Below are 144179 nucleotides of genomic sequence, written 5' to 3'. Positions count from 1 at the left end.
CAAAGGATATACTGCATGATCTGCTTGTAGAGACCTGGCCACCAATATCATGATTGTAATATTGAAATTGTAGCTGCCACACCAGCATGAGCAGAAGCAACTACCTCATGCGCTGCTTTTATTAACTTTGGTCTTAGGTCTTTATTGGGAATCACTCGGACTCCCACACCTGGTATTTTTACTTCTGCATCTAACATGCCTCCCATCTGGTAGGAAAATGTAGCAGAATAGGCTTTAGGCAAGGGTGTGCCATCAGCTGAAGCTTTCACAGCTGCTAGTTTTTCATCATCCACTTTTGTTCTAGAGAGACTTACCTCAGCAGCAGAAGCCAGGGTTACTGCTGATTTGGCTGCTTCATCAACCAAAGTGTTGCCTTCAACGTGTATTCCAACATGCTGATATCCGAGTGTATACAGAACATGGACATTAGGTAGCATTTCTTTTGGCTCCACTACTTTCCCCCACAGAAGTCTGTGTTTAACGGTGTGGCCTTTTGAATCTCTGAACCCATTTTGCCACCAATAATGTATATATATTTATTGAAGGACTGGACACAGTAGTAAGAATCACAGATAATCAATGTAATCTGCTCAGGAGTCATTTGTTCCAGTGCCATCACCAGTGCCTTAAGCTCTGCCAGTTGTGCAGTGCAATGTTGTAGAGTTTGCGTGTGAGTATTTTGCGGATAGAACTTGGCAACCTTCATGTAACCACTTACGACTGTGCAAGCAGCAGAATATTGATGTTTGGTTTCTATCACTGGTTGGGCTGAACCATTAGTGCACAAGATTTTATGATATTGTTCCATAGGCGAGGTATTTCCTGGAACTGGGTACTCAAGATCGTACTGTAAGATTTCTTGGGTCTGTAATTTGGGGTCAAAAACATGATCAATATAAGTGGCTGTTAGAGATGTTGCCCATTGGATCCAACATGGAGGTAATTCTTTAGCATTTGGAAAGCTTGCTTTGGTAACAGCCTCAAGGGCTGGAATCGCGATATGACAATATTGCACTTCCCCTGAGCAAGAGGTCTCCCTTTAAGGACCGCCATCTGCATAGCAGTGAGAATTTTCTCAGTGGGAGAAAAGCGTTGTTCAGCTGTGGAGTTTATGTGTGATTTATAGGCAATTGGGATGGTCTCACCCTATCAAACCAAATGCACCAGCAATTACTCTGATGACCAAATGTTTTTTATTGTCCCTTGTGTGCAAATGTTTTGCTTCAAGCTTGTCTTTTTGGAAAGGATTTAGAATGCGTGTATGTTCAACTGTCCAAAATTTTCTAGTACAATCAGAACATATTAAGTCATACAATGGTTTGATGTGTTGCGCATAATCTGGAATATATGTTCTTCCAAAGTTTAAAAAGCACAACACTGACTGGAACTTTTCTATTGTGTTAAGAAGATGTAGTTGTGCTCATTTTTCAAAAAATTGTGACACAAGGCTCCTGCATTAACCTTAAAAGTCGTATCCCAGAAACAGGACACTAAGGAAGGCTGTTTTTTGTTTTTTTGAAGTTGAATTTATAGCAGATTTTGGCAAATCCTACAACAATGGAGGCTACCCATCCTAAATGCTGCATGAGGTCATCGTCTGTGAGATATATGTCATCCACAACGCCTCAGGGTCAATATTGTGTAGTATGGATGTTGCACAAGATAAAAACAGCTCTGAGCTGTTCTTGTACCCCTGTGGGAGTCAGCAGATTTTCTTCTGAGCGCCAAGGACGCTAAAACTTGTTAGGTCCCTACTTTCAGGTGCTATGTTTTGGCTTACTAGCCTATTGGATATATCCAGGGTCATCTTGCATTTTTTGCGCACTATGTTGTTCATGACTGCTGCGCTGTGTGCATTTTGTATAGCAAATGTTTTTGTGTGACTGTTTACATGTCTCTGGTCTAAGACTAATATATAAGAATGGTCAGGTTTTGCGACTGGAAACAATGGATTATTTATGGATGAGTCCGAGGGTTCAAGGACACTCTGGTACTCCAATTGGTTAAGAATTTCCCTCACAGGTGCTTTTGTATCACATTTTATTGGGTATTGAGGTTGCGGTTGGAGTTGGGACTTTAATGGTATTACGTGTTAGGAGGAATCTTTGTCCCATCCTACATGATTGCGATATAATGCAGGTGAGTGTGCCACTGCCCAATCAATGGCATGCAGTTCATTGAGCTTTCTAGCAACAAGGGGCAAGTAGGATTTTTCAATCAACTCTTCTCCGTTGGAGAGATTGCGAATAAATTCTGGCGGCCAATCTTTTTCAGCCAGAAACATTTCAGAAATAGAAACAACGTGCTCCCAAATGATGGCATCTATCCTACGTTCAATGTCTCCTAACTGATTAGTTACTCTGTACACCCTATCGGGTGTGGAGACACTCATGCCCACAGTCTCAACTTGTAAGAGGTCATCTGTTGCTTTCACCTCCAGATGCTCTTGAAGGCACTGACACTGTCGAGCAGTACCGGTGCCCACTTCCTTTTCTTTGGTAAAGCCCTCTTCTTGAGTGACATGTGGAATTGTAACTGCTGCCACTTTTTCTTTTTAAATTGGGGATTTTGTTGGGGAAGTTTTGTAGAAAAGTACCATCTTTCCTGGCATGTTACCCCCATTTTTACTTGTGTGCCAGTTTGTTTTTGTCTGTCTCACTGGGATCCTGCTAGCCAGGACCCCAGTGCTCATAGTTTGTGGCCCGAATGTGTTTCCTGTGTGGTGCCTAACTGTATCACTGAGGCTCTGCTAATCAGAACCTCAGTGCTTAGGCTCTCTCTGTCTTTAAAGTTGTCACTGAAGGCTAGTGAACATTTTTACCAAATCTGATTGGCACACTGGAACACCCTTAAAATTCCCTCGTATATGGTACCTAGGTACCCAGAGTATTGGCGTTCCAAGAGATCCCTATGGGCTGCAACATTTCTTTTGCCACGCATAGGGAGCTCAGATAATTCTTACACAGGACTGCCACTGCAGCCTGAGTGAAATAATGTCCACGTTATTTCACAGCCATTTTACACTGCACTTAAGTAACTTATAAGTCACCTATATGTCTAACCCTCACTTAGTGAAGGTTTGGTACAACATTACTAAGTGTGAGGGCACCCTGGCACTAGCCAAGGTGCCCCCACATAGTTCAGGGGAATTTCCCTGGACTTTGTGAGTGCGGGGTCCCAGGAAGGCAGAACAAAGGATTTCCCTTTGGAAATAGGTGTTAACGGCCTGAGAGGAGTAGCCTCTCCTGGCCTCTGGGAATGCTTTGAAGGGCACAGATGGTGCCCTCCTTGCATAAGCCAGTCTACACCGGTTGAGGGATCCCCAAGCCCATGCTCTGGCGCTGAACTGGACAAAGGAAAGGGGAGTCACCACTCCCCTGTCCATCACCACCCCAGCGGTGGTGCCCAGAGTTCCTCCCGTGAGCCCCAGACCTCTTCCATCTTGAATGTAGAGGTGTGAGGGCAAATGGAGGCCTCTGAGTGCCCAGTGCCAGCAGGTGACATCAGAGACCCCTCCTCATAGGTGCTTACCTGACTTGGTGGCCAATCCTCCTGAGGGCTATTTAGGGTCTCTCCTGTGGGTTTCTCGTCAGAAAATGAATGCAAGAGCTCACCAGAGTTCTTCTGCATCTCCCTTTTTGAATTCAGCCAAGGATCAACCGCTGACTGCTCCAGGATGCCTGCAAAACCGCAGCAAAGAGAAGACTACCAGCAACATTGTAGCGCCTAATCCGGCCAGCTTTCTCAACTTTTTCCTGGTGGTGCATGCTCTGGGGGCTGTCTGCCTTCACCCTGCACTGGAAGCCAAGAAGAAATCTCCTGTGGGTCGACGGAATCTTCACCCTGCTAACACAGGCACCAAACTTCTGCTTCACCGGTCCTCTGGGTCCCCCCTCATCTTGACGAGCGTGGTCCCTGGAACACAGTAGCTGGATCCAAGTGACCCCGACAGTCCAGTGGTCCACCTGTCCAAATTTGGTGGAGGTAAGTCCTTACCTCCCCACGCAAGACAGTAATCCTGTGTACTGCGTGAACTGCAGCTGCTAGGGCTTCTGTGCACTTTTGCAAGGAGTCCTTCATGCACAGCACAGCCCAGGTCGCCAGCACTCTGTCCTGCATTGCTCAACTCGCTGAGTTGAACACCGGCTTTGTGGGATCCTCCTTTGTAGTGTTGAGACGACTGTGGTGCTCAGTCTTCTTGAACCTGTGTTCAAATGCTTCTGCGGGTGATGCCTGCTTCTGCGTGGGCTCTGTGTATTGCTGAGCGACCCCTCTGTCTCTTCCTCCAAGTGGCGATCTCCTGGTCCTTCCTGGGCCCAGGCAGCAGCCATTTTCTTCAACCATGACCTTTATAGCTAGCAAGGCTTGTTTGCAGTATTTATGATGGAAATAACTCTGCATCCTCCAGCACGCTGTGGGACATCTTCTATGCAAAGAAGACTTTCCTGGCATCTTCTGTTGTTGCAGAATCTTCAGCTTCTTCCACCCAGATGCAGCTATTTTGCACCTTCATCTGGGGTTTAGTGGGCTCCTGCCCGCCCGGACACTTTCGTGACTCTTGGACTTGGTCCCCTTCCTTTGCAGGTCCTCAGGTCCAGGAATCCGTCTTCAGTGCTTGGCAGTCTGTTGTGGTCTTTGCATAATCTCCTAGCACGACTTTAGTGTGTTTCTGGGAAAGTAGGGTAACTTTACTCCTACTTTTCAGGGTCTTGGGGTGGGGTATCTTGGACACCCTCAGTGTTTTCTTACACTCCCATGACCCTCTACACACTACACTAGGCCTGGGGTCCCTAAGTGGTTCGCATTCCACTTTCTTAGTATATGGTTTGTGTTGCCTCTAGGCCTATTGCATCCTAATGTATTCTACAGTGTTTGCACTACTTTTCTAACTGTTTACTTACCTGACTTTGATTTGTGTGTATATTTTGTGTATTTTACTTACCTCCTAAAGGAGTATATCATCTGAGATATTTTTGGCACATTGTCACTAAAATAAAGTACCTTTATTTTTAGTAACTCTGACTATTGTGATTCTTATGATATAGGCCCTCATTACAACCCTGGCGGTCGGCGGAGAAGCGGCGGTAAGACCGCAAACAGACCGGTGGCAAAAAAAATGGAATTTGGACCGCGGCGGTCACCGCCGCGATCGACCGCCACTTTACCACTCCGACCGCCATGGCGGTAATGACCGCTGGGCTGGAGGTTGCGGTCTCCGGCCCGGCGGTTGTCACTAGATCGCCAACGGTATCAGGACCCTGCATACCACTACGGTTTCTGGCGGTTGGGAACCGCCATGAGAACCATGGCGGTAGGCACTATCGGTGCCAGGGAATTCCTTCCCTGGCACTGAAAGGGGTCTCCCCCACCCCCCACTACCCCCCACGAGTCCTCCCCCCACCCCCTCCACCCCCCTGCCACTCCCCAGAGGTGGTACAAACCCCCTCCCCACCCCAACATGCACATACACGCACCCCTACACGCACACACCCCCACCATGCACATATACACACCCCTACACACACACATACACAACGAGGACACATACCCACACACATACATGCAGACATGCACACCGGCCGAACCGCACACATTTCCCATAGACACAGCAGCACTCCCGTGCGCATACATGCACTCACACACCCCCTCTACACACTCACACGCACACCCCCATGCACGCACACAACACACAACACCCCCCCACCCCCTCCCCTAAGGGTCGATCAACTTACCTTGTGCGTTGGTCCTCCGGGAGGCGACGGGATCCATGGGAACATCACCGCCACCAGCACACCGCCACCAGCACACCGCCACACAGAATCATGGGATGTGATTCTGTGGGCGGTGTTGTGTTTGCGTGGCGGTGGAGGTTGAGCAGCCTCCACTTTCCCGCCGACCGCCAGTGTAGCTGCTTGCGGATTTCCATACGGAAAACGTCGGTACGCTGCCAGCGGTCATAATACGCGGAGCGGAAGACCGCCACGGCTGGCGGTCTTCACCGCAGCGGTAACTTGGCGGTCTTGCGAAAAGACCGCCAATGTTGTAATGACCCCCAAAGTGCTATATGATATAAGTGGCATAGTAGGAGCTTTGCATGTCTCCTAGTTCAGGCTAAGCTGCTCTGCTAGAGCTACCTCTATCAGCCTAAGCTGCCAGAACACTACTAATCTACTAATAAGGGATAACTGGACCTGGCACAAGGTGTAAGTACCATTAGGTACCCACTATAAGCCAGGCCAGCCTCCTACATCACCTATATGTCTAATCTTCACTTATTGAAGGTTAGGTGCAAAGGTATTAAGTGTGAGGGCACTCTGGCACTAGCCAAGGTGCCCCCACATTGTTCAGGGCAATTTCCCCAGACTTTGTGAGTGTGGGGACACAATTACACACGTGCACTACATATAGGTCAATACCTATATGTAGCTTCACAATGGTAATTCCAAACATGGCCATGTAACATGTCTAAGATTGTGGAATTGTCCCCCCATGTCAAATCTGGTATTGGGGTGCCAATCCCCTGCATCCCCGGGGCTCCAGCATAGACCCTGGGTACTGCCAAACTAGCTCTCTGGGGTTTTCACTACAGCTACAGCTGCTGCCAACCCTCAGATAGGTTTCTGCCCTCCTGGGGTCTGGGCAGCCCAGTCCCAGGAAGGCAGAACAAAGGATTTCCTCTGAGAGAGGGTGTTACACTTTGGAAATAGGTGTTAAGGGCCTGAAAGGAGTAGCCTCTCCAGGCCTCTGGGAGTGCTTTGAAGGGCACAGATGATGCCCTCCTTGCATAAACCAGTCTACACCGGTTCAGGGATTCCCCAGCCCCTGCTCTGGCATGAAACTGGACAAAGGAAAGGGGAGTGACCACTCCCCAGTCCATCACCACACCAGGGTGGTGCCCAGAGCTCCTCCAGTGTGTCTCAGACCTCTGCCATCTTAAATGCAGAGGTGTGAGGGCACAATGGAGGCCTCTGAGTGGTTAGTGCCAGCACGTGATGTCAGAGACCCCTCCTGATAGGTGCTTACATTGTTAGGTGGCCAATCCTCCTCTGAGGGCTATTTAAGGTCTCTCGTGGGTTTCTCTTCAGATAACAAATACAAGAGCTCACCAGAGTTCCTCTACATCTCTCTCTCTTCAACTTCTGCCAAGGATCGACCAGTGACTGTTCCAGGACGCCTGCAAAACCGCAACAAAGTAGCAATGTGACTACCAGCAACATTGTAGCGCCTAATCCTGCCGGCCTTCTCGACTGTTTCCTGGTGCTCCATGCTCTGAGGGCTGTCTGCCTTCACCGTGCACTGGAAGCCAAGAAGAAATCTCCTGTGGGTCAATGGAATCTTCCCCCTGCTAACGCAGGCACCAAACTTCTGCATCACCGGTCCACTGGGTCACCTCTCATCTTGACGAGCATGGTCCCTGGAACACAGGAGCTGGATCCAACTTACCACAACAGTCCAGAGGTCCTTCTGTCCAAATTTGGTGGAGGTACGTCCTTGCCTCCCCACGCCAGACAGTAATCCTGTGTACTGTGTGAACTGCAGCTGCTAGGGCTTCTGTGTACTTTTGCAAGGAATCCTTCATTCACAGCATAGCCCAGGTCCCCAGCACTCCATCCTGCATTGCACAACTCGCTGAGTTGACCACCGACTTCATGGGACCCTCCTTTGTAGTGTTGAGATGACTGCTGTGCTCAGATTTCTTGAATGCCTATTCAAGTGCTCCTCCTGTGCTGCCTGCTTCTGCATGGGCTCTCTGTGCTGCTGAGAACCCCTCTGTCTCCTCCTCCAAGGGGCGAGCTCCTGGTCCTTCCTGGGACCAGGCAGCACCCATTTTCTTGTACCGTGACTCTTGCAGCTAGCAAGGCTTGTTTGCGGTCTTTCTGCGTGGAAACAACTCTGCATCCTCCAACACACTGTGGGACATCTTCTGTGCAAAGGAGAAGTTTCTCGCACTTTCCGTTGTTGCAGAATCTTCAGGTTCTTCCACCTGGAGGCAGCCCTTTTGCACCTTCATCCAGAGTTTAGTGGGCTCCTACCCCCCCTGGACACTTGCGTGTCTCTTGTACTTGGTACCCTTCCTTTACAGGTCCTCAGGTCCAGGAATCCATCTTCAGTGCTTTGCAGTCAGTTGTTGTCCTTGTAGAATCCCCTATCTCAACTTCACAGTCTTTCTGGGGTAGTAGCATAACTTTACTCCTACTTTTCAGGGTCTTGGGATGGGTAATCATGGGCACCCTTAGGCCCGTATTTATACTTTTTGACGCTAAACTGCGCTAACGCAGTTTAGCGTCAAAAATTTTTGCGCCGGCTAACGCCATTCTGAAGCACCATGCGGGCGCCGTATTTATTGAATGCCGTTAGCCGGCGCAAGCAGACCGGCGCTGCCTGGTGTGCGTGGAAAAAAACCACGTACACCAGGCAGCGCCGGCGTAGGGAAAAATGGCGTTAGGGCGTCTTAAAAATGGTGCAAGTCAGGTTGACGCAAAAAAATCGCCTCCACCCGATTTGCGCCATTTTTAACGACGCCCAGACGCCATTTACATGACTCCTGTCTTAGTAAAGACAGTAGTCATGCCCCCTTGCCCAATGGCCATGCCCAGGGGACTTTTGTCCCCTGGGCATGGTCATTGGGCATTGAGGCATGTAGGGGGGCAAAAATCAGGCCCCCCTATGCCAAAAAAAAATATTAAAAAAATAAAAATGTATACTTACCTGAACTTACCTGAATGTCCCTGGGATGGGTCCCTCCATCCTTGGGTGTCCTCCTGGGGTGGGCAAGGGTGGCAGGGGGGGTCCCTGGGGGCATGGGAGGGCAGTTGTGGGCTCATTTTGAGCCCACAGGTCCCTTAACGCCTGCCCTGACCCAGGTGCTAAAATCCGGCGCAAATGCGGGTTTTTTTGGTCCACCCGCTCCCGGGCGTGATTTTTGCCTGGGAGTATAAATACGATGCATTTGCGTCGCAGTCAGTTTTTTGGACGGGAACGCCTACCTTGCATCTCATTAACGCCAGGAAGGCGTTCACGCAAAAAAATTACGCTCTTTACTCATAGTTTGGCGCTAGACGCGTCTAACGCCAAAGTATAAATATGGCGTTAGTTTTGCGCCGAATTTGCGTCGAAAAAAACGACGCAAATTTGGCGCAAACGGAGTATAAATATGCCCCATAGTGTTTTCTGACACTCCCAGCGACCCTCTACACACTACACTAGGCCTGGGGTCCATTCGTGGTTCGCATTCCACTTTTAGAGTATATGGTTTGTGTTGCCCCTAGGCCTATTGTCTCCTGTTGAATCCTATTGTATTCTACAGTGTTTGCACTACTTTTCTATCTGTTTACTTACCTGATTTTGGTTTGTGTGTATATTTTGTGTATTTTACTTACCTCCTAAGAGAGTATATTTTCTGAGATACTTTTGGCATATTGGCCCTCATTACAACATTGGCGGTAAAAGCCGCTTACCGCCGTGCAGAAGACCGCCAACACACCGCCGCGGCAGCGGAATTCCGAAACGGTCATTATGACCCACTGCTCGGAATCTGCCAAAATTCAGACACCCACACAAGTCCGCCACACCAAAGGTCAGTGATAAATTGGCGAAAACAAAATCTCCACCGTCACACCAACAGAAATATGCCCACACTATCAGGACACACGAATCCACGCGGCGGTCTTTCAACCGTGGTATTCCATTGGCGGTATACACCGCCGCGCTCAAAATACACACACATCTACAAAACACAGCCACATTGGACAATTCGAAATACACACACCTGATACACATACACACACCACTCCCACACACCCATTACAATATAAAACTCACACCCACATCACCCACAAACCCCTACAACAAATTTACTGAGAGAAGGCCAGAGAGAGACACTACAAACAACTACCAAGCATCCACAGGCACACAATACCATCACCCACATAAATTCCACCCACCTCACACAACACACCACTAAATATCACCCCACACATCACCCACACCACCCCATGGCACGGCAAAGACACCCCAGGTTCTCTGAGGAGGAGCTCAGGGTCATGGTGGAGGAAATCGTCCGGGTAGAGACAGAGCTATTCGGATCACAGGGGCAGCACACCTCCATTGCTAGGAAGATGGATCTATGGCGAAGAATAGTAGACAGGGTCAACGCAGTGGGACAGCACCCAAGAAATAGGGATGACATCAGGAAGAGGTGGAACGATCTACAGGGGAAGGTGCGTTCCGTGGTCTCAAGACACCATCTTGCGGTTCAGCGGACTGGCGGTGGATCCCCATCTCCTCCCCCACAACTAACAACATAGGAGGAGCAGGTCTTGGCGATTCTGAATCCTGAGGGCCTCGCAGGAGTAGATGGATGAATGGACTCTGGTAAGTCAAATCTTAACTATTACACCCCCCACCCTACTTGCATGCTATCACATACCCCCACCCTCACCCACATCACTCCAACTCCTCACAAATGTCCCAATATCACAAACCACGCATCCCAAACCCAAGCCCTGCATGCAACAACAAAGCATGGACACCCATAACCAAAGCATGGTGTGAGAAAGTAGCCTCTTTCTAGCCTTGTTACCCCCACTTTTGGCCTGTTTGTGAGTGTATGTCAGGGTGTTTTCCCTGTCTCACTGGGATCCTGCTAGCCAGGGCCCAGTGCTCATAGTGAAAACCCTATGTTTTCAGTATGTTTGTTATGTGTCACTGGGACCCTGCTAGTCAGGAGCCCAGTGCTCATAAGTTTGTGACCTATAGGTATGTGTTCCCTGTGTGATGCCTAACTGTCTCACTGAGGCTCTGCTATCCAGAACCTCAGTGGTTATGCTCTCTCTTTACAATTTGTCACTAACAGCCAAGTGACCAATTTCACCAATTTACATTGGCATACTGAAACACCCTTATAATTCCCTAGTATATGGTACTGAGGTACCCAGGGTATTGGAGTTCCAGGAGATCCCTATGGGCTGCAGCATTTCTTTTGCCACCCATAGGGAGCTCTGACAATTCTTACACAGGCCTGCCACTGCAGCCTGAGTGAAATAACGTCCACGTTATTTCACAGCCATTTTACACTGCACTTAAGTAACTTATAAGTCACCTATATGTCTAACCTTTACCTGGTAAAGGTTGGGTGCTAAGTTACTTAGTGTGTGGGCACCCTGGCACTAGCCAAGGTGCCCCCACATTGTTCAGGGCCAATTCCCCGGACTTTGTGAGTGCGGGGACACCATTACACGCGTGCACTACATATAGGTCACTACCTATGTGTAGCTTCACAATGGTAACTCCGAATATGGCCATGTAGCATGTCTATGATCATGGAATTGCCCCCTCAATGCCATCCTGGCATTCTTGGCACAATCCCATGATCCCACGGGTCTCTAGCACAGACCCGGGTACTGCCAAACTGCCTTTTCAGGGGTTTCACTGCAGGTGCTGCTGCTGCCAACCCCTCAGACAGGTTTCTGCCCTCCTGGGGTCCAGCCAGGTTTGGCCCAGGAAGGCAGAACAAAGGACTTCCTTAGAGAGAGGGTGTTACACCCTCTCCCTTTGGAAAACGGTGTCAGGGCTGGGGAGGAGTAGCCTCCCCCAGCGTCTGTAAATGCTTTCATGGGCACAGATGGTGCCCATTTCTGCATAAGCCAGTCTACACCGGTTCAGGGACCCCTCAGCCCTGCTCTGGCGCGAAACTGGACAAAGGAAAGGGGGTGACCACTCCCCTGACCTGCACCTCCCCTGGGAGGTGCCCAGAGCTCCTCCAGTGTGCTCCAGACCTCTGCCATCTTGGAAACAGAGGTGCTGTTGGCACACTGGACTGCTCTGAGTGGCCAGGGCCAGCAGGTGACATCAGAGACTCCTTCTGATAGGCTCCTTCAGGTGTTGCTAGCCTATCTTCTCTCCTAAGTAGCCAAACCCTCTTTTCTGGCTATTTAGGGTCTCTGCTTTGGGGATTTCCTTAGATAACGAATGCAAGAGCTTATCAGAGTTCCTCTGCAACTCTCTCTTCACCTTCTGCCAAGGAATCGACTGCTGACCGCGCTGGAAGCCTGCAAAACTGCAACAAAGTAGCGAAGACGACTACTGCAACTCTGTAACGCTGATCCTGCCGCCTTCTCGACTGTTTTCCTGGTGGTGCATGCTGTGGGGGTAGTCTGCCTCCTCTCTGCACTAGAAGCTCCGAAGAAATCTCCAGTGGGTCGATGGAATCTTCTCCCTGCAACCGCAGGCACCAAAGAACTGCATCACCGGTCCCCTGGGTCTCCTCTCAGCACGACGAGCGAGGTCCCTTGAATCCAGCAACTCTGTCCAAGTGACTGCCACAGTCCAGTGACTCTTCAGTCCAAGTTTGGTGGAGGTAAGTCCTTGACTCCCCACGCCAGACTGCATTGCTGGGAACTGTGTCTTTTGCAGCTACTACGGCTCCTGTGCACTTTCCGAGGGAATCCTTTGTGCACAGCCAAGCCTGGGTCGACAGCACCCTAACCTGCATTGCACGACCTCCTGAGTTGTCCTCCGGCGGCGTGGGACTCTCTTGTGCAACTTCAGATGAGCACCATTTCACTCCACTTCATAGTGCCTGTTCTGGCACTTCTCCGGGTGCTACTTGCTTCTGAGAGGGTTCCTTGTCTTTCTGGACATCCCCTCTGTCCCCTCACACAATTTGCAACATCCTGGTCCCTGCTGGGCCACAGCAGCATCCAAAAACCCTGCACTGCAAGCTTGCAGCTAGCAAGGCTTGTTTGCAGTCTTTCGGCAGGAAAGCACTTCTGCACGACTCTTCACGACGTGGGAAATCCATCCTCCAAAGGGGAAGTTTCTAGCCCTTGTCGTTCCTGCAGAATCCTCAGCTTCTACTTCCTAGTAGCAGCTTCTTTGCACCCACAGCTGGCATTTCCTGGGCATCTGCCCACTCTCGACTTGATCGTGACTTTTGGACTTGGTCCCCTTGTTCCACAGGTACTCCAGTCTGGAAATCCATCGTTGTTGCATTGCTGGTGTTGGTCTTTCCTGCAGAATTCCCCTATCACGACTTCTGTGCTCTTTGGGGAACTTTAGTGCACTTTGCACTCACTTTTCAGGGTCTTGGGGTGGGCTATTTTTCTAACCCTCACTGTTTTCTTACAGTCCCAGCGACCCTCTACAAGGTCACATAGGTTTGGGGTCGATTCGTGGTTCGCATTCCACTTTTGGAGTATATGGTTTGTGTTGCCCCTATCCCTATGTGTCCCCATTGCATCCTATTGTAACTATACATTGTTTGGACTGTGTTCTAATACTATACTGCATATTTTTGGTATTGTGAACATATATCTTGTGTATATTTGCTATCCTCATACTGAGGGTACTCACTGAGATACTTTTGGCATATTGTCATAAAAATAAAGTACCTTTATTTTTAGTATATCTGTGTATTGTGTTTTCTTATGATATTGTGCATATGACACTAGTGGTACTGTAGGAGCTTCACTCGTCTCCTAGTTCAGCCTAAGCTGCTCTGCTAAGCTACCATTATCTATCAGCCTAAGCTGCTAGACACCCTATACACTAATAAGGGATACCTGGGCCAGGTGCAAGGTGTAAGTACCCCTTGGTACTCACTACAAGCCAGTCCAGCCTCCTACACATGGCCACTGCACATACCCATACACCTCCCTAAACCACCATCACACAAGGACCCACACAGGAATGCAAGCACTGGGGTGCACGGTCACCCACCCATTGCACACCATGCCACACACAGATGTAATAAACATCCTTTTATATCCTTGCAGGAAACCTACCCAACGTCACCGGACAGGAGGGTCCACACATGTCCACACCACCAACAGAAGAGGCCCACAGTGATGACAGCAGCTCTGTCCAACTGGATCTAGATGACCAGCCCGGCCCATCGGGGACCTTTGGACAGTCGGTTCCCCTGACACAGTCACAGGCCACCACAGAGCTTCCCCCCTCTGGAAACACCAGCACAGCACCCACCCAGCGGGTACCTCTGTCCCCAGGACATGTCAATCAGCAGTGTGTCCACCACTACAGGGAACCCAGGCTAACCCACCACCCCAAAAACAACAGGGACCTAGGGGCGGTGGCAGTGGGCACACGGTCCAGGGGACGGAGGCCCAGGAACACAGGGGAAATGGGAGGGCTGCTGTGCGACAGGGGGAGGACAGGCCAATGGAACCCACTCTCTACGAGGCCCTCTCAAACATCATGGGAGCCTACCACCTTTCCCAGGAGACGATGGCAACAGTACTGGCCAAGTTTCAGGAGACCCAGCGCCTGCAGGAGGAACAGTATTTGGGCTTCAGGGAGGAAGTCAGAGCCATCATTTCCACCCTGGGCACCATCGTAGGGGTGCTGAAGGAAGTCCTCAACACCAAGAGAGAAACTGTGGCACAACAAGGGGCCCCTGACACTAGCCTGGACAATGAACTGCCCACCACCTCTGCCAGCGCTAGTGGACAGGAGGCACCACCACAGGACCACCACACCAGCACCCCACCCCTGCAGGGGGTGAACCACCCCGCAAACGGTCCCTGAGATCCAGGACAAAGACAGAGAACGATGCCAAGACCCCCGCCAAGAAATGAGACCACCCTGAATGTCATCCTCCTGTCCCTCTTTGTCACCCTGTCCATCCTCAAACTGCCCCAGCTCCACTTCCTATGCCCATTTGGGCAATGCACCTGTGAGACTAATAGACTGGACTCTACCATGGACATTCCTCCACCATCACCCCTCACCATTTTACAACCCCCTCCAATCTAGAGCACTTAAATAAACACCCTTGAAGCACAAAACAATCTGGAGTCAGTCTGTGATTTCGAAATAGTGTATTAGCAATTGCAGTGTCAAAATCCTCTTTCAAATGTAATGTCAACATACCTATGTCACACAGCTCTAGTCCATGAGGAAACAAAGCAGATGTCACTCAGTGGGACCCACATCTGTGAAATCGTAAGGGAAAGTGACAACTCAGTGACCATACACTGGGTGAAAACGACAGGCAGTTAAGAGGTAGTAGTGTTAAAGTACATGTAGTAAGCAGGTTTGTATTCTTACCTGCGTCTCATTGGAAATATTGCAGAATCACCGAGTTCCTGTTGTCGATGTCCTCTTCTTCTGCTTCCTCGTCTTCACTGTCCACAGGCTTCACAGTTGCAACAACACCGCCATCTGCGCCATCCTCCTGCAGAAAAGACACCTGTCGTCGCAAACCCAAGTTGTGAAGCATACAGCAGGCCCGATGATCTGGCACACATTCTTTGGTGAGTAGAATAGGGATCCACCTGTCATATGGAGGTATCTGAACCTGTCCTTCAGGAGGCCGAAGGTCCGCTCTATAATCCGCCAAGTTCGCCCATGGGCCTCATTGACTGAGGAGCATTCCTCTGCCCTTGTCCTGGGATTCCTCACTGGGGTCAGTAGCCATGACAGTTTGGGGTAACCAGAGTCACCTGCAAATGGCGAGGGACAACTGTTAGACACACACTAACCTGTAGGGATATCCCCAGACCCAGACAACCATTCCCACTGACTTGCTTCCAGGTGCTCACCTAATAGCCACACACGGTGACTCTGGAGTTGCCCCATCACATAAGGGATGCTGCTATTCCGCAGGATTTAAGCGTCATGCACTGAGCCAGGGAATTTGGCATTAACATGGGAGATGCACTGGTCTGCCAAACACACCATCTGCACATTCATGGATTGATAACTCTTACTGTTTCTGTACACCTGTTCACTCCTGCGGAAGGGGTACCAAAGCCACATGTGTCCCATCAATGGCACCAATGATGTTGGGGATATGTCCCAGGGCATAGAAGTCACCTTTCACTGTAGGCAAATCCTCAACCTGAGGGAAAACGATGTAGCTCTGCATGTATTTCAGCAGGGCAGACAACACTCTGGACAACACGTTGGAAAACATAGGCTTGGACATCCCTGATTCTATGGCCACTGTTGTTTGAAATGACCCACTTGCAAGGAAATGGAGTACTGACAGCACCTGCACTTGAGGGGGGAGTCCTGTGGGATGGCAGATAGCTGACATCAGGTTTGCCTCCAGCTAGGCACACAGTTCCAGGATTGTGGCACGATCAAGCCTGTAGGTGATGATCACATGTCTTTCCTCCATTGTCGACAGTTCCACCAGCGGTCTGTACACCGGAGGATGCCGCCATCTCCTCACATGTCCCAGTGGATGGTGCCTATGAAGGACAACAGCGAGCACAGAGTCAACCAACTCAGAGGTACGTGCCCACAGCTTACACAGAACACGAATCATAATCTGAAATTTGGCCTGTATGAGTGTTGAGGCAAGGCCTAGGTATGTGTGACGCAGTTAAAAATTAAGCCATGTGGGCCCCTGAAATGGCGGCTGCCTGACCTTTAAAGTGGGACAATGGGATGTAAGGTAACTGCGCTGGCGTTGTACACCGTCGTGGTAGGGGGTCAAAGACCGCGGCACAATTCTGCATTGGTTAACATTGGACCCTATGGGTCCCAGGAGCCAATGACGATGTACACCAGCGGTGACAGTACACACCGCCGTGGACGTGACCGCCATTTTCTATCTGTTCAATCACTCGATACCTGATATTCGACAGGAGAGGACCTATACTGCAAGTGCTGCTGTGACCTCGGTCTGGAAGAGTCAATGGCTCGTGCGTCTGGGGAAAGGGCCCCTGCCTTCACATCTGAGGAGTTGGAGAAACTCGTGGATGGGGTCCACCCCCAGTACATGCTACTCTACGGTCCTCCAGACAAACAGGTAAGTACACCGTTACCATGCTGTATGGTCAATGCCTGTGTGGAGTGGGGTGGATGAAAGATGGGTGGGGAGATTGAGGCATGCATGAAACGACGGGGACTGCATGTGCCACATGGTAAGGGTAGGGATGGGGGCCAATGACTGTGATGGTGCAGTTGGTAATAACTTTTCTTTTCCCCATGTACAATTCATGTAGGTCTGCGCCCACCAGAAAAAAGATATTTGGCGTGCCATTGCCAAGGACGTCTGGTCCCTGGGGGTCTACCACAGATGGAGCACCCACTGCCGTAAGAGATGGGAGGACATTCACCACTGGAGCAAGAAGATGGCGGAGGCCCACCTGAGGATGGCCTCCCAATGTGGGAGGGGTGCCCGTCGCACCATGACCGCCCTGATGTTCAGGATCCTGGCGGTGGCGTACCCATAGTTGGATGTGCGCTTGAGGGCATCACAGCAGCCACAAGGGGGTGAGTACACTTTCATTCTGCTGATTTTGCGCGCTGTGGAGGTGTCTGGGTGTGGGAGGTGGGCTGTGGGTTTCCCTAGGCCAGGGCGAGTGTGCTAGTTAGGTCCCCTTGTACTGGCAGACCCTATGGCACCCCACCCAACCTGTGTACAGTGCCAAGTACACCTAGTCAGGCTCCTGTGTCATCCATGTGTGCAGATGTCAGTCATAGCCTTGTAGGCCATGTCCCAGGGATTGAACAGTGGAGCCCAAGTGTGCGGCGTGGTGCAGGGGGCTTCTGTGTCGTGGTAATGCATGCACTCAACATGTCTTTCTTCTGTCGCCCCCCCCCTTTTTGTGGTCTCCCTGTTCTTGTGTGCATTAGCATCATTAGACGGAGGAGCAGTGGCACCAGAGCAGGAGGGAGCTGCATCCCACATGGCTCTGGAGGGCGACACTACGGACTCAGAGTTCACCAGTGGGATGGAGGGCGAGGGGAGCTCCACGGTGGGGACATGAGCTGAGACCAGTGATATGGACTCGTCCTCTGATGGGAGCTCCCTTGTGGTGGCAGCAAAATCTGTGCCCCCCGCATCTACAGGTACAGCCGCCGCCACCTCTACCAGCACTGCCCTCCCAGCAGCCCCTCAGCCTTTGCCACGTGCCCGCTCACCCAGGAGGGTGGGCATCACCTTCGCCCCAGGCACCTCAGACCCTGCCCCAGTCACCCCTGCTGCCCTCAGTGAGGAGGCCATTGACCTCGTCAGGTCCCTCACTGTTGGGCAGTCTACCATTTTGAATACCATTCAGGGTGTAGAAAGGCAGTTGCAACAAACAAATGCATTCCTGGAGGGCATTCATTCTGGTCAGGCAGCCCTTCAGCGAGTTTTTCAGAATCTGGCCTCAGCACTGTTGGCAGCCATTGCCTTGTGTCAAGCCTCCCCCCTCCAACTTCCTCCACCCAGACTCAATCCCCTCTACCTCAGCCTATCCCAAGCACACCTTCAGACCAGCATGCATACACGTCAACACACAAGGGAAGCTATGGCAAACATAAGCACCACACATCCCACAGGCACTCATGCAAGCATCACACACATGCAGATACACCAACATCCACTGCCTCCACTGTGGCCCCCTCCTCCTTGTCTCCCTCCTCCCTCCCAGTCTCGTCTACACTCACACATGCATGCACTACATCTACACATGTACTTCCATCTCCAGCACACACACCACCACACCCCGCTCACATGCAGTCACCACCCCCACTGCCATTCACACGTCCCCTGTGTCCTATCCCAGTGTGTCTGTGATGCCACCTCCCAAGATGCACAAACGCAGGCACACACCCACCCAACAGCCATCCACCTCACGACAGCCTACAGCACATGCACCTTCACCCAAAGTCACCAAACGAACACCTCCTACAACCACAACCTCTTCCTCCACTCCCAAACCCCCTCCAGCTACCCATCCCAGTGTTCCCAAGAAACTTTTCCTGGCCAACCTTGACCTCTTTCCCTCACCTCCCCCACCCCGTCAGTCTCCTTGGGCCCGACTCTCCAGGTCCCAACCTAGCACCTCAGCCACATCGTCTCCGGGACCAGTGGTGCCTGTAGTCACCGGAATCTTGAGTGCACCTGCCACCAGGGCAGCCAGTGTAGCACAGAACCACAGCATGAATAGTCCCCCACCTGTCAAGCATCAAAGGTTGGCCAGTGCCCGGCGGGAGAGGGGGATGACTCCAGCCACCAAAGCCGTTCCCAGGGGTACAGGTGGGAGTGTGGAGTCAGCTGCGACACCTTCCAAGGTGGGGAAGGGCCACAAGAAAGTCTGCGAGTCTTGGAAGAGCAGCACGGTGGAGAAGACCGCCATCTTCCCTGCTGCCCAGGAGGCCACCGCCAGCACCAGCCCAGCTGCCCAGGAGGCCACAACCAGCACCAGCCCAGCTGCCCAGGACATGACCGCCAGCACCAGCCCCGCTGCCCAGGACAGGACCGCCAGCACCAGCCCCGCTGGGCCAGACAGGACCGCCAGCACCAGTCCCGCTGGGCCAGACAGGACCGCCAGCACCAGTCCCGCTGGGCCAGACAGGACCGCCAGCACCAGTCCCGCTGGACCATGAAGGACCACCAGCACCATTCCCGCTGGGCCATGAAGGACCCCCAGCACCAGCCCCGCTGGGCCAAACAGGACCACCAGCAGCTTAGTCACTGCCAAGGACCTGCCGCCACAAGCACCACTGAACAGGACACCGCCGCCACAAGCACCGCTGCCAAGGACACTGCCGCAACAAGCACTGCTGAACAGGGAACCGCCACCACAAGCACCACTGAACAGACACCGCCACCACAAGCACCACTGCCAAGGACACCACCACAACAAGCACCGCTGAACAGGGCACCGCCGCCACAAGCACCGCTGAACAGGATCCCACCACCACAAGCACTGCTGAACAGGACACCGTCCCCACAAGCACCGCTGAACAGGACACTGCCGCAACAAGCACTGCTGGCCCCTGAGTGCCAAGGGCACTGACGCTACTGAGTCCATCACGAGCAGGATGAAGCACTCTGGGCACAAGGCCCCCTCCAGAACCAGTGGAGTGATACATCCTCTACCTCTGTCCTTGGCAGGATGAAGCACTCTGGGCACAAGGCCCCCTCCAGAACCAGTGGAGTGATACACCCACTACCTCTGTCCTTGGCAGGATGAAGCACTCTGGGCACAAGGCCCCCTCCAGAACCAGAGGAGAAAGGCATTCACCTGAGAGACCGTGGCTTTGCACTCCCCAGGATGAAGCAGTGGGCAACCCACCCACTGTAGAGACTTGAGAGACTGTGGCTTTGCACTCCCCAGGATAAAGCAGTGGGCAACCCACCCACTGTAGAGACTTGTGAGACTGTGGCTTTGCACTCCCCAGGATAATCCAGTGGGCAACCCACCCACTGGAGAGACTTGAGAGACTGTGGCTTTGCACGCCCCTGGATAGAACAGTGGGCAACCCACCCACTGTAGAGACTTGGGAGACTGTGGCTTTGCACTCCCCAAGATGGAACAGTGGGCAGCCCACCCACTGTAGAGACTTGAGAGACTGTGGCTTTGCACTCCCCAGGATTGAACAGTGGGCATGTGGCCCCCTCGTGGATTTGCCGTCGTGCACTCAACCGGCTGAGGTGCCCCCCCTTTCCCTTCCCCCTGAGGTGCCTGTTTTATTGCTATCTGATGCCCCTGCATTGTTCTCTCTGTCATGTTTGGGGATTGAGTGTGGGCCTCGCCCATGCCGTGTGGGCCCAGTGTTCCACGGACTTCAATGGAGCACTACCTGGACTACTATTCTTGGTGTATATATTTGTTTATAGTGTGTATATATATTTTTGTGTCCTGGATTTTCATAGATTACAATGGTTACACTCATTTGCTTTTGTCTTTGCATTGTTCCGGGGGGGATTGGGGGTGTAACTGTGATGTATCATGCTGTATTAGTGTGTGTGTTGTAGTGAGTGAGGGTGGGGGTGTTGCGTGTGTGTGTCCCTGTTTTTTTCCCTCCCCCTCCCCTGTGTCACGGGTGCAGTACTCACTGTTGTCTTCGCCGCCGGTGTTTGTGCTCCTGGTAGAGGAGCAAGAAGATGAGGGCTGGCAGGATCTGGAGCTCTGGTTCCATGGCGTCCGGATTCCTCGTAGGGTGTGTAGAGGTGAACGTTTTCCCTTCAAAGTCCTGTTTCCGCCGTGTTTTTGTCCACGGTGAATTCGCCCCGGAAAAGGTGGCGGATTGGTAGGTTGTGATACTGTGGGCGGTACATTGTTCTCCGCCTGTCTGTTGGCGGTGACCGCCAAGCTGTTTGTTTGTACCACCGTGGCGGTCGGAGTGTTAAAGTGGCTGTCTTTGTTGGCGGTTTTCACCACGGTCGTAATTGCAGATTTTTTATCGCCGGTCTGTTGGCAGTCTTATCGCCACTTTAACACCGACCACCAGGGTTGTAATGACCACCATTGTCACTAAAATAAAGTACCTTTATTTTTAGGAACTCTGAGTATTGTGATTCTTATGATATAGTGCTATATGATATAAGTGGTATAGTAGGATCTTTGCATGTCTCCTAGTTCAGCCTAAGCTGCTCTTCAATAGCTACCTCTATCAGCCGAAGCTGCTAGAACACTACTAATCTACTAATAAGGGATAATTGGACCTGGAACAAGGTGTAAGTACCATCAGGTACCCTCTATATGCCAGGCCAGCCTCCTACACTCCTGTCTTAGGAAAGACAGGAGTCATGCCTATCACCCCAATGGCCAGCACAGGGGCCCAGGGTCCCCTGGGCATGGCCATTGCACCTAGTGCCATGTAGGCGGGCCCACTTCAGGGCCCCCAATAGCACTTTGAAAATAAAGTAAAAAATACTTACCTCTACTAAATCTACTTACCTGGGATGGGGTCCCCGATCCTGTGGTGTCCCTCTTGTGTGGGAGGGGGTGTTCCTGGGGCTTGGGTAGGGCACCCTTTGACTCTTTTCATGGTGTTTGTAGGAAGCTGGCCTGGTTTGTAGTGGGCACCTTAGGTACTTACACCTTATACCACATCCAGTTATCCCTTATTAGTGAAATGTAGTAGTTTTCAAGCAGCTTAGACTGTTAGAGGTAGCTGTAGCAAAGTAGCTTAGGCTGAACTAGGAGACATGCAAAGCTCCTGCATTACCACTACAGTTACACAGTACTTATACACAATAAAAGACAATACTCAGTGCTACCAAAAATAAAGGAACTTTATTTCAGTGTCTCAAGGCCAAAAATATCTAAGTGGTAATGCTCCTTTTGGAGGTAATTATTATACACAATATATACACTAGACACCAAAATAAGGTAAGTAAATAGTCATAGGATAGTGCAAACAATAGCAAATACCATAGAATGCAATAGGAAGAAATAGGTCTAGGGGCAACACAAACCATATACTAATAAAGTAGTATGCGAATCACGAATTCCCCCCTAGACAAGTATAGTGTGTAGAGAATCACTGGGAGTGTGAGACAACCACAAAGGTGAGTAAAATACCCCACCCCAGAGCCTAGGAAAGTAGGAGTAAAGTAGTGCAAGTTTCCTTGGGACACACTACATGTTGTGATTAGAGTCATTGCAAGAACCAAGCAAGACTGCAAGCAACAAATGGTTGATTCCTGAACCTGAAGAACTGTAAAGAGAGGAGACCAACTCCAGAAGTCGCTGAAGATTCCAGGAACGACATAGAAGATGGTGCAAAAGAGGACTCTCCGGTTGAAAGAAGTCTGCAGAAGAACACCAAAGAAGATGGCTGCAGGTTCCTGTGTGATGCAAAGGATGTCCAAGGATGTCCCATGTGAAGATGGTGGATGCAGACAAGTTGCAGTGCTGGATTCGTCCAACAAGCCTTGGTTCAAGCAATGTCACATCTTGCGTCAAAATGGCGCTGCCTGGACCCAGGAGGGACCTGGGAACCTCAACTGAGAGGAGGCAGAGGGGGCTCCCAACACTGGAGGAAACCCACAGATGGGCAGACAGCACCCAAGGAGGTCCCAGAACACCAGGACAAAGAAGGTGCAAATTGTGTTTGCTTCAACACTGCAAAGGAAGGTTGCATGCCTCCAGAGAACAACTCAGCTAGTTGAACATCGCAGGATAGAGTGCTGGGTGCTTATGCCAGGCTGTGCACCAAGGATTCTGTGCTCAGGTGTGCTGTCGCAAAAAGGGAAGGCAAGCTCTTACCTCCTCCAAATTTGGACAGCAGGACCTTAGGACAGACTGTGTCGAAGGAGTCCACCATCTGTGTTCCAAGTAGCACTCGGGTGGCAAGGAGATGGGTCCAAGAGAACTGGTTGTCGTCTTAGAATGTGCCTATTGAAGCAGGGAAGTGACTCTGACACTTCACTGGAGATTTCTTCGGTTCTTCTGGTGTAGGGTGAAGAGAGGGAGTCCCCAGAGCGTGAGCACATTGGAAACTGTTGCAGTTGCTTGCTGGAGCTGAAGTTGCAGAGTCGAAGTAGCCCTTCTGGATACTTTGTTGCAGTTACAGTGGTTCCTGGAGCAGAGGATGAAGCAGTAGCCGCAGAGGATTCCTGATGGAAACCTGCAAGCAGAATCTGAAGAAGAACCCACAGGAGAGACCCTAAATAGCCCTGAGAGGGGGACTGGCTACCTAACCAGGTATGCGCCTATTGGGATGGGTCTCTGACGTCACCTACTGGCATTGGCCACTCAGAGGCCTCCAGTGTGTCCCCACACCTTGGAAAACAAGATGGCTAACACCAGGGACAGACTGGAGGAGCTCTGGGCACCACCCTTGGGTAGTGATTAACAGGGGAGTGGCCACTCCCCTTTCCTTTGTCCAGTTTCATGCCAGAGCCGGTGCAGACTGGCTTATGAAAGGAGGGCCCTATCTGTGCCCGTCAAAGCATTTCCAGAGGCTCTGGGAGGCTACCGCTCCCAAGCCTGTAATACCTATTTCCAATGGGAGAGGGTATAACACCCTCCTCCCAAAGGGAGTGCTTTGTTCTGCCTTCCTGGGACTGAGCTGCTCAGACCCAGGAGGGCATTACCCTGTCTGTGAGGTGGCATCAGCTGTAGCTGCAGTGCAAGCCTCAGAGAGCTGGTTTGGCAGTGCTGGGGGTCCATGGTGGAGCCCCCGGGATGCATGGAATTGGCACCCCAATACCAGATTTGGAATGGGGGGACAATTCCATGATCTTAGACACCTTACATGGCCATATTCAGAGTTACCATTGTGAAGGTACATATAGGTATTGACCTATATGTAGTGCACGCATGTAGTGGTGGCCCCCACTCATGAAGTCTGGGGATTTGGCCCTAGACAGCAGAGGGGCACCTTTGCTAGTGCAAGGGTGCCCTCTCACTCAGTAACTTTGCACCTACCCTTCAGTAAATAAAGGTTAGACATATAGGTGACTTATGAGTTACTTAAGTGCAGTGAAAATGGCTGTGAAATAGTGTGTGTACTATTTCACGCAGGCTGCAGTGGCAGTCCTGCGAAAGGGTCTGTCTGAGCTCCTTATGTGTGGCAAAAGAAATGCTGCAGCACATAAGGATCTCCTGGAACCCCAATGTCCTGGGTACCTATTACCATATACTTGGGATTTATAAGAGGATCCAGTGTGACGATTGGAATTGGTAAATGATGTCACTAAACTATAGTGACTAATTTGGAAGCAGAGAGAGCATAAGCACTGAAGTTCCGGTGACACAGCTAAGCACTACTGACAACACACACATTAGGCCACAAACTATGAGTCCTGGCTAGCAGGATCCCAGTGAGACAGTAAAGACACACTGACACACACTGACAACAGGCCAAAAGTGGGGGTAACCATGCTAGAAAGAGGCTACTTTCTCACAGTGTTTGACCATGGAAATGGGTCCACAGGTCCCCTAATGCCTGCCCTGACCCAGGCGTGAAATAATGTCACTAAGCAGGCTTGCACCATTTTTGCATGAGAGAATATATATGGGGCTACTAGCTTAAAGTCATATTTTGATCGGGAATATCTACCTTGCATCTCCTTGATGCAAGGTGTGTTCACGCATCAAAAAAAAATGACGTTAACTCCTGTATTTTGGGCTAGATGAGTCTAACGTCAAAATATAAATGTGGAGTTAAGTCTGAGCCAAATTGGCATCTCAAAAAATTATGCTAATTCGACGTAAACAGAGTATTAATATACCCCTGAATACCTTGCTCACTTTTATCTTGAAAGCAAGGTCATTGTGGAAATAAATTTAGTATAGTACATAGGCCCATATTTACATGTCAATGGAGCAATGGGACTTACACTAAAATGTATACATTAGAAATGTAATGATGAGATTTAAGGTGTCATTGCAAAATTGTATAATGTCATGGACCTCAAACATATTGCAAGAGTAACAGCAAGGTTTTTTATTATACAAAAAATAAATCTCAAGATTTAAGGTTGGATTATGCATTAATGAACAATGGCTCAACAGTTTTTAAAGAAGGTATGGCATGTGTGGCTTTATCACATGGAAACATTTTAAGGACTATATGTTACAGATATCAGTGACATTAACATTAATTCAGACCCTTCAGTGTATGCACATATAATCATTTGAGACAGATATATTCCGCTTCTCCTTGTGAATAACCAGTGGTGTGTGAACTTAAAATATATATGGGACGAAAAGTAAGCTTCAAAACTAATGTGGATTTGAAAAAGCAACGATGAAAAAAAACTGAAAGAGAACAACCTTGAAATTGTAGGTTTTCAGTTTAGTAACACAAAGCGTATTAACTGTTATAGTAATATAATTGTTAATTTGATTTTAAATTTACCTTTAGTCAAAGACGTACTCTTGCAAAACACAGATATTCCTTTTTGTAAAATCATAAGTAGGTTCTATTCCCTACTTCAGTACAACAAACTATTGTGCCAGTATACAAATGGTGTCACAGTTATAGCAAAAGTTTGTACAGGAAATGTTCGTTTATCAATAAATGAGCTACAGAATGCATAGACATTTTGAATACCTGTTCTTGAAATAGTAGCAAATTAATGTTTTCCACATGCAGATCTTTTTGGTATAAGCTACTTTTGGGAATATGAATGTTTCCAATGCTTAAATACTTTCTTAACAGTCATACAATTTGAAAGATTTCATTAACTTCCTAATCCTGAATCTAAATCAATATCATTTTAAAAACATTCAAAAATTCAATAAAAAAGCTGTGCACTCTATCTTTGTTAAATCTGTGGGTGTTAAGTTGTCGCTAAACTTTCCTTAATAATGGTGAATATGTTTCTATGTTTAATGACACAAAGAAGTGTCTAGATAATAGAAAATATAATATCCTAATTACAGATTGATTTAGCCAGTGAAAATTGTGAGGGGGCTGCATGCGTCCCCTCCCCATAATATATATATATATCATATTGTACCCTGAGGACCTGGCCCGCCCTGGGGAAGAAATACAAATGAGCTTGGGAGATTGCATTTGTTTCGTTTTTTAATTGTAATGGGGATTCATAGATCCTCTGCGATTTGTGCCGCAAATATTTTTTTAAATATTCTTTTTAGCCCAGGCCAGTTTCCTTGGGGACCTCAGCACTAGGCATTTGGGGAGAGGGTAATCCAAACCTGCCCCCCTTTTTCTTTATTTGTAACTTTGTTTTAGGACTTAGCTCAGACTGAGTCCCATAATGTGCCAACACTTCCTGGTCGAAGTGTTGGCAGCCAATCAGATTTCAGCATGAGATCTGTCAGATCCGCAGAGGATCTGCATCCCTAGATATCTATATTTTGTGCTTTAGTTGTTCCAAAACTACTGAATCGATTTACACCAAATTACAGAAAGGGCTCTTTCTGAACCAAGATCTAGCTTTCTCCCAAATTTGGTGCAATTCCAGTCCCTAGCTCACGCTGTTATCGTGTCTAAATATCCCTATGGAAATGGCATGGGGAAAAGCGTTTTGGGTGCCCCCTGTTTCTTGGACTGTACTTGACAAAGCACACCAAAAGTTTAAAGATACCAGCGGAAGTGAGTGGCAAACTAGTTTTGAAAAATATGTGAGGGTTTGTCAAAGGGGGCCAAAGATATTGCCAATAAAATGCTTTTGTCATTTAAGATGTCGCCAGTGATGCCACTGACATGATGTAATATGTGAGGTCATAAGCAGTGCATTGTGGGGGGTTAAGTTACAGTTAGGTCAGTTAACTATAACTGCTGAATTTTAACTGGTTTTGGAGAAGTGAAATATGAGCCTTACTATAACGTCCATGCAACCATCATTTTTTGTTTTCAGTGCTGCTGTTGAGTCGCTTAGCCACTTTGACTAATATACTCCACTTTCTCCCCACACTATCAAAAGGAGGACAGCACTCTGGATGCAGAAATAAAGTTTTTAATCCTAAAGCAGGGTACAGGAACGTGTTTCAGCAACAAATGCCTTTCTCAACATCTGAGGCACCATATTGCCTCTCCCCTTTATTTTTCATGTGCTAACAAACTCTACCAATCACCACCATATTCTCGAATTATCCAAAAGGGTATCTCTGTTATCTGATCACTGTTTGGTTTCACCATAGTCACATGTTTTCAAGACATAGTAGTATCTCTGTTATCTGATCACTGTTTGGTTTCACCATAGTCACATGTTTTCAAGACATAGTAAACATAGTAAACATGCTATATTGTCTTAGCGTCTCACAATCATCACAATTATGTGTCTACATTATTACCCCAAATGTTTGATTCATTTGTGTAGAGTTATTGTAGGAGGCTGGCCTGGCTTGTACTGGGTACCAATGGTACTTACACCATGTGCCAGGTCCAGTTATCCCTTATTAGTAGAGCAGTAGTGTTCTCGCAGCTTAGGCTTATACAGGTAGCTACAGGAGAGCAGTCAAGGCTGAACTAGGAGACATGCAAAGCTCCTGCAATACCACTTATATCATATAGGTACTATATCATAAGAAACAACAAGTCAGACACAAAATTATTCAAAATATGCCCTGTCAAAATTAGATTATACAGGCTTTCATAGTCAGTCACCTTACTGCCATGTAACCATCCCTCCAAGGCCTTCACTGAACAGTCTACAAAGTCTGTCCAGTCTTGAGAGGACTCTTTTCTGGTATCTCTGAACTTTATCCTGTATTGTTCAGTGGTTAAGACAAATCCATCTAAGAGTGCATCTTTCAAAACTTTGTAATTGTTGGCATCACTCACCCTGAGAGTAAGGAATCTGTCTCTAAATTTGCCAGTAAAAGATAGCCACAATGTGGCAGCCCACTGCCTTTGATGGACCAACTGTTCCATACAGGCCCTCTCAAGTGCAGAAAACCACTTGTTTATTTCATCCCCCTCCTTGTAAGGGGGGCAGTTTTAGGCAGGTTTATTGAAACTGTTTCTCTAACAGGATGACTATAAAGATTGATGCTGTTGCTGCGACCAAGGGGAACTAACCCCAACTTATGTCTTTCTCTCTCTACAGCTAAGGATTCCCTATCTAAGGCCAACTGCTGCTGCTCTTAGCTTCAATCTGGCCTCTTTTAACCTCAGCTTTCTGAGTTTCCTATCTAGGGTGTTATCCTCAGCGTGGGAGGTTTGGGAACTCTCTGACAAAGAGGTGATGTGAGAATTGGCAGAAGTGGACCTTTCTCTAACTACCTGAACCCTAGTGACCTGGCCTTTTGGAGTGAAAGGTGCCCTTCTGGTGTGTGACCCCATCCCACTACCAGCTCCACTAGATGGCCTGTTAAGTGAAAGGTCTTTGGAAGTACCCTCCCCAGAGTTCTCTTGACCCTCCCCTGAATCTATCTGGGTAACCCCCTCCTCTACCTCCTAATCCTGAGTTTGACCAGTCTGACTCTGGTCACTTTCAAGGAGAAGGCTAAGAAGGAGATCCTTGTTAGTGTTCTTACCAATCCCCAAACTCCTTTCTATACAGAGACCCTTCAAACTTTTAAAGTTTAGATTATCATAAGTTATCTGCACAACTTTGGGAGTGGCCTCTACCAGGGACATAGTGAAAAGAAAGAGGTTAGGGGTGAGAAAGTTTTTAGAGAGGAAGTAAGAATGTTAAGTTTACTTGTATATATTCCTAAGTATTTAGAATATGGTTTTCTTATGGAAAGCACCAATGACAAAGTATTTACAAGTACCCACCGCTGCTCCACCAATGTAGGAGGCTGGCCAGGCTTGTAGTGGGTACAAATGGTACTTACACCTTGTGCCAGGCCCAGTGATCCTTTATTAGTAGAGTAGTAGTGTTCCAGCAGCTTAGGCTGATAGAGGTAGCTATAGCAGAACAGCCAAGGCTGAACTAGGAGACATGCAAAGCTCATGCAATACCACTTATATCATATAGATATTATATCATAAGAAAGACAATACTCATAGTTACTAAAAATAAAGGCACTTTATTTTAGTGACAATGTGCCAAAACTATCTCAGAGGATATACTCCCTTAGGAGGTAAGTAAAATACACAAAATATACACAACAAACCAAATCAGGTAAGTAAAACAGTCAGAACTTAGTGCAAACCCTGTAGGATACAATAGGATGCAATAGGCCTAGGGGCAACACAAACCATATACTAAGAAAGTGGAATGCAAACCACGAATGGACCCCTAGGCTAGTGTAGTGTGTAGAGGGTCGCTTGGAGTATAAGAAATGTCAGAGTCACCAGATCCTCGGGGTCTGTGCACATTCCCAACACATCCACCACTGAACAGCTCCAAGACTCTGATAGATAAATCACAGAGACTGAGAGAGTTCAAGAGGGGAAGAAGGGATTAGGAAGGGAACAGCTGGGAAGGAGACCTGTAGATAGAAAAAGGTTAGAACACACAATATGAAAATTATATCTCCTGAAATCAATACTAGACTATGATTCTAAGCCTAGTCACTCTGAAAACATGAACCATCTAATAGTTATGTTAAAAATGACTACGTTTCAAGATGGCCGGATACCTGTAGGGGAATCAAGATGAATTTAATGAAAACTTTCTTATTCAAGTACTTTCCTTTACATGAGAATCAGAAAAACATTCTGACTAAATTTTAAACCAGTCATATTAATCCTGTTTTGAGAATGTATACTAGGACCATACAATATTGCATTTAGAAACTCTGGCCTTCTGTCTACTCTTAAAATGTTTCAACACAAACTGTGCATATTGCAGATATATATATATATCTATAGTAAACACCATAAAAGGATTGTGCACCATGAATAACACAATATGGATTTAGGAAACAAATCACATAACTTGTCAACTCGAATATTACATAATAAATATCTTAGAATAGTGGCATACAATAAACAACATGAATTAAACTCGAGGAGAGAATCGTGCATCTTGCCGATTCGAGTGTCACCATGTAAAATACCAAGAAATGGTAGCACGCAATGGATATCAAAGTCAAATCGTCATTAATCGAATCGCGCGTCTTGCCGATTCGTAAAACACAATGTAAATGTCAAGAAATAACAGCTTACAATAAATAACAAGATCAAAGTACAATGAAACGAATCGCGCTTCTTTTGCTGATTCTTAAGCCACCATGTAAATGTCAAGAAATGGTAGTGCGCAATGAACAACAAAGTGAAATCTTCATGAAACAAGTTGCGAGTCTTGCCAATTCGTAAAACATCATGTAAATGTCAAGAAATAGTAGCGCGCAACGGACAACAATGTTTAAACACCATAAAACGAATTGCGCATCTTGCCGATTCTTAAGCCACCATGCCAATGTCAAGAAATGGTAGCACGCAATGAATAACAAAGTCAAACCTTTATGAAACATCGCGCGTCTTGCCTATTTGTAAATTACCATATAAATGTCAAGAAATGGTAGCGCGCAAGTAATCTGTTACTCATTTAAGAATTAAACCAAGAATATGAAAATTCTCAATAACGGTGTCGGGACAGTCGAACCACCGTCTTACCACCTGGAACAATGATCACCAATGAGGATGAAGTGCAGAAGACTGGAAGATCCAAATAGGCCGCCGGGACAGGAGCTCAGGAAGAAGCTGCTGCTCTGCACTGGGACCTCTGAATAGTGAGCACTGGGAGTTGGGCTGGCTCTCTTTTATAGAGTCTTGTCCCAGCCCACAACCACGCCCAGGCATGTTGCAGGGAAAGTCTCTGGAAGGCCCTGGAAAGGGGCCACACCCTAACACACTCTGAAAACCTGCAGCAATACATTGCAAAGGAACAGTATTTGTAAGCATATTAGAAATACGTTTTCAGGATTGAACTCTGCAATGAAAAAGGTTAAACCACAACATATCAGCACAATGCATAAATTGCGTTGTCTTGAGAGTGTTGGGTTTTTGCATTTTTGTCGCCAATAGAGAGCGTACTGCTCTGGTGTTGACAGTACTCCCCTCTCTCAGACGCGCTCCAGGGCCTGGTTTGCTTGGATTAAGACGATTAAAGCGTCTCACAAGTACTGGAGCATGAACATCAGATGCGGAAACCCATGAGTTACTTTCAGGACCATAACCTTTCCATGAGATTAAGTACCATAGATTATCCCCTCTCAGTTTAGAATCCAACACTTTATTGACTTCGTATTCTTCTTCCCCTTGTATTAGAACAGGAGCTGGATGACGGTGGAACATTTGGACTGCCTTTTTCAAGAGAGAGGTGTGGAACACTGGATGAATCCGTAAGGATCTGGGCAATTGTAGTTTATAGGTCACCGGATTGATTTGCTGAAGGACAGTATGAGGACCTATGAATTTGGGGTTAAACATGTGCTTCTTCTTGAAGTCTATATGTTTTGTGGAAAGCCACTCTTTGTCACCTGGTTGATATTGCGGTCCCTCACAATGTTTCTTGTCATAATGCCTTTTGTATTTTTGTTTGGCTTTTTCTAAATGCTGTTGAATCAGTTTCTGGGTTTGATGTAAATGCTGAATGGTTTCTGACACAGCTGGAGTAAGAGAACTTTCTTGAGGAATTGTGATGGGTAAGGTGTCAGGATGATAGCCAAATAATCCAAAAAAGGGTGTAACACCAATAGAAGTGTGGAATGAGTTATTGTAAGCTAACTCAGCTAACCAGAGCATAGATGTTCAAGAATGAAGTGCCTTTTCAGCGTAGGCACATAGGTATTGTTTCAAAGTCTGATCTAGTCTCTCCGTTTGACCATCTGTTTGAGGATGGTGACTAGTAGATAGCGTAGATGTCACTTGGAGTGTTTTACACCATGTCTTCCAGAAATTGGAGGAAAATTGTGACCCCCGATCAGAGAGGATAACCTTTAGCCGGCCATGTTAATGAACCACTCTGTTTAGTAAAATAGTTGCCAATTCACTAGAAATGGGCAATTTTTTACAGGTAATGAAATGTCCATATTTCGTGAGACTATATACTACCGCCAGAATTACTGAATGCTGTTGAACCACTGGCAGACCGGTAATAAAGTCTAAAGAAATGTGCTCCCATGGACGACTTGGTGTTGGAAGTGGATGTAACAACCCTTTTGGTTTTGAATGGCTTGTTTTAATGCGAGCACAAATTTTGCAGTTGTTTACCATTGTTTTACATCTTTTGTTAGGGTAGGCCACCAAAAATAACGTTGGATCAGTTCAAGAGTTTTAGGAGTGCCTGGGTGACCTGCTGTAGGTATAACATGCAACCAATGAAACACTATCTTGCGAAGTTTGGTAGTGGGTACGAACAAATGAGCGTCATGAAAGGATAAAACTTGCTTGATTGACCTTTTGGAATCTGCTTGGGCCCATGTTTGCCATTTTTTAACAGTGAAAGAGTTGCGAATTTCTTCAAAGAAATCTTCAGTTTTTATGATACATAGAACCTTGTCAGGAGCAATGATAGCTCTAGAGGCTTGAAATGCAGGCAATGTGGTAGACTCTTGATGGGACAAGGCGTCAGCCTTGCGATTATCTTTACCAGGCCTGAAGGTTAATACAAATTCAAATTCGGAAAAAAAAACATCCAGCGTAGTTGCCAAAGGGTCAAAAGTCTGGCGGAACTCATGAATGGAAGATTACGATGATCAGTATACACTGTGACAGTGTATTTGGCACCCAACAAATGATGTCTCCATTCTTTAAAGGCGTCACAAATCGCCAGAAGCTCTTTTTCAGCAATGACATAGTTCTGTTCAGCTTCATTCAACTTCTGAGACATATAGGCTACAGGATGAAGTTGACCAGTGTCTTTATTTCGTTGTGATAAGACGGCTCCTATTGCTACATCTGAAGCATCAGCTTCTACTATGAAAGGTTGATTCGCATCAGGATGAGTCAAGACTGGGGCAATGGAGAAAGCTTCCTTTAAAGTCGAGAAGGCTTGATCAGCTTCTGGGGAGCAAACAAACTTTTCTTTCTTTCATAGTAGCTTAGTGATTGGAGCCACTGTCTGGGAGAAATGATTTATGAACCTCCGGTAAAAATTTGCAAACCCCAGGAAACATTGTACATCACAAACAGTCTTTGGGGTGGGCCAATCAGATACGGCTTTTACTTTCTTTTCTGCCATCACCATACCTTGAGGGGTAAGAATAACCCCTAAAAACTCAACTGTGGTAACATGAAACTCACACTTGGTTAGTTTGCAATATAAATGGTGTTTTCGAAGGGCTGTAAGAATTTTCTTGACATGTTGGACATGTTCGTTTTCATTGTCCGAGTACATCAAAATGTCATCGATGTAGACTATGGCAAATATGTTGAGGTACTCTCTAAGAACATCATTCAAGAAAAATTGAAATGCTGCTGGAGCGTAGACAGACCAAAAGGCATGACGGTGTATTAAAAAAGGCCATATCTTGTCTTAACGCTGTTTTCCATTCGTCACCCTCTCTCATTCTGACCAAATGATAAACACCTCGAAGGTCAAGCTTCGTGTAGATTTTTGCTCTCTTTACTTGTTCCACTAAGACCGGAATTAGGGTTAAAGGATATTTATTTTTGATGGTGACTTTGTTCAAACCCCTATGGTCGATGCAAGTTCGAAGTTCTCCATTAGCTTTTGAAACAAAAAACAAAGGAGAAGCTGCAGGAGACTTAGAGGGGCGAATGAAGCCATTCTCCAAAAATTGATCTAGATATTTTCGTAAATGTTGATTTTCATGTTCTGACAGGGCATATACACGACAGTTGGGAAGTATTGCACCTGGGGCTAGATCAATTTGACAGTCATAAGATCTATGAGAAGGTAGAGTCTCTGCTCCTTTCTCATCAAATACATCTTTGTAAGATGAATACTGTTTGGGCAGCTGAATTTCTTTCTCCGCGGCAGTAGCTATGTAAGAGTTATAAACTTTTGGTACCTGAATCTTTTGTAGACATTGTTTGTTACATAGCGCAGATGAGAACTCGATTTTTCGTTCTGCCCAATTGATCTCTGGATTGTGATGAGTTAACCATGGCAAGCTGAGAATAATCCTATATTGGGGAGCATGGATCACATCAAAGATGATTTTCTCTTTATGTTTCTTTCTTTGATTTTTATCTTCACAAATCATCGACAAGGGGATAGTCTGAAGAGTTACCGGACCTCCAGTCAAGAGTTTTCCATCAACTGCCTGGATGATTTTTGGGGTCTTCTTTTCAATATATGGGATCCACCATGCACAAACCAATTTGACATCAACAAAGTTCCCAGTAGCCTCAGAATCGACTAGAGCTTTTTTTAAATAGATCTTTTTCTTGACCTGAACTCTTATTTCCAGTTTAAGATGTCTAGATTGTGAAGGGTCCACGGTAACACCCAATAGCAACCCTTCTCTGCATCTCGGGTGTTTTAGTTTACCAACTCAGCTGGTGCATTGGCTGCGACCTTCTGAACTGGACCTTGCTTGTTCTTTGGTTTGATTGGACAATCTTTGGCAAAATTACCTTTTCCCCCACAATTGACATTGTCCATTTTTTCTGCGTAGGTCCTTTTCATCTTTGGTCAAAGGTCTTCTGATGGTTCCAGTTTCCATCGGTTCCGGCGTTCTTTCTTTCGGAGTTCTTGAGTCTCTGTTATCATGAACGCGCCATGAATATTTTTCAATCTTTTTGCGCGTTCCTTTATGTTCTGCTAAGCAATGATTAAGTCTCAAGACAAGATTTATTAATTCTTGACAGTCTGTAGGTTGTGGGTTGATTTGCGCTAAGATATCTTTTAGTTCTTCTTTGAGTCCCTTATAAAACAAGACCGCTTGTTTTTCTTCAGGCCATGATGTCTCAGCAACCAGCCGGTTAAAGTTGGCTAAATATGACACTAAGGGGGTCATTCTGACCCCGGCGGGCGGCGGTTGCCGCCCGCCTGGAGGGAACCGCCATTTGGCCGCCTGCGGTCAAAAGACCGCTGGGGCCATTCCAACTTTCCCGCTGGGCTGGCGGGCGCTACCTAAGGTAGCGCCCGCCAGCCCAGCGGGAAAGGGGCCTTCAACACTGAAGCCGGCTCCGAATGGAGCCGGCGGTGTTGCAGGTGTGCGACGGGTGCAGTTGCACCAGTCGCGCTTTTCACTGTCTGCCTAGAAGCATGTTGGGGCCCTGTTAGGGGGCCCCAGGACACCCGTTCCCGCCATCCTGTTCCTGGCGGTAAAAACTGCCAGAAACAGGCTGGCGGGAAGGGGGTCGTAATCCCCATGGAGCGCCACCATGGAGGATTAGCCCAGCCGGGGGAAATCCGGAAGGAAACCGCCGGACCCGGTTTTCCGACCGCGGCTTTACCGCCGCTGTCGGAATGGGCAGGGAAGCACCGCCAGCCTGTTGGCGGTGCTTCCGTCACCCGCGGCCCTGGCGGTCTATGACCGCCAGGGTCGGAATGAGGGCCTAAGTCTTGATTCCCTTGGTGTAAATCTAATAATTCACGATCTGCTGACTGTGTTATAGTTCTACGATCAAAAACTCTCTTAAATTCACGAATAAAATTTCTCCAGTTGTACAACAAGGGACTATTTTTACGCACAAGAGGAATTGCCCAAGTAGCTGCATCCCCAGCCAAATATGATAACAAGAAAGCTACTTTGGACTGGGCATCGGGGAAAGTATTTGGTCTGCAGGTGAAGTGTAGTTCCACTTGAACCAGGAAAGATCGCGCTTTCAAAGGGTCACCTGAGAAACGTTCTGGGGGAGCTAAAGGAATTGCAGAAGGAACATTTAGGGAAATCGGTTTACTTCCAGAAGCCTGAGAAGAAGTACCTGGCCAAGACACACCTGTGGGACTTTGTTCCTTCTTCTCTACCTTATCTTGCAATTGACTCACTCTCTCTGCTAAGCTAGTTGTCAATTCTTTGGATGATACCACCTCTGCTTGGAGCTGGGTGATAGCCTTGACTAACTCGTCTAGCGTGGCCATGCTGAGAACATACACAAGCCAGGAGGATAATAATTTGTGGGCTCACTATTCTGTCAGAGTCACCAGCTCCTCAGGGTCTGTGCACGTTCCCAACACATCCACCACTGAACAGCTCAAGACTCTGATAGATAAATCACAGAGACTGAGAGAGTTCAAGAGGGGAAGAGGGGATTAGGAAGGGAACAGCTGGGAAGGAGACCTGTAGTAAGAAAAAGGTTAGAACACACAATATGAAAATTATATCTCCTGAAATCAACACTAGACTATGATTCTAAGCCTAGTCACTCTGAAAACATGAACCATCTAAGAGTTAAGTTTAAATTGACTAAGTTTCAAGATGGCCGGATACCTGTAGGGGAATCAAGATGAATTAAAGGAAAACTTTCTTATTCAAGTACTTTCCTTTACATGAGAATCAGAAAAACATTCTGACTAAATTTTAAACCAGTCATATTAATCCTATTTTGAGAATGTATACTAGGACCATACAATATTGCATCTAGAAACTCCTGCCTTAAAATGTTTCAACACAAATTGCGCATATTGCATATATATATATATCTATAATAAACACCATAAAAGGATTGTGCACCATGAATAACACAATATGGATTCAGGAAACAAATCACATAACTTGTCGACTCGAATATTACATAATAAATATCTTAGAATAGTGGCATACAATAAACAACATCAATTAAACTTGAGGAGAGAATCGTGCGTTTTGCTGATTCGAGTGTCACCATGTAAAATACCAAGAAATGGTAACACGTAATGAATATCAAAGTCAAATCGTCATTAATCGAATTGCTCGTCTTGCCGATTCGTAAAACACGATGTAAATGTCAAGACATAACAGCTTACAATAAATAACAAGATCAAAGTACAATGAAACGAATTGCGCTTCTTTTGCCGATTCTTAAGCCACCATGTAAATGTCAAGAAATGGTAGCGCGCAATGAACAACAAAGTGAAATCTTCATGAAACAAGTTGCGCGTCTTGCCAATTTGTAAAACATCATGTAAATTTCAAGAAATAGTAGCGCGCAATGGACAACGATGTTTAAACACCTTAAATCGAATTGCGCGTCTTGTCGATTCTTAAGCCACCATGCCAATGTCAAGAAATGGTAGCACGCAATGAATAACAAAGTCAAACCTTTATGAAACAAATTGCGCGCCTTGCCTATTTGTAAACTACCATATAAATGGCAAGAAATGGTAGCGCACAAGTAATCTGTTACTCATTTAAGAATTAAACCAAGAATATGAAAATTCTCAATAACAGTGTCAGGACAGTCCAACCACCGTCTTACCGCCTGGAACAATGATCACCAATAAAGGATGAAGGGCAGAAGCCTGGAAGATCCAAATAGGCCGCCAGGACAGGAGCTCAGGAAGAAGCTGCTTCTCTGCTCCGGGACCTCTGAATAGTGAGCACTGGGAGTTGGGCTGGCTCTTTTTTAAAGAGTCTTGGCCGAGCCCACAACCACTCCCAGGCATGTTGCAGGGAAAGTCTCTGGAAGGCCCTGGAAAGGGGCCACACCCTAACACACTCTGAAAACCTGCAGCAATACATTGCAAAGGAACAGTATTTGTAAGCATATTAAAAATACGTTTTCAGGATTGAACTCTGCAATGCAAAAGGTTAAACCACAACATATCAGCACAATGCATAACTTACGTTGTATTGAGAGTGTTGGATTTTTGCATTTTTGTCTCCAATAAAGAGCGTACTGCTCTGGTGTTTACAAGAAAACACTAAGGTTGTAAAATATACCCCTCCCCAAGACCCTTGGAAAGTAGGAGTAAAGTACTGCTATTTCCCCAGAAACACACTAAAGTTTTGATAAAGGATTTTGCAAGGATCACAACAGACTGCAAAGCACTGAAGATTCCTGGACCTGAAGACCTGTAAAGGAAGGAGACCAAGTCCAAGAGTCGCTAAAGTGTCCGGGGGGGCAGGAGCCCACTAATCCCCGGATGAAGGTGCAAAATGGCTGCCTCTAGTTGGAAGAAGTAACGAAAGGTAGTAGGAAGTTGTTCTTCATGTAGAATATGTCCCAAGGCATGCTGGAGGATGCAGAGTTGTTTCCTTGGCAAAATACAGCAAACAAGCCTTATTAGCTGCAAGAGTAATAGATGGAGAAAAATGGTGTTGCCATGGCCCAGAAAGGACCAGGATGTTGCCACTTGGGAGAGACGACAGAGGGGGGCCCGCTGCAACATAGAGAGCTCATGCACAAGCAGGAAGCACCCACAGAAGTCCTTGAACATGGGGTCAAGAAGACTGAACCTGGTGGTTGTCTCATCACTGCAAAAGGAGGAACCACAACACTGGAGATCAACTAAGGGAGCTGAGCATCACAGGACAGAGTGGTGGGGAACTAGGCTTGGCTGTGCATGTAGGATTTCTTGGAAATGTGCACATAAGTCCTTGTAGCTGTAAAATATGCAATGCACAGGATTACTGTCTGGGGAGGGGAAACAAGGACTTACCTCTTCCAAATTCAGACAGTTGGACCACCTGACAGTCTGGGTCACTTGGGTCCACCACCTGTGTTCCAGGGGCCACGCTTGTCAGGATAAGAGGGGTCCCAGAGTACTGGTGAAGCTGATGTTTGGTGCCTGCTGAATCAGGGGGAAGATTCCTTTGACCCACAGGAGATTTCTTTGTGCCTCCTAGTGCAGGGTGAAGGCAGGCAGCCCCCAGAGCATGCACCACCAGGAAACAGTTGAGAAAGCCAGCAGGATTAGGCGCTACAATGTTCCTGGTAGTCTTCTGGCTACTTTGTTGCAGTTTTGCAGGTGTCCTGGAGCAGTCAGTGGTTGATCTTTAGCAGAAGTCAAAGAGAGAGGTGCAGAGGAACTCTGGTGATTTGTTCAAAATCATTATCTAAGGAAAAGCCCACTGGAGAGACCCTAAATTGCTCTTAGAGGAGGATTGGCTACCTACTCAGGTATGCACCTATCAGGAGGGGTCTCTGATGTCACCTGCTGTCACTGGCCACTCAAAGCCCTCCAGAGTGCCCCCACACCTCTGGAAACAAGATGGCAGAGGTATGAGACACACTGGAGGAGCTATGGGCACCACCCCTGGGGTGATGATGGACAGTGGAGTTTCGTGCCAGAGCAGGGACTGGGGGTTTGCTAAACCGGTGTAGACTGGCTTATGCCCTTCAAATCATTTCCAGGGGCTGGGAGAGGCTACCCCTCCCCAGCCTTTAAAACCTATTTCCAAAGGGAGAGGGTAAAACACCCTTTCTCACTGGAAATTCTTTGTTCTGCCTTCCTGGGACTGGCCTGCCCACACCCCAGGAGGGGATAACCCTGTCCGTAGGGTGGCAGCAGTGGTAGCTGCAGAGAAAAACCCAGAGAGCTGGTTTGGCAGTACTGGGGGTCCATAGTGGAGCCCCCAGGAAGCATAGAATTGACTCCCCAATACCAGATTGGGAATGGGGGGACAATTCCATGATCTTAGACATGTTACGTGGCCATATTCGGAGTTACCATTATTGACCTATATGCAGTGCACATGTGTAATGGTGTCTCCGAACTCACAAATCTTGGGGAAACGGCCCTGAACGATGTGGGGCACCTTTTCTAGTGCAAGGGTGCCATCACACTTAGTAACTTTGCACCTAACATTCAGCAAGTGAAGGTTAGACATGAATGTGACTTATAAGTTTCTTAACTGCAGTAAAAAATGGCTGTGAAATAATGTGGGCGTTATTTCACGCAGGTTGCAATGGCAGTCCTGTGTGAAGGTTTGTATGAGTTCCCTATGGGTGGCAAAAAAAATGCTGCAGCCCACAGGGATCTCTTGGAAACCCAATACCCTGGGTACCTAGGTACCATATACTAGGGCATTATAAGGGTGTTCCAGTATGCCAATTGAAATTGGTAAAAGCAGTCACTAGCCTATAGTGACAAATTTAAAGGCAGAGAGAGCATAAGCACTATGGTTCTGATTAGCAGAGCCTCAGTGACACAGTTAGTCACTACACAGGTATACACATTCAGGCCACAAACTATGAGCACTGGGGTCCTGGCTAGCAAAAACAAACTGACATACATTTAAAAATGGAGGCAACATACCAGGCAAGATGGAACTTTCCTACACAACCCCCCCAAACGAGGGACAAAAAGGCTAACCTTGCCCATATGAGTATTCATTGTCTAAGCGGAAATATTTGGAGAGTCCATCTGCATTGGAGGGGGTACTCCCAGGTCTATGTTCCACTGTATAGACCATTTCCTGTAGGGAGATGGACCACCTAAACAATTTAGGGTTTTTACCTTTCATTTGTTTAAGCCATAATAGAGGTTTGTGGTCTGTTTGAACAATAAAGTGAGTACTAAAGAGGTATAGTCTCAACATTTTCAAGGCCCACACCACAGCAATGGCCTCCCTCTCTATGGCAGACCAATGCTTTTCTCTAGGGGTCAACCTCCTGCTGATAAAAGCAACAGGTTGATCCTGGCCCTCAATGTTTAGCTGTGATAGAACTGCCCCTACCCTTAATTCAGAAGCATCAGTTTGAACTATAACTTTTTTTGTAGTAACAAGGGCTTTTTAGAACAGGTGCAGAGCACATGGCCTGTTTGAGTTCATCAAAAGCCTTTTGACAGCTAGCTGTCCATAGTACCATTTTAGGCATCTTCTTTGATGTGAGGTCATTAAGAGGGACAGCTATAGTGCCATAATTCTTTATGAACCTCAAGTAGTACCCAGATAGGCCTAGATAGGCTCTCAGGTGGGTTTGAGTTGTAGGGGGAGCCCATTCCATAATGGTTTGGATCTTCCCCTGCAGTGGTGCAATCTGTTCCCCACCTACCAGGTGGTCCAGATAAACCTCTTTCCCCTGCTCTATCTGGCACTTTGAGGCCTTGATGGTGAGGCCTGCCTTTTCCAGGGCCTCCAAAACTTTCCACAGGTGGACCAGGTGATCATCCCAGGTGGAGCTAAAGACAACAATACTGTCTAGATATGCTGCACTAAAGGCTTCCAATCCTTGGAGGACTGTATTCACCAACCTCTGAAAAGTGGCCGGTTCATTTTTCAATCCAAAGGGCATAACACTGACCTGATATGTCCTCCAATGGTTGAAAATGCTGTTTTTGGTTTAGCATCTTCTGATAACTTAATCTGCCAATACCCTGCAGTTAAATCAAAAGTGCTTGGGTAACTTGGCAGAAGCCAGTGTATCTATCAGCTCATCTGCCCTGGGTATAGGGTGAGTATCAGTTTTTGTTACTTGATTGAGACCCCTATAGTCCGCACAAAACCACATTTCCTTTCTTCCATCTTTACTATGAGGTTTGGGGACAAGCACTACTGGGGTGGCCCAGGGATTTTCAGAGGGCTCAATCACTCCCAGATCCAACATTTTCTGTACCTCTTGTTTAATACGGTCCTTGACAGGCTGTCTATAAATCTTATTTTTGACAAGTAAACTGTCTCCAGTATCAATTATGTGCTCACACCAGGGAGTTGTACCTGGAATCAGTGAGAAGAGGTCAGAGAACTGGTCAAGGAGATTTATGCAGTTGTCCTTCTGCTCAGCACAAGGCAATCTGCCAACACAACTCCCTCTATTCACTCCACTAAGCCACCAGCTCCAGTGGTGGAGAAGAGGTCAGGGAGAAGGTCACTCTCTCCCTCCTGCCCCTCATTTGTGGCCATGAGCAGGGTTAAGTCAGCCCTGTCATAATAAGGTTTGAGGCGATTGACATGAAGCACCCTAAGGGGGCTTCTGGCAGTGCCCAGGTCCACCAAATAGGTGACCTCACCTTTCTTCTCCACAATGAGATGGGGTCCACTCCATTTGTCCTGGAGTGGTCTTGGCGCGACAGGCTCCAATACCCACACCTTCTGTCCTGGGTGGTACTGAATCAGGACGGCCTTCTGGTCATGCCATTGCTTTTGGAACTCTTGGCTGGCCTGAAAGTTTTTACTGGCCTTTTTCATGTACTCAGCCATCTTCGATCTGAGGCCAAGCACATAGTCCATAATGTCTTGTTTGGGAGCTTTTAAAGGTTCTTCCCAACTCTCCTTCACAAGAGCAAGGGGACCTCTTACTGGGTGCCCAAAGAGGAGTTCAAAGGGGCTGAAGGCCACTCCTTTCTGGGGTACTTCCTTATAACCAAAAAGGAGGCATGGCAACAGAACATCCCATCTCCTCCTGAGTTTTTAAGGGAGACCCATGATCATGGCTTTGGGAGTTTTATTAAACCTCTCAACCAATCCATTTGTTTTTGGATGATAAGGGGTGGTGAACTTGTAGGTAACACCACACTCCTTCCACATTGCCTTGAGATATGCAGACATGAAGTTACTACCTCTGTCTGATACCACTTCCTTAGAGAAACGGACTCTGGAAAAAATTCCCAGGAGTGCTCTTGCCACTGCAGGAGCTGTAGTGGTCCTTAAGGTTATAGCTTCAGGATACCTAGTGGCATGGTCCACTACTACTAGGATAAATCTATTTCCTGAAGCTGTTGGAGGGTCAAGGGGGCCAACAATGTCAACCCCTACCCTCTCAAAGGGCACCCCAACCTCTGGGAGTGTAATTAAGAGTGCCTTAGGTATGCCACCAGTTTTGCAACTGGCTTGGCAGGTCACACAGGACCGACAAAACTCCTTGTTGTCCTCTGACATATGAGGCCAGTGAAACAATGGAACAAGCCTATCCCAAGTTTTACTTTGGACCAAATGCCCAGCCAAAGTAATATCATGTGCCAAAGTCAGAAGAAACTCCCTATTGCCCCAGGCCCCAATGGCTTACCGTAAGCACTATTTAAACAAGACACAGAAAGATGGGCCAATTTCCTGGCAGCAATGTTTAATGACGTGATCACAACAGGCATTGTCCCGGCATCCTGGAAAGGCTCAATAATCCACCCCACATATAAGGGTGGGAGCACGCTCTCCCCAAGCAACTACAGACTAATCGCTCTTTTAGACGTTGACCTCAAGTACTTTTCCTGCTGTGTGCTAAAACATCTAGAAGCCTGGATTACAGAGAACAATATTCTACCCTTTAATCAAACCGGGTTCACCAAGCACCAAGGAACATTAACAAATCTTATGGGGCTAGGCTTGATCCTAAACAGAGCAAAAGCAAAGGGGACTCCAACTTATTTATGTTTTGTTGACTTTAAAGCTGCTTTTGACTGTGTCTCCCGCGGCAAAATGTGGGCCAAATTACTACAGTGGGGGCTGCCACACTCTATTTTAAATGCCATCAAAATGATATACTCTGATACTTGGGTAAAGGTTAAATTGGGGGAAGGCTCTCACCTATCCAGGGCAGTCAAAACAACAGTGGGGGTGAAGCAAGGCTGTGTATTGGCTTCAACACTCTTCAACCTGTACATAGCAGATCTCCCCGCCAAGTTAAATGGTCACTCATCCCACTCTCCATCACTGGGCGGTCAACAAGTATCCAACCTACTATATGCAGATGACCTACTACTGATCAGTAATACCAGAATAGGCATGCAGAAATTGTTAAAGGCATTAGAAGAATACTCAGGTTCTAATGATTTAGAAATTAATCATAAAAAATCTAAAATGATTACCTTAAACCGCAGGCCAACCACCCAAGGTAAATGGCATATGAATGGGAAAACCCTAGAGGAAGTAACATCATACAGATACCTAGGATTGGTGGTGGATGCTAGAGGTAATTTCATGCCACAAAAAGAGGCTATAAAAAACAAGACGCAGGCCCTTACTTACGCCTTTTGCAAGCTAGCAAATTCAATCTGTGGTCATGCTCTGAACCCATTAACAGCAGTAATGAGAGCGAAGCTACTTCCAACTATCACCTATGGGACCGAAATAATGAGGGGGATGGAAGTAGGTCTTCTGGATAAGCTTCTGATAAAAACATATAAGCGCGTTTTTCGGCTGCCCGGACGTGCATCGCCAGCCCAGGTCAGACTGGAATTTATGCTGGTCAAACAGTCGTTAGCCCGACCAGCAGCATACATTAAATGCTGCTACAAACTGAGCCGCGCTTCAAAAGGGTCTTTAGCCAATCTAGTCTGGCAGGAAATTATCCTAGAAAGAGGGAACCCCAACTACATAAGGTATCTAGAAAAAAGTAAGAATCTTTTGAGCTTAGATGAGGTATGGAACCGGTCTCTACCCATCTCCGCTTTCAATAAAGCAGTGAATAAAGCAAGTAAATTACAGAGCTTGTTAGAAGATAAGATCTCATTGGCCAAAAGGGAGCATAGTTGGTTGATCCTTAACTCCTACAAAACATTTAAAGAATCACCACTGATGGCTGGCTCCTACTCACGGAAAATAAAGCAATCCTTTCTCAGACTTAGGCTGGGTGAAGTCCCTACTTTAGACCTCATGCCAAAATGGAAGAAGGAGCGTCAAGTAGGCTCCCGGGAGTGCCGTCTCTGTCATCTAGCAGATGAAAACTTGATGCATGTGGTCTGAATTTGCCCAGCCCTGGCGGCCGAAAGGAGACTCCTACTAAAAAAGAATTTAACGGTTTAACAATTAGATCATGCAGACAAGCATTAATTGCAGCCTTTAACCCTCGAAATACAAAATTTAACATTAGGCTGGTTAAATTTTTGGAAATTTTCACTCTAAAAACCACAGCCTCTCGAAATAACCAACTCAGAGGGAGGGCGGAAACGACAGCGAAATCCCTATAACCCACTTTGAACATCTTAAAGAAGGGAAGGCTCCTAGGTAGTCCATTGGGTTGTTTAGCTTGTGTCATAATAAAGTCTGGTACCAACAACCAGACTTAAGTAGGGGTAAATAAAATCGATAGAAGGCCACTTCCCACTTTGTCCCATTTTTAACAATACCTCATTGGGCTATCACTGTTTTCTTTATATTTCTTCGTGGAAGGAAACTTTATATACCATTTCATTTTAAACAGAAGATTTTATTTTACGTTGTATTTTTCTTACCTTCAATAAGTTTGTTCTGTTGCCCTATTATTAATGCCTTATAGCACTAGTATGTTTTTTTCTTAAAATTTTTATGTGGAAGGAAATTTTACTTACCATTTCACCCTCAGCCAAAGAACTGTAATTGTCTTTTTGCACTAAAATTGTTCTGTTAAATGTTTACGTGGAAGGCAAAGTTTTATGGTTTTAATTAACTAATAAACTTGTTTTACTACTAAAAAAAAAAAAAAAAAAAAAAATCCCTATACTGCAAAGGGATGACCAATCTCCTGGCAGCTCCAGGTTTAAGGTCCCTTGACTCAATATAGAGCAGGTTATCTTCCCAATATACTTTATGGCTATCAGTGACATTCCCATTCTGCTGTTTGACAGCTTGCTATCTTAAACCCTCTAGGTTGGGACAGGTCTGCTGTGTCACACAGAGCTCTTCCCTAGCAGCCCCCCCAACCCTAAAGCTCAGCAGTGTCTGCTGCCAGCTCATCTGGTGTAGGTTCTGCACATGGAGAGGATTCCTCTTACTCAAAAGGGGAATCTTCTGGAGAGAGAGGGATAGTGGGCAAGGATTTACTCTTTCTATCCCTAGCTTTTGGGAGCACTTGGTCCATTTTTCCAGGATCCAGGTTTCCCTGTCCTCCTTGCTTCTGGGCCTGAGCCCTTGTGAGAGCAAAGAAATGCCCTGGAATGCCCGACTCCACTTCAGCCCAAGCTGATGTTTCCAAATTTTAGTCCTAATAAGCAGTCTACAGGTAAATCAGTGGCTGCCACAACTTTCTTTGGGCCAGTTACCCCCCCAGTTGAGATTCACAACAGCCACGGGATGGCTAAGAGTATTGTTATGAGCATCAGTCACTTGGTACTGCTCACCAAGTAGGTGTTCTTCAGGGGCAACCAGTTTCTCAATCTCATGGTGACTGTGTAGGAAGGTAGCCTCTTTCTAGCCTTGTTACTCCCACTTTTGGCCTGTTTGTGAGTATATGTCACAGTGTTTTTACTGTCTCACTGGGATCCTGCTAGACAGGGCCCCAGTGCTCATAGGTTGTGGGCTGAATGTGTTCCCTGTGTGGTGCCTAACTGTGTCACTGAGGCTCTGCTAACCAGAACCTCAGTGCTTATGCTCTCTCTGCTTTTAAAATTGTCACTGCAGGCTAGTGCCCATTTTCACCAATTCTGATTGGCACACTGGAACACCCTTATAATTCCCTAGTATATGGCACCTAGGTACCCAGGGTATTGGGGTTCCAGGAGATCCCTATGGGCTGCAGCATTTCTTGTACCACCCATAGGGTGCTCGGACAATTCTTACACAGGACTGCCACTGCTGCCTGGGTGAAATAACGTCCATGCTATTTCATAGCCATTTTACACTGCACATAAGTAACTTATAAGTCACATATATGTCTAACCCTCACCTAGTGAAGGTTAGGTGCAAAGTTACTAAGTGTGAGGACACTCTGGCACTAGCCAAGGTGCCCCCACATTATTCAGGGCTATTTCCCCCAACTTTGTGACTGCGGGGTCACCATTACATGTGTGCACTACATATAGGTCAATACCTATATGAAGCTTCACGACGGTAACTCCGAATATGGCCATGTAACATGTCTAAGATCATGGAATTGTCCCCCCATGCCAAATCTGGTATTGGGGTGCCAATCCCTTGCTCCAGCATGGACCCCGGGTACTGCCAAACCAGCTCTCTGGGGTTTTCACTGCAGCTACCGCTACCGCCAACCCACAGACAGGTTTCTGCCCTCCTGGGGTCTGGGCAGCCCAGTCCCAGGAAGGCACACATAAGAATTTCCTCTGAGAGAGGTTGTTACACCCTCTCCCATTGGAAATAGGTGTTAAGAGCTGGGGAGGAGTAGCCTCCCACAGCCTCTGGAAATGCTTTGAAGGGCACAGATGGTGCCCTCCTTGCATAAGACAGTCTACACCGGTTCAGGGATCCCCCAGCCCCTGCTCTGGTGTGAAACTGGACAAAGGAAAGGGGAGTGACCACTCCCCTGTCCATCACTACCCCAGGGGTGGAGCCCAGAGCTCCTCCAGTGTGTTCCAGACCTCTGCCATCTTGAATGCAGAGGTGTGAGGGAACAATGGAGGCCTCTGAGTGGCCAGTGCCAGCAGGTGACGTCAGATACCCCTCCTGATAGGTGCTTGCCTGGTTAGGTGCCAATCCTCCTCTGAGGGCTATTTAGGGTCTCTCCTGTGGGTTTCCATTCAGATAACGAATGCAAGAGCTCACCAGAGTTCCTCTGCATCTCCCTCTTTGACTTCTTCCAAGGATCGACCGCTGACTGCTCCAGGACGCCTGCAAAACTGCAACAAAGTAGCAAGAAGACTACCAGTGACATTGTAGTGCCTAATCCTGCCAGCTTTTTTTACTGTTCCTGATGGTACATGCTCTGGGGGCTGTCTGCCTTAACCCTGCACAGGAAGCCAAGAAGAAATCTCCTGTAGGTCGACGTAATCTTCCCCCTGCTAACGCAGGCACCAAACTTCTGCTTCACCGGTCTTCTGGGTCCCCTCTCATCGTGACAAGCATGGTCCCTGAAACACAGGAGCTGGATCCAAGTGACCCCGACAGTCCAGTGGTATTTCTGTCCAAATTTTGTGGAGGGAAATCCTTGCTTCCCCACGCCAGACAGTAATCCTGTCCATTGCGTGAACTGCAACTGCTATGGCTTCTGTGCACTTTTGCAAGGAATTCTTCATGCACAGCATAGACCACATCCCCAGCACTCCATTCTGCATTGCTCAACTCGCTAAGTTGACCACCGTCTTTGTGGGACCCTCTTTTGTAGTGTTGAGATCACTGCTGTGCTCATATTTCTTGAACGCCTGTTCAAGTGCTTCGGCAGGTGCTGTCTGCTTCTGCATGGCCTCTCTGTGCTGCTGAGCACGCCCTCTGTCTCCTCCTCCAAGGGGCAACCTCCTGGTCCTTCCTGGGCCCGGGCACACCCATTTTCTTCAACCATGACCTTTGCAGCTAGCAAGGCTTGTTTGTGGTCTTTATGCGTGGAAATAACTCTGCATCTTCCAACACCCCGTGGGACATCTTCTGTGCAAAGGAGAAGTTTCTGGCATCTTCCATTGTTGCAGAATCTTCAGCTTCGTCCACCTGGAAGCAGCCATTTTGCACTTTCATCTGGGGTTTAGTGGGCTCCTGCCCCCCTGGACACTTTCGTGACTCTTGGACTTGGTCCCCTTCCTTTACAAGTCCTCAAGTCCAGGGATCCATCTTCAGTGCTTTGCAGTCAGTTGTTGTCTTTGCAGAATCTCCTTTCACGACTTTAGTGTGTTTCTGGGGAAGTAGGGTAACTTTACTCCTACTTTTCAGGGTCTTGGGGTGGGGTATCTTTGTTACCCTTAGTGTTTTCTTACACTCCCAGTGACCCTCTACACACTACACTAGGCCTGGGGTCCCTAAGTGGTTCGCATTCCACTTTCTTAGTATATGGTTTTTGTTGCCCCTAGGCCTATTACATCCTATTGTGTTCTACAGTGTTTGCACTACTTTTAACTGTTTACTTACCTGATTTTGGTTTGTGTGTATATTTTGTGTATTTTGCTTACCTTCTAAGGGAGAATTTCCTTTGAGATATTTCTGACACATTCTCACTAAAATAAAGTACCTTTATTTTTAGTAACTCTGAGTATTGTGATTCTTATGATATAGTGCTATGTGATATAAGTGGTATAGTATAAGCTTTGCATGTCTTCTAGTTCAGCCTAAGCTGCTCTGCTATAGCTCCCTCTATCAGCCAAAGCTGTTAGAACCCTACTAATCTACTAATAAGGGTTAACTAGACACGGCACAAGGTGTAAGTACCATCAGGTACCCACTATAAGCCAGGCCAGCCTCCCACACTGGTGGTGCAGCGGTGGGATAAGTACTTGTAACTGCTTTACCACTTTGTCATTGGTGCTTTTCATAAGAAAAACATATACCAAATACTTCAGAATATACTCAGTTAACCTAAACAGGTTAACTTTCCTTCTAAAAACTTTCTAAAACGTTTCAGAAAAGTTTGAAAAAGTTTTGAAAAGTTTGAAAACGTTTTTCTCTTTTCTCTAAAAGTTTCTAAACTTTTTTCTCTCTGTCCTAAACCCTTTCTAACAATCATGTCTGCAGTAGAACTTACTCCCACTGTTGTCCAGACAACATATGGTAGTTTAAACCTAAAAAGTTTGAGGGGTATATGCATAGAAAGAGGTTTAAGCATTGGTAAGAATCCCAAAAAAAGATCTTCTCCTTAGTCTTTTCCTAGAAAGTGACCAGAACCAGTCTGGCCCATCCCAGGATCAGGAGGTAGAGGAGGGGGGTACCCAGCAAGACTCAGAGGAGTCACCTGAGGATGCTGGGGAGGGTTCATCCAAAGACCTGCCAGCTAACAGGCCTCCTAGTGACACTGGTAGTGGGAGGGGGTCAAACACTAGTAGGGCACCTTTCACTCCTAAAGGCCAGGTTACTAGAGTCCAGCCAGTTAGAGACAGGTCTCACTCTGCCAGTTCCCACATATCCTCTGTGTCTCAGAATTCCCAAGCCTCCCACCCTGAGGATAACACTATGGAAAGGTAACTCAGAAAGCTGAGGTTGGAAGAGGCCAGGCTGAAGCTAAGACAGCAGCAGCTGGCCTTAGACAGGGAATCTCTAGATGTAGAGAGGGAAAGGCAGAGGTTGGGGTTAGTTCCCCATGGTGGCAGCAGCAGTGTTTTTGATAGCAATCCTGTAAGAGAACAAGATTCCAGAAACCCGCATAAGATAGTCCCCCATTACAAGGAGGGGGAAGACATTAACAAGTGGTTTGCTGCACTTGAGAGGGCTTGTATGGTACAGTTGGTCCCTCAAAGGCATTGAGCTGCTATCTTGTGGCTATCTTTCACTGGTAAAGGTTGGGATAGGCTTCTTCTGACAGAGAAAGTGATGCTAATAATTACAAAGTTTTGAAGGATGCACTCTTAGATGGATTTGGCTTAACCACTGAACAATACATGATAAAGTTCAGAGATACCAGAAAAAAGTCCTCTCAAGACTGGACAGACTTTGTAGACTGTTCAGTGAAGGCCTTGGAGGGTTGGTTACATGGCAGTAAGGTGACTGACTATGAAAGTCTGTACAATCTAATCTTGAGAGAGCATATTTTGAACAATTGTGTGTCTGATTTGTTGCACCAGTACTTGGTAGACTCAGATCTGACCTCTCCCCAATAATTGGGAAAGAAGGCAGACAAATGGGTCAGAACAAGAGTGAACAGAAAAGTTCATACAGGTGGTGACAAGGATTGGAGGAAGAAAGATGGTGAGAAATCTCAGGATAGGCATGGGGATGAAGGTAAAACTAAATATCCTTCTTCCCATCCTAAACACTCTTCAGGGGGTAGTCAGTCCCAAGACAGTTTCTGTCACACCTGGTGGCATTGGCCTTGCCCCACTGGCTGCTTGTCCCCTTACAATGGATAAGTACAGGCAGTCAGTTTCAATAAATGGTGTTGAGGCTCAGGTCTACAGGGACACAGGTGCCAATATCCCTTTAGTGACTAAAAACCAAGGGCCTTATTTATACTTTTTGGTGCAAAACTGCACTAATGCAGTTTTGAACCAAAAAGTTTTGCACCGGCTTGCACCATTTTTTTAGCACCAGCTGGGCACCATGTTTATGCACTGGGGCAAGCCGGTTCAAAGGGTGGACTAGCTTTTTTTAAAAAATGACTTTAGGCAGGTTTGAGTCAAAATGAATGATTCTGACCAGATTAGCATAATTTTTTGACGCTAAGGGGCATATTTATACTCTGTTTGCACTGAATTAGCGTAATTTTTTTTTACTCTAATTCAGTGCAAAACGAACTCAATATTTATACTTTGGTGCTAGACCAGTCTAGTGCCAAATTTATGGAGTTAAAGTCATTTGTTGGAAGTGGAAACCTACATTGCCTTAATGAGATGCAAGGTAGGCGTTCCAGTGCAAAAAATGACTCTATGGCCTTAACGCCATATTTATACTCACATGCAAAAATGGTGCAAGGAAGGGAGGAGGGGTCAAAAAATGGGGCAAAGCTTGCTTTGCCCCATTTTTTAAAGCCTGGGTCAGGGCAGGCGTTAGGGGACCGGTGGGCCTATTTCCATGGTGGACCACCATGAAATAAGCCCACAGGTGCCCTCCCCAGGTCCCAGGGGCACCCCCACCCACACCAGAGGGACAGCGGAGGATGGGGGACCCCATCCCAGGTAAGTACAGGTAAAACTGTATTTTATTTTTTAAAGTGCCATAGGGGGCCCTGAAATGGGCCCCTATACATGGCACAGGGTGCAATGCCATGCCCAGGGGACCCCTGTCCTCTGTGCTGGCCATTGGGTTGGTGGGCATGACTCCTGCCTTTTCTAAGGCAGGAGTCATGTGGCATGGTAGGTTTAGCACCATAAAATGACGCTAATCTGGTTAGAGTCTTTTTTTTTTTTACTCTAACCTGCCGAAAGTCATTTTTTGGTGCTAAACCCTCTACTTCTATACTGCCAGCCCCACCCGACTAAAGTCATTTTTTTTTACTCTAGCCTACCCTTTGCACCAGCTTGCACCATTCCATAAATATGGTGCCCGGCTGGTGCACAGAAATGGTGCAAGACGGTGCTAAACTTTTAGGTGCAAAACTGAGTTAGTGCAGTTTTGCAGCAAAAAGTATAAATAAGGGTCAATATTTTGTAAGTTTGCGCCACTTTTGCGTAAAAAAATGACAGTAATGCGGTGCAAAAAAAGTATAAATCAGGGCCTTGGTGCTATATGGGTTTAGCACCAAAGAATAACTATGGAGTTAGATTTGCACCAAATTAGAGAAAAAAAAATAACGCTAATTAGGTGCAAACAGAGTATAAATATGCTGCAGAGTATAAAGATGCCCCTAAATATGGCATTAAGGTCATAGAGTCATTTGTTGCATGGGAGCGCCTTCCTTGCATCTCATTAAGGCAAGGTAGGTCTCCACTTTAAAAAAATGACTTTAACTCCATTCATTTGTTGCTGGAGGGGTCTAGCACCAAAGTATAAATATGGAGTTAGTTTTGCACCGGATTAGAGTAAAAACAAAATGACACTAATTTGGTGCCAACAGAGTATAAATATGCCCCCTAGTGTCTCTTGCACAACACATCATTGGACAACTGTACAAGCTTATGGATGTCCATAACTCCACTCAGTTCCTCCCCTTAGCTATAATTTAGTTTAGTTGGGGTGGAGTTACTGGCCCTAAGCAGGTGGTAGTATCACCTATCTTACCTATAGACTGTCTCTTAGGTAATGCCCAGAGACCTCAGGTTGGGATGAGGCAGAGTTTAATACCCATGCATCCATGCTGGGCATCCCTGGGGAATTGCTTCCACTCAGTTCAGCTGAAATGAAAAAGCAAAGGGAGAAAAAGGCCTGAAAACTCAGGATCCTTCTCCAACAACAGGTATAAAGGTCACCAAAGTATCCCCTACCCACCCTGCATTCAGGATACCATTCCTGTGGTGAGAGAAACCTCTCCTGGGGTGGCACCTGTACCAAAGGAACCATCAGCTAGCACAGCTGTACTCCCTGATGTGGAAGTACCTCTCTGTGGGATAACTAATATTGGTGAGAACAATTGCACCATTTTAGTTAACATGGAGCATCCCTCCAACCCTCCCAGAGAAACTTTATTGCAAAAACCCTGCACTGCCTCACAACACTTAGGACAGCAGCCCTGCCCTAGTGTGGAGCTTACAGTGAACTCGCCTGGTTCACCAAGGACCTCTGGATCTCCAAGCACACCTGTCGGAAGCTGGAGAAGAAATGGCTCCACAACCGAACACCAGACAACCACACAGCCCTCAAGAGTGCCACCCGCAGACATCACCAACTCATCAGGACTGCCAAGAAGACCGCCTTCAAGGACCGCCTAGACAACAACGCACACAACACCAAAGAGCTCTTCAGCATCGTGAAAGAACTCTCTAACCCCAGTTCCATCACCAACGACATCCCGCCATCTCAAGTCCTGTGCGACTCCCTGGCCACCTTCTTCCACCGCAAGATCACCGACACCCACGACAGCTTCAACCCCGACCCCCCGCACCCACCACCAAGTCCACCACCCCTGCGACTACCACTCGCACCAGTCGCCTGACCGTCTGGTCCAGCGTCAGCGATGAAGACACGATCCAAACCATGAACTCCATCCACTCCGGATCCCCATCGGACCCCTGCCCTTACCACGTCTTCAACAAAGCCAGCGCAGCCATCGCGCCCCACTTCCGGAAAACAATCAACTATTCCTTCGAGACAGCAACCTTACCAGAAAGCTGGAAGCACGCCGAGATCAACGCCCTTCTGAAGAAGCCCAAGGCGGACCCCAAGGACCTCAAGAACTTCCGGCCCATCTCCCTGCTCCCTTTCCCGGCAAAAGTGACCGAGAAGATTGTCAACAAACAGCTGACCCGCTACCTCAAAGTCAACAACATCCTGGACCCTTCCCAATCCGGTTTTCGCAGTAGCCACAGCACCGAGACCGCCCTTATCGCCGCCACTGATGACATCCGGACCCTGATGGACAAAGGAGAAACAGCTGCCCTCATCCTCCTGGACCTATCAGCAGCCTTTGCCACGGTCTGCCACCGCACCCTATTAGCACGCCTCCATGACGCCAGTATCCAAGAGAAGGCCCTGGCCTGGACCACATCCTTCCTCTCCGGCAGAACCCAGAGCGTCCGCCTCCCACCCTTCCGCTCCAAAACCACTGAGATCATCTGCGGCGTCCCACAGGGATCCTCCCTCAGCCCGACACTGTTCAATATCTACATCGCCCCCCTCGCCCACGTCGCACAACAACACAACCTCAACATCATCTCCTACGCCGACGACACCCAGCTGATCATATCCCTCACCGAAGATCCCCACACCGCCAAAGCTAACCTCCACCGAGGAATAAAGGCCGTATCCGACTGGATGAAGGACAGCAGACTGAAGCTGAACTCAGACAAGACAGAGGTCCTCATTCTTGGAACCACCCCATCAGCCTGGGACGACTCTTGGTGGCCCACGTCACTAGGCACAGCCCCGGAACCCACGGACCACGCACGAAACCTGGGGGTCATCCTCGACTCCACTCTCTCCATGACCAGGCAAGTCAACGCCGTCTCCGCGTCCTGCTTCAACACCCTCCGTATGCTCCGCAGGATCCTCAAATGGATCCCCCTTGACACGAGAAAAACCGTTACCCAGGCCCTTATCCCCAACAGAGTCGGCTACGGGAACGCCCTCTACTCAGGAACTACAAACAAGCTCCTGAGATGACTCAACGCATTCAGAACGCCTCTGCCCAACTCATCCTCGATGTCCCTCGCCGCAGCCACATCACACTCCACCTGAGAGGCCTGCACTGGCTCCCCGTCAACAAAAGGATCACCTTCAAGCACCTGATCCACACACACACCGGACCCACCTACCTCAACAACCGACTCAGCTTCCACACCCCCACCCAAAGCCTCCGCTCAGCCAACCTCGCCCTCGCCAGAGTCCCCCGCATCTGAAAAACCACTGCCGGCGGCAGATCCTTCTCCTACCTCGCCGCCAAGACCTGGAACACTCTCCCCACCATCCTACGACAGACCCAGGACCTGCTGGCCTTCAGAAGACTCCTCAAGACCTGGCTCTTCGACCAGTAGCACCCCCCCCAGCGCCTTGAGACCCTCGCGGGTATGTAGCGCGCTTTACAATTGCAGTGATTGATTGATTGATTGACAGGACAGTATCCCTGCCCTGCTCCAACTCAAGAGAAACAACAACCTTGTTCTCTCTTACAGCCATATGGACAAAGTATTTGCACAGCCATGGCTTTATTGAGACAGCATCCCTGTCTGGCATTCTCATCACTTGATATAGGCCCTCAACATATAGGCCTCTCAACTTGACAGAACCTCAATGCTTATGCTCTCTCTGCTTTTAGAATTGTCACTGCAGGCTAGTGACCGTTTTCACCAATTCTGATTGGCACACTGGAACACTCTTATAATTCCCTAGTATATGGTACCTAGGTATAGGGGTTCCAGGAGATCCCTATGGGCTGCAGCATTTCTTGTGCCACCCATAGGGAGCTCAGACAATTCTTACACAGGACTGCCACTGCAGCCTGGCTCAAATAACGTCCATGTTATTTCAGAGCCATTTTACACTGCACTTAAGTACCTTATAAGTCACATATGTGTCTAACCCTCACCTAGTGAAGTTAGGTGCAAAGTTACTAAGTGTAAGGGCACCCTGGCACTAGCCAAGGTGCCCCTACATTGTTCAGGGCAATTTCCCCGGACGTTGTGAGTGCGGGGACACCATTACACTAGTGCACTATATATAGGTCAATACCTATATGTAGCTTCACAAAGGTAACTCCAAATATGGCCATGTAACATGTCTAAGATAATGGAATTGTCCCCCCATGGCAAATATGGTATAGGGATGCCAATCCCATGCATCCCCAGGGCTCCAGCATGGACCCCGGGTACTGCCAAACTACTTTCTGGGGTTTTCACTGCAGCATCCGCTGCTGCCAACCCTCAGACAGGTTTCTGCCCTCCTGGCGTCTGGGCAGCCCAGTCCCAGAAAGGCAGAATTTCCTCTGAGAGAGGGTGTTACACCCTCTCCCTTTGAAAATAGGTGTTAAGGGATGGGGAGGAGTAGCCTTCCCAGCCTCTGGAAATGCTTTGAAGGGCATAGATGGTTCCATCCTTGCATAAGCCAGTCTACACCAGTTCAGGGATCCCCCAGCCCCTACTCTGGCGCAAAACTGGACAAAGGAAAGGGGAGTGACCACTCTCCTGTCCATCACCACAACAGGGGTGGTGCCCAGAGCTCCTCCAGTGTGTCCCAGGCCTCTGCCATCTTGAATGCAGAGGTGTGAGGGCACAATAGAGGCCTCTGAGTGGCCAGTGCGAGCAGGTGATGTCAGAGACCCCTCCTGCATGGTGCTTACCTGGTTAGATGGCCAATCCTTCTCTATGGGCTATTTAGGGCCTCTCCTGTGGGTTTCTCTTCAGATAACGAATGCCAGAGCTCACCAGAGTTCCTCTGCATCTCCCTCTTCGACTTCTGCCAAGGATCGACCACTGACTGCTCCAGGACGCCTGCATAGAAGACTACCAGTGACATTGTAGCGCCTAATCCTGCCGGCTTTCTCGACTGTTTCCTGGTGGTGCATGGTCTGGGGGCTGTCTGCCTTCACCCTGCACTGGAAGCCAAGAAAAAATCTCCTCTGGGTCGACAGAATCTTCCCCCTGCAAACGCAGGCACCAAACATCTGCTACACTGGTCCTCTCGGACCCCTCTCATCGTGACGAGCATGGTCCCTGGAACACAGGAGCTGGATCCAAGTGACCCTGACAGTCCAGTGGTCCTTTTGTCCAAATTTGGTGGAGGTAAGTCCTTGCCTTCCCATGCCAGACAGTAATCCTTTGTACTACGTGAACTGCAGCTGCTAAGGCTTCTGTGCACTTTTGCAAGGAATCCTTTGTGCACAGCATAGGCCAGGTCCTAGGCGCTCTCTCCAGCATTGCTCAACTTGCTGAGTTGACCACCGACTTCGTGGGACCCTCTTTTGTAGTGTTGAGACGACTGCTGTGCTCAGATATCTTGAATGCCGGTTCAAGTGCTTCTGCGGGAGCTGCCTGCTACTGCATGTGCTCTCTGTGCTGCTGAGTGCCGCCTCTGTCTTCTCCTCCAAGGGGCAACCTCCTGGTCCTTCCTGGACCCAGGCAGCACCTATTTTCTTCAGCGGTGACCTTTGCAGCTAGCAAGGCTTGTTTGCAGTCTTTCTGCGTGGAAACAAATCTGCATCCTCCAGCACGCTGTGAAACATCGTCCATGCAAAGGAGATCCTGGCATCTTCCATTGTTGTAGAAACTTCAGCTTCTTCCACCCAGAGCAAGCCATTTTGCAACTTCAGCCAGAGTTTAGTGGGCTAGCGCCCCCCCTGTACACTTTCATGACTCTTGGACTTAGTCCCCTTCCTTTACAGGTCCTCAGGTTCAGGAATCCATCTTTAGTGCTTTGCAGTCAGTTGTTGTCTTTGCAGAATATCCCATCATGACTTTAGTGTGTTTCTCGGGAAGTAGGGTAACTTTACTCCTACTTTTCAGGGTCTTGGGGTGGGGTATCTTGGGCACGCTTAGTGCTTTCTTACACTCCCAGCGACCCTCTAAACACTACACTAGGCCTTGGGTCCCTAAGTGGTTCGCATTCCACTTTCTTAGTATATGGTTTGTGTTGCCCCTAGGCCTATTGCATCCTATTGTGTTCTACTGTGTTTGCACTACTTTTCTAACTGTTTACTTACCTGATTTTGGTTTGTGTGTATATTTTGTGTATTTTACTTACCTCCTAAGGGAGTATATCCTCTGATATATTTCTGACACATTGTCACTAAAATAAAGTACCTTTATTTTTAGTAACTCTGAGTATTGGGATTCTTATTATATAGTGCTATATGATATAAGTGGTATAGTAGGAGCTTTGCATGTCTCCTAGTTCAGCCTAAGCTGTTCTGCTATAGCTACCTCTATCAGCCTTAGCTGCTAGAATACTGCTAATCTACTAATAAGGGTTACCTGGACCTAGTGGATCCCCCAGGATGCATGAAATTGACTTCCTAATACCAGATTTGGAATGGGGGACAATTCCATGATCATAGACATGTCACGTGGCCATATTCGGAGTAACCATTGTCAAGCTACATATAGGTATTGACCTGTATGTATGCACACGTGTAATGGTGTCCCCGCACTCACAAAGTTCAGGGAAATGGCCCTGAACGATGTGGGGGCACTTTTGCTAGTGCAAGGGTGCCCTCACACTTAGTAACTTTGCACCTAACCTCCAGCAAGTGAAGGTTAGTCATATAGGTGACTTATATGTTACTTAAGTGCAGTGAAAAATGTCTGTGAAATAACGTGTACGTTATTTCACGCAGGCTGCAATGGCAGTCCCGTGTAAAGGTTTGTCTGAGCTCCCTATGGGTGGCAAAAGAAATGCTGCAGCCCATAGGGATCTCATGGAACCCTAGTACCCTGGGTACCTAGGTACAATATACTAGGGAATTATAGTTCCAGTATGCCAATTGAAATTGGTAAAAGTGGTCACTAGCCTATAGTGACAAATTTAAAGGCAGAGAGAGCATAAGCACTGAGGTTCTGATTAGCAGAGCCTCAGTGACACAGTTAGTCACTACAGAGGCATACACATTCAGGCCACAAACTATGAGCACTGGGGTACTGGCTAGCAGGATCCCAATAAGACAGGCAAAAACAAACTGACATACATGTAAAAATGGGGGTAACATGCCATGCAAGATGGTACCTTCCTACAGTTGTCTGTGGGAATATTCCATTTAAGCAATTCCAGGAAACATGTGAATACTTTTATGATCATGCCCTATTGGGCAAAGTATCTTAACTTCATTGCTTCACCCTGTTCAAATCTTCTTGACGTCTATCTGAAAAAAACATGCATAGTGATTACCCTTTCAACATATATTAAAACCAATTAAAGCTAAAAAACAAAAAAACTTCAAACCTGCTCATGATAAGACTACAGTAACTGAGCATTAGATTAAAAACACAATTAGTTATTCTATCATGGCATTGTCATATATGTACATGCATTTCTTCTCCTGCATTCATCCCATCTAGTTCTTTACTGTTAAGTAAGATGATGTATCTAGATTCCATTATCCGGAGAGCTTTTTCTCTATTCCTCCTCTTATGTCTTTTTTGATGCCATCGATCACAACATACTTTATATCCTTTAATCTTCCTTTCTGTATCTCATTCATATGTCTCACTACTGGATGGTGTCTCTATTTTTTGATCACTCACAAGTTTTGTTGAATACGTTTATGAACTTGCAAGGTAGTACTTCCAACATCAAGTGCATCTCATAACATACACTACATGATCTCTCTTGCAGTTAGAAGTTTCACGGATCCTAAGCACGATCTTCCCACCTATTAAAATTTCTTTCACACTCTCCCCATTTTTACAATTTTTTCATCTGGTACATGTTTGGAATCCCTCTCCTTTCGTAAGCCATGTCCCTCTTTTCATGTTTCTCACATCACTTGTGACCACCTTATCTCTAGCGGATACTCCTCTTCTGTATGTAATCATAGGTCTCCATGATAATTCATTCCTGTAGGAAGTTGGCTCTGTAAATACTATTTCAAAGTAAGAAATAGTGTGCACAGAGGCCAAGGGTTCCCCTTAGAGGTAAGACAGTGGCAAAAAGAGATAATTCTAATGCTCTATTTTGCGGTAGTTTGGTCGAGCAGTAGGCTTATCAGAGGGTAGTTTTAAGCATTTTTTGTACACACACAGGCAATAAATGAGGAACACACACTCAAAGGCTGTTTCCAGGCCAATAGGTTTTTATATAGAAAAATATATTGTCTTAGTTTATTTTAAGAACCACAGGTTCAAGATTTACAAGTAATATTTCAAATGAAAGGTATTTTACTCAGGTATTCTAGGAACTTTGAATAATCACAATAGCATGTACAGTTGTGACAAAAAAAATTCAATAAGCTATTTCAAAAGTGGGCACAGTGCAAAAATCAACAGTTCCTGGGGGAGGTAAGTAAATGTTAAGTTCACAGGTAAGTAAAACACTTACAGGGTTCAAAGTTGGGTCCAAGGTATCCCACTGTTGGGGGTTCAAGGCAACCCCAAAGTTACCACACCAACAGCTCAGGGCCGGTCAGGTGCAGAGGTCAAATTGGTGCCCAAAACACATAGGCTTCAATGGAAATAGGGGTGCCCCGGTTCCAGTCTACCAGCAGGTAAGTACCTGCGTCCTCAGAGGGCAGACCAGGGGGGTTTTGTAGGGCACCGGGGGGACACAAGCAGGCACAGAAAGTAACCCTCAGCAGCACAGGGGTGGCCGGGTGCAGAGTGCAAACAGGGGTTGGGTTTCTGATAGGAATCAATGGGGAGACCCGGGGGTTTCTTTAACGATGCAGGCAGGCACGGGGGCTCCTCGGGGTAGCCAAAACCTGGGCTAGGCAGAGGGTCGCCTGGGGGTCGCTCCTGCACTGGAGTTCGGTTCCTTCAGGTCCTGGGGGCTGCGGGTGAAGTGCTGGTTCCAGGCGTCGGGTTCCTTGTTAAAGGCAGTCGCGGTCAAGGGGAGCCTCTGGATTTCCTCAGCAGGTGTCGCAGTGGTGACTCAGGGGGGTCAACTCTGCCTACTCATAGGCTCGCAGTCGCCGACGAGTCCTCCCTGTAGTGTTAGTTTTCCGCAGGTCAAGCCGGGGGCATCGGGTGCAGAGTGGTTAGTCTCACGCTTCCGGCGGGAAACATGTGGTCTTTAAACGTTGCTTCTTTGTTGCAGAAAGTTGCAGTTTGTTGAACAGGCCCGCTGTTCTCTGGAGCTTCTTGGTCCTTTAGATGCAGGGTAGTCCTCTGAGGCTTCAGAGGTCGCTGGACCCTGTTGGATGCATCGCTGTTGCAGTTTTCTTCAAAGTAGGGAGACAGGCTGTTGGGGCTGGGGCCAAATCAGTTGTTGTCTCCGTCTTCACTGCAGGGCTTCAGGTCGCAGTCCTTCTTCTTCTTTAGGTTGCAGGAATCCATCTTCCTCAGTTCTGGGAGCCCCTAAATACTGAATTTAGGGGTGTGTTTAGGTCTGGGAGGGCAGTAGCCAATGGCTACTGTCCTTGAGGGTGGCTACACCCTCTTTGTACCTCCTCCCTGTGGGAGGGGGGGCACATCCCTAATCCTATTGGGGAAATCCTCCTTCTACAGGATGGAGGATTTCTAAAAGTAAGAGTCACCTCAGCTCAGGACACCTTAGGGGCTGTCCTGACTGGGGGGTGACTCCTCCTTGTTTTCCTCATTATCTCCTCCAGGCTTGCTGCCAAAAGTGGGGCAGTGGCCGGAGGGGCGGGAATCTCCACTAGCTGGGATGCCCTGTGGCGCTGTAACAAAGGGGGTGAGCCAGGTGTTACAGTTCCTGCAGGGGGAGGTGAGGAGCACCTCCACCCCGTACAGGCTTGACAAAAGTACTCTCCCCATGTGGCCAGCAACATGTCTGGTGTGTGACAGGCTGGCAAAAACTAGTCAGCCCACACTGGAAGTTGGGTGTGTTTTCAGGGGGCATCTCTAAGATGCCCTCTGGGTGTATTTAACATTAAAGTGCACACTGGCATCAATGTGCATTTATTGTGCTGAGAGGTTTGATACCAAACTTAGCATAAGCAAAGGCAAAAAGTCAGGGGGTAACCATGCCAAGAAGGCATTTCCTTACACAACCCCCCACCAAACGAGAGAGGATGAGATTAACCTTTCCCAAGAGAGTCTTCATTTTCTAAGTGGAAGAACCTGGAAAGGCCATCTGCATTGGCATGGGCAGTCCCAGGTCTGTGTTCCACTATAAAGTCCATTCCCTGTAGGGATGTGGACCACCTCAACAGTTTAGGATTTTCACCTTTCATTTGCATTAGCCATCTGAGAGGTCTGTGGTCAGTCTGAACTACAAAGTGAGTACCAAAGAGGTATGGTCTCAGCTTCTTCAGGGACCAGACCACAGCAAAGGCCTCCCTCTCAATGGCACTCCAACGCTGCTCCCTGGGGAGTAACCTCCTGCTAATTAAAGCAACAGGCTGGTCAAGGCCACCATCATTTGTTTGGGACAGAACTGTCCCTATCCCATGTTCAGAGGCATCAGTCTGCACAATGAACTGCTTGGAGTAATCTGGAGCTTTGAGAACTGGTGCTGTGCACATAGTTTGTTTCAGGGTGTCAAATGCATGTTGGCATTCTACAGTCCAGTTTAACTTCTTGGGCATTTTCTTAGAGGTAGGTTATGTGAGGGGTGTCACTATGGAGCCATATCCCTTCACAAACCTCCTATAGTAACCAGTCAAGCCAAGGAATGCCCTGACTTGAGTCTGGGTTTTTGGAGCTATCCAGTCCAGAATAGTCTGGATCTTGAGTTGGAGTGGCTGAACTTGGCCTCCACCTACAAGGTGTCCCAAGTAAACCACAGTACCCTGCCCTTTCTGACATTTGGATGCCTTGATAGAGAGGCCTGCTGTTTGCAGGGCCTACAAAACCTTCTTCGGGTGGACCAGGTGATCCTGCCAGCTGGAGCTAAAGACAGCACTATCATTAGGATAAGCTGCACTAAAGGACTCCAAGCCAGCAAGGACTTGATTCACCAACCTTTGGAAGGTGGCAGGGTCATTCTATAAACCAAAGGGCATCACAGTAAACTGATAGTGCCCATCAGGTGTAGAGAATGCTGTATTTCCTTTTGCTCCTTGTGCCATTTTTTTGTGTCAGTACCCTGCTGTCAAGTCAAAGGTACTTAAGTATTTGGCAGCACACAGTTTATCAATCAAATCATCTGCCCTTGGAATTGGATGGGCTACTGTCTTGGTGACAGAATTAAGTCCTCTGTAGTCCACACAAAATCTCATCTCTCTCTTGCCATCTTTTGTGTGTGGTTTGGGGACTAGGACCACTGGGCTATCCCAGAGACTGTCAGAGTGCTCAATGACTCCCAATTCCAGCATCTTGTGGCCTTCCACTTTGATGCTTTCCTTAACTTGATCAGACTGTCTAAAAATGTTGTTCTTGACAGGCATGCTGTCTCCTGTGTCCACATCATGGGTACACAGGAGTGTCTGACCAGGGGTTAGGGAAAAGAGCTCAGCAAACTGTTGTAGGACGTTCCTACAGTCAGCTTGCTGTTGGCCAAAGAGGGTGTCTGAGTCGATCACTCCATCTACTGAGCTATCTTTAGGGTCAGTGGAGAGGAGATCAGGGAGAGGTTCACTCTCAGCTTCTTGGTCCTCATCTGTAACCATTTACATGTTTACATCTGTCCTGTCATGAAAGAATTTGAGGCGGTTCACATGGATCACCCTTTTCAGGGTCCTGCTAGTGCCTGCTAGCTACCAGGTAGGTGACCTGACTCTTTGTCTCTAGCACTGGGTAAGGGCCACTCCATCAGTCCTGGAGTGCCCTGGGAGCCACAGGCTCCAAAACCCAGACTTTCTTCCCTGGCTGAAACTCAACCATAGCAGCCTTTTGGTCATACCACATCTTCTGGAGTTGTTGGCTGGCCTCAAGGTTTTTACTTGCCTTTTCCATGTACTCTGCCATCCTGGAACATAGGCATAGTACATAGTCCACTATATCTTGCTTAGGCTCATGAAGAGGTCTCTCCCAACCTTCTTTCACAAGAGCTAGTGGCCCCCTTACAGGATGGCCAAACAGAAGTTCAAAGGGCGAAAACCCTACTCCCTTGTAAGGCACCTCTCTGTAGGTGAAAAGCATACATGGCAAGAGGACATCCCATCTCCTTTTGATCTTTTCAGATGGCCCCATGATCATGCCCTTCAATGTCTTGTTAAACCTTTCAACAAGACCATTGGTTTGTGGATGGTATGGTGTGGTGCATTTGTAAGTCACCCCACACTCATTCCACATATGTTTCAGGTATGCTGACATGAAGTTGGTACCTCTGTCAGAAACCACCTCCTTAGGAAATCCCACTCTGGTAAAGATACCAATTAGTGCTTTGGCTACTGCAGGGGCAGTAGTGGACCTAAGGGGAATTGCTTCAGGGTACCTAATAGCATGATCCACTACTACTAGGATATACTGATTCCCTGAGGCTGTGGGAGGTTCAAGTGGACCCACTATGTCCACTTCCACTCTTTCGAGGGAACCCCCACCATTTGAAGTTGAATGAGGGGGGCCTTTGGATGGCCACCTGTTTTACCACTGGTTTGACAGGTGGCACAGGGGGCACAAAACTCCTTGACTTTCTGGGACATGTTGGGCCAATAGAAATGGTTGACTAACCTCTCCCATGTCTTGGTTTGTCCCAAATGCCCAGCAAGTGGAATGCCAGGGGCTAAGGTCAGAATGAACTCTCTAAACTCCTGAGGCACTACCACTCTCCTAGTGGCACCAGGTTTGGGATCTCTTGCCTCAGTGTAAAGGAGTCCATCTTCCCAATAGACCCTGTGTGTTTCACTGACTTTTCCTTTTGTTTCCTCAGCAGCTTGCTGCCTAAGGCCTTCAAGAGAGGGACAGGTTACTTGCCCCTTACACAGCTGTTCCCTTGTGGGTCCCCCTGGGCCTAAGAGTTCAACCTGATAAGGTTCCAACTCCATGGGCTCAGTTCTCTCAGAGGGCAGAACTTCTTCCTGGGAAGAAAAGTTTGTTTTCTTTTGCTGTGTTGAAGCTGGTTCCCCAGTCTTCTTTCCTTTTCTCTTGGAGGGTTGTGCCATTCTTCCAGGCTCCAACACCTCTTTTTCACCCTGATCCTTGCACTGTGCCCTTGTCTTGACACACACCAGTTCAGATATACCCAGCATGGCTGCATGGGTTTTGAGTTCTACCTCAGCCCATGCTGAGGACTCCAGGTCATTTCCAAGAAAACAGTCTACTGGGATAGCAGAGGAGACTACCACCTGTTTCAGGCCAGTGACCCCTCCCCATTCTAAAGTTACCATAGCCATGAGATGTACTTTAGTCTGATTGTCAGCATTGGTGACTGGATAAGTTTGTCCAGTCAGGTATTGTCCTGGGGAAACCAGTTTGTCCGTCACCATTGTGACACTGGCACCTGTATCCCTCAGGACTTCTACACTAGTCCCATTAATTAAGAGCTGCTGCCTGTATTTTTGCATATTAAGGGGCCAGGCAGCTAGTGTGGCTAAGTCCGCCCCACCCTCAGAAACTAATGTAGCTTCAGTGTGAACCCTGATTTGCTCTGGGCACACTGTTGATCCCACCTTGAGACTGGCTATTCCAGTGCTAACTGGAGTAGTAGTAGAAGTGGAACCTTTCTTGGGACAGGCCTTGTCTCCAGTTTGGTGTCCCTGCTGATTACAGCTACGACACCAGGCCTTTTTGGGATCAAAGTTTTTACCCTTGTACCCAAATGTGGATTGTGAAGAGGCTTTGGACCATCCCTCCAGAGCAGGTTTTTGGGGCCCTGTAGAAGACTCTTTACTTTTACCCTTGGATGTCTCAACACTCTTCCCCTGGGGAGTCTTTGTGACCCCTTTCTTTTGGTCACCCCCTGTGGAAGTCTTGGTCACCCTAGTCTTGACCCAATGGTCTGCCTTCTTTCTCAATTCTTGGGGAGAAATTGGACCTAGGTCTACCAGATGCTGATGCAGTTTATCATTGAAACAATTACTTAAAAGGTGTTCTTTCTTAAACAGATTGTACAGCCCATCATAATCATTTACACCACTGCCATTAATCCAACCATCCAGTGTTTTGACTGAGAAGTCAACAAAATCAACCCAGGTCTGGCTCGAGGATTTTTTAGCCCCCCTGAACCTACTCCTGTACTCCTCAGTTGAGAATCCAAAGCCCTCAATCAGGGTAGCCTTCATGAGGTCATAGGATTCTGCATCGTTTCCAGAGAGTGTGAGGAGTCTATCCCTACACTTTTCAGTGAAAATTTCCCAAAGGAGAGCACCCCATTGATATTTGTTTACTTTTCTGGCTGCACAAGCCCTCTCAAAATCTGTGAACCATTTGGTGATATCGTCACCATCTTCAAATTTTGTTACAATCCCTTTGGGGATTTTTAGTATGGCAGTATTTTCTCTGACCCTATTTAAGTTGCTGCCATCATTAATGGGAGCTAATCCATCTCTTGTCTTTCCCTTTCTATGGCTAGGAGCTGTCTCTCCAAAGCCAATCTTTTGGCCATCCTGGCTAACAGGAGGTCATCTTCATTGAGGCTGCCCTTAATGCTTCCAGAGCTGTTGGACTCCCCTGTGGGAGAAGCAGCATCTCTGACTATCACTTGTGGAGTCAGGGTTGGAGGAACGCTGGTTTCCCTAATTAGGACTGGAGGTGGGACATTCTCCTCCACATCACTAGCTTCCCCCTCTGTAAGGGTATCTTCAGAGAAGTTGTCCCTAGCAAACTCTGCCAAGAGCTCCTGAAGCTGTACTTTGGTAGGGTTTGATCCAGTTTTTATCTTTTTGATTTTGCCGAGAGTCCTTAACTCTGAGATCCTAAGATGCAGGTAGGGGGTGAGGTTGAGCTCCACCACCATCTCTTCTGCAGCAGACATTATTTCTCTAAAAGTTGGGATACTTTTTAAGAATCTAAAACTATCTCTAGAAGTTAATCCAAACTTTTACAAAACGTTTAAACTCTAAAGGAAATGCTAAAAGGGACTAACACAAGGCCCTAGCAGGACTTTTAAAAATTTAGAAAAATTCCTCAAATTTCAAAAATCAGTTTCTAATGACAATTTTTGGAATTTAATCGTGTGATCAGGTATTGGCTGAGTAGTCCAGAAAATGCAAAGTCTTGTACCCCACCGCTGATCCACCAATGTAGGAAGTTGGCTCTGTATATACTATTTCAAAGTAAGAAATAGTGTGCACAAAGTCCAAGGGTTCCCCTTAGAGGTAAGATAGTGGCAAAAAGAGATAATTCTAATGCTCTATTTTGTGGTAGTGTGGTACAGCAGTAGGCTCATCAGAGGGTAGTGTTAAACATTTGTGGTACACACACAGGCAATAAATGAGGAACACACACTCAAAGACTGATTCCAGGCCAATAGGTTTTTATATAGAAAAATATATTTTCTCAGTTTAAGACACAGGTTCAAGATTTACAAGTAATACTTCAAATGAAAGGTAATTCCCTCAGGTATTCTAGGAACTTTGAATAATCACAATAGCATGTACAGTTTTGACAAAAAATGGCAATACGCTATTTTAAAAGTGGACACACTGCAAAAATCAACAGTTCCTGGGGGAGGTAAGTAAATGTTAAGTTCACAGGTAAGTAAAACACTTACAGGGTTCAAGGTTGGGTCCAAGGTAGCCCACCATTGGGGGTTCAAGGCAACCCCAAAGTTACCACACAAGCAGCTCAGGGCCGGTCAGGTGCAGAGGTCAAAGTGGTGCCCAAAACACATAGGCTTCAATGGAAATAGGCATGCCCCGGTTCCAGTCTACCAGCAGGTAAGTACCCCCGTCCTCAGAGGGCAGACCAGGGGGGTTTTATAGGGCACTGGGGGGGACACAAGCATGCACAGAAAGTACACCCTCAGAGGCACAGGGGCAGCCGGGTGCAGAGTGCAAACAGGGGTCTTCTTGGTCCTTTAGATGCAGGGTAGTCCTCTGAGGCTTCAGAGGTCGCAGGACCCTGTTGGATGCGTAGCTGTTGCAGTTTTCTTCGAAGTAGGGAGACAGGCCGGTGGGGCTGGGGCCAAATCAGTTGTCGTCTCCATCTTCACTGCAGACCTTCAGATTGCAGACCTTCTTCTTCTTTAGGTTGCAGGAATCGGTCTTCCTCGGTTCTGGGAGCCCCTAAATACTGAATTTAGGGGTGTGTTTAGGTCTGGGAGGGCAGTAGCCAATGGCTACTGTCCTTGAGGGTGGCTACACCCTCTTTGTACCTCCTCCCTGTGGGGAGGGGGGCACATCACTAATCCTATTGGGGGAATCCGCCTTCTACAAGATGGAGGATTTCTAAAAGTAAGGGTCACCTCAGCTCAGGACACCTTAGGGGCTGTCCTGACTGGGGGGGTGACTCCTCCTGGTTTTCCTCATTATCTACTCCAGTCTTGCTGCCAAAAGTGGGGGCAGTGGATGGAGGGGCGGACATCTCCACTAGCTGGGATGTCCTGTGGCACTGTAACAAAGGGGGTGAGCCTTTGAGGCTCACCGCCAGGTGTTACAGTTCCTGCAGGGGGAGGTGAGGAGCACCTCCACCCAGTACATGCTTTGTTCCTGGCCACAGAGTGACAAAGGCACTCTCCCCATGTCTGGTGAGTGGCAGGCTTGCAAAAACTAGTCAGCCCAAACTGGAAGTCGGGTATGTTTTCAGGGGGCATCTCTAAGATGCCCTCTGGGTGTATTTTACAGTAAAGTGCACACTGGCATCAGTGTGCATTTATTGTTCTGAGAAGTTTGAATCCAAACTTCCCAGTTTTCAGTGTAGCCCTTATGGTGCTGTGGAGTTTGTGTTTGACAGACTCCCAGACCATATACTCCTATGGCTACCCTGCACTTACAATGTCTAAGGTTTTGCTTAGACACTGTAGGGGCATAGTGCTAATGCACATATGCCCTCACCTGTGGTATAGTGCACCCTGCCTTAGGGCTGTAAGGCCTGCTGGAGGGGTGACTTACCTATGCCACAGGCAGTGTGAGGTTGGCATGGCACTCTGAGGGGAGTGCCACGTCGACTTAGTCATTTTCTCCCCACCAGCACACACAAGCTGTGAGGCAGTGTGTATGTGCTGAGGGAGGGGTCCCTAGGGTGGCATAAGACTTGCTGCAGCCCTTAGAGACCTTCCCTGGTATCAGGGCCCTTGGTACCAGGGGTAATAGTTACAAGGGACTTACCTGAGTGCCAGGGTTGTGCCAATTGTGGAGACAAAGGTACAATTTAGGGAAAGAACACTGGTGCTGGGGCCTGGTTAGTAGGGTCCCAGCACACTTTCAAATCATAACTTAGCATCAGCAAAGGCAGAAAGTCAGGGGGTAACCATGCCAAGGAGGCATTTCCTTACAATTCCTTATTATGGGATCACTTGTCAAAAGCTGCCAGTGTTTGTTGAGAATGGCTCTTACCTTTGCATGTGCTACATTAAATGTAGTGATTAACCTTTGGCTATTGGGCATTTTTATCTTTTGGGACGGTTTCTGAAAAATCTACATGCTTCAATGTCTCTACTCTCTTGTAAGCATTATGTAGAGATTCTTCTCTATAACCTCTAGCTCTTAATCTTGCCAACATTTCATCTTTCTCTGTGGAGAAGCCCTCATATGTACTACATATTCGTTTTGCTCTTACGAGTTCACCAAAAGGGATACTCTTCACTTAGGAGTAGGGTGGAAACTAGAGGCATGAAGGATACTATTAACTGCTGTAGATTTCATATACATTCCAGGTCATGTGCAGACAGTGGCATCGTCGTTGCAGAAGCACTGTTGTCAGTAGGCCCAAGTCAATGTTGCAGCATGGGACGGGCTCCGTGCAGTGTTCACGGGTCGTGGTGCGGGCAGGGAAGCCTAGTGATGGCACTGGAGTCGATGGTGCAGGCATCAGTGGACCAGGGCTGCAGTGCAGGATGGGACAGTGCTTTGTGTACCTCATGAGCGGTGTCCATAAGCCACGGTGCAGGCAGCAGCACCAATGTCAGCAGGAGCATCATTGTTCGTGTTGCCCAGGCTGCCGTGTGAGCAAGGTGATGCCGGAGTGCGGGTCCCACAGGTCAAGTGAAAGCAGTGGCTCGGTGGCAGTATCAGATGTAGGTGTCGATGAGACCAGGTCTCTGGTGTGAAGCGGGTGGTACGTCTCTGTGCAGCGTCAGCAGGTCACAAAGCAGGCCAATGTTGTCATTGGCGGCGTCACTGTGGTTTTCCTTCCTGAACAGCACAGAATACACAGTTTCCAGTGCTGTAGGCAGATGAAACTACGGTATTTGGGATCCCTGAGACTTCCAACAGGAGGCAAGCTCTACTCCAAGCCCTTTAAGAACTTTCTCAAGCAGGATACACGTCAAATTTTACCCTTTGATCTCTTTAAAGGCAGAAGCAGCAACCACAGGACAACACAGCAAAGCACACACAGCAAAGGGGCAGTACTCCTCCTCTAACTCTTCAGCACTTCTTTTTGGCAGAGGTTCTTCTTCATCCAGAAATATTCTAAAAGTCTGGATATTTGGGTCCACTACTTATACCCCTTTCTGCCTCCCAAGTAGGCATACCTAAAAGGAAAGTCTCTGTTGTTCACAAGATCCTTCCTTGCACAGGCCTGGCCCCAGACACACTCCAGGGGGTTGGAGACTACATTGTGTGAGGGCAGGCACAGCCCTTTCAGGTGTAAGTGACCAGTCCTCCCTCCACTCTAGACCAGATGGCCCATCAGGATATGCAGGCTACACCCCAGCTCCCTTTCTGTCACTGACTAGAGGGAATGCACAAGAGCCCAACTGTCAGTCTGATCCAGACATGGAATACCAAGCAGGCAGAGGCACAGAATGGTTTATGCAACAAAATGCCCACTTTCTAAAAGTGGCATTTACAAACCAACAATTTAAAAACCAACTTTACCAAATGATATATTTTGAAATTGTGAGTTTAGAGGCCCCAAACTCCAATTATCTATCCGCTCTCAAAGGGAAACTGCACTTTAAGGATAATTAACCCCTAGGGTGCCCAGGACGAGATGGTCTCGCCTTTGGCAACAGTTGCCCGGTGCCGAGCACGAGACCACCTCGTCCTGCTATGGCCCCCTGGGAGGAGCGCTCCCCCCAATGGCCAAGCAGTCCCCTCCCCTGGGCAAGGATGGAAGGGGAATCGCTTCCCCTTCCACCCCCCCTTGATCCCCTGTGGCGTCTGATGACATCACCACGCTATCTCGTGCTGACTTCATTAGAGGCCTTCCCCTCCATGCTGGAAGCTCAGCTTCCAGTGCCGATCGGAGGAGAAATGCAAAAACATTTCTCCTCCGGTCACGTGGAAGGGGCAGAGAGGCATGAAAGGAGAGGAAAGGTCTTTCTTCTCCTTTCATGTCTCTCTGAGCATTTCTGCTGCCCGATCGCATCAGCAGAAATGCCAGTGGATACCATTTTTTTACTTCATGACATGAGGGGAGCGGCAACTTGGGCAAGGGCCGCTCCCCAGAAGGGCAATTTATTTTTAGGCTATATCACCTCCCCGGGAGGAGATCGGCCTATTATAATTAGGTAGATCTGTCCCCAGGGGGGCAGAAACCCCTAGACACCAGGGATTTATTTTCGTTTGTTTTGGGTTTTTTAAGTGGGGAGCAACCCCTTAGGCAAGGGTCGCTCCCCTGGGGGCAAAATTAATTCTCTGCCATTTCTGCCACCCTTGGGGGCAGATCGGCCTCTGGGGCAGAAACCACTAGACACCAGGGATTCTTTTTTTTGTCAGTTTCACATGAGGTGAGCAACCCCTTAGGCAAAGGTCACTCCCCTGGGGGGGGCAAATTTGTTTTAGGCCATTTCTGCCCCCCTTCGGGGCTGATCGGCCTATTGTAATTAGGCCAATCTGACCCCGGGGGCAGAAACCTCTAGGCACCAGGGATTGGTGTGTGTGTGTATGTGAGTGTTTTGTTTGGGGGGCAGCCCATAGGGCAAGGGTCACTCCCCATGGGGGCACATTACTGTGGGCCATATCTGCCCCCCTTGGGGGCAGATCGGCCTATTTTTAGAAGGCCTATCTGCCCCCAGGGAAGATTTTTTTTTCAAAATAAGAGGATGGGGGTATGGCCATACCCCCACCCTAAATAAATGGGGCAAAAGTTGTTCTGCCCACCAGTGGGCAGATGGAGCAATTACCCCAATCCACACCCCGGGGGGGCAGAAAGGCTACTAAATTCCAGGGAATTAAAAAAAAAAAAAATAGTGTGGTGGTGGCTACCAACCAGTATGGGCATGGTTATGCCCCCACCCCAACTGAAGGGGGTAACAGTCTTTCAGTTCCCCCCGCATACTAAAACATCTTATCTCACGGCAAGCAAGAGGACATTTGATTATTTGGGGTTTTGGTTTTACATTTGGGCCATGAGAGCTTGGCTAACTCTCAAAATCATCCCACTTGGAATGGTGAGGGCTGCTATTTTCTGACTTTGGGACGCTGCCATGTAGAAAAATCCACAAGACCTAGACACATCTGAAAATTAAATATATAGGTGATTCCAGGGTGGTGTGCTTCACATATACCCCACACCATTTTCTTATCCACAATGCCCTGCAAACCTCCAACTTTGCAGGAAATCACCAATTTTTCCCAAATTTTTGTGATAGAACCTTCCGGAATCTGCAGGAATCCACAAAATTCCTACCACTGAGCATTGTCTCATCTATACCGATAAAAAATTCTGCTGCACTTGTAAGCCTGAAAATGTTTTTTTTTTAAACTGCCCTTTTGGACCCACTTTGGTTCCCACTCAATTTCAACATGTTTTTTGGCTCTTCCCTGTCAGAAGCACTTGGCCCACCTATACAAGTGAGTATCATTTTTACGGGGAGACTGAGGGGAACATTAGGTTGTAGGAAATTTGTCCGGGTGCGGTGATCCCACACAGAAATGTGGGAACATTTTGATTATTTAGCTAAATTTGAAGTTTGCTGAGGATTCTGGGTGAGAAAACATTGGGGGATCTACGCAAGTCACATCTCCCTGGACTCCCTCGGGTGTCTAGTTTTCAGAAATGTCTGGCTTTGGTAGGTTTCCCTAGATGGCTGCTGAGCCCAGGACCAAAAACGCAGGTGCCCTCCCCACAAAAATAGGTAGGTTTGTATTTGATAATTGTAATGTGTCCAGATAGAGTTTTGAGGCATTTCCTTCCAAGGGCAGTTGGCCTATCCACAAAAGTAAGGTACCATTTTATTGGGAGACTTGGGGGAAGGCTGGGTGGAAGGAAATTTGTGGCTCCTCTCAGATTCCAGAACTTTCTGTCACCAGAATGTGAGGAAAAAGTATTTTTTAGCCTAATGTTGAGGTTTGCAAAGGATTCTGGGTGACAGAACCTGGTGAGAGCCCCACAAGTCACCCCGCCTTGGATTCCCCTAGGTCTCTAGTTTTCAGAAATGCACAGGTTGGGTAGGTTTCCCTAGGTGCAGGCTGTGCTAGAGGCCAAAATCCACAGGTAGGCACTTTGCAAAACACACATCTGTTTTCTGTGGAAAAATGTGATGTGTCCATGTTGTGTTTTGGGGCATTTCCTGTTGCGGGCACTAGGCTTACCCACACAAGTGAGGTATCATTTTTATCGGGAGACTTGGTGAATTGCTGGGAGGAGGAAATTTGTGGCACTACTCAGATTCCAGAACTTTATGTCACTGAAATGTGAGGAAAAAGTGTTTTTAGCCAGAATTTGAGGTTTGGAAAGGATTCTGGGTAACAGAACCTGGTGAGAACCCCACAAGTCACCCCATTTTGGATTCCCCTAGGCCTCTAGTTTTTAAGAATGCACAGGTTTGGTAGTTTTCCCTAGATGCCGGCTGAGCTAGAGGCCAAAATCCACAGGTAGGCACTTTGCAAAACACACATCTGTTTTCTGTGGAAAACTGAGATGTGTCCACGTTGTGTTTTGGGGCATTTCCTTTCTCGGACACTAGGCCTACCCACACAAGTGAGGTATCATTTTTATCGGGAGACTTGGGGGAATGCTGGGTGGAAGAAAATTTGTGGCACCTCTCAGATTCCAGAACTTTCTGTCACCGAAATGTGGGGAAAAAGTGTTTTGTTAGCCAAATTTTGAGGGGTGCAAAGGATTCTGGGTAACAGAACCTGGTCAGAGCCCCACAAGTCACCCCATTTTGGATTCCCCTAGGCCTCTAGTTTTTAAAAATGCTCAGGTTTGGTAGGTTTCTCTAGGTTCCAGCTAAGCTACAAGCCAAAATCCACAGGTGGGCACTTTGCGAAATAGACCTCTGTTTTCTTTGGGAAAATGTGATGTGTCCACGTTGTGTTTTGGGGCATTTCCTGTCGCAGGCGCTAGGCCTACCCACACAAGTGAGGTACCATTTTTGTATCGGGAGACTTAGGGGAACATAGAATAGCAAATCAAGTGTTATTGCCCCTTGTCTTTCTCTCCATTTTTTCCTTTCAAATATAAGACAGTGTGTAAAAAAGATGTCGATTTGAGAAATGCCCTGTAATTCACATGCTAGTATTAGCACCCCAGAATTCAGAGATGTGCTAATAACCACTGCTCCTCAACACCTTATCTTGGGCCCATTTTGGAAATATGAAGGTTTTCTTGATACCTATTTTTCACTCTTTATATTTCAGCTAATTAATGGCTGTATACCCAGTACAGAATGAAAACCTACTGCAAGGTGCAGCTCATTTATTGGCTCTGGGTACCCTGGGTTCTTGACAAACCTACAAGCCCTATATATCTCCGCAACCAGAAGAGTCCAGCAGACGTAACGGTATATAGCTTTAAAAAATCTGACATCGCAGGAAAAAGTTACAGAGTAAAATGTAGAGAACAATGGCTGTTTTTTTACCTTAATTTCAATATTTTTTTTATTTCAGTTGTTATTTTCTGTAAGAAAACCCTTGTAGGATCTACACATATTACCCATTGCTGAATTCCGAATTTTGTTTACTCTTCAGAAATGTTTAGGTTTCTTGGATCCAGCACTGGTTTCACACCCATTTCTGTCACTGACTGGAAGGAGGCTGAAAGCACAAACAATCCTAATAATGCAGTATGTCCCAGTAAAATGCCAAAATTGTGTTAAAAAAAGTGGGTTTTGTGATTCAAGTCTGCCTGTTCCTGAAAGCTGGGAATTTGGTAATTTTAGCACCCTTTGTTGATACCATTTTCAGGGAAAAAACCACAAGCATTCTTCTGCAGCCCTTTTTTCCCATAAAAAAAAAAAAACAAATGACACTGTATTTTGGCTAATTTCTTGGTGTCCTTCATGGGAACCCACAAAGTCTGAGTACCTCTAGAATCCCTAGGATGTTGGGAAAAAAGGACACAAATTTGGAGTGGGAAGCCTATGTAGACAAAAAGTTATGAGGGCCTAAGCGCGCCCTGCTCCAAATAACCATAAAAAGGCCTGGCACTTGAGGGGGAAAAGGCCTGGCAGCGAAGGGGTTAAAGGCCGCCCCCATGTTAAACTATGAGAGAGATAGGACTTGCAACAGTGAAAACTGAATTTGGCAGTATTTCACTGTTAGGACATGTAAAACACATCAGTACATGTCCTACCTTTAACATACACTGCACCCTGCCCTTGGGGCTACCTAGGACCTAACTTAGGGGTTCCTTACATGTAATACAAATGAAGGTTTGGGCCAGGTCTGATTGGCAGTTTAAAACTGCACACACAGACAGTTCAGTGGCAGGTCTGAGATGTTCACAGGGCTATTCATGTGGGTGCCACATCCAGTGCTTCAGGCATTTGATTTACAGGGTCTGGGCACCGCTAGTGCCCTTTACTAGGGTCTTATTAGTAAATCAACTATGCCAATCATGGATAAACCAATCACCAATACAATTTACATAGGGAGTACTTGCACTTTAGCACTGATCAGCAGTGGTAAAGTATGCAGGACAATAAACCAGCAAAAACAGATCAGAAAAAAATAGGAGGAAGAAGGCAAAATTATTGGGGATAACCCTGCAAAATCATAGATAATATCACTGTAACATTTGTAGTAAACATACTGATGCGAAAACTGTGCATGGTGGGGTGGGAGTTATAGCTACCTTATGGCACAAGTTATAGTCACTACAAATAGCTAACTATAACAGCTAAATTTCTATGGTTTTGTGCATGTATAATCTGAACCTAATTATAGCGCCTCTGTAACCTTTATTTGTTTTAGTGGAAAATCATATATATGTGTGTGTGTGTGTGCATATATACATGCTTTTATACAAATATATATATATATATATATATATATACATGCATATATATGAATACAAATATATATATTCATATACACTTGTGTGTGTGTGTGTATATGTTTGTGTTGAAACATTTTTAGAAGGGAAAGTTGTTAGTAACAGAAGGAGCCTTGTGGACATATAGAAGAAATAAAGAACTCAATAATTACTTTTAATACAAGAAAGGGTACAGAGAACAGAAGGGAAGCATTATAACAAGAATATCTACAAACCATCAAACATATTAGAGGAGGTGCAAATGTCATTGTATAGTGGGTTATGTTAGAATCATCCGCAGAGGATCTTTTCTAGAGCCTGAAGGTGCTTTCAGTGGTTTTCTTTTAGTCATTCCCTGGTTTTCTCCCTCCAGAGAACTGCCTTTCAGGAGCCCTCTTTTTTGATATAAGAAGATAAACAACCTCATCATTTTGCAAGAGTCTAGACTGTCTGAAAATTTCTGTCTACAGTCTATACCTAGGTCTGAGAGCATAGTGGTGATAACCCTTCTGCCTGTCCCAATCTAAGGGAGTAATCCCTACCCCATACCTGAATAGGAGAGCAAGCAAAGATATGCCTGTTGTCTAGGTAAGAACCCTCTCAGGAATCTAAAGATTTATTATCAGCAAAGCTGTCTGTGATATGGTGTGCATCCCAGGACAAACATGGTTGGAATGCCCTCTCCCTTTGATAGGCCTACGTGTGATTTATATAATAACCCATACAGGATTCTAAGAACAGACCTGATGTCCTGTTGTGTCTAAAAAATAGGGACTGTGTCCTGGGGACCTGGACTGGCAATACAAGTTAGCATATCATAGGTGTATCACTGAATATTTGATTAGCTGTGAGGGTTTATCACTGGGTGTGTTAGTGACTGTATGGGTATCTAAATAGGTATGTAAATGGCTGTATGGAATGGTAACTGGCTGTGTTAGCGGATGTTTGGGTGTGTAACTCTGTATGGAAGTGGGCTCTCTTAGTGGTGGAAATAAAAGTGATGTGTGGGCATGTGAGTGGATGTATAAGTGCCTCTGTCCCTCTCTGACGGGGTGTCTGAGTGGCTCTATGCTTTGATAAATAGGTATGTGAGTAGTTGTACAGGTGGGTGACTGGGCATATCACTTGGCGTATGGATGTGTAAGTGCATTTGTCACTGACTGTCAGAGTGCTGGCTACATGAATAGATGAATAGGTATGTGAATGGGTTTATGGGTATATAACAGAGTCATTCAGTGACTGTGTATATATAACTAGTGGGTACATAAGTGTTTTTGTAGAAGTGTAATTAGGTGTGTATGTGCCTTCCTGTGTTAGTGAAATGACATACTATGAGCAAACACTCACATCCAATTTCAAATACATACTTTCATACTGGCTCAATAAAGCAACTATACTTTCAGTAAAGGAATTCATCTACCTCCTTTGCTGGTCACTATTTTTCTTACTTACTGTTCATATCTAAAATTCCTTTTATTTTGCCTTTTACTGTAGAGTCTAAAAGCTGCACATTTTTCATCTTCTATGCACTCATACTTTTTAATATATTTTTTAATGGTACAACCTAATTCACATACCTGTAAATTATCTTTGTGTTGTGTAACTTTTATATTAATAATTGTTCATATCTGTTTTTCCCTGCAAATCTCAGATCAGAAATATGGAGTCCAAGTAGAAAAGTACAAGTAATGGCTACCCTTCCCACAGTGCTCTCATTTATACTGCTGATCTTAGCAAATCACAGACTTCCTTTCATCTTTTATTTTTAGTATACCACTTCTAAATGCTCACTATTTGTTAACCCTTTCCATGTTTCCTGTAAGGAAATCCAGATCTGTACTTTTTTTAGACTCTGTGGATCCACTCGGGGTCTCAGTGCAGCACTTGTGTGGTCTGCAGCTGATCTGCAGATCCACATAGCAGGCCATGAAAGCATGCAACAATCTGCTGTTTTTAATTTATATTTAACTTTACAAACAATTGTCAATTACAAGTCTTGCACTCCTTATTGAGCAATTTATGTATGCGCCTTCATTTCAGTTTCACTCTGCAGTCTCTTTTACTACTTCCTCCACACTCTTTTAGCTTTATTTCTATAGTAACCATGTTTACAATAGCCTCTGCCTACTGGTAGATCAAATGTTTCACAAGGCCTTCTCTCAACAGACTGCTATCCTTGTTTTAAATGTAATAGGTGTGGTTGACTCTTATGCAATTCCAAGCAATATCCCAAACAACATAACTTTTTTATTTTCCCATAGGCAATCACAGGGTTAGTTACTTTTTTTCGTCATGAAGTCACTACCTAATTTCAGTTCCCTGTGCGTCTGCATCATCCAATCAAATATGCTCTTTTATATTTTACTTGCTGTCCTCCGTTTTAACTGTGTTTGATCTTCTAAACCACCTCATTCTGCTGTAGCTTTTCCTGTGTGCTACTCCTGCTGTCTCCAAAATAATCAGAGTCTGGCTTGTGGGCCATAGTTTTGTGTTTTGGGCCAGAGAGAGTGCTAGAAAGAGTGGGTTAAAGTGGCATCAATTAATAGCTTTATTTAAAAGCATTATAAATTGCCAACATCCAGATCTCATTGTGCACTGTGGTGGCAATGACCTAGGCACAATTACTGGGATAAGACTGGAAATCCTAATGAAGAATACTTTTAGTAAGTCAATTATATTTTCCAATATCCTGCCAACATTTCCCATGGATAGAAGTGGCAGTGGTCTACTGAATTTGGTCCACAGAGAGAGGAATCCAAAAAACATGTCAAAATCTGCTTCTGCATTGCTCCGAGACCATGACAACTTACGTTTCAATATGATCAGAACATACTGAAAGGTCCTCAAAAACGTAAAAGACTGCATACTGTTATGTGTGTAATTAAGATCTACACGTCATTAGTCCAAAGACTCTTTTCAGAACCAACTCTTTTCCCAAACACTGGTTCTTGTTTTTTTTTTTTTAAATTTTTCATTCGGATCTGAGATTCCACTGTGGTTCCCCAGCCAAATAAGGAGTCTACCTGTTATATTGTTGGAGGATCTGTGATGGATTCATGGATCTTATTTTGTTGTATGGGTATGTGAGTGATTATGTAAGTGCCTTTGTTGGTCGGTAAGTGGGTGTGTGAGCAGCTGAATAGATGTGTCCGTGACTGTGTGAGTGTGTGAGTAGGTGTGTGGGTCTGTGACCAGACAGAGTGTGAGTGTTTTTCAGGGTCTTCAAGTGGATGTATCAGTGACTGTATGGGTGAGTGAGTGATTGGATGGGTGAGTAGCTATATGGATCAGTGTCAATGAGGGGACATGGTAGTGGTTTACTGCATCTGTGAGTAGGTGTGTGAGTGTATGAATTAGTGTGTGATTAGGTATGTGAGTGTGTGAATGAGTGCATAAGTGGGTGTGTGACTACTTGTATGGGTCTGTGAGTAAGTGTGGGAATGATTTGGTGGGCAGGTGAGTGGGTGTGTAAATGGGTTGGTGAGTGCTGGTGTGGGTCTGTGAGTGGTGTGTGAGTGGTTCTCTGGGTGTCTGAGTGGATGCAGCTGGCATCCACAGAAAGACCCTACAATGGATACCCTCCTTCCTATCTGGCAGAACACAAAGGGTCAGACTCCTGCATTACCTGTTACAACCTATGGGGATCAGCTGCGGAGTGCCACAGGGTTCCTCCCTGAGCCACACAGTCTTCACCATCTACATGGCCCCACTAACATCCATTGTCGGGAACCATGGGTTGAATATTGTCTCTTGTGCCGACGATACCCAGTTGATCATCTCACGAACCGAAAACCCAACCACTGCCAAGACTTTCCACAACGGGATGGAAGCTGTTACCGTCAGGAAGAAGGACAGCTGCCTCAACCTAAACTCTGTAAAGACCGAGATTGTTATCTTGGGACCATCCACTTCAGCCTGGGAAGATTCCTGGTGGTCATCCACCCTCGGCACCCCCATCTGAGGTAACCACACACACACACACCATCGGCTTCATCCTGTACTTATCGCTCAGCGTGACCCACCCAGTCATCTCTGTCACGTCATTTTCACACACTCTGATTTCTCAGAAATATCTACAAATGGATCCCAAAGGACTGCCACAAAACCGTAACCCATGCCCTGGTTACTAGCAGACTCAACTATGGCAACACCCTCTATGTCAGCACCACGTAGAAGAACCGAGAGAAATTACAGGACATCTAAAACGCCTCTGCCAAACTCATCCTGGGCATTCCCCACAGCAAACATATCTCCAATCACCTAAGAGACCGCCAATGGCTTCCAAACCTCGTCCACACATACAAGGCCCTCCACCACCTAGGACCCTTCAACCTCAAATATCACATCAGATTCTACTCCCCCACCAGACCTCTCTGCTCTGCTCAACAAGTACTAGCCACTGTACCCCTAATACGGAAGACCTCACCTTGCGGCAAAGAGCTAGAACACCCTGCCTATGCACATCAGGCAGTCACCATTGCTACCTCAATTCAGTAAGGACCTTAAAACCTAGCTCTACACCTGAAACTCAGAGGACAAACCCTCTTAGCACCTTCAGACCCTTATGGGTGAGAAGTTGCACACTATAAACCCTGATTTGATTTGACTGAATGAGTGTGTAAGTGGGTGTGTGAGTGGATAAATGGTCCTGTGAGGGGGTGTGGTAGTGGTTCGTGGATCTGTGAGTTGGTTTGTGAGTGTATGAATGAGTGTATGAATGGGTATGTGAGTGTGAATGAATGTGTGAGTGAGTGTGTAAGTGGCTCTGTGGGTCTGTTTGTAGGTGTGGTAGTGGTTTTGTGGGGTTGTGAGTATGAGTGGGAGTATATGAATGAGTGTGTGAGTGAGTGTGTGAATGGGTGGGTGAATGAGTATGTGAATGTGTGAGTGAGTGGGTGTGTGAATGTGTAAATGAGTGACTGAGTGGGTGTGTGAAAGTGTGAATGGGTGTATAAGTGGGCATGTGAATGACTTTGTGGGAATGTGGGTCGGTGTGATAGTGGTTCTCTGGGTATGCGGGTAGTAGGGGGAGTTTGTAAATTGATGTGTAAGTGGGTGTGTGAGTGGCTGTCTTAGTCTGCAAGTGGGTGATAATGGTTTGGTGGGCCTGTGAGAGGGTGTGTGTCTGTGAATGAGTGTGTGTGTGAGTGGTTGTGTGGGTCTCTGAGTACCTGTGGTAGTGGTTTTGTGGGTTTGTGACTCAGTGTGTGAGTGTGTGAATGGGTGTGTGAGTGGGCATAGGAGTAGTTTTGTGGATGTGTGAGTGGGTTTGGGAGTAAGTGTATTTTTTTCATTAGGGTATGTATCCATGGATCTGTTGAGGATTCACACAGGGGCTGCGCTGAGCACTGTGGTGAATCTGCAGATCCACGGGCACCCCAAAAAATAATTTGGGACAATTTCTTGCCAATGAGGGGTCCCTCTAACACCCATCCATTGGTCCCATGGGGACAGGATACCTCAATTGTGATCCCTTATATCCTATTTTAAATAATTTGGGACAATTTCTTGCCCATGAGGGGTCCCTCTAATACCCCTCCATTAGTCCCATGGGGACAGGATACCTCAACCGTGATCCCTTATATCCTATTTTATTTTTACTTCCCCTCCTCGTGAACTGTGTCCAAGAATACAAACTGAAGGCTGCAATTTTCCTGTCAGGTTGTGGTCAGCTAATCACAACATTGCTGTTGCCACGTAGATTTGCGGATCCACAGTGGTGGATCTGCGCTTGATCTGGTCTCTAGATATACAGAGATATCTTTTCTTTAATAACTCCCAAAATACTGAACAGGTTTACTGCAAATTACCACAAAAGATTTTTCTGGACCTAGATCTAGGTTTCTGCTAAATTTGGTGTTATTCCATTCAGCGGTTTGAGATGTAGTCGTTTCTAAAATCCGTATGAGAAATTGTATGGAGAAAAACTGTTTCAGCCCCCCCCACTTTTTCTAGGCCCTGCTTGATGAATCATCCCGGATCTTTCTAGACAGCAGCTGAAGTGCAAAGCAAACTAGCTTTGAAAATTTTGTGAAGGTTTGTCAAATTACACCAAAGTTGTTAGCAAAATAAAAAATACTTTTCATATAGAAACTACGGCCTAACCATAACTACCACCAGTAGGTAAGCATATATATATATATATATATATATATATATATATATATATATATATATATATATATATATATATATTATATATATCTTTGACGATCAGCCTAAGAGCTGCCAATGCACTTCAGTGCAGAATTCACAGCCAGTGAGGGAGGCACACGCAATTAATCCAAGGATACATCCATGAGAAAAATGACAGACACTTACAGGGCATATTCTCAATAGCTTTTATTCTTGTGATGACGGACTAGTTTAGACACTTGCCCTTCTTCAGTGTCAGTGAACCACTCCAAACACCCTCACTTCAAAACATAGATATAAAAATAGACTGTGAAAAACCTTAAATACATAAAGAATGGACTTTCTCATTGTAATGGTTTTCAGAAATGTGTGCCAAAAAACAGTGGCCATCTTGACTTGGGTTCATATACATATAAGTAGTAATTTCACATACTTCAATTATTCAGTCGTGATTGATGTATATCGTTGAAATTTCACAAAAACTACACTCATAATATCAATCAAAAGGCAATAGCCAAATGATATAAAGTAGAAATAGGCTACAACTATGGCATTCCTGCCACATGGCTAGTATTGTAAAATGACTGCATAATTACCCATCAGAAAATTTGAAAATGTCATTGCCCACTATATTAATAATCATGCATGTAAACATATAATAAAAAAGAAATTTGAGAGTACAGGATATTCCTAATTGATATACATGCTACAACACAAATCATTATGATCCATTTCCCCTAGGTGACTCATGTTTTCAACACTCCGCATGATTGCTCTCTACTTGTATTTATATATTTATGTCAGATTCTTGTATCTTTGCTCATGTATTTCATTTGCTACCTGTCACAAATCTTACACCCCTTGTAATTAGGATGATTGAAACCGTATATATATATATATATATACACACATATATATATATATATATATATATATATATATATATATATATATATATCCAAAACACCACTTCGCCTTCACCCCAGCCACTTACTTTGCGGTGGATCTCAGCAGGGCGGCATCCCCTCACATATTTTTTAGTATTTGTGAGATCATGGGCACAGAGACTTATCAAGTTTAAACAATTCTGTGTTTGGTTGGCCGATTTTGAGTCAATTATGCTTGAACCTGTGTAAACATGGATTAGACACTATTTAAATATGGCCGATATAATGGCAGTAAAGAATATTGTTGTTAGTCATCGCAATAGTAATGAAAATCGATAGATGACAACAAAATGCACCAGTGTGAAGTTTAATTTGTGTCTAATAATGTGAATAATAAAATTTATATTTTAGCAAATGTACGAGAAAAACGAGTTTAGTATCCAACCAGAGCACTTCACAGACTCCATTCCAAAATGGCCGACACTTAGTATTCAGTGCAGCAATTCCATTTATTATGTTGTTGTTTTTCTTCCCTTAATTTAAATGCATGTTTAATGAAGTAGAGCACGTGACTTGTGAACAAGGAGCCTGTGCTCCGAAACGCATCAGGATTGTAGGATTGTTTTCTTCTAATAAACTCCACGTTTTTGCTTGGGATCACGGCTTGTTGTTTGTCTTTGTGGGACATCTGTCTCTGTGAGGTCCTGACAACGTCTGTTGGAATATATATATATATATATATATATATATATTTCTCCACCAAGTGACACAAAGTGTGGAATGGAAATTCGTGAAGTCATTTTGAATCGCCATTAGTATCTAATTGGCTGTCAACTTCACAAAAGGTTTTTTTCTGTTGCAATAAATGTAAAGCATGTAAAATTGGCAGTAACAGAAAGAAAATAGAAGACTCCCATGGCAGGGATTTTATAATTGATGAGAAGATCACGTGACACTACTTTTGTAGTATATGTGATAGAATGTCTCTGCGGCATGAGATATGTAGGTAGTACTATTGGCCCCCTAAGAAAACAAATCTTGGAACATATAAGGGCAGTCCCAAATGGTGATAGGAATTATGCAATGACTAAACATTTGAAAAATCATGTGGGAGCTGATTGGCTACATATGAGATTCTTTGGTATAGCGGTGGTGAAAAAACATGAGAGAGGAGGTGACATAGTACAAAAGATAAGACGTTTGGAATCAAGGCTTATAATTAGATTAAATACTAAGACTCCATATGGGATCAATCGGGGTGAATAATTATATTGCCATCTCTAATTTGCTTTAGAAATCTAAACATTTTTAATAATTATGTCTGTTTTTTTGCCTCTATGAGAGGGGGTATGTGATTTGTACAGAAATTTGTGTGAGAGCACGATCAATATGTACATAGATATATGGATATCGATACATATATAGATATAGAAAAATATGTGTAACATAGTAAATGGTAAAGAGCTGTTTGGATGAAATAGAAGGGAAGGGACAGGTGAAGAAAGGAAAGGGGAAAAAGAGACTAAACTTTTTGAGTACTAGCCTGTTAGAAGATCACCTGACCTGTTTATTTGAGCTGCAATTTAAGTGATTTGTAAATTCAAATGTGATAAATACTTGAATATGACAACATGGCATTAGTTCTGTTTGTCTGGTTCTAGTTGCATATATACTCTGTTTTCCCTCTAATGATGTCTCCCTTTTGAAAGTTGGTAAATTCAACATTAAAAATTTGTTGCGTGTTAGAAATAAGAGAAGGTAAAAAAGATTTGGTTTTAATATGTGTAATCCTTATATTTAGTTTTGATTTATAAATGCAGTATGTGTTAGTTTGAAATATTTCATATTTTATTTGTCAGTAGGTGGGGTTTGCAATGGCAATAATTTTTGGCTAAACTACATATCCCAAAATGCCCCATAATGGCATATAATAGGAGAACCTATAAATGAAGCTGTAAATGGATCACTTGCCCACCGTGATCAAGACCTTGGTGGTTGAAACGTGTTGGTGGTGTTTGGGTACTGATTTCTGTTGGAAGAATACATTTCAAACACAAGAATTCCTGTGTGTGCCAGGTATGACTTTGTGTCACTTGGTGGAGAAGATTTTACAGGGGTGGCCCGTCCCTGACACGTGCACCGACTTAATGGAGTGCGCCCAGAGAGGGCCATTTGAAAAAAAAAATTATATATATATATATATATATATATATATGTGTGTGTGTGCGTGTGTGTGCGTGTGTGTGTGTGTGTCTATATATCTATATATCTATATCTTTATACATATATATATATATATATATATTATACATACATATATATATCTATATATATTATACATATATATATATATAAATACACACACACACACACACACACACACATATATATATATATATATATATATATATATATATATATAGAGAGAGAGAGAGAGAGAGAGAGAGAGAGATATTACCTACTGGTGATAGGTAGTTATAGTTAGGACCTAGTTTCTATAGAAAAAAATGTTTTTTGTTTTGCTAATAATAGTGGCGCTGTTTCATGAATCTTCACGAAATTTCCTCAAAAAATATGACGCTCATTTCAGCAGTTGTATGGAAAGTTTCAGGGTGCTCCATCATGCGAGGTAAAAAAAAAGAAGGGATCCCAAAACGCCTTTTCCACATAAATTTTTCAATAGGGATTTTGAATAGGAATAGCGGCCGAAACACTGGATGGATTTACACCAAATTTGGCAGATAGCTAGGTCCTGGTTCAGAAAGTGAAATTTTGTGGTTTGGTGAGAATCCGTTCAGTGGTTTTCTAATTATTAAATGAAAACCAGATTTGTATATATAAGGGTCCCACTCGGATCCTCCTCAGATGCTGGGGAAAAGCAAAATCCTAATTGGGTGGCCACAACCTGATAGAAAAGTTGTGGCCACCATTTTGCTTCTTGCAGTGCGTGGGGATGGGAAAAAAGCAGCCTGAAAACCATTTAAGGGGTCAGGATACAGGTATAGAACCCCATAGGACACATGGAGGGGTCCCTTATGGACCCCTCATGAGCAAAATATTGCCCTTTTTTGTTTGGATTACAGCTGATCCATGGATTCGTGCTCACATTGAACATCACAAGATGAAATACAATTACCATAGAAAAGAGTACACAATGCCATGACACCATCAATGCATTTACACCAACAAATCCATACACTCAACATGTACCCCTGTCTTGGGGGACACCAGCACAAAGTCCGATACTGCAAGCAACAGCAAATGGATCCACAAGCAGGCTGAAACACACACAACCATAGGCAGACAACAAAAGTTATTAAGGAAGAACATAAAGGTAGAAAATGAATTACAGGACAAATGTATACCCCAAAAATAAATTTTTGGGTTCATTAAATCAGAAATATGAAAAGTCTAAGGCCATTGGTCTAACTGCTAGGGAATCACCACAGGAAGTGGCATCAAGTGGGCAGGCAGGCACCTCAGGGATCATACGGGAGGGTCAGATCTGGGAGGGGGGTTTGGTCTTGGGTTTGGGAGGGGTGGGCAGCTTTTTGGGAGAGATGGGCTTCTTCGTTGGGGGAGAGGTATCAGTGCTTGCAGGGGGGCAGGGGAGGCCTTGGAGGTGGAAGGGCTGGGAGGAGGGTGAGGACCTCTTGTATTTGGGACAGGGGTAGCGGGAACAAGGAAAAAGTTAAGGTCAAACAAAAAAATTAACTTTCTTAGGGATGGGGACGATCATCAGAAGGGGTGGGGATTGAAGGTCAAGGAAGAGGTTGCTGGCTGTGTTGGTATAGATGTTGTGGGTGGGTGCTTCTGTGAGGTATGCTCATGTTTGGTTGGTGTCTGTTGGGTGAGTGAGTGCATTTGTGTGTCTTGAGGTTCTGGAGGTGGTGAGCAATGAAGTGGTGGATGTGTGTGTGTCTGTTTGGGTGGTATCGGTGGGTCTGCTGGATATGATGAATATCTGTGTGTCTGTTTGTGTTGTGTCTGTGAGTATGGTGCTTGTGGTGGATGTCTGAGTTTGTGAAGGTGTGGTACCTGCAGGTATGCTGGGTGTGGAGGGTGTGTCACTGACTGTTGTGGTGGTGCCTATGGATATGCTTGATGCTGTGTGTGTAATGCTGGGGGTAGTTAGGGTGTCTGAGGAAGTGGTGACTGTTGGGCCTGTTGGTGTCTGTTGCTTGCTTGTGTGCCAGTGTGCTTTGGGTTGTTTGTGTCTGTGTGTGCTGCTCTTGTGTGTTGATGTGGATGCATGTAAATCGGTCGGTGTGCTTTGTGTAGGTAGGGGAAGGTGGGATTCGGATTGGGAAGAGGCAGTTGGAGGGGAAACTGAAGGTAGGGGGGTGACTGGCTGCCATCAGTGAGGAGGCCAGAGCCTGAAAAGATCTCTATAGGCCAGCCATTGCACCATGAATGCTTTCCAGGAATTCATTTGTTTGTTGGAGTTGGGTTGCCAATCCCTGGATGGCATTCACAATGGCTGATCGACCCACAGAGATACTTTGCAGGAGGTCAATACCCTCTCTGAGGGCAGCAGGGGTCACAGGGGCAGAGGTGGAGGTGCCTGCGGCAAAAGAGAAACCCGCCCTTTTGGGTGAGCTGGCACGGCCAACTGGTTGGAGAACAACAGAGAGGGTAGTGATAGAACGGGGGTGGCAGACAAAGATGTTACAGGGGAATGCCTCGATGGGTCCACCATCAGTCAGGAGTGCTCACTGGAGGAAGAATCCATTGATGAAGAGGATGTTCTGCTCTCCCCCATGGCACTCCCCTTGCCCACCTGGCCATTGGACACCTCTGTGTCTGTTGTATCTTCACCACTTAGTTCTGCCTCATCTCCTTCACTTGCCAGTGCTGATGCTGCAAATACAAAGAGAAATAGGGTCATCACATGTCCATGATCATACTTAAACAACAACTCTGAGTAGCAAACATCAACATAATATCAAGTAGCCCCCAGCTCTTTCTAAGTGGCCCATACATGTGCCATACCATATGAATGTCTGCCATCAGAATTGTCAACAGTTGATCACAGCTCAGGAAAATCAGGATCACACAACTACAATTGCATGGCTGAAGTTGGGCAATTACAATAACCATTCCACAAATAGGAGACCCCATCACCCTCAAAGTTGTGCCCCACGGAGCAGACCTCAGTTACCTATTGTCATACAATATTAGACCAATGCCAAATGCATTTCCACAGATCCCACACAAAGTCATGCACACATCTATTTGTCACACACATAATGACCCAACAGTAAGGAATGATGCTCCAAAATCCTGCCATGTTGCTGACAAAATACAATAGCCTGGAGAACGTGACATGGAAATACTTATGTCACACTGGAAGCAGTTCTACTATGCACACTTCACCAAGATATATGTGTCCCAATAGCTCATGGAGTTAGTATGAATGTTGCTCCGATAGACCACACATGTGGCATGGAAATAGACACTGTAGATATCATGTGCAACATGTCAGGGAGCGATGTCCACAAAATTTACAGCACAATGAATCAGCAGGCCCTAGGGAAACCTAGCACCCCTTACAATTACACACTTTTAGTACATCTGTAGACGCCATTAGGCCATAGGGTGTTGGAGAGGCCCAGAGAGTTCCGAAGTATTGTTGAATGCCCTCAACGTGTTCCCCAATTGGAGGCTACATCATTGTCTCTCTTATGGTCATGCAGACCGAGTGTTCTCTCTGTGGATGAATGTTTGTACTCAAAAAGATGTGATTTCAACATAACTGCAAGTCGCTCCAGGATGCTGGTCAAAAATCAGGTCACAAACCTTAAATATTACACATGGTCAGTGCACTTTTCCATATCATGCCACACTAAGGGCAAGGGTTTTCACGTTGCGGCTCAAAACTCTAGTCCTAATTGTCATGTCCCTCACTGCAACTGCAGCTGTACATGCTAAATGACATGCAATGATGCATGAGGGAATGTGTCAGCCAATAAACATTGGTAACATAATGCTCTGTGTCGCACAGCATGAAATGTAGCCAAATTGTGAATGTCCTATTCCACACACAGTTTGCCATGCAAATATATTTGAGGGAATACCAACACCATCCCATCAACATAGGTAGACCATGCTTGAAACAACAACTTACAAATGTTTTTCAAAGGAAAATGGGACACATGCTGTCATGTAGGCACAAGGAATGTTGGAAACAGTTATGGCACATAAATCATGTCAATGGACATTCCCCACTTACCAAGGGAAAGTATTGACCTATAGCTGCACCCAAAGTACAATGTAGGCCCTGACAATTGTGTGATGGCAATCTTCACATTACAGACTGCAGGGAGGCACTAGCATCCATTATATGCTGAAGACAACTAGCCTCAGGGTGGCAGATGACAATATACTCATTTACCCAGACATATGGCTGAGGACAGTGATCCATCATTTACTTACCTTTGGCCTGTAACATTGAGGAATAGTAGTCTGTTGCATAGGATTTACACACACTACAATAACAAACAGTGCTTGAGTGATCATAGTGCACAGCCATATATTGTACCTGGAGAGCAAGTGGTTTGTGGATTGTACATAGTTATGTCCTAGGTCCCTGGGTCAATAGGCAAGGTATACAACACCAGAAACATCTACACAAACAAACACTTATCTACTGTGTTACACATGGCTCATCCCTAATTGCCAGGGGGAGCTATCAGAACCTAACACATTCAATTAGAAATTTGTCAGGAAGGAATATGCCCTGTACCACCCCCTTATGGCTTCTGTGCTGCCCTCAAATTGCCTTCAACTCTGGATATGTCACTTACAGAATGTGGGCCATTAGGGTAGACATGGTCCGACAGGCAGCCTGCCCACTTCGGAAGGACATCCCCAGCTGGACCTCAGTGATCTTTCGCACCGAGCATCTCAGGTCCTCCCACCTTTTCCTCCAGCGGCTGCTCTGCCGGCTGTGGACCCTCAGGTTCCGCACTTTCCAGGAGATGGCTCCATAGTATCTTGTTTTGATGGGCATTGACCTGCATGGATGTAAAAAACAAATCTAGAGATCATGATCACAAGCCCCATCACAAATAGGTTAGTCACATACATGTCAGTAACGTCAAGCTGTGACTTTTCTATGTCAGTACTCCCCAAGTGTGACAAACACAATCCAATAAATGCAGGGACATGACTACAGACATATATTTCCATCTGCAGACCGACTTACGACCCTGCTCATGGCCTACCATAACTAAGCAAGCTTACTGACATAAGGTAGCCCATGTTCGATCAATCTGTACTGTGATGTGAGCCCGTATGAAACCAAACACACCTATGTGGTTTCTGAAGGGTAAACCCATTAGGCATGACTGAACCAACACATTCACACTCTGTGAGAATGACACATTGCATGCTGTCCCTACAGGCAAATGCCAGAGTACAAATTCCAACATTGCACAAGAGTAACAATGTCGAGGTTGGCATGGTGGGTACAGAAAGTGTATTCCCTGTCCATGAGAAATAACAAATGTAGACTCATGCCACCTGATTGGATGGGGTTCTATTGTATGTACCCGTACCACAGAACACTCCTTTGTGCATATGTGTCCATCCAACAGAGATAGCTTCCAACTAACAAAGGTATGCATTGTACAGTTTCTACAATGTTACCAAGCTATAACTCACATATCATGACCTCCCAAGAATCAACACACTGTCTGCACTATGGGACTGTCAGTTATGCAATAAGCCTGTACAGAACAAATATGACCTGTGGGAAGGTGACAACAGAGTTGTAGGAGTAAAGCAACCTGTCATGAGTGTAGACACACACTGACAATGATAATTATTGCACATATCAACTCGATTACTGAATTTCCTCTGTACCCAGTCCTAATCTAGTCAAAGGTATGAGGCATCAAGGGCAGGTTTTGCCACCAGATCCTCATATTGGCCACATGACCAGATCTGCTGGGTTACAGAGAGTGGGCACAGTGCTAAAGTTGTATAGCCACAGTGACTCTCCCGTAGCCTCGACTAGGTCCCATACTGGGAGATACATGTGACAGAGCCTGGTGTCTGCAGGGCTTTTCACGTGTATCTCACAGAACCTACATGATACTCTATTCCCATCACTTCCATGCATGGAAGTACATCATGTACATCATTTACAAACTCTTGTGGAAATCGGCAATGTGCGCAATTCATGTTCCTGTATTTTAAGAAAACTAAAGTGTTATAATTCTAGATGTTATATTGTATGTGCTTAATAAGTCCCTCAAGTACAATTCATGTGGTGTTATAGATATAATTAAGATGATTTCCTGCTCCTCATGCAAAGGTCTATGCTTGAATTTGAAAGTGTGATTCTAGAAGGTTCTGATGTTTCTAATCCATGTATAACATTTCATTGAGAGGTTCATTAGAAGGTTGTAATAATCTTTCTTGATTCCCTCACAGGTATCCAGACATCGTTATTTCAGTCCATACTTAAGTTATCCATGTTTCCAGTATGACAATGCTTAGAATCATAGGGGGTGATTCTAACCCTGGCGGTCGGTGATAAAGCGGCGGCCAACCCGCCAACAGGCCGGCGGTCCAAAAAATGGAATTCTGACCCTGGCGGGAACCGCCAACACAGGCCGCCACATTAACACTCCGACCGCCACGGCGGTACAAACAAACAGCGCGGCGGTCACCGCCAACAGACAGGCGGCAGACAATGTACCGCCCACACTATTATGAGAGGCCAATCCGCCACCTTTTCCGGGGCGGGAGCACCGCCGATAAAAACACGGCGGAAACAGACTACGAACGGGAAAACGCGCACCTCTACGCACTCCACGAGGAAGGAGGACAGCATGGAACCCGAATTAAACATCCTACCTGCTCTCGTCTACCTGCTCATCTACCACGAGTACGAACTCCGGTGCAGACGACAACGGTGAGTACTGCACCTACGACACAGGGGAGGGGGGAGGACGAAAGGTTACGTGCACACACATACGCGATACACCCACCCCCCCAAACCATGTACACACCAATGCAGAGCAACAAGTCACAGTGACACCACCCAAACCCCCGTGAAAAAAGCAAGGACATAATTAAATTGTGATTCGAAATTTATGGGAAATAAAAACCACTGATAAGTCACGGTCAAATAGCAATAACAATTCAAAAAAATCAATTCAATATTCAGTGCATACGATAAACCGAGGCAATAAGTCCTGCACATATAACGAAATTCCAAGTGTCCGTGGGCCAAAGTGTATCAACACAAGGGCAAAGCCCACACAGGAGACCTGAGTCCTTTGGAGAGAACACTGCAGGGGCATCTGATGACAAAACTACAGGCACCTCAGGGGGAAGGGAAGAGGGGGGGCACCACAGCCACATGAGTCCACGACGCCAGATCCACGAAGGGGCCACCATGCCCACTGTGCCATCCTGGGGAGTGCAAAGCCACAGTCTCTCAAGTCTCTACAGTGGGTGGCTTGCCCACTGTGCCATCCTGGGGAGTGCAAAGCCACAGTCCATCAGGTGGATAACAGTCTCCACCGGTCAAGGAGGAGGCATGGTGGGCACAGTGAACCGTGAACAGTAGCTCGAGACAGATCCGGCACTGCCATTGTGCCAGTGGTGCATGAGACGGCGGGGCCCAGCGGAGCGGTGCTTGACAGGAAGGGCCCAGCGGAGCGGTGCTTGACAGGAAGGGGCCCAGCGGAGCGGTGCTTGACAGGAAGGGGCCCAGCGGAGCGGTGCTTGAGACGGCGGGGCCCAGCAGAGCAGTGCTTGACAGGAAGGGCCCAGCGGAGCGGTGCTTGACAGGAAGGGGCCCAGCGGAGCGGTGCTTGACAGGAAGGGGCCCAGCGGAGCGGTGCTTGAGACAGCGGGGCCCAGCGGAGCGGTGCTTGACAGGAAGGGGTCCAGCGGAGCGGTGCTTGAGACGGCGGGGCCCGGCGGGGCCCAGCGGAGCGGTGCTTGACAGGAAGGGCCCAGCGGAGCGGTGCTTGACAGGAAGGGGCCCAGCGGAGCGGTGCTTGACAGGAAGGGGCCCAGCGGAGCGGTGCTTGAGACGGCGGGGCCCAGCGGAGCGGTGCTTGACAGGAAGGGCCCAGTGGAGCGGTGCTTGACAGGAAGGGGCCCAGCGGAGCGGTGCTTGAGACGGCGGGGCCCAGCGGAGCGGTGCTTGACAGGAAGGGCCCAGCGGAGCGGTGCTTGAGACGGCGGGGCCCAGCGGAGCGGTGCTTGACAGGAAGGGCCCAGCGGAGCGGTGCTTGACAGGAAGGGGCCCAGTGGAGCGGTGCTTGACAGGAAGGGGCCCAGCGGAGCGGTGCTTGAGACGGCAGGGCCTGGCGGGGCCCAGCGGAGCGGTGCTTGACAGGAAGGGCCCAGCGGAGCGGTGCTTGACAGGAAGGGGCCCAGCGGAGCGGTGCTTGAGACGGCGGGGCCCAGCGGAGCGGTGCTTGACAGGAAGGACCCAGCGGAGCTGTGCTTGACAGGAAGGGGCCCAGCGGAGCGGTGCTTGACAGGAAGGGGCCAAGCGGAGCGGTGCTTGAGATGGCGGGGCCCAGCGGAGCGGTGCTTGACAGGAAGGGGCCCAGCGGAGCGGTGCTTGAGACGGCGGGGCCCAGCGGAGCGGTGCTTGACAGGAAGGGCCCAGCGGAGCGGTGCTTGACAGGAAGGGGCCCAGCGGAGCGGTGCTTGAGACGGCGGGGCCCTGTTCAGCGGTGCTTGAGACGGCGGGGCCCTGTTCAGCGGTGCTTGAGACGGCGGGGCCCTGTTCAGCGGTGCTCTTCTGCACAGCGGGGCCCTGTTCAGCGGTGCTCTTCTGCACGGCGGGGCCCTGTTCAGCGGTGCTCTTCTGCACGGCGGGGCCCTGTTCAGCGGTGCTCTTCTGCACGGCGGGGCCCTGTTCAGCGTTGCGTGTCCAGTAATTCAAGGGAGCCAGACCTGGCCTGGACTCCCTGCTCAGTCGCCCTCCGAGCGTGCAGTCGCAGGACCCTTCGGTGACGGAGTCCTGGGCCCTTTGGTGTCCTTCCTTATAGCCGGGATGGGTCTTGTGGGGCCCTCCTGCTCCGCGCTCCTGCTGGCTGACTTCTCCGCCCTGCTGCCCTTTCGCTCCTTAGAAGAGGCTCTCTGGCCCTTGCCTCCCCTGGATGTCGTGGCAGGTGAAGTGGCCGAACTCTGGTCCTTGGGGGCAGCCATGTCAGTCCTCTCACGGCGGCCCTTGAGTTTCTGGGTCCTCTTGCCTGGGGGGGGCTGGCTGTCCCCTTGCTGCTGATAGAAGTGTCACTGCTGCCAAAGGGTGGACTCCAGAACCCATGCACCACAGTGACACTCGAAGCTGGGCTGGTGGTGGCTGAGGTGCTCTTGGGACTCTTAGCAGATGGAGGGGGTGGGTCAGGGGAGGGAAAGAGGTTAAGATTGGAGAGGTAAACCTTTTTAGGACCAAGGTAAAGGGTGGGAGTAGTGGTGATGGGAGTGGAGGAAGAGGATGTGGTTGTAGGAGAGTCAGGTGTGCTGTCTTTGGGTACAGGTGATTGTGACATAGGCTGTCGTGAAGTGGATGGCTGTTGGGTGGGTGGCTGCCTGCGTTTGTGTGTCTTGGAAGAGGGGGTGACAGACACAGTGGGAGAGGACACAGGGGACGTGTAAATGGCAGTGGGGGTGGTGACTGCACGTGTGCGGACTGGACTGGAGGGTGTGCTGGTGATGGAAGCACTGGCTGATGGTGGTGTGCATGCAGGTGTGAGTGGAGACGTCACAGGGAGGGAGGAGGGAGACGAGGAGGAGGGGGACACAGAGGTGGTAGTGACTGTTGGCATGTCTGCATCTGGATGTTGCTTGGGTGAGTGTTTGTGGGATCTGTGGTGCTTGTGTCTGGATGAGCTGACCTTGGGTTTTGAGGTGTGTGCAGGCTGGTCTGATGGTGTGGATGGGATAGGCTGAGGACAGGAGACAGAGACAGGCTGGAGGCAGTTAGAAGAGGGAGGCTGGAAACAGGGACAATGGCTGCCGTCAGTGCTGAGGCCAGAGCATTGAATGATCGTTGATGGGCAGCCTGACCCGAATGAATGCCCTCCAGGTAGGCATTGCTCCGATGCACCTCCCTTTCTACCCCCTGGATGGCATTCAAAAGGGTAGTCTGCCCAACAATGATGGTCTGAAGGAGGTCAATGACCTCCTCACTGAGGGCAGCAGGGGTGACAGGGGCAGGGGCTGAGGTGCCTGGGGCGAAGGAGATGCCCGCCTTCTTGGGCGAGCGGGCACGGAGCGTAGGCTGAGGGGCTGCTGGGAGGGCGGGGCTGGTGCGCTGGGTGGCGGCTGTACCTGTAGAGGCGGGGGGCACGGATGTTGCCGCCACCGCTAGGGAGCTCCCATCCGAGGACGTGTCGGTGTCGCTGGTGTCACCACCGGTCCCCGTTGTGGTGCTCCCCTCGCCCTCCGGATCACTGGTGCCTTCGGTGTCTGTACCACGGCCCACCGGGGCCTTGTGACTTGCAGCTCCCTCGTGCTCCGATGCCAAATCTCCTCCGCCTGATGATGCTAATGCACACATGCACAAGATGATCAAGAAAAAGGGTGGGGGGAGAAATAATAAAACAGGTTGAGTGCATGCAATGTCAACACCGTTGGCGGAGAGGACAGACACAGGGGCCTCATGCACTACGCTGCGCAATCGGGGTATACTACTCAGTACTTGTGACCAGGGCTACAGGTCTATGGACAACAAATACACACATGGATGATGCAGGACCATGGATAGCTGTACTTGGCACCCTACAGAGGTGGGGGGCGGGGGCACAGGGCCATGCCTAAAGGAGAGGACTACACTACAGAAAACGCCCTGGCCTAATGTCACCCACAACCCTCCTCCCCCACCCAGACACCTCCACTGCGCAGAAAGATAGCAGAATGTGCTGATACTCACCCCCTTGTGTCTGCTGTGATGTCCTCAAGCGCCCATCCAAATCAGGGTAGGCCACCGCCAGGATCCGGGACATCAGGGGGGTCAGGGTACGACTGGCACCCCTCCTAGGTTTGGAGGCCATCCCCAGCAGTGACTCGGTCGGTCTTCCTGGTCCCGCGCCGGATGTCCTCCCACCTCTTGCGGCAGTGGGTGCCCCGTCTGACGTGGATCCCCAGGGCCCGGACTTCCTTGGCGATGGCACGCCAAATGTCGACTTTCTGATGGGCGCTGACCTATTTGACATGTACAGGGTGGGAAAGGAAAATTCATCATTTATCTGCATGTTAGATGTGATTGCCCCCCCTCCCCAAATTTGCCATGTGGCACATGCTCTCATCTGTCGTGCGTTGCACTCCTCATTCGCTCCCCACCCCACCATCATACATCCACCCCACTCAACACAGGCATAGCCCATTCCATGTGCACCCAGTGTACTTACCTGTTGGTCTGGAGGACCGTAGAGTAACGCATACTGGGGGATGACCCCATCCACTAGTTTCTCCAACTCTTCAGACGTGAAGACAGGGGCCCTTTCCCCAGTCGCAGCAGCCATTGTATCTTCCAGACCGAGGTCACAGCAGCACTTGCAGTATAGGTCCTCTCCTGTGGATGATCAGGTCTCGAGTGATTAAGCAGATAGAAAATGGCGGTCACGTACCGCGACCGCCGGCGCACCTCGTCATTGGCTCCAGAAACCCATAGGCTTCAATGTTAACCAATGCGGCTTCGTATAGCGGTCTTCGACCGCCTACCGCCACAGTGTGCCACACCAGCGCATTGACCTCACATCCCATTGTCCCACTTCACAGGTCAGGCAGCCGCCATTTCAAGGGCCCACGTGGCATAATTTGTACTGCATCACACAGGCCTAGGCCCTTGCATTGCCACACATACACGCCTTTCAATACATAGATAATCGTGTGCTATGCATGCTGTGGTGAACGTACCTGTGATTTGCTTGACTCTGTGCTCCATGTTGTCCTTCCTAGGCACCGTCCGCTGGGACTTGCGAGGAGAAGGATGAATCCTCGCGTGTACCGACTGCTGGTGGACCTGTCGACAATGGAAGAACGCCATATCATACTACGATACCGACTTGACCGAGCCACTATACATGAACTGTGTGCCCAGCTGGAGCCAGCCCTGATGTCCCCCATCCGCCAACCCACAGGAATTCCCCCTCTAGTGCAGGTTCTGTCAGTCCTCCATTTTTTGGCAAGTGGCTCATTCCAGACAACAGTGGCCATGTCATCTGGAATGTCTCAGCCTATGTTTTCAAAAATTTCGTCTAGAGTGTTGTCTGCCCTGACGAAACACATGCGGAGCTACATTGTATTCCCTGAGGAGGTTGATTTGGCCACTGTGAAGGGTGATTTCTATGCCCTTGGACATATCCCCAACATAATTGGTGCCATTGATGGGACCCATGTGGCTTTAGTACCCCCAAAAGACGATGAGCAGGTGTACAGAAACAGGAAAAGTTACCATTCTATTAACGTCCAGGTGGTCTGTTTGGCTGACCAGTACATCTCCCATGTAAATGCCAAGTTCCCTGGGTCAGTGCATGACGCGTATGTGATGCGAAATAACAGCATCCCTTATGTGATGGAACAGCTACAGAGACAACGTGTGTGGCTAATTGGTGACTCTGGTTACCCCAACCTGCCTTGGCTATTGACCCCAGTGAGGAATCCCCGGACCAGGGCAGAGGAACGGTACAATGAGGCCCATGGGCGAACTAGGAGGATCATAGAAAGAACCTTTGGCCTCCTGAAGGCCAGGTTTAGGTGCCTGCATATGACAGGGGGATCCCTGATGTACTCACCAAAGAAGGTGTGCCAGATCATCGTGGCCTGCTGTATGCTTCACAATCTGGCATTGCGACGTCAGGTGCCTTTCCTGCAGGAGGATGGTCCAGATGGTGGTGTTGTGGCAGCTGTGGAGCCTGCGGAGAGTGAAGAGGAGGAAGACGAAGAGGACGACACAGACAACAGGGACAGAGTTATCCAACAGTATTTTCAGTAGCACACAGGTAAGAATCACCCACGCCATTTCACATTTACTGAAAGCCCCCTGCATCTTTACTTTGTGTATTTCCCCCCAGTTCTTTTAAACTGATGTTTGATTTTCCCTTCCCTTTTCAGTGCTGTATGACCCACTGCGTGACTTCTGCTTGGTTAGCCCATGGACTAATGCTTATTGACATCGGTATGTTGTCATCACAAAATTAACTAAACATTATTGATCAGTAATGTGTTATACATTTGTAAATAATACAGGCTGACTCCTGAATGATTTCAGTGCAATGAGTGATTTATTTTTAGTGCTAGATAATGGTACATGATATTAAAACGGTGATGGGTTAGGGTGGAGTTATGTCCATGGCAGAGTCAAGTTCTCAGTTTCACAGGTGCATTTTCCATAGGCCTGTGGAAGGATGGAGCAGGGGCAGTTCAAGGTTGGACAGGGTGACGATGTGGGACAGTGGAATGACATCCGGGGGGATCTTAGGCTGGCGGGGGTCTTGGCATCCTACTCTGTCTTCCTTTGTGATCTCAGGTTCCTCTTGCGGGGTGGTTGGTCTTCAGCAGGAGGTGGGGTTCTGGTGGCCCGTCGTTCTGTGGGGGCCTCCTGACCACTAGCGCCGGCGGAGGTGGTAGGCTGTTCCTGGTCCTGGCTAGTGTCAGGGGCCCTTTGTGGTGCCACATGGTCCCGCAATGTGGTTTCTATCCGGTTGAGGGCCTGGACTATGGTCCCCATAGCGGTAGCGATGTTCCTGAGTTCATTGCTGAACCCCATGTACCGTTCCTCCTGCTGTGCCTGGATCTCGGTGAACCTGGCCAGTACCGTCGCCATCGTCTCCTGGGAGTGATGGTATGCTCCCATGATGGTGGTGAGGGCCTCTTGGAGAGTCGGTTCCTGGGCCTGTCCTCCCCCCCTCTCGCACAGCAGCCCTCCCAGTTGCCCTGTTTCCCCGGGCCTCTGTCCCCTGGACGGTGTGCCCACTACCACTGCCCCCAGGTCCCTGTTGTTGTTGGGGTGTTGGGTCAGCCTGGGTGCCCTGTAGTGGTGGACACACCGCTGCTTGACGCGTCCTGGAGACAGAGGCATGGGCCCGCTGGGTGGGAGCTGTGCTGGTGTTCCCAGAGGGGGTTGGGTCTGCTGTGGCCTGTGTCTGTGTGTGGGGAACCGACTGTCCCGAGGTCCCCGATGGTCCGGGCTGGTCATCAGGTTCTAGGTCGACAGAGCTGCTGTCCTCACTGGGGGCCTGTTCTGGGGGTGGGATGGACAAATCTGGACCCTCCGTGGCGGTGTGTTGGCGTTCGGGCCCTGCAAGGGTAAAAGAGTATGGTTATTGTTTCTGTGTGTGCCATGCCGTGCATTTAGAGTGCCCTTGTCCCCCAGTGCTGGCATTCCCTTGTGGGAGGTGTTGTGAGGGTGGGGGGGGTGTATGGGTATGTGCAATGGTCATGCTTTGGTGGTGGCTGTCTATGGTTTGTGTTGGCATTCAGGGGTTGGTGTTGTTTAGGGTGGGTTGTGCTTGTGAGACATTGGCAGGGAGGTTGTGTGCTGGGGGGTTGAGATTGGGGGTGAGGGGGGGGGTGGCATGCTGGTGGTTGGGGGGGGTGAAGTAGTTGAGATTCGACTTACCAGAGTCCATTCCTCCGTGTACTCCAGCGAGGCCATCAGGATGCAGGATGTTTACTACCTCTTGCTCCCATGCTGTGAATTGGGGTGGAGTGGGTGGGGGTCCGCCGCCAGTCTTCTGCACAGCGATGTTGTGTCGCGACACCATCGAGCGCACCTTCCCCCGTAGGTCGTTCCATCGCTTTCGGATATCTTCCCGATTTCTGGGATGCTGTCCCACAGCGTTGACCCTGTCTACGATCCTTTGCCATAGCTCAGCCTTCCTTGCTATAGTGGTGTGCTGCACCTGTGTGCCGAAGAGCTGGGGCTCAACCCTTATAATTTCCTCCACCATGACCCTGAGTTCTTGGTCCGAGAACCTGGGGTGTCTTTGGGGTGCCATGGGGTGGTGTGGATGAGGTGTGGGGTGGTGTTTGTGGTGATGTGCGTGGTGATGTGTGGTGATGTGTGCGTAGATGTGGTGTGGGTGATGAAGTTGGGTTCCTGTGTGTGTTGGGGTTTTCGATTGCTGTGCTCGCTCTCTCTATCTCTATCTCTCTCGCCTTCTCTCCGATTTCCAACTAGTGGGGGTTTGTGGGTGATGTGGGTGTGTGTTTTATAGTTGATTGGATGTGTGGGAGTGTTGTTTGTATGTGTCTCAGGTGTGTGTATTTCAAATTGTCCAATGTGGCTGTGTTTTGGAGCTGTGTGTGTATTTTGACCGCAGCGGTGTGTACCGCCAATGGAATACCGCGGTTGAAAGACCGCCGCGTGGATTCGTGGGTCAGAATGGCATGGGCGTGTTTGTGTTGGCGTGACGGTGGAGGTTTGGTCATCTCCAATTTTCCGCGGCCCGCTGATGAGGCGGCCTTCCTTGGATGTCGGGATTTTGGCGGTTTTACAGTTGGTGGTCAGAATGACCGTGGCGGTTTCCCGCCGCCGCGGCGGTAGCATGGCGGACTTCTGACCGGCGGTAAGGGCCTTTAACCGCCGAGGTCAGAATGACCCCCATAGTCTAGTAATGATTATTATGATATAGTCTTGATATTGTGTGTTTAACCTTTATGCTTCCTACACGTCTCCTTCCCAGCTGTTCCCTACCTAATCCCTTTTTCCCCACTTGGACTCTCTTAGACTCTGTGACATTCTAATCAGAGTATTGGAGCTGTCTTGTGGTGGACGTGTTGGGAATGTGCACAGACTCCGAGGATCAGGTGACTCTGACAGAATAGTGAGCCCACAAATTAATAATCCTCCTGGTTTGTGTATGTTCTCAGCATGGCCACACTGGACGAGCTAGTCAAGGCTATCAAGCAGCTCCAAGCAGAGGTGGTGTCATCAAAAGATTTGGCAGCTAGCCTAGCTGAGAGAGTGAGTCAGCTACAGGATAAGGTAGAGAAGAAGGAACAAAATCCCACAGGTGTGTCTTGGCCAGGTCCTTCTTCTCAGACTTCCGGAGGTAATCCTACAAACATTTCCCTCAATGTTCCTTCAGCCATTCCTTTGGCTCCTCCAGAACATTTCTCAGGCGATCCCTTGAAACGCAATCTTTCCTGGTTCAAGTGGAAGTACACTTCACCTGCCGACCTGCCCTGATGCCGAGTCCAAAGAAACTTTCTTGTTATCATATCTGACTGGAGATGCAGCTACCTGGGCTATTCCTCTTGTGCGTAAAGACAGTCCCCTGCTTTACAACTGGAGAAATTTTGTTTGTGAGTTTGAACGAGTATTTGATCATAGAGCTGTAACATTGTCGGCAGATCGTGAATTATTAGACTTCCGACAAGGTAATCAGGACTTAGGTGGTCATTACAACCCTGGCGGTCGGTGGTAAAGCGGCGGTAAGACCGCAAACAGGCTGGCGGGAATTTTTTTTAAATTATGACGGCGGCAGTTACCGCCGCGGTCATCCGCCACTTCACCATTCCGACTGCCATGGCGGTACAGACTGCTGGGCTGGAGATTGCGGTCTCCAGCCCAGCGGTCGTCACTAGACCGCCAACGGTATCAGGACCCTGCATACCGCCATGGATCTCGGGTTTTTGGGAACCACCATGAGATCCATGGCGGTAGGCACTATGAGTGCCAGGGTACTATCAGTGCCAGGGAATTCCTTCCCTGGCACTGATAGGGGTCTCCCCCACCCCCTGCTACCCCCCATGAATCCTCCCCCAACCTCCCTGCCACCCCCCAAAGGTGGCACAACCCCCATCCCCACCCGACCCCGAACATGCACATATACACACCCCTACACGCACAAACCCCCAACATGCACATATACACACCCCTCCACGCACACAGACACCCCGACAACACATACCTGCACACATACAAACAGACATGCACACCGTTCAACCCACACACATTTCCCATACACACAGCACCCCCGCACATATACACTCACTCACTCACCCCCTTTACACTCTCACACCCCCATGCATGCACACAACACCCCCTCACCCCCTTCCCTAACGGACGATCAACGTTCCTTGTCCGTTGATCCTCCGGGAGGAGACAGGATCCATGGGGGCAGCTCCGCCACCAGAACACTGTCACCAGAACACCGCCACACTGAATCATGGGACTTGATTCAGTGGGCGGTGTTCTGTTGACGTGGTGGTGGAGGTTGAGCAACCTCCACTTTCCGTCCGTACGCCAGTATGGCTGCTGGCGGCTTTCCGTACGAAAAAGGATGGTGGCCTGCCAGCGGTCCTAGTACGCGGCGTGGAAGACCACCACCACTGGCACGGCGGTACCTCGGCACTCTTGCGAAAAGACCGCTGAGGTCGGAATGGCCCCCTTAGTGTCATATTTAGCCAACTTTAATCAGCTGGTAGCCGAGACATCCTGGCCTGAAGCAAAGCAAGCAGCCTTGTTCTACAAGGGACTCAAAGAGAAGCTACAAGATATTCTAGCTCAAATAGACCCACAGCCTACAGACTGTCAAGATCTGATAAACCTCGTTTTGAGACTCGATCATCGTTTAGCAGAACGAAGGAGAACACGCAAAAAGACTGAAAAATATTCCTGCCGTGTTCACGATAATAGAGTCTTAAGAACTCAGAAAGAAAGAACGCCAGAACCTATGGAAATTGGAACAATCAGGAGACCATTGACCAAAGACGAAAAGGACCTACCTAGAAAGAATTTACAGTGTCTTTATTGTGGGTGCAAGGGTCATTTTGCCAAAGAATGCCCAATCAAACCAAAGAACAAACGAGGTCCTGTCCAGAAAGTTGCAGCCAATGCACAAATTGAGACGGAAAACTAAAACACCCAAGATGTAAAGAAGGGTTGCTCTTGGGTGTCACCGTGGACGCTTCACAATCTAGACATCTCAAGCTTGGTATAAAAGTTAAAGTAAAGAAAAAGACCTATTTCAAGAAGGCCTAGTAGATTCTGGGGCTACCGGGAACTTTGTTGACGCCCAATTGGTTCGTGCATAGGGGATCACATTTGTTGAGAAAAAGACCCTAGAAATCATACAGGCAGTAGATGGAAAACTCTTGACTGGAGGTCCAGTAACTCTTCAGACTGTCCCCTTGTCAGTGATCTGTGAGGATAAGAACCAAAGAAAGAAACATAAAGAGAAACTCATCCTTGACATCTTCCATGCTCCCCAGTATAGAGTTATCCTTGGCTTACCCTGGTTAACTCAGCACAATCCTGAGATTAATTGGTCAGAACAAAAGGTTGTGTTCTCATCAGCGCTATGTAAAGAACAAAATAAAAATACCAAAAGTTTGCAACTCTTACATAGCCGCTGCCATGGAGAAAGAAGTTAAATTGCCAAAACAGTATTCATCCTATGAAGATGTATTCGATGAGAAAGAAGCAGAAAACTTGCCTCCTAATAGACCTTATGACTGTCAAATTGATCTAATCTCAGGTGCGATACTCCCCAACTGTTGTGTATACGCCCTGTCAGAACATGAAAATCAATATTTACGAAAGTATCTAGATCAATTCTTGGAGAATGGTTTCATCCACCCTTCTAAGTCTCCTGCAGCCACGCCTTTGTTTTTTGTTCGAAGGCGAATGGAGATCTTTGAGCTTGTATCGATTATAGGGGTTTGAACAAAGTCACCATCAAGAATAAATATCCCTTGCCCCTAATTCGGTCTTGCTGGAACAAGTAAAGAAAGCAAAAATCTACCCGAAGCTTGATCTACGAGGTGCTTATCATTTGGTCAGAATGAGAGAGGGCGATGAATGGAAAACAGCATTCAAGACAAGATATGGCCTCTTTGAATACACCGTCATGCCTTTTGGTCTGTGTAATGCTCCAGCAGCATTTAAATTTTTCTTGAATGACGTTCTTAGAGAGTATCACAACATATTTGCCATAGTCTACATCGATGACATTTTGATCTACTCTGACAATGAAAATGAACATGGACAACATGTCAAGAAAATTCTTGCAGCCCTTCGAAAGCACCATTTATATTGCAAACTAACCAAGTGTGAGTTTCATGTTACCACAGTTGAGTTTTTAGGGGTTATCCTTACCCCTCAAGGTATGGTCATGGCAGAAAAGAAAGTAAAAGCTGTATCTGATTGGCCCACTCCAAAGACTGTTTGTGATGTACAATGTTTCCTGGGGTTTGCAAATTTTTACCGGAGGTTCATAAATCACTTCTCCCAGACAGTGGACCCAATCACTAAGCTATTAAGAAAGAAAGAAAAATTTGCATGATCCCCAGAAGCTGACCTAGCCTTCTCAACTTTGAAGGAAGCATTTTCCACTGCCCCAGTCCTGACTCACCCAGATGCGGATCGTCCCTTCATAGTGGAAGCTGAGGCTTCAGATGTGGCAATAGGTGCAGTCTTGTCACAACGAAGCAAAGACACTGGCCAACTTCATCCTGTAGCTTACATGTCTCGGAAACTGATCGAAGCCGAACAGAACTATGTCATTGCTGAAAAAGAGCTTCTGGCGATGCGTGGCCCCTTTAAAGAACGGAGACATCATTTGTTGGGTTCCAAAGACACTGTCACAGTATATACTGATCATCGCAATCTCCAGTTCATGAGTTCTGCCAGACTTTTGACTCCTCGGCAATTACGCTGGATGTTGTTTTTTGCCAAATTTGATTTTGTGGTAACTTTCCGACCTGGTAAAGACAATCGCAAAGCTGGCACCTTGTCCCGCCAACAGTCTACCACATTGCCTGTAGTTCAAACCTCCAGAGCTATCATTGCTCCAGACAAAGTCCTATTTATCGTAAAAACTGAAGATTTCTTTGAAGACATCCGTAATTCTTTCACTATTGAGAAATGGCAGACATGGGCCCAAGCAGATCCCAAAAGGTCAATCAAGCAAGGATTACCTTTTCATGATGGTCGTTTGTTCGTGCCCACTACCAAACTTCGCAAGATAGTATTTCATTGGTTGCATGTTATACCTACGGCAGGTCATCCAGGTACTCCTAAAACTCTTGAATTAATCCAACGTTATTTTTGGTGGCCTACCCTGACAAAAGATGTAAAAGCAATGGTAAACAACTGCGAAGTCTGTGCTTGTATTAAAACAAGTCATTCAAAACCAAAAGGGTTGTTGCATCCACTCCCAACTCCAAGTCGTCCTTGGGAGCACATTTCTTTAGACTTTATTACAGGTCCACCAGTGGTTCAACAACATTCAGTAATCCCGGTGGTAGTAGATAGTCTCACAAAATATGGACATTTCATTGCCTGTCAAAAATTGCCCACCTCCAGTGAACTGGCAACTATTTTACTGAATAGAGTGGTTCGTTATCATGGACTGCCGAAAATATCCTCTCCGATCGAAGGACGCAATTTGCCTCCAATTTCTGGAAGACATGGTGCAAAACACTTCAAGTGACATCGACACTATCTACTAGCCACCATTCTCAAACAGATGGTCAAACTGAGAGACTAAATCCGACTTTGAAGCAATACCTGCGTGCTTACGCTGAAAAAGCACTTCATTCTTGGACATCAATGCTCTGGTTAGCTGAATTAGCCTACAATAACTCATTCCACTCTTCCACTGGCGATACACCCTTTTTTGGCTTGTTTGGCTTTCATCCTGACACCTTGCCAATCACGAGCCCTCAAGAAAGTTCTCTTACACCAGTTGTGTCAGAAACCATTCAACATCTTTATCAAACCCAGAAATCGATTCAACAGCATTTAGAAAAGGCCAAACAAAAATACAAAAAGCATTGACAAGAAACATTGTGAGGGACTGCAGTATCAACCAGGTGATAAAGTGTGGCTTTCTACAAAACATATAGGGCCTGATTACAACTTTGGAGGAGGTGTTAATCCGTCCCAAAAGTGATGGTAAAGTGACGGATATACCACCAGCCGTATTACGAGTTCCATAGGATATAATGGACTCGTAATACGGCTGGTGGTATATCCGTTACTTTACCGTCACTTTTGGGACGGATTAACACCTCCTCCAAAGTTGTAATAAGGCCCATAGACTTCAAGAAGAAGCACATGTTCAACCCTAAATTCATAGGTTCTTACACTGTCCTTCAGCAAATCAATCCTGTGATCTATAAACTGCAATTCCCAAGATCAGTACGGATTCATCCAGTGTTCCACACTTCCCTCTTGAAAAAGGCAGTCCAGAAGGTCCGCCCTCATTCAGCTCCAGTTCTAGTACAGGGGGAAGTAGAATACAAAGTCAAGAAAGTGTTGGATTCCAAACTGAGAGGGCGTAATCTATGGTACTTAATCTCATGGAAAGGTTATGGCCCTGAAAGTAACTCATGGGTTTCCGTATCTGATATTCATGCTCCAGTACTTGTGAGGCGTTTTCTTCGTCTCAATCCAGACAAACCAGGCCCTAGAGCGCGTCTGGGAAAGGGGAGTACTGTCAACATCAGGGCAGTGCACGCTCTACGGGCGACTAGAATGCAAAAACCTTGCACTTTCAAGATAATGTAATTTATGCATTGTGCTGATATGTGGTTGTTTAACCTTTTGCATTGCAGAGTTCATTCCTGAAGATTTATGTTCAAGGTGCTTATAAATACTGTTCATTTGCAATGTACTGCTGCAGGCTTTCAGAGTGTGTCAGGGTGTGGTCACTTTTCAGGGGCTTCTAGAAGCTTTCCCTGCAGCATGCCTGGGTGTGGTGTGTGGGCTGGGCCAAGACTCTATATAAGGGAGCCAGCCCAGCTCCATGTGCTCACTATTCATATGTCCCGGTGCAAAGCAGCAGCAACTTCCTGAACTCCTGTTCCGGAGGCCTACTTTGATCTTCCAGGCCTTGCCCTTTTCACTTTGTCGGTGATTCTTGATCAGGGTGGCAAGACGGAGGTCGGGCTGGGCCCCCGATCCCATTCTCGAAGGCTTTCGAGTTCTTGGGCCCAATTTGCTTGATAAAACAATTTTGCTCTTATGCGTATGAATGTGCGCTCAAAGTTTTATGGCATTTACATGCTGACACTCGAATCGGCAAGACGTACAATTCATTACTCGTGTACAAATCTTGATATTCATTGTGCGCTACCATTTTATGGCATTTACAAGGTAGCATTCGAATCGGCAAGACGCACAATTAATTTCTTGTGCTTATTTCATGTTATCCATTGTGCGCTACCATTTTATGGCATTTACAAGGTAGCATTTGAATCGGCAAGACGCGCAATTCATTTCTGGTGTTTAATTCATGTTATTCATTGTACGCTACCATTTCCTGGCATTCACATGGTGGCATTCGAATCGGCAAGACACACAATTCATTTCTTGTGCTTAATTCATGATATTCAGTGTGCGCTACCATTTCTTGGCATTCACATGGTGGCATTCGAATCGGCAAGACGCGCGATTAATTTCTTGCGCTTAATTCATGATATTCAGTGTGCGCTACCATTTCTTGGCATTCACATGGTGACATTCGAATCGGCAAGACGCGTGATTCATTTCTTGTGCTTAATTCATGATATTCAGTGTGCGCTACCATTTCTTGGCATTCACTTGGTTGCCTTCGAATCAGCCAGATGTGCGATTCATTTCTTGTGTTTAATTCGTCAATATTCAGTGTATGCTACCATTTCATGGCAGTAGCAAGGTAGCATTTGAATCGGCAAAATGTGTGATTCCTTCCTTGTGCTTAACTCATGATATTCATTCTGTGTTACCATTTCATGCCATTTATGTGATGACATTCGAATCGGCAGGTCGCGTGATTCATTTCTTGTGCTAAACTCATATTACTCATTGTGCGCCACCATTTCATGGCATTCACTTGGTGGTATTCGAATCGGCAAGACGCGCGATTCATTTCTTGTGCTTAATTCATGATATTCAGTGTGCGCTACCACTTTATGGCATTTACTTGGTGGCCCTCGAATCAGCAAGACGCGCAATTCATTTCTTGTGCTTAATTCATGATATTCAGTGTGCGCTACCACTTTATGGCATTTACTTGGTGGCCCTCGAATCGGCAAGACGTGCGATTCATTTCTTGTGTCTAACTCATGTTATTCATTGTGCACAATCATTTCATGACATTCACAAACCCTTGTGGAAATCTGCAATGTGCGCAATTCATGTTCCTATATTTTAAGAAAACTAAAGTGTTATAATTCTAGATGTTATATTGTATGTGCTTAATAAGTCCCTCAAGTACAATTCATGTGGTGTTATAAATATAATTCTGATGATTTCCTGGCCCTCATGCAAAGGTCTATGCTTGAATTTGAAAGCGTAATTCTAGAAGGTTCTGATGTTTCTAATCCATGTATAACATTTCATTGAGAGGTTCATTGGAAGGTTGTATTACTCTTTCTTGATTCCCTCACAGGTATCCAGACATCGTTATTTCAGTCCATGCTTAAGTTATCCATGTTTCCAGTATGACAATGCTTAGAATCATAGTCTAGTAATGATTAATATGATATAGTCTTGATATTGTGTGTTTTAACCTTTTTGCTTCCTACAGGTCTCCTTCCCAGCTGTTCCCTACCTAATCCCCTTTTCCCCCCTTGGAGTCTCTTAGACTCTGTGACATTCTAATCAGAGTATTGGAACTGTCTTGTGGTGGACGTGTTGGGAACGTGTGCAAACCCCGAGGATCTGGTGACTCAGACAAATATCCCATATTTACCATTATATGGGGCATTCCTGTTTATTTTTTGCAATGGTGTACTATTTGCTCTGTGCTACCAACCCAAGCAACCTTTTACCATGGTGCAAAGGTGCCTGTGTTGCAGGAAGGATTGTATTTTTGCAGTAAGAGACACTTTACTAAACAGAAAACATAGTTAGAGACTTGTTTCTCTTTCAAATTATACTGCAGAATGCAACACACTTAGGCCCTCATTCTGACCTTGGCGGGCGGCGGAGGCCGCCCGCGAAAGTCCCGCCGTCAGGTTACCGTTCCGAGGTCGAAAGACCGCGGCGGTAATTCTGACTTTCCCGCTGGGCTGGCGGGCGGTCGCCTTCAGACCGCCCGCCAGCCCAGCGGGAAAGAGGCTTCCACGATGAAGCCGGCTCGGAATCGAGCCGGCGGAGTGGAAGCTGTGCGACGGGTGCAGTTGCACCCGTCGCGTATTTCACTGTCTGCGCAGCAGACAGTGAAATACATGTAGGGGCCCTCTTACGGGGGCCCCTGCAATGCCCATGCCAGTGGCATGGGCACTGCAGGGGCCCCCAGGGGCCCCGCGACCCCCCCTACCGCCATCCGGATCCCGGCGGTCGGACCGCCGGGATCTGGATGGCGGTAGGGGGGGTCGGAATCCCCGCGGCGGTGCAGCAAGCTGCGCCGCCGTGGAGGATTCAATGGGGCGGCGGTACACTGGCGGGAGCCCGCCAGTGGTGCCGGTCCGACTGCGGCTTTACCGCCGTGGTCGGAATCCCCATTGGAGCACCGCCGGCCTGTCGGCGGTGCTCCCGCGGTCCTCCGCCCTGGCGGTCTTTGACCGCCAGGGTCAGAATGACCGCCTTAGTCGGTACCAATGAGGAGCAACTAAGATATTTCTACTCAATGCACCTCCCCTGGTAAGTCATTGCAATTCAAGATTTATCAGTCTTGGTAAGTCTGGGAAAGCACTGAAATTCATGGGTGGATACATGGCTCCACCCATGCAACACATTCCCAGGGCATAATAATGCAAGGTAGAGACCTGTGCTGCCTTGCTTTACTCCATATTTACCAAGAAACCATGGCCAAGCAGGGCAGCCTTCCATTTCTTGCTAAATCTGAGTTAAGTATTGTATTACCCTTGGAACACCATACATGAGGCCTGAATACATAAATTGAATAATTGCTGGTGCCTCTTGTGAAAAATTAGGTTGTTGGTTGACTGGGATGTGTTCCCTAGTCAAGGAGCAGCTACAATACCTGGCAGGATGAACCACAAAAAGGCACTTGATTACCCTGTACCTAACCCTGGGTAGCTTGGCCCTTAAAAACAGTCAGGCTTAACTTACAGGCTATGTGTAAAGTGTTTACTCAGCACACAAACAATAATAAAGCAAAAACTCAATACAAGAAAAATCCCTCACCAATTTAAGGAAGTAGGGTAAAATTATCTGACACCAAAACAAAAAAAATCTAATCAGTACAATCGGAGTTTTGATTTTTTAATGTTTTTAATAAAAAATAGCACATAAAAGATCAAAGCTCCAATCACAGACATCTAGTCATGCGAAGAGGGGTCAAAGTAAAAAATATGGCACACTGCGAAGGATTGTGGGTCAGACACAAGAAGCGGATTGGGGCTGGGGAGAGTTTACCTTCAGATTTGGAAGAAATTCTGGTAAAAAAGATCTAAAGATGGTGTCTGAGGAGGGAGCATTGTCATTGGGGAGTCGCTGCATGAAGTTACATTGATGATTTCTACATTGAAACTTAGTCACATTTACGGAAGTAAAAAATCTCCAGCAGGATGAGGCAGGAGGCTGTAGCCAATATCCAGGATACCAGGTACTGTTCTGGTGAGAAACCGATAAACAAGACTTGGTACTACAGAGAAAAACACAATAAGAGGTTGATTGGCAATGCACCTCAGGCGGATAGACGAGCAGGTTGGCCCCAGACTTCCCTCAGTCCTTAGAGCAGTTTTTAGCCAAACATTTTCCAGGTTTTACACTTTGGCTCTCTGGGCACTTTGAACACTACCACCAAGTGTCCAGGAGGGAAGAGGCTCCCCTTGGAGTATTAAGACTCTCAAGCCAACAAATTAGCTCCTGGAGTTACTCTAGTAGTCTTGGGATCAGGTAAAGAAGCAAGACCCTAGCAGTAGAGCAGGCCTCTGAGGGTTCAATGCAAGTCCCAGGCAGCTTAGCAGTCCTTCCAGGTGTGGCTATGGAGTCTTGTGGAATATACAGCAGGCCACAGCAGCATGCAGTCCTCTGAGAGTCCTTCCACGGGTCCAGAAAGTAAACTGAAGGGTGGGTCTGAGGGTCCCGTTTTTCTACCTGGTGCCTTCTTTGAAGGAAGAGACATTTGTAGAAAATTCCCTTTAAAGGGCTTAATGTTACCTGCTTTCCCTGCCCTGGTTCCTGGCTGTCTACATAGACAATGCAGTGGTGACAACTCCTTAGTATGAAGGCAGGGTACAGCCGATTCAGTTTAAAGTAGGGCTGTGTCCAGCTCTGCCACTCCATCCTGCCAGGTAATGACCCATCCAGGCACATGTAATACCTCTATTGTAAGACTATCTGGGAGTAATTTAGAAAGTCTAACTGTTAGTTACATCCAGTCATGTGACCCAGGGGAGGATGCAGGCACAAAATGACTAAGGGAAGGAAAATATCAACTTTCAAAAATTAAAGACACAAATCTGGTGTAAGCCATTTCTACCATGTTTAGGTGAAAGAGCTCAAGTTTTTTTCAGTAGTGGTAAAGTCCACAAAATCCTAAGAGCCAACAAAACAAATTCAACATTGGCTGGAGGGAAAAATGGTAAACACTTTAGGGGTGAACCTGCAGAGGGGGCAAGGTCCAATACCCCTTTGGGGCTCTAAGGGGGTAGGATGAGAAAGGCAAAATCAAATAAGAGATTTAAATAATTGCTTGTGCCCTTCACTGTCCATGGGGAGTCCATGGGAGGCAGGTAAACAACAAATAAATAAATTAATAATTGCTGGTGTCCCTACAGGGTCAATAGGGACTCTATTGGAGGCTGGGGAAGTCAGACAAGAATTGAATACATTATCTTTTTATCCAGGTCTCATGCATATTCTGTGGAAGGCATGGGAAAATCAAATAAATGAAGGAAATGAAATGAAAAACACTGTAGTACAATCATCCAGAAGCACAAATAAATATAAAGGAGAAAAAGCGAAAAATTGAACAAAAATGGTCTCTTCTATCAATCTTCCTAGAAAATATATTTTAAAAAGAAATAAAATGATCGAAACAGCTGGCTGCCCAAATTGGTGGTAGGGAGTTCCTATACAACATGACAATTGAAGAAGGAGTCATGGAAAACTAAGACAAAATCATCACCAAACACACACCGTCACTGGTGCCACAAAATGGTGGTCACTGGATGGCCTGCAAAGAAGGAGGCATAGAAAACAAAGACCAAATGCTGACCTATGGCAAACACAAAACATAACTTACATTTAGCAGTTAATACAAGGTATTTAATACATATAGAGCAGCAATTGTGGGAATGTGAAGGTACATACACAACAGTCTGGGCCCTAAAGGACACAACATCATAACAGTAAAATGAAAAACAACTCCATACTGTTAGACTAGACAGCCTTAGGGTGGTCACCCCTAACTTTTTTCCTCCCTCCCTCTCTTTTTTGACACTGTTTTGCTGGTTTTAGGACTCTGCACATGTTTCCACTGCTGTCCATTGCTAAGGTACATATGCTGTCTCCCTTAAAACATGGTGACATTGGCTCATACCCAATTGGTATATTTAATTTACTCCCCAGTAAAGTGCACTACATGTGCCTAGGGCCTGTATATTAAATGCTAATCGTGAGCCTGCAGCACTGATTGTGCCACCCACCTAAGTAGCCATTAACCATGTCTCAGGCCTGCCATTGCAAGGCCTATGTGTACAGTTTCACTGACACTTTGACTTGGCATTTAAATAAAAGTACTTGCCAAGCCCCTTTTTCTAAATATAAGTCACCCCTAAGGTAGTTCCTAGGTAACTCGGAGGCCAGCGTGCTTTGTTGGTAAAAGGCAGGGCATATATCTGTGTGTTTTATGTGTCCTGGTAGTGGAAAACTCCTAAATTTGTTTTCCACTGCTGCGAGTCATGCTCCTTTCCCATGCTAACATTAGGGCTACCCTCATAAACTGTTTGAGTGGTAGATTCTGATTAGAAAGGTGTTTACAGGTCATATTTAGTATGGCCATAATGGTAATACAAAATCCTGCTGACTGGTGAGGTTAAATTTATTATTACTATTTTAGAAATGCCACTTTTAGAAAGTGAGCTTTTCTCTGCACTTAATAACCTTTTGTGCCTTACAGCCGGTCTCCAGTCCACACATGGGCTGGGCTGGTTGACAGCTCCCTTGTGCATTTCACCCAGACAACCACAAACACAGGATGGTCAGTCACACCTGTACACATCTGCATACTGAATGGATCTTCCTGGGCTGGAAGGGTGGAAGGCCTGACACTTACATTTAAATGGACAGTGGCCAGCCCTCACACAATGAACTGTCAAACCCCCTATTGGGACCCTGGCAGACAGAATTGTACTGAAAGGTTGCCTTGTGCACTTCTAAGCCACTCTTTGAAGTCTCCCGCACTTCAAAGGCACATCTGGGTATGAAAACTGGCTCCATGACCCTGCCAAACTAGACACTTCTTGGAACAGACACTCTGCACCAGAACCTGCAACCTGCCAAGAGAAGCTGCCCTGGCTGCCCAAAGGACTCACGTGGATTGCTTTGTAGAAAAGGACTCCTGCCTTGCTGTTACCCTGCTATCTATCTATCTATCTATCTATCTATCTATCTATCTATCTATCTATCTATCTATCTATCTATCTATCTATCTATCTATCTATCTATCTATCTATCTATCTATCTATCTATCTATCTATCTATCTATTTATTGACCCACTTGCACCATACCTATATAAACAAATCAATGCTCCTGTTCCAACAAAATGGCATTCAACAGCATCTTATGTTTCTCTTCATTCAAAATGTGACCACTCCAAGGGCAGGTAGGTAACTACCCTTACTAATAGGCCACAATCTCTCTTTAGGTTAGTAATAAATTAATTGTGCTCAACCCCTGGCAGCTTGGTCCATGAGAAGTTAGGCTTGACTTAGGGAACAGGTGTAAAGCATTTAATATCAGTAAAAGAGTAAATAAGTAAAACATAATACATAATGAAAGTAAAACACCAATTGAGAAAATTGAAACTATTCTTATCTTTAACATGACATAAAAATGACAAAAATCCAATGTAGGGAACCAGAAATATGAATGTTCAAAGAATAAGGGGGTTTGCCCACTGTACCATCCTGGTCTCTACAGTGGTTGGTTTGCCCACTGTACCACCCTGGGGAGTGCAAAGCCATAGTCTCTCAAGTCAATGCATGTCTCCACTGGTTCTGGAGGGTGACTGGTGCTCAGAGTGCTTCATCCTGCCAAGGACAGAGGGAGTGGATGCATGTCTCCACTGGTTCTGGAGGGGGACTGGTGCCCAGAGTGCAGCACTCACCCCGTGACGGTCCCAGTTGCGTCACTGCCCCTGCCGCAAATGGGCTAGCGGTGCTTTCCATGGCAGTCTTTGCCCTGTTCAGCGGTCCTTGGCCTGTTCAGCGGTGCTTGAGTTGACAGTTTCTGACCTGTTCAGCAGTGCTTGCCCTGTTCAGCGGTGCTTGAGTTGCCAGTTTCTGACCTGTTCAGCGGTGCTTGCCCTGTTCAGCGGTGCTGCCCATGGCGGTCTTTGCCCTGTTCACGGTGCTTGAGTTGCCAGTTTCTGACCTGTTCAGCGGTGCTTGCCCTGTTCTGCGATACTGGCCATGGCGGTCTTTGCCCTGTTCAGCAGTGCTTGAGTTGCCAGTTTCTGACCTGTTCAGCGGTGCTTGCCCTGTTCAGCGGTGCTTGCCATGGCGGTCCGTCATTGCCCAGTTGGGTTGGGGCTGGCGGTCCTTCATGGGTCAGCTGGGCTGTGGCTTGCGGGGCACTCCTGGGCAGTGACGATGGGGCTAGCGGTGGCCTCTTCCTGGGCAGTGACGATAGGACTGGCGGTGGCCTCTTCCTGGGCAGTGACGATGGGGCTGGCGGTGGCCTCTTCCTGGGCAGTGACGATGGGGCTGGCGGTGGCCTCTTCCTGGGCAGTGACGATGGGGCTGGCGGTGGCCTCCTGGCCAGTGACGATGGGGCTGGCAGTGGCCTCCTGGCCAGCGGGGATGATGGCGATCTTCTCCGCCGTGCTGCTCCTCCCAGACTTTGCAGGTTTCTTCTGCCCCTTCCGCACCTTGGGAGGAGTCACAGCTGAGTCCACACTCCCCCCGGGACCCCTGTGAGCGGCTTGGCTGGCTGGAGTCTTCCCCCTCTCCTTCCGGGCACTGTCCAACTTCTGATGCTTCACAGGGGGGGACTGGCTGTGCTGTGGCTCCGTGACAGACTGGCTGGCCTGGTGGCCAGTGCACTCCACATACCTGTAACAACAGGCACCACTGGTCCCGGAGATTTTTTGGCTGAGGTGCTAGTACGGGACCTATGAGTTGGAGAGGGGGTTGTGGGAAATAGGTTAAGGGGGGCCAGGAAAAGTTTTTGGGACACACTGGGACGGGTAGCTGGAGGGGGTTTGGGAGTGGAGGAAGAGGTTGTGGTTGTGGGAGGTGTACATTTTGTGGATTTGGGTGCTGGTGCATGCGCTGGAGGCTGTCGTGAGGTGGATGGCTGTTGGGTGGGTGTGTGCCAGCATTTGTGTATCTTCGGAGGGGGCGTCACAGACACACTGGGAGAGGACACAGGGGACGTGTAAATGGTAGTGGGGGTGGTGAGTGAACGTGAGCGGTGTGTGGTGGTGGGTGTGCTGGTGCAGGACGTAGTGGCTGTAGTGGTAGTGCATGCAGGTGTGTGTGTAGACAAGACTGGGAGGGAAGAGGGAGATGAGGAGGAGGGGGACACAGTGGAGGCAGTGGATGTTGGTGTGTCTGTATGTGTGTGATGCTTGCATGAGTGCCTGTGGGATGTGTGGTGCTTATGTTTGCCTGAGCTTCCCTTGTGTGTTGACGTGTGTGCAGGCCGGTCTGATGGTGTGCTTGGGATAGGCAGAGGTACAGGGGATTGGGTCTGGGTGGAGGAAGTTAGAGGGGGGAGGCTAGACACAGGAACAATGGCTGCCATCAGTGCTGAGGCCAGAGTTGGATGGCATTCAAAATGGTAGACTGCCCAACAGTGAGTGACCTGAGGAGGTCAATGGCCTCCTCACTGAGGGCAGCAGAGGTGACGGGGCAGGGGATGAGGTGCCTGGGGTCAAGGTGATGCCCACCCTCCTGGGTGAGCGGGCACGGGGCACACGCTGAGGGGCTGCTGGGAGAGCGGTGCTGGTAGGGGGGGTGGCGGCTGTACCTGTTGAAGTGGGGGGCACAGATGTTGCCACAAGGGACCTCCCATTGGAGGACGAGTCCGTGTCGCTGGTTGCAGATCCTGTGACCGCCATGGTGCTCCCCTCTGTCCCACTGGTGTATTCTGAGTCCATAGTGTGGGCCTCCATGCCCATGTGGGATGCAGCTCCCTCGTTCTCCGGTGCCACTGTACCTCCGCCTGATGATGCTAATGCACACAAGAACAGGGAGACCGCAAAAAAGGGGGAGAACAGAATGAGAGTGTACTCACCCCCTAGGGTCTGCTGTGTTGCCCTCAAGCGCCCATCAAACTCAGGGTAGGCCACCGCCAGGATCCGGAACATCAGGGGGGTCATGGTTCGACGGGCACCCCTCCCACGTTGGGAGGCCCTCCCCATCTGAGCCTTCGCCGTCTACTTGCTCCAGCGGCGAATGTCCTCCCATCTTTTCCAGCAGTGGGTGCTCCGTCTGTGGTGGACCCCCAGGGTCCGGACGTCCTTGGCGATGGCACACCAAATATCCTTCTTCTGGTGGGTGCTGACCTACATGAAATGTACAGGGGAAAAAGAGAAGTCATTACCAACTGCACCGTCAAAGTGAGTGGCCCCCATCCCTAACCTTGCCATGTGGCACATGCATTCACCGTCTTTCATACACTCAGAACTCTGCCCCCTTCCTTCTTACAACCAGCCCTCTCCACACAGGCATAGCTCATACAACATGCTCCCTGTGTACTTACCTGTTGGTCTGGAGGACCTTAGAGTAGCGGGTACTGGGGGAGCTTCTCCAACTCCTCTGAAGTGAAGGCAGGGGCCCTTTCCCCAGATGCACGAGCCATTGTCTCTTCCAGACCGAGGTCAAAGTAGCACTTGCAGTGTAGGTCCTCTCCTGTCGAAGATCAGGTATCGAGTGATTAAACAGTTAGAAAATGGCGGTCACGTCCGCGGAGGTCACGTCCGCGGCGGTGGGTACCATCACCGCCGGCGTACATCGTCATTGGCTCCTGGGACCCATAGGGTCCAATGTTAACCAATGCAGCATTGCACTGCGGTCTTCGCCCGCCTACCGTGACGGTGTACAACGCCAGCGCTGTTACCTCACATCCCATTGTCCCGCTTTAGAGGTCAGGCAGCCGCCATTTCAGGGGCCCACATGGCCTACTTACCAACTGCGTCACACATACCTAGGCCTAGTCTCAACACACATACAGGCCACATTTTGTGTATGATTGGTGTTTTGTACATACTGTGGGTACATACCTCTGAATGCTCCCCCTCAGACTGGACCTGGGCTTAAATAGTATCAAAGACATAGCATATCTAAGACCACTCCTGTATTGGGTCAGACTATGGAAAACAGACGAACTTGAACCCTACAGGGCAGCAGTTAAAGAACTATTACCACCTCATCACGGATGGGAAAAGGTACGGTGGCTCAGGGAGATGAAAGCGGCATGGACCAAACTGAGTCTATCCCAGTACTGGGAGAACCCCGAGATGATTCCTGGCAGTGCTAAACGCCTGATCAAAGAACATTATTGGGCAAAAATCAACGAGGAATCTCTCGGTTCAAATGGGTCAGGTCGGCTGACAGCAGAATTCCTGCTGGTCAAACACGTTCCCTTCCCTGAAAGCTCCCTGGATCTACCCATACCAGCCCGTGCTCGCTCTCTACTACTCCAGCTCAGGTACGGGACATTGGCGGTCAATAGCTACACGGCTGGTTGGTCGACTAACAGTTCCCCATCGGACAAATGCATAAATTGTCATTTATGCAAGGAAACAGCTGAACACATCCTATTTTTTTGCCCTCTGTACAAAGGTCCCCGAGGGAAGTGGATTATTCCCCTGTGCAGAACACTCCATCCACTATCCCGCAACAGTCTATTCAGAATATGTAAATACGACACTTCCATACTGATAATCAGCGCTGTTTCTAAATATCTGGCAGCAGCATGGAAAATTCGTAATAGGACTATTCTAGATTTTAACTCACTGTTGGAAGAGCTGTCTAGAAAACAGTAAATCAGCATCCTGTTATATCAGCCTTGGGCTCTAATTGTAAACCGCGACTTATTGAGCACAAAAGACCGTATTTCTAAATAAGTGCTACATCGAGTTATTTTAACTAAAGTGTTTTATAAATTTAAAATTATATTTAATTTTATAATTGTCAAGATGCAATTTATTGGATTAATTAACCCAAAAGAACTAATTAACCTAGAGCATCATCTACCTCTGTCTGACTTCTTAAATTTTTAATCAGTTTTACTGTCTGGAGTTTCAATGCCTGATTTTATATAGAGATGTGCCACACAACAGCTTTTACGTTATTATTATTTTATTGTTCAGGGTTATGTACAGGGTAAGATCCAGAGACTATTCCGAGCACCTCTTTCACCCCACCTATTTATGTAATCTTTCTCAGGCAGCTACTGGACCCCTATTTTTAAACCTTTTAAATGGCCCAAATTTGGACCGAATAAACTATTGATTGATACCTCTGAATTGTTTGACTCTGTGCTCACTGTTGTCCTTCATAGGCACCGTCTGCTGGGACATGTGAGGAGATGGTGGAATCCTCTTGTGTACCGACCGCTGGTGGACCTGTCGACAAGGGAGAAAAGACATTTGATCATCACCTACAGGTTTGACCGTGCCACAATCCAGGAACTGTGTAGCCAGTTGGAGGCAGACCTGATGTCAGCAATCCGCCATCCCACAGGAATCCCCCCTCAAGTGCAGGTGCTATCAGTGCTCCATTTCCTTGCAAGTGGCTCTTTTCAAACAACAGTGGCCATAGCATCAGGGATGTCCCAGCCGATGTTTTCCAACTTGTTGTCCAGAGTGTTGTCTGCCCTTCTGAAACACATGCAGAGCTACATCGTTTTCCCTCAGGTGGAGGATTTGCCTACAGTGAAAGGTGACTTTTATGCCCTTGGGCATATCCCCAACATCATAGGTGCCATTAATGGGACCCATGTGGCTTTGGTCCCCCCCCCCACAGGAGTGAACAAGTGTACAGGAACCGGAAGAGTTATCATTCCATGAATGTACAGATGGTATGTTTGGCAGACCAGTACATCTCCCAGGAGAATGCCATGTTCCCTGGCTCAGTGCATGACGCCTACATCATGCGGAATAGCAGCATCTCTTATGTGATGGGTCAACTACAGAGGCACCGGGTGTGGCTATTAGGTGACTCTGGTTACCCCAACCTGTCATGGCTACTGACCCCAGTGAGGAATCCCAGGACCAGGGCAGAGGAACACTATAATGAGGCCCATGGGCAGACTAGGAGGGTGATCGAACTCACCTTCGGCCTCCTGAAGACCAGGTTCCAGTGCCTCCATATGACAGGTGGATCCCTATTCTACTTGTAGGAGGCTGGCCTGGCTTGTAGTGGGTACCAAGGGGTACTTACACTCTGTACCAGGTCCAGTTATTCCTTATTAGTGTAGAAGAGGTGTTTCTAGCAGCCTAGGCTGATAGAAGGTAGCTATAGCAGAGCAGCTTAGGCTGAACTAGGAGACATGCCAAGCTCCTACTATACCCCTGGTGTCATATGTACAATATCATAAGAAAACACAATACACAGATATACCAAACATAAAGGTACTTTATTTTTATGACAATATGCCAAAAGTATCTCAGTGAGTACCGTCAGTATGAAGGTGCCAAATATACACAAGATATATGTACACAATACCAAAAATATGCAGTAATAGTATAAGGAAGTAATGCAAGCAATGTAAAGTTACAGTAGATTGCAATAGGAGCATATAGGTATGGGGGCAACACAACCCATATACTCCAAAAGTTGAATGTGAACCACGAATGGACCCCAAACCTATGTGAGCTTGTAGAGGGTCACTGGTACTGTAAGAAAACAGTGAGGGTTATTAAAATAGCCCAACCCAAGACCCTGAAAAGTAGGTGTGAAGTGCACCTATAACCCCCAGAGAGCACAGAAGTCGTGATAGGGGGTTTCTGCATGGAAGACCAACACCAGCAAAGCAACAACAGTGGATTTCCAGACCTGAGTACCTGTGAAACAAGGGGACCAAGTCCAAGAGTCACGACAATTTCGAGAGTGGGCAGATGCCCAGGAAATGCCAGCTGAGGGTGCAAAGAAGTTGCCACCAGATGGTAGAAGCTGTGGATTCTGTAAGAACGAAGAGGGCTAGAAACTTCCCCTTTGGAGGATGGATGTCCCACGTCGTGAAGAAGCTTGCAGGGGTGTTCCCATGCAGAAAGACCACAAACAAGCCTTGCTAGCTGCAAGGGTCGCAGTTAGGGTTTTTGGATGCTGCTGTGGCCCAGGAGAGACCAGGATGTCGCCACTTGGATGAGGAGACACAGGGGGCGCCCAGCAATTCAGGAAACCCTCACATAAGCAGGCAGCACCAGCAAAAGTACCAGAACAGGCACTTCGAAGAGGAGTGAACCGGAGTCCACCCGAAGACACAAAAGGGAGTCCCACGACGCCGGAGGACAACTCAGAAGGTTGTGCACAGAAGGTTAGAGTGTCGGGGACCCAGGCTTGGCTGTGCACGAAGGAAATCCTGGAAGAGTGCACAGGAGCCAGAGCAGCTGCAAATCACGCACTACCCAGCAATGCAGTCTAGCGTGGGGAGGCAAGGACTTACCTCCACCAAACTTGGACTGAAGAGTCAATGGACTGTGGGAGTCACTTGGACAGAGTTGCTGAGTTTCAGGGACCACGCTCATCGTGCTGAGAGGGGACCCAGAGGACCGGTGATGCAGTCTTTTGTTGCCTGCGGTTGCAGGGGGAAGATTCCGTCGTCCCACGGGAGATTTCTTGAGAGCGCCTGGTGCAAGAAGGAGGCAGACTTCCCCCAGAGCATGCACCACCAGGAAACAGTTGAGAAGGTGGCAGGATAAGCGATACAAGGTTGCAGTAGTCATCTTTGCTACTTTGTTGCGGTTTTGCAGGCGTCCTGAGCAGTCAGCGGTTGATCCTTTGGCAGAAGGTGAAGAGAGAGATGCAGAGGAACTCTGGTGAGCTCTTGCATTCGGTATCTGAAGAATTCCCCAAAGCAGAGACCCTAAATAGCCAGAAAAGGAGGTTTGGCTACCTAGGAAGGAGGATAGGCTAGTAACACAGTTAAGAGCCTATCAGAAGGAGTCTCTGATGTCACCTGCTGGCCCTGGCCACTCAGAGCAGTCCAGTGTGCCAACACACCTCTGAATCCAAGATGGCAGAGGTCTGGGGCACGCTGGAGGAGCTCTGGGCACCTCCCCTGGGAAGTGCAGGTCAGGGGAGTGGTCACTCCCCTTTCCTTTGTCCAGTTTCGCGCCAGAGCAGGGCTGGGGGATCCCTGAACCGGTGTAGACTGGCTTATGCAGAGATGGGCACCATCTGTGCCTATCAAAGCATTTCCAGAGCCTGGGGGAGGCTACTCCTCCCCAGCCCTGACACCTTTTTCCAAAGGGAGAGGGTGTAACACCCTCTCTCTGAGGAAGTTCTTTGTTCTGCCCTCCTGGGCCAGGCCCGGCTGGACCCCAGGAGGGCAGAAACCTGTCTGAGGGGTTGGCAGGAGCAACATATGCAGTGAAACCCCAGGAAAGGCAGTTTGGCAGTACCCGGGTCTGTGCTAGAGACTCGGGGGATCATGGAATTGTCTCCCTAATGCCAGAATGATCTTAGACATGTTACATGACCATGTTCAGAGTTACCATTGTGACGCTATACATAGGTAGTGACCTATGTATAGTGCACGCGTGAAATGGTGTCCCCGCACTCACAAAGTCCGGGGAATTTGCCCTGAACGATGTGGGGGTACCTTGGCTAGTGCCAGGGTGCCCACACACTAAGTAACTTAGCACCCAACCTTCACCAGGTGAAGGTTAGACATATAGGTGACTTATAAGTTACTTAGTGCAGTGGTAAATGGCTGTGGAATAATGTGGACGTTATTTCACTCAGGCTGCAGTGGCAGGCCTTTGTACGAATTGTCAGAGCTCCCTATGGGTGGCAAAAGAAATGCTGCAGCCCATAGGGATCTCCTGGAACCCCAATACCCTGGGTACCTCAGTACCATATACTAGGGAATTATAAGGGTGTTCCAGTATGTCAATGTGAATTGGTGAAATTGGTCACTAGCCTGTTAGTGACAATTTAGAAAGCAGAGAGAGCATAACCACTGAGGTTCTGGTTAGCAGAGCCTCAGTGAGACAGTTAGGCATCACACAGGGAACCCATACAAAAAGGCCACAAACTTATGAGCACTAGGGTCCTGGCTAGCAGGGTCCCAGTGACACATAACAAACATACTGATAACATAGGGTGTTCACTATGAGCACTGGGTCCTGGCTAGCAAGATCCCGGTGAGACAGTGAAAACACCCTGACATATACTCACAACAGGCCAAAAGTGGGGGTAACAAGGCTAGAAAGAGGCTACTTTCTCACACTACTCACCAAAGAAGGTGTGTCAGATCATTGTGGCCTGCTGTATGCTTCATAATTTGGCTTTCGACGACAGGTGCCTTTTCTGCAGGAGGATGGTCCAGATGGCAGTATTGTGACACCTGTGGAGCCTGCGGACAGTGATGAGGAGGAAGCAGAGGAAGAAGATATTGACAACAGGGACTCAGTCATCCAGCAATATTTCCAGTGAAACACAGGTGAGAATACATTCCTGCCTACTACAAGTACTTTTACACTTCTACCTCTATCCTGTCTGTCGATTTCACCCAGTTTATGGTCACTGAGTTGTCACTTTCCCTTACGGTTTCACAGGTGTGGGTTCCAACGTGTGTCATCTGCTTAGATTACTCATGGACTAGAGCTGTGTGACATAGGTATGTTGACATTACTAATTCCTGGAAATTTAGCAAATACACTATTTCAAAATCACAGACAGACTCCAGATCTTGGTGCTTTAGATGTGTTTATTTAAATGAAAAATATTGGAGGGGGAAGTTAAATGGTGAGGGGTGATGGCGGAGGAATGTCCATGGCACAGTCCAATCCAGTGGGACAGTGGGTTGACAATCAGGGTGGTGTCATTTCTTGGCGGGGGTCTTGGCATTGTGCTCTGTCTTGTTCCTGGATTTCAGGGTCCGCTTGCGGGTGGTTCTCCATCTGCAGGGGGTGGGGTGCTGGTGTGGTGGTCCAGTGGTGATGCCTCCTGTCCACTAGCGCCGGCGGAGGTGGTGGGCAGTTCATCGTCCATGCTAGTGTCAGGGGCCCCTTGGAGTGCCACAGTGTCCCTCCTGGTGTTTAGTATTTCCTTCAGCACCCCTACAATGGTGCCCAGGGCGGAGCTGATGGTTCTGAGTTCCTCCCTGAAGCCCAGATACTGTTCCTCCTGCATGCGCTGGGTCTCCTTAAACTTGGCCAGGACCATTGCCATCGTTTCCTGGGAGTGGTGATATGCTCACATGATGGAGGAGAGGGTCTCGTGGAGAGTGGGTTCCCTTGGCCTCTCCACCCCCTGTCGCATAGCAGCCCTCCCAGTTCCCCTGTGTTCCTGGGCCTCCGTCCCCTGGAACGTGTGCCCACTGCCACTGCCCCCAGGTCCCTGTTGTTGTTGGGGTGGTGGGTTATCCTGGGTTCCCTGTAGTGGTGGACACACAGCTGATTGACGTGTGCTGGGGACAGAGGTATGGGCCCGCTGGGTGGGTGCTGTGCTGGTGTTACCAGATGGTGGAAGGTATGTGGTGGCCTGTGCCTGTGCGAGGGGAACCGACTGTCCCGAGGCCCACGATGGTCCGGGCTGGTCATCTGGATCCAGTTGGACAGATCTGCTTTCATCACTGTGGGCCTCTTCTGTGGGTGGGGTGGAGATGTCTGGACCCTCCTGTCTGGTGACGTTGGGTAGTGGTCCTGCAGGGGTGTAAAAGCTTAATTATTGCATCTGTGTGTGTCATGGTGGGCAATGGGTGGGTGACCGGTGTACCCCAGTGCTTGCATTCATATGTGGGGACTTGTGTGATGATGGGTTAGGGGGTTGTATGGGTATGTGCAGAGGGCATTCTTTAGTGATGGGTGTCCATGCGTTGGGGTTGCATGCAGGGCTTGGTGTTGGGATGGGTGGTTTGTGATAGTGGGGTATATGTGAGTTGGTGGTATGCTGAGGGTGAGGGTACGGGTAGGAGTGTGTGATGGCATGCAGGAAGGGTGGGGGATATATTAGTAAAGGTTTGATTTACCAGAGTCCATTCCTCCACCGACTCCTGCGAGGCCCTCAGGATGCAGAATCGCCAAGACCTGCTCCTCCCATGTTGTTAGTTGTGGGTGAGGAGGTGGGGGTCCGCCGCCAGTCCGCTGAACCACCAAGTGGTGTCTTGAGACCACGGAACGCACCTTCCCCCGTAGGTCGTTCCACCTCTTCCTGATGTCGTCCCAATTTCTTGGGTGTTGTCCCACTGCGTTGACCCTGTCGAATATTCTTCTCCATAGCTCCATCTTCCTTTCAATTGAGGTGTGCTGAACCTATGCTCCAAATAGCTGTGGCTCTACCCGGACGATTTCCTCCACCTGACCCTGAGCTCCTCCTCCGAGAACCTGGGGTGTCTTTGCCGTGCCATGGGGTGGTGTAGGTAATGTGTGGGGTGGTGTGTTTGGTGATAGTTGTGGTGATATGTAGTGGTGTGTGGTGTTTTGTGCGTGGAAGTTGTGTGGGTGATGGTGTTGAGTGCCTGTGGCTGCTAGTTTGTGGATGGTGGTGTCTCTCTCTGGCCTTCTCTCTGTAATAGTGGTCGTAGGGGTTTGTGGGTGATGTGGATGTGTGTTTTATATTGTAATGGGTGTGTGGGAGTGGTGTGTGTATGTGTCTCAGGTGTGTGTATTTCGAATTGTCCAATGTGGCTGTGTTTTGTAGGAGTGTGTGTATTTTGAGCGCAGCGGTGTGTACCGCCAATGGAATACCGCGTTGAAAGACCGCCAGTGGATTCGTGTGTTGTGATAGAGTGGGCGTATTTCTGTTGAAGTGACGGTGGAGGTTTTGTTTTCACCAGTTTATCACTGACCTTTGGTGTGGCGGACTTGTGTGGGTGTCTGAATTTTGTCGGATTTCGAGATGTGGGTCATAAGAGCTGTGGTGGAATTCCGCAGCCGTGGCGGTTTGCTGGCGGTCTTCTGCATGGCAGTAAGCAGCTTTTACCGCCAATGTTGTAATGACCCCCTATATGATGTATGAAATGGTACATGGTGTGTCTGTTGGGGGAATGTATGTGGCATGAGGATCAGTGATGTGTAATGGTTGTGCATTTTAAAACACAATTATACATATGATACTTGTATGGTGCTTGGTACTTACCCAGTAGCCACATGTTTTCAAATTATGCCGCTGCTATCCACCAGGCATGAGGTGGCATGCGGAATACATAACTGTCTTGCCTACTGCTTAGTAACACTGGATGCACATCAATGAAGCTACCTCTGGGATCACAGGCACCCTACATGTTGAGTGAGTGCCAGTGGTATCTGTTGCAGTGTGCATTGTGGCCGGGTGGCTGAAGAGCCACTTGAGTGCAATTAATTGTACTCAGCTCACGTGGGAAGTGGGACATGAGGTAAGAATCCCTAGCCACCCTTTGCCATGTGGCCAGTGTATGGGGCATATTTGTATGTGGGCCTCAGGACTGGGTTGCCTGGTAGATGCCAACGGGTTCACCAGTGACCCTCTAGAATGATCCCATAGCAAAGAAATTTAGGGCTGCTAGGATCTTGACATAGGCTGGGATGGCCTGGGAGCAGCAGGTCACAGAGTCAAGATCCTGCTCCCACTCGCAAACCATCCCCAAGATGGTATCGGGGGGAAAATGGTTTCTGGCCATAACATTTTGGCTGGACATCCCAAAAAGGTTTATCCTTTGTCTGAAGATCTTCTCTACTCTCCACCTCCTCCTCCTTCTCCTCAAATCATCCCGTTGCATAGCAATGGCCAAACTAACACACACATTCAGTGATATGTTGAACAGTCTGAAAGGGTTTGTTTGTGGCAGCTCTGCTTTTAAGTGTGCAGCATGGCTGGGATTAGGTGTGGTCTAAGGAGTTTCACCTGGAGCTGGTTGGGGTTGATGCTAGGCACTGACACAGGTGTGTCAGTATGAAGGATTACCACCTCCGGCCCGAGGTGGGATGATCTGCCCCGAGTGCAGATCATCCGCCCAAGAGTGGATCATCCACCCCAAGTGTGGACATTAAGATACAACTCGAAACTTACCTTTATGCATACCTAAAAGTCATAAGCTTAGACTTTTGGTCTAAACTTAGACCAAAAGTCTAAGTTTATGTTCATGAATTGGGCCCTATATTGGTAAAATATTTGAGACTGGCATCCTTGGCCATACCACATAATCTGTCTAATTCTGCACTATGGTGCCCCTTCGACAAGTCCTGGCAATTGTGCCAATATTTTCCCCTCTGTCGTCTTCATCATTATCTCCTCTGCTTGTTCCTGCTTCTTTTGGCACTGGCCCCCAGGGTCATTTGCCCAAACACAGACATTGTGCAAAATACATCACACAAGTATAATTGTGCAGACTGTAGGTGGAGAGTATAGCAGCCGGCTACCTGACATATTCAGGCTACAAAAACGTGACTAGTAGTTTGAACATCCGTTCAACAATGCCCCTGGTCTTAGACAGTGCTATGTTGAAGATGTGCTGGGCCTCAGTCTTGGGATGTGCATACCGGGTCATTACTGAGGCCAGTAGACCATATCTTTGGTCAGCAGAAAAGACTAATGGAGAAAAGTTAGTCAACAAACTATTGATTGACAAACACAGTGGTTTAGCAGGTCTCACAATGTGACTTTGAAGTTTGCATTGAAGATGTGCCCATATGAATGGTGCAAGTGTGAGGTACACCCCTCATGCATATGCACTGTCTGAGGTAACAAACATGGATATTTGGCCTCCTGAAACTTATAGCTCAATTGCACCAAAATACCTTTGCCCAAATCAGGTGTGGACAAGGGGGCGAGCTGACTGACCCTGTAGCTATCAAAAAAGGAGTTAGACAAGGTTGTGTTTTGGCACCTACTCTTTTTCTGCTCTACATTAATAATTGTATCCACTACCTAGAGAACTGCATAAATGATTCTCCGAAACTGGGTGGGAAAAAAATCCCCTGTCTGCTTTATGCAGATGATACGATCCTATTGTCAAAATCGCCAATGGGAATTCAACACCTGATCAACCAGTTCTGTGCTTACTGTAGCGACTATGGTTTAGAAGTAAACATTAAGAAAACTAAATTCATGATATTCACTAACTCTAAAAAACGATTGCGTACTGATATTAAGATGAATTCAACCCCATTGGAGAAAGTTGAAGAGTTTGACTATTTGGGTCTCAGATTATCTACATCAGGCAAATGGAAGGCAGCTATTGATAAAGGGGCTCTGATCATAAGCCAAAGAGGTGGGGCCTTAGTCCGTAGATCTAGAAAGGCTCCGAGCCCCCCTCTGAACATTCTCGCGGAGATCTATAATGTTCAAATTAGAGCAGCGGCCTTATATGGAGCGGAACTTTGGGGATCCAACAAAAACCTGGACATTCTGCAAACCAAGGAAAACATTTTCCTTAGGCAGGTGTCCAGGCTAGGTACAGGTACACCAATGACCCCTTTAAGGCTTGACCTTGGTTTAAATGGCATTAAAACCATAGCGGCCTTAAGACCCCTTTCCTACTGGATTCGTCTATGGAAATCTGCTGAACTTGAACCATATAGGCTGGCTATAAGAGAGTTGATAGCTGCCCCCAAGGCATTGGAGAGAATCCCTTGGCTGAAAGAGATGAAAACCGCCTGGGATAAAATGGGTCTTCCCCATTATTGGAACCACCCGGATCAAATCCCTGATAAGGCTAGGAGATTTGTTACAAGCAGATATTGGGAGAAAGTTAACGAAGATTCCTTGCACCTAAAGGGGGCGGGTAGGTTAACAATGGATTTTCTTCAAATTAAGCATGAACCCTGGGCTGAGAATTTCCTGAACCTCCCTATCCCTCCGTATGCCCGCGCTCTTTACCTGCAGTTCAGATATGGTACATTGCCTATCAATGGGTTCACGGCCCATTGGCCATCTAACATCGCTACAAATGATAGGTGTATTTTCTGCCAACATTGTAAAGAATCATCAGAGCATGTATTATTCTTCTGCCCTCTGTATAAGACACCAAGAAAGAGGTGGATTATTCCCCTCTGTAAAAATATGTCATTTCAGGATAGAGCGACTGCCATTAGAATCTGCACGCATGATTTCTCTCCCAGGGTAGCCATTCCAGTTACCAAATACTTATCGGAGACCTGGTACATCCGTCGCAAATTCATTGCATCTAAAAGCTCCTGAGTCATTTCTATATTAGTCTTTAGAAGGATTTTAATCTGCTCTTTTTATCTTCCTTTATTGTTTTTAGCAGGAAATTTCCATTAGGAAGTTGTTGCCTTCTTCATGATTTCCTGAGACTGCACTAGCCTATATAGCCTTCCCATATAGCTTTTACTGCTGTTTTTTGATTGGTATTCTGATAATGTTTTTTATTCTATTTTTTATTTTTTAATCTAATCAGACTATCTCTGTCTTTTTGTCTTCTGGTCGTGCACACTGGTCCCCCAGACAAAAAGTTTTATACCTTAATTTTTAGCTCTGTCCCCTTTTTTTTACTACATCTATTTATGTCCTACTTTATTGTATTTATATATTTGATCAAATGCTCTGTCCTGTTGTTTCTATTGCTAGAATGTTTTGACGACTATTGGTTTTACATTGTTACCATGTTTTTATCACTCTTTTCTTTTAGGTATGATTGTTATTATTACCTCAAATGGTCTAGATTTCTAGACCGAATGAACTCAAATAAAACATGGATATGCCCATCAAGTCATTTTTTATTTACTGTTAATTGATCTGCCATGTAATTCAATTCAACTTACCAACCAGTAGGCCATTCCCATATATGCGTTCTCGAATCTCTCATTTATGATGGAGTGGCAGAAGAGGAATGTGTCATGCACAATCCCAGGATATTTGGCAGGACACTTGTGAACATACTACAATGATCCACAATGGCCTGGACATTTATGGAGTGCATGTGTTTCTGATTCATGTATATATGTGATGTAGCTGCTAGGGGTACCAGTTGCTCCTGTGTGCATATGTGGAAACCTGGTGACGACATACAAGCCTTGATTGAACTCTAGCTGCAGTTGCTTGTTGTGAAAAAAGAGGTACTACGGTGTTAGGCATATAATGGCATTCAGGACAGTGTTGAGGAAAGCCGAGAATGATGGATGGGAGATACCAGACACTCTGGCTGTTGTGATCTGGAATGACCCCAATACCAACCTGTGGAGTACAGCCATGAGCTTCACCTGTTATTGGTGGACCTCCCAGTTGGTGGCTAAGTCCTAGGAGCTATCTGGTAGAGGTGTGTGTGGTCACAGGGTGGTTGTGGTCTTCTTGCCACTCCCAACTGCAAAATCAGGAGCTGAATTGTGTAGTTTAGACTATTCTGTTTGACTTTTCTTCATATGCAAAATCATATGTGTCATTTCCTAGTTTCTAATGAGCAAAGATGTTGGCTTCTGTGAACACTTGTGGTACACTTCCATCTGATGTGTCACTTTTCCAGGAACTTGTAGATACCCATGCATCAGTTTTGCTGGGAAAACTGCACAGAAACACATATCTTGCATATATTAATACTTGGGTGACACAGCCGGTTCAAGCTCAGGTGCATTTCAATGCAGGACTCCTATAAGTGACGTATCAGTCTAAATGTGTCAACTTATAAATGTAGAGTACCGGCTGCACTGCCAATGTGTCAACATTTTTTACTCCTTGGTGGTCAAGCCTCTTGTATAAAAGCCCCTCAGTGTTCCTAATATATTCTGGGAGTGGCACTCTTGGTCTATTAAAAAAAAAAAAAAATAGAACTAACACAACTGAAAAAGAATGATGTGTGAAAGTAAATGTCAGGACTGGAATGCGCTGTATCTCAGATCAAGGAGTCATCTTGTACCCATACCCATGTGGCAAGTGATAGCAAGATCAACAGAAACATGTGTGGGTAAGGGCACATCCATCTGATGTGTCACTTTTCCAGGATCTTGTAAATACCCATGCATCAGTTTTGCTGGGAAAACTGCACAGAAACACATATCTTGCATATATTAATACTTGGGTGACACAGCCGGTTCAAGCTCAGGTGCATTTCAGTGCAGGACTCCTATAAGTGACGCATCAGTCTAAATGTGTCAACTTATAAATGTAGAGTACTGGCTGCACTGCCAATGTGTCAACATTTTTTACTCCTTTGTGGTTAAGCCTCTTGTATAAAAGCCCCTCAGTGTTCCTAATATATTCTGGGAGTGGCACTCTTGGTCTATTTAAAAAAAAACAATAGAACTAACACAACTGAAAAAGAATGAGTTGTGAAAGTAAATGTCAGGACTGGAATGCGCTGTATCTCAGATCAAGGAGTCATCTTGTACCCATACCCATGTGGCAAGTGATAGCAAGATCAACAGAAACATGTGTGGGTAAGGGCAGGTCGGTAGACCTCAAATATCATGGAGTCCATGAGCAGTGCACAAAATTCAAACACTCTATGACCGACTTATGCTGGCACAAACAAAATGCAAATATAATACAAGTAAAATTCATCCCCATTGGAGACTATTCATAGTAACCAGATTACATCTTTACTTACTTCCTTTTGATCCCTTCACGATTTTCTGAAAATATTCACAATAATCTAATGCTTTAATACTTTATTTTTGACTAGTTCTGGATATGCATATTACTCATTATTTCTTGTGTTTCAATTGTTTATATGAGAAATGTAGGTGGAGAAACTCTGCATGTGTGCTTGCACATGTGTGCGTGAATGTGTACTTTGTGTTTGTGAGAAGATTTCCACAGCAATTTGTATCATCATTCCACACTAAACCAAACAATGCTAAGTATCCTTGTTAAAAAAAGGGTATTTAGTTGATGTGGGTTGAAGCCACACTCAAATAATAAACACAGTCCTTGTTAAGATGACCCACAAAAGTCACTAAATAAACCTGCATTTAATCCTTTAGTAGCTTTGCACAATAGCAGTTAGGCTTCACATAGAGGTGATGTTTAAAGTATTCATGCAGCCCTCAGATAGTTACAAGGAGGAGCAGGTGGGGCATCATGATATTGTAGCACAAACAGGTGGTGGTTGCTGAAAATGTGTGTTGCCGGTCAATGTAGACTCGTGCTGTCGGCTCAAAGTGCAGGTCTTATTTGAGGTTTGTTAGCAGTTGTCACAGGAAGTTTATTCTCAGTGTGAAGGGGGCCACTTCATGGTTGCAAGGAGCCCAACACATCTGTATCTTCACCTTTTTCTCAAGAGAAGTATTCTGTCGTGCCATTGAAGGGTCCAGAGGTTGGCGCACCTCTGGGGATCAAGACTCACTGCAGCAAGGGTGAGCAGCAGGTCCTGTTAGTGTTATTCAGAGGCAGGGAGGTCTCTGGAATCTTGTTATGTTCCTGTAGCTGAATCAGGATGTCAGTCAACTGTTTCTTGGAGAACATCTGCAGGATTTAGGTTCAAGGCAGGCAGGTCTCAAAGTGTTCTGATGAGAGCTTCTGACGTTGTCACTTATGTACCAGGTGGCAGCCTTTGCATGGGGGCAATCCTTGGCCTCTCCCAAAACTGGTACTGGTCAGTTCTAGCCCTTCTCATGATCCTGGCTTCAAACTGTTTAGGGTGACAAAGGCAAGGTCTGGCCTTGTGTCAGGTTCCTTTGTCTATGCTGCAGGCAGGGCCATTTGAAGTGTAATCTGGGCAGGGCACAACTCCTTCCCAGTTATCCTATTAGAATGACCATATCCCATCTAGGTCTATTTTGTCTCACTGCCTGGAGTCAATATACAACCCACAACAGCAGAGTCATTCACAGTCATGTGACCCAGGACAGGAGCGCACATTTTGTTTAGGCGGAGAAATGTGAAATTATCAAAGTCTCATTTTCAGAATAATAACTTAAATTCCAATGTTGCCATTAAAGTGAATTTCAAGTTTCAGTTAATTTGAATGTAAACAGAGTTGGTCTTATCCTCAACGGAAAACTTAGATATTTGTGTAAGTAAACTTTTTTTTGATTTTCACGAACTACAAGTTAAGTTTTACTATTAGCAATTTTTTTACTGCAGAGACTTCAAAGGTACATGAGGAATACTGCACATAAGAAAATAGGATAGGCCTATGTTTTAAATCCATAGACACTGCAGTCATAAAGTTACTAATAGTAAAATAAAACTTCCATATCTCTGTCTGGCGTCAAACTGAAGTTATCACTTATTAAGTGTAGTAAGATAACCAGAGTCTATGGAAGAGATAGTCTCCCAACAGTGAAAATGTACTTTTGGCCTTTTTCACTCTCTTGACATGTAAAACTTAAACCCAAATGTCCTACTTTTTTAAATTCCATACACCCTGCCCTATGTATTTTAACGCCCTATATTAAAGTTCACTTATGGTTATGAAGTGAATGTTTAGGCCCGGTCAAAGGATTTATTTTACCTGGCAAAATGGCTGTTTAACACTACACTACAGTATGCAGTGGCAGGTCTGAGACATGTTTTATAATCCTACAGTCCTACTTTAGTGTGTAGCACAATGAGAGCTCCAGCTTAATGTTGACATTTAATGGGCATGCCTTCGGGTAATGTAGTACCATTTAGTAAGGACCTATAAGTAAATTACTTCTACCAATTGTATGCCAATTCTACTCTTTAGAAGAGAGAGCACAATTATGTTGTCTAAGGAATTGGGTTACTGGTTTGGTGGTGAAACCCTACTCAAGCAGCAACCACAATCCTTGTCAGGGTGAGGTACAAGCAAGCCTAAAAATTAACCTGTGCTCACTATACTGGTAGTTTGGCACAGAAAAGTAAGGCTTAACTTAGAGGCACTGTGTAAATTATTTATGCAACACTTCAGACAGTAATAAAGTGAAAACATAACACAAGTAAAAACCCACTCCTATTTAGAAAAATAGAGCAAATTGAACAAACATGTTCACACCAAAAAACAAAACTGCAATTAGCGGAACCATAGATTTAAGTGAAAATAGCACCTAAATTCAAGACCAGGAAAAAGTCTCAAGTTCAGGCTGACTGCAATGGAGCATGGGTAGGATGCACAGACTAGGTTAGTCCCACTGAAAGTGTACCTTCTCAGTCCAGCACAAAGAGTTCCATTCATGATGTAAAGGCCCACTAGGAGCAGGGAAGTGTCACGGACAATAATCAATGTAGCGCGATAGGCGACAATGATGTGCACAGAATGGTCAGCCACCAGGGGAGCAAGAAGAACCAGTTTGTGAATCTCATGCTCAAGGGCACCTTCCTCCTCCCTATGTCCCTTTGCAAATGGTGCAATGCTTGGATGACAAAAGTCAGAGTCCTGTTGTCCATGTTATTGCCTGGTATAAACATGCAGCAGGATGCACCGATCTTGGTACACACCCCACCCTGCTTGCATTCATTAGGTCCGACACATATCGATGTTGCATCACCATGAGGCAAATGGCTCTTATTTCTTCCTTGATCAAATTAAGGCCAAGCTCAGTGCTGTTTACCATCTTGAACATTTCCCACCTGGTTATTTGCAACAAGCAGTGTCTATACCATTCTTAATTTTTGTCTGCATGGTTAAGAATGGTAAAGACACTGCAGCTTATATCTTTGTGACATCTGTGTCAGAGAAAGGAATGCATTTTTCCAGAATGTCCTTGTACTGAGTTGAGCCCAGGCAAAGTAATCAGAAGTTCTTTTTTCTCAAGCCTGATGCAACAAAGTCATGTTCTTCTTTAGTAGTTGTTACAACTCTGACAGATCTTCTCTGGAAATAACCAGGGTTGGGCATGTATGATGACGAGGGAGCAGCAGCCACACCATCTGAGGACGAGCTAAATGTAGGCAAACTAGCCGCATTGTGTTTAAGTATCCATCAGTGTGGAGGTGCCCCATTGCATTTGTGGAATGTGCAGGCTTCTGCTACAGTTCTCATTTGTTCCCAGTGGAATTGTTTCTTTACCTTTGGAGTGCAAGGAATACAGCATACGTTTCTGTACAATTAGAGGTTACCCCTTCCTTTCCAACCACTCATATTTATCTATCTCAGTATCACAGATTTTCTGACATGGGTTATCTAGGCTGTTATTCAACCGTCCCCTATGAGACTAATTTCCCTTTGTATCATCAATGTGGATGGCCCTACACTGGAACACCATGTCTGGGTTCCATTTTTTATTGAAGAAGACAGTTCCAGATACCCTAAGGACCACCCTCAGACCACAGATGGATGCAGGAGCAGATGTGTTTGTGGATTGGTTTGGTGTTTTTGCCACCTCTAAAAATCTCTTTTCAGGAATGTCTCAGGAACAAACAATATCCTCCACTATGGTGCCATTCCTGCACATTCTAGCTAGCTTAGTTTGAATCTTGCTAGGTTCTGTAAGAAGGTACAGCACTGTGGAATTGGTCTCCTACCGGGTCAGATTCACTATTACTCATTGGGGTTCTACTCTGCTGGCTTGTATTGTGGCACTAATCCTACATAGATATAGGTGGAGAAGGCATTTTGCTTTTTAGGGACTACCTCTTGGGACAAGTCAACCTGTCTCCACCTACTGCATGCGGAATCAGTGAACAGAGGTAACATGACCTAGCTGGTATCTTGTAGCCTATGGAGGTCATGATACCATGTGATGTGTAGGAGGGCGCTGTGTAGAGCATGTGGAATGCTAATGTATGGAGTGGTTTAATTATAGGTGTCACAGGAGACGTCCCTAGGCAAGTGCTGTGACAATTTCAGAATGGACTCTGTTTGATTTGGCAGTTCTTTGACAATGAATGAATGCAGCAGCACCCTTAATTAATAGAGGATATGCAAATGTGCAACAATACCTAACTTATTTAACATTGCAAGTCTTGGGATAAACCCTGGAGAGATGTCTGTATTCCTTTGGTGATTGGGGGTTTCTTAGTTTCAACAGTTCAAAAAGAGTTTGCAGTGTGATTCACAGTTCTTGATTCTGTTGGGATTATGGGTGTGGTAGAGTTTGAGACAAACATTCACCGTGCAATTGATCCTGTTGGCTTTATTGATGTGGTTGCTGAAAAAGTGATGGTCCGCTGTAATGTTTGTGCACTTAGAGGCCCGATTGCAGACCTGTTGGATAAGAGCTAGGTTTGGTTTGTTATTTTAGAAAGTCAGTGCATCCTTGCATGTGTCATCGACAATCATTCCTTGGGGTTCGTATGACTTTATTTGGGGTATGTTTCTTACATACTTTTTCAGGATTTTTTTTGTGAGGAACTGAAAGGTAGCCCCACTTGGCGTATCTTTTAAAAAAAATGGGTTTAAAGAAATGGGTATGCATCAATTTTATGTTTTTTTGGCCTACCCCCTCTACATGACTGACTAGGTGCACGGTGGTAAAGCATTTTTACAGGGTGATCTTGTGTGCATATTGGTGATTAACTAGCACTCAATGGACATCACCAGCCATCCAGTATCCAGTTTCTTCTAGTGTGTGTATGGGGGTGTCATCAGTGCAGGTGGTGTCTTTTCGATCCACATATGTGAAGGACAATGTATAATAATGAAGTATGTCGCAACTGAACATTGGCAATCGCAAGGAGCCCTGAGATCACATGTATACCCCTCTTGCCCCAGCATGTGGTATGCAACATGACCCTCCCTAGTGGCACAAGGTGTCTTGCACTTTTTCTAAAGACTACTTTTGGGCTAACTTTGTGTGTCTTTTTATTGGTATTTGGGTGCTTCCCTAGAGCTTCACATGATCTGATAATTTACAAGAACTGGAGGAGGTCAGAGAGTTGTCCCGTGGCCCCCATGTGCCTCTGATATTGCAGTGTCTGAGATTGGGATTACTGCTTCCTCCAGACAGTGAGGTAAAGGTCTTGTGCCTTGTGTGTAGGCTGATTTCTAGGCCTGATATGGAGGTAACATATTCCTCCATATCTGCATTCTATTCTCGCTCTGAGCTGTGATGGGTCTTTTCGGACTTCCTTTCCTGAGCAAACCCCTCTCCCATGGACCACATAATTCCCAGACTTACAAAACTTTGAGGGAAAGGAGGAGGGAAAATATTGCTGCATGGAGAGTCTGATACAAGGCCAAGAACTTGCCGAAATTTACCCAAATGATGACAATGACCTGGGACAGCTGTTTGTTCTGGTGAAACCCCTCAACGGACTCAGGACATGTAGTGCCTCTCAATCTGTTGGATGTTGTGCGTGTGCTGTGGAGGTTATTTGGCCTTCCCTATCCTGAGTGTATGGGAAACCTGGCTCCCGATACTGGAGGACAACTTCATTTTGAAACTAAAAAGGGATATCCATTTGGCTGAAGGCCACTAGCTTCCTGGAGGCTCTGTCAGGACCACATACCATAAAGGAGTTTTGGGCCCAGGGTGTGTGCCCGAGAAAGGGGACCTTTTAACTTTGTCATTGGAACCCGTCCCAATTGGCTTGTGGGTGCAGGGACCTGGCTGCCTCCTTTTAAGCACTGATCGGGGACCCAACCTGCCCGCCCCTTGTCAGACTGCCCTCTCACGCAGGTGTGGCCAGCCAATCCCCCCTAAGGGATTAGTAGCAGAGTCGGCCCTAGGCTCCAACAGGCACCCAGAATGATGGACTCTAGTGAGGATATCCGATTGACAGAACACATACAGCAGCCCTGAACTTCCCAAATGCAAGTAAAGGATTGAATCCCTAATGCTGTCTCATTGGTCTTTTGGTAACTCTATTGGTTTATCCCTCACAGAGTGCTCCCATCTTCCCAGACAATCCTGCATGTATGTGAAATTCCACTTGGGTTCTTCCCCTCCATGTCGGATGCAGTATTCTACAAAAGCTATGTCCCCTGGTTTGAAAGATCTGTCCTCCAGCCAGGATCTATAAAGCTTTCTCTTCCCTCGGTCCAGCTGGCTAGCAGGTAGCTAAAACAGCTGCACAAAGACCTCGCCTTCTTCTTGGGCCACAATCTCTCTTGAGGTCAGTATGTCTGTACAGCACATTCAGGAAGAGCAGCAGTAGTCTTTATCACTTTTCCTCTCACATGCACACAAAGGTGCCATCTTTCTTCTCCTGTGTCTAAGTTGAGTTTGCACCAGACTACCTTTATCTCTTATTTCCTGGTCACCCCTTCTCCTACATTGACAATCTGGTGAAGCTTGGATCCCAGCCAAAAGCCTCTCCTCTAGTTCTGCCTAGGACTATTCCCTGAATGGTGCTCTGTATCTACCCCTGCTGTCTTCAGGTATAAGTCAAACCACTCTACTTATTTGTTGTGTTTCCAGGGTGCAAGCTCTCTCCCTCGCTCTCTCTCTCCCTCCTAGTTTGTGCCTTTCCTCTCAAACCCACCTAAGTTGTCTCCTCCGTTCTGAGTTATGCACTGTTTTTTTTAGTTGGGACTTGCCCTCAAACTTGCTGTCTGTTGCTTTGTTCGGCTGCCTGGTCAAACTCTGTAGCTCCCATCTTATCATCGGATTCCTGAGGACTCAGACCCCTTGACTCATCCCCTGTAGTCGTGCCACTGTCAAGAACTGCTGTGAATCTCCCTGCCGCTCGAGTATGTTCACCAGAAACAGTGGGAGTGCATGTTCCTCATGTCACTGGGACTCAATGGGCTGACTGCGATGGACAGGGGTTGAACTTCATGGAGCTCTAACACTGTACTGGGGTGGTGCTGGGATTGCCTGGGCCAGCTAGCCTGTTAGATGGTTATGTCTGGACCTAACAGTTTATTGTTCTGTAGGGGACCCTCTTGCTCCCTTGACCAGTGGATTGGTATAACCTAAAGTGGGGATAGCGGGCAACAGGAGGAACACCTCCATTCCTCCATATGGTGGGGGAGGTACAGACATCTTGCTTGCTCATTGTCAGATAGGGTTATTGGTCTGTGCCTCCTCGAAGATGGCTCATAGTTCTAATAGTGCTCCTCTCCTGTACTTCTTTTGCCCTACATATTTGGTCCATCATTGTGTATCCTCGCGTTTGATTATGTTAGTGTCATAGCTTCCTTTCTTTGGCCAGGGAAACACGTGTGCCTTAGTGTGTGTGTGCCATTTATGGCACCACTTGTGAAGTTTTTTAGCCTGTGTCGGAAACCTGGTTTCCATATATTTTAGTGGTGACTTCATGATAAGTTGGGTAGTTGTTTTAGGAGAATGATACCTCGAGCTTTTCTGATTTTAGAGTTCTACTCTGGTCATGAGGAAATATTTATACATGGGGATTGCTAGTTCTAACTAGTTTACCATGAACTCAGCATTATTTACAGATGCATCAATTTAAACATTTCACAAACACAAAAAGCAATGCATATTGGGGTCCCAACCTAAAAGGAAGTGTAATTATTAGTTCAAACATCATGAAATTTGGTATCAAAGAGCAAACTTTATGTTGGTATTAAAAATAGTGATTGTGAGGAATAGCAACACCTTCATATAACACTGAGTCATTGACAAACACAACACTTGAGACAAAATACAGTTGCAGTATTTACCAGCACCACAACATCAAAGATACTTAAATTTTCATCAACTTTCAAAAACAGGCAAAAATGACTAAGAAAAAATGATGGCTTTCTCAAAAATACCTTAGCCCGCTTCTAGCACATGCTATCCTGTGACCAGGAAATGCTCTGCATGGTACACAGGACAAAGAGAGCCTGATAGTCCGTCAAAATCAGCTCCGGGACAAAGATAATAACAAGTTGACAACCACAAGACTTTCTTGGCCAAAGCTACACCTAACCTCCTAGAGCCAAATCTTTTTCCCTAATGTCTGGCTCACACCCTTTAACACACCCACTGGTCATGTGCACCATCTGTGCCGTGCCCAGTGGTCCAAGCTAACAACACCTCTCACTTCTTTCAGATAACAACGGTATTCAGAAACCAGTAATGCTGAGAAACTCTTTTAGACTAAAAAATAAGATTGAGGTGCAGGCCCTATAGAACCCCTACAACATACACGCACCATCTGTGTTACACCTAGCTGTCCAAACGGTGAGCCTTCAATACCTGTATCACACCCAGGGGACAAGCTCTCCATCTGTGTCATGCCCAGCGGTCCAAGTGAAAGAGTGTCAACCCTGTGTCATATCCAGGGAACAAACATATCATCTGTGTCACACCCAGTGATCCAAGTGACAAGCCCTCAACCCTGTATCACACCCAGGATACAAGTATACCATCTGAGACATGTCCAAGGGTCCAAGGGTCCAAGCGACAATGCCTCAGCCCTGTATCACACCCAGGGGACAAGCAGAACATCTGTGTCATGCCCACCAGTCCAAGCGAACAAAAGCAAACAACATTTACCTTTCCTAGCGTGCTGACTATCAAAAAAGGTGACTTCTGAGGGGAACATCTCCAGGACCGCCTTGTGGCTACTCAGCTCAAACACATAAAATATGTAACATGCTAGATTTCTGGGGGACCCCCTTCCTTCTGCTGCAGTTGGGTCTGATGTGTCACTCAGTTCCTATCTGGCTCACCAATATTTTGCTAAAATGTGAATTTACCTTGAAAAAACTAAAGAAAAGAGGAGTTAAGCAAAACAAGAACAGTTGGTTTAAAAAAAAAACACTATGGCCAGGAAACAGTTACAGAAATGGAGTCTGAGGACTGTCTCAAAGTACAATCAATCTGAGTGCTGTTTTATACCTTTCTCTGAGCACCATAAAACAATTTCAGAGTTCCATTGTAGGTAAGGTATGTGGGCTGTTGCCTTGGAGTCATAAATAAGGTACTGATAACAAATACAGGTGGGCCTCGACGTTGCATTGCCACAATATGTCCAGTGGGTAACGTGTCCAGATGTCTGCCCTGAGAGGTTGTGATCGCTGTGTGTGGGTGTGCATGCTGTGTTCTGATTGGCTAAGTGTTCCTAACTTCATGTGGCATTTGAGTTTACGGTGTTTCAGGAATGCAAGTACTCCTCTAAGCATCTTTGTTTTATTGGGGCAAACAATTCTCACCATTGCGGTGTCACTATGCCTGTCTGTGGAATTTATCTGGCTTTCCTGTTTGTGCATTTGTCTGCCGGCTACATGCCACCCCACCTCTGATCAGTCAATCAGTAACCTCCAGTAACCTCCAGCCTAGGTCTCAGAGGCTGTCTGACCATGTTCATCTGACTCGGGGTTGATGGAGAGTTCATGTGTGGTAAATGCAACAACAGTGATGTGATTTCCATCTCATATATGAATGTATCATTATGTGCATCAACATCAACCTTTTCATTAATAACACACACAACAATCTACTATTCTAGTTAGTTGTACAAGATGCATCAATTCACACGTAAATATTCACCACTCAAGTTTGTAGAAAAATTTTCCCCTGGCACACTCATGCATCAAATGTCATTGGTATCAAATGTTTTTCATACTAATTATACCTCATTAGTAGCACAAGGTAAGTATCAGCCCTGTTAGTAGCACAAGGCGAGTCTCTACTTAGTTGTTTTAGGATAAGTCTCAGCCCTGCTAGTATCACAAGGTAAGTCTTAGAGGTAAAGCAATAAGTTAAAATCAGCAATAAAAGCTTCCCAAAAAATCAAAGTCAAATGATGCCCACTGCACTTACTTACATTGGATACCTTTACCTTGTGCTGTTCTTCAAGCTCTGCATTTGCAGTGGTCTAATAAGCATTCATCAGAGTTTTTCTCATTTGTTCTAAGGTGGCTGAGAGGCATTCTGAAGTCCGAAGGACTGGAGGGCATGACGAGTGAAGAGGAGCTGCTTCCGGGGTTCCTCTGGCAAGTTGAGATGAGGTTCTCAGGAAGCGCATTTAAGATGCGTGTCGGAGGGATGAATCATCAAGTCAAAGTGCCTTTTTGAAGCCAGGCATGGCCTTAAATACAAGTGACACAGCCATCCACCCCAACATGACTGTGGGACTTCATCAAGCTCTCTCTCGAGGTCTCGGAGGAGTTTGAGTTTGTCATCAGGCAAATAGGATAAAACAGTGTGAGTGTTTGGGGGCTGAAAATATGGGTAAATCAAACATGAATAGAAATATAACATCTGGAAACAAACAGAAGCACAACAGTAAAAACATAGTGACAATACCATAAAGGAAGTATACCATAGTCATTAGTCATCTCTTGTGTGCACTGTTTTAGAGAGTGACATATAGCATACATTAACAGAATTTACATGGCGGTGCTGGTTGCACAGGTTAGGGGTGGGTTGTTAATGGGTTGTTAATGACTTTATGAAGTCCTATGAACTGGGACACTGAGAACCATGACATAAGCTTAACTGACAGGTAACACCAAGTCATGTGACCCTGAGGCAGGATGCAGGCACTAAATGGCTGATGCATGAAAATGCTAACTTTCTAAAAGTGGCATTTTCTAAATTGCAACCAAAAATCTGACATCCCCACAAGAGGTGATTTTTCATTACAATTCCAAAGACACAAACACAAACTGAGTACTTGTTCCCATATGGAAGTTACAGCTCAATAAGTGTAATAAGATAACTCCAGTGGTATCCTATTGGAGAGGTAGTACTTGCAATAGTGAAAAATTTATTCAAGTGTTTTTCACTATCATCAGGATAGGTACACTTAAAAGTACATCTCCAGCACTTTAAATACACTGCACCATACCCTAGTCTGTAGTAAGATTTGGGCTTTGCACACAAACCTTTTCACAGGTTGAAATGACAGTTTAAAACTGCACACACGTTTAAAAGGCTACTTAAGTGGGTAGCACAATACGTGCTGGAGTTCCACTAGTAGCATTCAATTTACAGGCCCTGGTACATGGTGTACCACTTTACTGGGATTTATAAGTAAATTAAATATGCCAACGGAGGGGTAAGCCAATGTTGCCATGTTTTAAGGAGTAAGCACATACACTTTAGCACTGGTTAGCAGTGGTACAATGCACAGAGTCCTAAGACCGCAAAAACCCTAAGGCTGACAGTTCTAACCCTTTGCTGGTTAGCAGAGCAAAGTGCATGGTGTACCAATGCTAACACAAATTGAGTTAATCAAAAATCAGGAAACAAATGCAGAAGGTTTGAGGAAAGACCACACCAATGATGTCAGGTCTAAAAATCCTCATTCCACCTTGGTATGGGTCATTCCAGTTCTGGTAAAGGAAAGAACTCTAGCAAGAAGAGGAATGTGCTTGTGCATGATTACATATTGATATCAACTGAAGAACCCAGAACCTGAACTCAAGACTCTTTGACCAAAGTCAGAAAATTGGACAGTGAGCAGTGCATTTCTTATCACTTCTGTTGCACCTCCCTATTATAGTAGGTGCACCCATTAGTATGCAGGTACAAAGGAAAAACAACAGTGGGGATCAAGATAATTGTGTGTTACACAGGAGCTAGAGTTAGGGTGTAGCAAATTACCATCTTGCCTGGCAGGTTACCCCCATTTTTACATGTATGTAAGTTTGGTGTTGCCTGTCTCACTGGGATCCTACTAGCCAGGACCCCAGTGATCATAGATTGTGGCCTGAATGTGAGTACCTGTGTGGTGCCTAACTGTGTCACTGAGGCTCTGCTAACCAGAACCTCAGTGCTTATGCTCTATCTGCCTTTAAAATTGGCACTTAAGGCTAGTGGCCATTTTCACCAATTCTAATTGGCACGCTGGAACACCCTTATTATTCCCTAGTATATGGTACCTAGGTACCCAGGGTATTGGGGTTCCAGGTGATCACTATGGGCTGCAGCATTTCTTTTTACCACCCATACGGCGCTCAGACAAATCTTGCAAAGGACTGCCACTGCAGCCTGAGTGAAATAACACACATGTTATTTCACAGCCATTTTTCACTGCACTTAAGTAATTTATAAGTCACCTATATGTCTAATCCTCACTTGCTGAAGGTTATGTGCAAAGTTACTAAGTGTGAGGGCACCCTTGCACTAGCAAAGGTGCCCCACATAGTTGAGGGCAATTTCCCTGGACTTTGTGAGTGCGGGGACACCATTAAACGCACGCCCTACATATAGGTCAATATCTATATGTAGCTTCACAATGGTAACTCCAAATATGGCCATGTAACATGTCTAAGATCATGTAATTGTCCCCCCAGAGACAAATCTGATATTGGGGTGCCAATCCCATGCATTCCCGGGGCTCCACTATGGACCCCGGGTACTGCCAAACCACCTCTCTGGGGTTTTCTCTGCAGCTACCGCTGCTGCCAACCCACAGACTGGGTTCTGCCCTTCTGGGGTGTGGGCAGCCCAGTCCCAGGAAGGCAGAACAAAGAATTTCCTCTGAGAGAGGATGTTACACCCTCTCCCTTTGGAAATAGGTGTTAAGGGCTGGGGAGGAGTAGCCTCCCCCAGCCTCTGGAAATGCTTTGAAGAGCACAGATGGTGCCCTCCTTACATAAGCCAGTCTACACCAGTTAAGGGAATCCCCAGTCCCTGCTCTGGTGTGAAACTGGACAAAGGAAAGGGGAGTGACCACTCCCATGTCCATCACCACCCCGGGGGGGGGGGGGTGCCCAGAGCTCCTCCAGTGTGTTCCAGACCTCTGCCATTTTGAATCCAGAGGTGTGAGGGCACAATGGAGGCCTCTGAGTGGCCAGTGCCAGCAGGTGACATCAGAGAACCCTCCTGATAGGTGCTTACTTGACTAGGTGGCCAATCCTCCTCTGAGGGCTATTTAGGGTCTCTCCAGTGGGCTTTTCTTCAGATAACGACCTGCAAGAATTCACCAGAGTTCCTCTGCACTTCTCACTTTGACTTCTGCCAAGGATCAACCGCTGACTGCTACAGGATGTCTGCAAAACTGCAACAAAGTAGCAAGAAGACTACCAGCAACATTGTAGCGCCTAATCCTGCCGGCTTTCTCGACTGTTTCCTGGTGGTGCATGCTCTGAGGGCTGTCTGCCTTCACCCTGCACTGGAACCATGAAGAAATCTCCCGTGGGTTGATGGAATCTTCCCCCTGCTCCAGCAGGCACCAAACTTCAGCATCACCGGTACTCTGGGACCCCTCTCATCCTGACGAGCGTGGCCCTGAAGAACCAGAACCTTATGGGCCTGGCGGCGAAGGGTACGCCTGAAATCTCCTTGGATTCACCTGCCTCAACTAACAGAGACACGGGACACTCTGTCAGGCGTAAAAGATCAGATTTTATTAGCTGCAGCTAGTACAGTTGTCCAAGAAGTACACAAGGTATGTTCTCAGGAGACTGCCACTTTACTTTGTGGCGCATAATCTTATATACCGTATAAAAACCATTTATTAACTACATACACTCCCAGAACACATAGAAAGGAGCCAGTAAGAATAATGTAAAGATAGAACAGAGCCAATAGAAATGTCGGAAAACAAGACAGCACCAATAGAAGGAATTGGAAAACAAAGTATTAAGTGACTTAAGGTTGCCTCCCCTCCAGCTGTGTTTGTCACCCCTCCCTTGAACTAATTCATTAACCGATCCACAACGAAGTTGCATGTGGTGTGATAAGTTTGTGTGCGTTTGGAGGACAGTTGTGAAATGAGAGAATACTAGCAAAGGACAGCGAAGGCCAGACGATAAGATAAGATCGGCGGAGAATAGTGTGAGCCTACAGATAGTTGA

The sequence above is a fragment of the Pleurodeles waltl genome, chromosome 2_2 (assembly GCF_031143425.1).
Source record: "Pleurodeles waltl isolate 20211129_DDA chromosome 2_2, aPleWal1.hap1.20221129, whole genome shotgun sequence".
Lineage (NCBI taxonomy): Eukaryota > Metazoa > Chordata > Amphibia > Caudata > Salamandridae > Pleurodeles > Pleurodeles waltl.
Note: the sequence above shows the minus strand (reverse complement) of the source record.